The 139,767-nt window shown below is 36.3% G+C and overlaps 19 protein-coding genes and 1 pseudogene across 29 annotated transcripts in view; 10 read left to right on the forward strand and 10 right to left on the reverse strand.

Annotated features, from left to right (window-relative positions):
- On the reverse strand, positions 187 to 1,415 carry LOC109710143 (pescadillo homolog). Its single transcript, XM_020232595.1, has one exon. The coding sequence runs from the start codon at positions 1,196 to 1,198 to the stop codon at positions 431 to 433; it is 768 nt and encodes a 255-aa protein (XP_020088184.1). The 5' UTR covers positions 1,199 to 1,415; the 3' UTR covers positions 187 to 430.
- LOC109711050 lies at positions 10,890 to 12,356 on the forward strand (annotated as a pseudogene).
- LOC109711036 (zinc transporter 10-like) lies at positions 14,268 to 20,250 on the reverse strand. 2 transcript variants are annotated; one of them, XM_020233912.1, is made up of 4 exons: positions 19,744 to 20,250; positions 17,253 to 17,514; positions 17,002 to 17,151; positions 14,268 to 14,823 (listed from the first exon to the last, which is right to left on the reverse strand). In XM_020233912.1, exons 1-4 carry the CDS (start codon positions 20,019 to 20,021, stop codon positions 14,509 to 14,511), a joined length of 1,005 nt encoding a protein of 334 aa, XP_020089501.1. In that variant the 5' UTR covers positions 20,022 to 20,250; the 3' UTR covers positions 14,268 to 14,508. The 2 variants fall into 2 exon arrangements, with proteins under 2 accessions (XP_020089501.1, XP_020089500.1); XM_020233911.1 differs by lacking the exon at positions 19,744 to 20,250 and adding an exon at positions 17,602 to 18,121.
- On the forward strand, positions 21,881 to 25,039 carry LOC109711054. Its single transcript, XM_020233940.1, has 7 exons — positions 21,881 to 22,588; positions 23,082 to 23,168; positions 23,448 to 23,705; positions 23,784 to 23,945; positions 24,035 to 24,088; positions 24,220 to 24,360; positions 24,549 to 25,039. The coding sequence occupies exons 1-7, from the start codon at positions 22,346 to 22,348 to the stop codon at positions 24,933 to 24,935; spliced, it is 1,332 nt and encodes a 443-aa protein (XP_020089529.1). The 5' UTR covers positions 21,881 to 22,345; the 3' UTR covers positions 24,936 to 25,039.
- Positions 25,133 to 27,925, reverse strand: LOC109711055 (zinc transporter 7-like). The gene is made up of 5 exons (XM_020233941.1): positions 27,723 to 27,925; positions 27,479 to 27,536; positions 26,678 to 27,366; positions 26,402 to 26,551; positions 25,133 to 25,763 (listed from the first exon to the last, which is right to left on the reverse strand). The coding sequence occupies exons 1-5, from the start codon at positions 27,735 to 27,737 to the stop codon at positions 25,458 to 25,460; spliced, it is 1,218 nt and encodes a 405-aa protein (XP_020089530.1). The 5' UTR covers positions 27,738 to 27,925; the 3' UTR covers positions 25,133 to 25,457.
- On the reverse strand, positions 30,409 to 36,710 carry LOC109710574 (heterogeneous nuclear ribonucleoprotein A2 homolog 1-like). Of its 2 annotated transcripts, XM_020233267.1 has the most exons (7): positions 36,533 to 36,710; positions 36,181 to 36,452; positions 36,039 to 36,079; positions 32,954 to 33,117; positions 32,714 to 32,816; positions 32,473 to 32,642; positions 30,891 to 31,355 (listed from the first exon to the last, which is right to left on the reverse strand). In XM_020233267.1, exons 2-7 carry the CDS (start codon positions 36,420 to 36,422, stop codon positions 30,891 to 30,893), a joined length of 1,185 nt encoding a protein of 394 aa, XP_020088856.1. In that variant the 5' UTR covers positions 36,423 to 36,452; positions 36,533 to 36,710. The 2 variants fall into 2 exon arrangements, with proteins under 2 accessions (XP_020088857.1, XP_020088856.1); XM_020233268.1 differs by lacking the exon at positions 36,533 to 36,710 and having other exon boundaries at positions 30,409 to 31,355; positions 36,181 to 36,422.
- Positions 41,257 to 44,282, forward strand: LOC109711027 (reticulocalbin-2). 2 transcript variants are annotated; one of them, XM_020233903.1, is made up of 8 exons: positions 41,257 to 41,892; positions 42,463 to 42,565; positions 42,649 to 42,714; positions 42,987 to 43,157; positions 43,238 to 43,334; positions 43,577 to 43,703; positions 43,765 to 43,880; positions 43,991 to 44,282. In XM_020233903.1, exons 1-6 carry the CDS (start codon positions 41,304 to 41,306, stop codon positions 43,691 to 43,693), a joined length of 1,143 nt encoding a protein of 380 aa, XP_020089492.1. In that variant the 5' UTR covers positions 41,257 to 41,303; the 3' UTR covers positions 43,694 to 43,703; positions 43,765 to 43,880; positions 43,991 to 44,282. The 2 variants fall into 2 exon arrangements, with proteins under 2 accessions (XP_020089492.1, XP_020089491.1); XM_020233902.1 differs by having other exon boundaries at positions 43,793 to 43,880.
- LOC109710064 (probable phospholipid-transporting ATPase 4) lies at positions 45,135 to 51,812 on the reverse strand. The gene is made up of 10 exons (XM_020232477.1): positions 49,615 to 51,812; positions 49,421 to 49,531; positions 48,982 to 49,258; positions 48,811 to 48,899; positions 48,329 to 48,416; positions 48,014 to 48,223; positions 47,475 to 47,600; positions 46,972 to 47,070; positions 46,671 to 46,862; positions 45,135 to 46,112 (listed from the first exon to the last, which is right to left on the reverse strand). The coding sequence occupies exons 1-10, from the start codon at positions 51,447 to 51,449 to the stop codon at positions 45,450 to 45,452; spliced, it is 3,690 nt and encodes a 1,229-aa protein (XP_020088066.1). The 5' UTR covers positions 51,450 to 51,812; the 3' UTR covers positions 45,135 to 45,449.
- LOC109710065 (protein bfr2) lies at positions 55,962 to 57,694 on the forward strand. The gene is made up of 2 exons (XM_020232479.1): positions 55,962 to 56,550; positions 57,032 to 57,694. Exons 1-2 carry the CDS (start codon positions 55,986 to 55,988, stop codon positions 57,526 to 57,528), a joined length of 1,062 nt encoding a protein of 353 aa, XP_020088068.1. The 5' UTR covers positions 55,962 to 55,985; the 3' UTR covers positions 57,529 to 57,694.
- Positions 63,673 to 65,481, forward strand: LOC109710219 (heat stress transcription factor A-2-like). Its single transcript, XM_020232711.1, is given in 4 exon segments — positions 63,673 to 63,886; positions 64,333 to 64,359; positions 64,362 to 64,525; positions 64,527 to 65,481. Coding segments are annotated over 4 exon segments (951 nt in total). The 3' UTR covers positions 65,073 to 65,481.
- On the reverse strand, positions 66,302 to 72,841 carry LOC109710969 (cytochrome P450 711A1-like). 2 transcript variants are annotated; one of them, XM_020233804.1, is made up of 5 exons: positions 72,483 to 72,841; positions 72,170 to 72,322; positions 68,070 to 68,844; positions 67,864 to 67,959; positions 66,302 to 66,789 (listed from the first exon to the last, which is right to left on the reverse strand). In XM_020233804.1, the coding sequence occupies exons 1-5, from the start codon at positions 72,734 to 72,736 to the stop codon at positions 66,445 to 66,447; spliced, it is 1,623 nt and encodes a 540-aa protein (XP_020089393.1). In that variant the 5' UTR covers positions 72,737 to 72,841; the 3' UTR covers positions 66,302 to 66,444. The 2 variants fall into 2 exon arrangements, with proteins under 2 accessions (XP_020089393.1, XP_020089394.1); XM_020233805.1 differs by lacking the exon at positions 72,483 to 72,841 and having other exon boundaries at positions 68,070 to 68,867; positions 72,170 to 72,275.
- On the reverse strand, positions 77,414 to 81,675 carry LOC109709954 (cytochrome P450 711A1-like). Its single transcript, XM_020232353.1, has 5 exons — positions 80,992 to 81,675; positions 79,452 to 79,604; positions 78,460 to 79,240; positions 78,017 to 78,112; positions 77,414 to 77,873 (listed from the first exon to the last, which is right to left on the reverse strand). The coding sequence occupies exons 1-5, from the start codon at positions 81,183 to 81,185 to the stop codon at positions 77,544 to 77,546; spliced, it is 1,554 nt and encodes a 517-aa protein (XP_020087942.1). The 5' UTR covers positions 81,186 to 81,675; the 3' UTR covers positions 77,414 to 77,543.
- LOC109709955 (cysteine synthase-like) lies at positions 81,955 to 85,618 on the forward strand. The gene is made up of 7 exons (XM_020232354.1): positions 81,955 to 82,632; positions 83,282 to 83,409; positions 83,641 to 83,843; positions 84,132 to 84,257; positions 84,720 to 84,878; positions 85,028 to 85,221; positions 85,315 to 85,618. The coding sequence occupies exons 1-7, from the start codon at positions 82,549 to 82,551 to the stop codon at positions 85,438 to 85,440; spliced, it is 1,020 nt and encodes a 339-aa protein (XP_020087943.1). The 5' UTR covers positions 81,955 to 82,548; the 3' UTR covers positions 85,441 to 85,618.
- Positions 86,121 to 88,728, forward strand: LOC109710220. Its single transcript, XM_020232712.1, has 4 exons — positions 86,121 to 86,504; positions 87,441 to 87,614; positions 88,082 to 88,312; positions 88,408 to 88,728. Exons 1-4 carry the CDS (start codon positions 86,121 to 86,123, stop codon positions 88,726 to 88,728), a joined length of 1,110 nt encoding a protein of 369 aa, XP_020088301.1.
- On the forward strand, positions 89,919 to 95,525 carry LOC109711059 (probable protein phosphatase 2C 12). Of its 5 annotated transcripts, none has more exons than XM_020233949.1 (7): positions 89,919 to 90,373; positions 90,551 to 90,620; positions 92,459 to 92,653; positions 93,612 to 93,950; positions 94,037 to 94,154; positions 94,722 to 94,945; positions 95,095 to 95,186. In XM_020233949.1, the coding sequence occupies exons 2-7, from the start codon at positions 90,600 to 90,602 to the stop codon at positions 95,104 to 95,106; spliced, it is 909 nt and encodes a 302-aa protein (XP_020089538.1). In that variant the 5' UTR covers positions 89,919 to 90,373; positions 90,551 to 90,599; the 3' UTR covers positions 95,107 to 95,186. The 5 variants fall into 5 exon arrangements, with proteins under 5 accessions (XP_020089538.1, XP_020089537.1, XP_020089534.1 ...); XM_020233948.1 differs by having other exon boundaries at positions 89,920 to 90,373; positions 95,100 to 95,268; XM_020233945.1 differs by having other exon boundaries at positions 89,922 to 90,373; positions 95,107 to 95,525.
- On the reverse strand, positions 95,521 to 102,611 carry LOC109710221 (pectinesterase 1-like). The gene is given in 5 exon segments (XM_020232713.1): positions 95,521 to 95,562; positions 95,974 to 96,126; positions 96,128 to 96,321; positions 100,048 to 100,453; positions 102,207 to 102,611. Coding segments are annotated over 5 exon segments (1,200 nt in total).
- LOC109710484 (serine/threonine protein phosphatase 2A 55 kDa regulatory subunit B beta isoform-like) lies at positions 103,428 to 111,152 on the reverse strand. 3 transcript variants are annotated; one of them, XR_002216364.1, is made up of 15 exons: positions 110,738 to 111,152; positions 109,581 to 109,684; positions 109,393 to 109,488; positions 109,060 to 109,179; positions 107,780 to 107,866; positions 107,208 to 107,299; positions 106,400 to 106,518; positions 106,064 to 106,187; positions 105,804 to 105,927; positions 105,336 to 105,404; positions 105,138 to 105,229; positions 104,981 to 105,058; positions 104,752 to 104,819; positions 103,732 to 104,261; positions 103,428 to 103,620 (listed from the first exon to the last, which is right to left on the reverse strand). XR_002216364.1 is itself a non-coding variant. In XM_020233093.1 (14 exons), exons 1-14 carry the CDS (start codon positions 110,853 to 110,855, stop codon positions 104,125 to 104,127), a joined length of 1,425 nt encoding a protein of 474 aa, XP_020088682.1. In that variant the 5' UTR covers positions 110,856 to 111,152; the 3' UTR covers positions 103,430 to 104,124. The 3 variants fall into 3 exon arrangements, 2 of the variants coding, with proteins under 2 accessions (XP_020088682.1, XP_020088681.1); XM_020233093.1 differs by having other exon boundaries at positions 103,430 to 104,261; positions 107,783 to 107,866; XM_020233092.1 differs by having other exon boundaries at positions 103,430 to 104,261.
- LOC109710190 (far upstream element-binding protein 1-like) lies at positions 119,630 to 125,771 on the forward strand. The gene is made up of 7 exons (XM_020232669.1): positions 119,630 to 120,275; positions 120,796 to 120,914; positions 121,016 to 121,204; positions 121,278 to 121,373; positions 121,459 to 121,530; positions 122,350 to 122,460; positions 124,487 to 125,771. The coding sequence occupies exons 1-7, from the start codon at positions 119,948 to 119,950 to the stop codon at positions 125,441 to 125,443; spliced, it is 1,872 nt and encodes a 623-aa protein (XP_020088258.1). The 5' UTR covers positions 119,630 to 119,947; the 3' UTR covers positions 125,444 to 125,771.
- Positions 126,368 to 129,735, reverse strand: LOC109710192. The gene is made up of 7 exons (XM_020232670.1): positions 129,505 to 129,735; positions 129,200 to 129,310; positions 128,612 to 128,680; positions 128,034 to 128,165; positions 127,132 to 127,209; positions 126,931 to 127,050; positions 126,368 to 126,845 (listed from the first exon to the last, which is right to left on the reverse strand). Exons 1-7 carry the CDS (start codon positions 129,733 to 129,735, stop codon positions 126,660 to 126,662), a joined length of 927 nt encoding a protein of 308 aa, XP_020088259.1. The 3' UTR covers positions 126,368 to 126,659.
- LOC109711010 (pollen-specific protein SF21-like) overlaps positions 139,748 to 139,767 on the forward strand; it is a 4,065-nt gene continuing 4,045 nt past the window's right edge. The window contains exon 1 of the mRNA XM_020233874.1: positions 139,748 to 139,767. This exon is cut by the window's right edge and continues 183 nt beyond it. The gene's annotated coding sequence lies outside the window, so the exon portion shown is untranslated.

The following is a 139,767-nucleotide window of genomic DNA, read 5'->3' on the forward strand; positions in this document are numbered from 1 at the left end:
TATGATTCTCACTGGTCCTGTCAATTGAAACCACCACGTGATCACGAGCTCGAATCAAACCCAACAAAAATGTCTAGCTCCTCGGTCAAATCCTCCGACACAAACCCCACTAAACCCTATCATCACCACCAGCATTAATCCCAGCCGTCCAAAAAAGAACAAAGCAAAACAAAACAAAACAGTAACTATAACTGCCCCCCTCAGCAATCCATCCATCCGTACTTTCTAGAAGGGTTAATGAACATAAATAAATAAATAAAAAAAAACCGAACTATAACTAGAACTAGAAATTAATTAAATTTTTTTTTTTTTAGAAAAAAAAAGTTTACAGAGCTACGGCGGAATCATCAGAGGACAGAAACGGTGAAAACAGAAACAAGAATTAAATAGGAAAAACAGAGTGAAAATTAGAATTTGATTTAATTCAAGTTTATTTTGGGGGTGTAGATCCAGGTCCAGCACCGCCATTACGATTGAGCGTTTCCTTGTACCTCATGATGGAGTCGAGGCGCTGCAGCTTCAGCTGCTGCCTGAAGCGGTTTATGAAGTCGTCGGCGCGCGCGTCCACCTCTCCACCGCCGCCGCCGCCGCCGCCGCCTCCAACTTCGTCCTCGTCCTCGTCCTCGTCCTCGTCGCAGAGCTCCGCCACCGCATCGGCGACCTCCGCCGCCTCGAAGTGGGCGAACGCCGACTTCTCGCTTGCCGACTTCTTCATCCGCGCCGCGAGCGGCGGCGGCGGGCTCTCCCCGGCCGCCGGGTGCGCGTCCGAGTGGCTCCGCCCGAGCTGGTGGCCGTGGGGGAGGCGGAGCTCCTCCTCTTCCTCGTCCACCTCATCCTCCTCCGGATCCGCCCGGTTCCCGTCCTCCGCTGCGGCGGGGACGGGATCCGGGAGGGGATCTACTAGGGCCTGGGGCCGAGGAGGCGGAGCGGCGCCGCGAAGGTTGGGGTGGGAGTGGAGGGTGAAGGAGCGGACGCGGTCGAGGAGGCGGGAGGGGGCGCGGGGGAGCTTGCGCGGGGCGGCTTCGGCGGGGTGGAGCTCGGCTCCGGCGCCTCCGGGGGGTTGGGGATCGCGGGGGACGATGCCCTTGGAGGTGACGGCGATGGTGCCTATGACGAGGTTGAGGAGGACGAAGAGCACCGCCGGGGTCAACCACCCCTGCGCCCACCCCCATATCCACGGTATCGCTTCTTCCCACATTTTCCCTACTCTCTTTTCTCTCTTCTTTTCCCTTTTCCTCGAATATTTTTTCCTTTTCTTTTCTTCTTTTTTTTTGAAAAAAAAAAAACCTCCTCTTTTCTGTTTTGGGTGTGCGAGAACTGCGAAGTGGGTAATGGTAATGGAGCAGTAGAGAGGAGAGGAAGGGGAGAGAGAGAGGAGAGAGTGGGGAGAGAGAAGGGAAAAAGTTGGGGATAGTGGGGTCCCTTATAATAGCTAGTGTGAAAATGCACAGACACCCCCCTCAACCATCGAAAATTCTTCTCATGCAGGTTTTTTTTTTTTTTTAATTAGAGTTAGTCAAATTAGTTAGATTAACATTTTTATTTAATTTGACATTTAATTAATTGCTTTAATTATATATGCTAAAACAATTTGAAGTTATTAAAAATGCTCGAATTATTAAGTATTATTGACGGTAATTTAAACCTAAAATATTATTGGATTACAACAAATACGAAAAATTTTAATTTTAACATGAAAAGTAGTCGTAGGAATAGTCGAATACCTTATCGATTTGGTTTAGAAAGGAAAAAAAATTGAGAAACATAGTTCAATAAAAATTGAACATTTCCAACTAAGTTTATTTCTAAATGAAATAAACGAAGCGGATAGTGTACTATCTATCTCTCAAAATTTCTATAATAATTATAAAAATAAAGATTGAACATGAGGTGAATTGGGCTTTTGGTATGAATTTTAGAATTTAAAGTGGGAAAAGAATAAGAATTTTAGAAATTGTTTAGATTTGGAAAGCTCGAAGCGCGAGTGTAGTACATATAGGCAAGTACTTTTAATTTTAGTTGAAAATTTTTGAGAGTTATATATAAATATATATATATTGGACATCGTAATTGTGAGTTACTATTTCAGACAATCTATTTTGAATCGAAGTTTTAATTTATAAATTAGCATATTTATTTCTACTACGTACGAACTATTAAGTTTCAATTATTAAATTTTGGCATGTTCCAAAAATGGAGTGTCTAGTTTTTCAACAAATTTCGAATTCAATTGTCAACGGAGAATCTATGCTAGTGGGGGCACTCTTTTTTGGATTTACTGGGAAATTACTAAATCACTAATGAAGGACGAGAAAGTATTCTTGAGGATTCATTAGAACTCTCAGCCAATCTTTTACCAATATTAATCGTATGTATTATAACTTTTAATTTAATTAAAGTAAAATTATTTATAAATTAAGAATGCGAGAGTTAAAAAAATGTGATTAAGAACATTGAAGCGGGGTGCTGTTAAAATAGCAAATAGTTGGGAGGTGTCTCCATGCATTTTTTTTTTTTTCTACCTTAATATTGGTGATCCGGTGGACACGTGGCGGCTGCATGTGGCGCGCACATGGGTGCGGACGAGGACAATCGGTGAAAAAGTTAGTCGGGCATTAATTATAGGATTTTTTTTCCTTTTTAAGGGGTTTAATTAATGGGATTATTTCATACCTATCATTGCAAATATAATGAATAAAAAATATATTTTTAATAATTTTAATTTTTATATATTATTTTTATAAATATTTTAATATTTTTAAATATATCTCTTTCACTTGTTACCCTTATATAAACTATTTATATTTTAAGTAAAAGATTATTTTTATCATCATAAATATATTCCTCCGATAGCCACAATAGTATAATATAAAAATGGTCAAAATATCGAGTTATCTTACAAAGTAATCAGAATTAAGTATTTAATTTATCATTAAATAAAATTTTCTAACGGATTTTAACGGCAGAGATATATTTAAAAATATTAGAACTTTTATAGAAATAATATATGAAAGTTAAATTTTATAACAATATATTTATAATTTATTATATTTGTAGGGACCATAATTAGCTAATTCGGATTCGGCAAAAATTCGGTACGGATATAATACGTATAAAATTCGGTTTAAAAAACGGATTCGGTATGAAATATAAAATATAAGATAATTTATATTTAAATATAAAAATTATATATTTTTTATTTATATTTTCAATAATTCGCGAATAATTCGTGAATTATTCGGCTAGCCCAAAATTCGTGAATAATTTTTTATTTTTAGAAAAAATTCGTAAACGAATCGTTTAATTCAAATTTTTAATAATTCGCGAATTAACTAACAGGAACGTGTATAAAATTAACCATTAATTCTTAAGAAGAGAGACTTTGGAGTTAGTCGCAGCGATTCTCGTTTGCTTAATTAGTCAGTTGTGGGCTTTTTTCGCTTTTTTCTTAAATTTTTTTCTGCAGCTTTTATCCATAGAGCTTCTACGAGAAATATAAAAAAATAAAAGTAAAAACATTGCAGCTTTTTATACGATAAAAATTATAGAATTTTTTTGTTGTCATAGATATAGATAATTTTTTACTATAAGATATTAAAAAATAAAGGCAAAATAGACATTTCTGATAATTTTACGCTAAATTTCTTTTAAAGCTTTAGTGACAAAAGTTAAGTATTAATTAATTAATGGTAGTTGTTTGAGAAACTTTTATAGGCGAATTAATTACCCATTGTTTTATCTCTTTAGGTGACAAAATATTATGGGAGGGTAAAGCTCTACCGTCCAAGTTAGCGAACGGACGGTACCAGTTAGAGCGCCTAATCTTCTAGAAAACCATTACCCAAAAAATAGAAAGAGGTGGCCCCATTAGTTTTAATATTATCCTTCATAAGAGAAAAAGAGTGTAACACCCGAAATATTTCGTCTTATATTTATTAGTTAAGTATTAATTTATTTTTTAAAACAAGCAGCGTGTTATCTTTTTTTAAAAAAAAAAAAAATTCTTCAAACATAGAATTTTGGTTATTTTATTTATAAAAGTTAGTTTTTAATGAATTAGAAATTACAGATTAATATAAATGTAGTTATGTTGAAAATGGAAAAATGACTACATTGCCATGCTGGAACATTGCAGATGTATATTAATTTGTCCGGTGCCAATACATTTTTAACTTAATACCCTAAAGTGTAAATATTTCGTAAGCTACCAACTTCACCAAATTAACTCAGAGCATCCAAATTTGGATGAGTAAATTACCTTATCCAGAGTAGTATTCAAAAGTTTTATATTAGGTGGGTAATTAATTAATTTTTAACATGTACTAGTTATACACTCTATTGTAGTGTGTGTGGGTGTGTGTGTATATATATATATATTCAATAATTAAAAAAATCTCTTTTGCGTTTTTTGTATTAAAAAAAAAATTTGCACTTCTTTTTAATATGCTAGCTCGGTGGCTGTGGGTTTGTAGCTGTTGCAATCCTTATCACTTTCGCTAGCTTCTCCTTGTCCCATTAGAAGATGAAAGGATGTTGAAATTAAAAATCTTGAAAACTAAGATCGATATAGTTCATGCGTTTTGGAATCAATGCATTATATTTCTTTACTATTATTTATTCGATAAGAATTATTTCACTATAATTGGATTGATAATAACAAATACACTTATATTAATTTCTAAATAGAATTGTCGCTTTCGATTTTAGGCCTTGACTCCTACAGTAAAGAGATTAGAATGTATAGAGGCAGACAGTAAAGCTACTGTGCTGGCCTGCTGGGAGCACAAAGAGCTCCATGTATGACACTCTTTTAAGGCAGTGTTTGGTTAGGGAATAGGTATAGAAATAGGAATAGATTCTTATCTTCTTCTTTATATCCAAATGTTAATTTTTTATCCGAGAATAGTAGTTCTGGGTTATCCCCACCAACACCTTCATTTTCTATATAAAATTACTTAAAATTGTTCTTATTCCCGAAAACAATCCAATTTTCATCCAAACACTATTTTTCTTATTCCCATACTTGTATCTATCCCTGTAATAGCTAGTTCTTACTTATACCCGAACCAAACGGTACCTTAAGGAATAAGGATTTAAAATAGTATTATATAAAAGATATAATAAGACTAAATTTTTTTATTCGACTACAATATTTTAGACGGTGGATAGTCTCAAAAGATTAAGAAAGTTAAGCGCGGCAGGACTAGAATAGTTCAATGATAGATGACTTCCTAAGAAACGGGGCACACACTGTGCTCGTAAGTCATTTTCGCTGACATGGGAATCTGAATTAAAAATTGGTTCTCTTAAACTTGAAAATTAAAATCTTATAAAAAATAATGATGTAACATTAAATTTTTATATCATAGATATTGATTTTATTGTAAATAATATAAAAATTTTTCTATCAAAATTTTATCTCATTTGAATATTTCTACACCATCAAATTTGTAAATAATTGTACATATCAACTATTAAAAATTATTAATTTTGATATCATCCAATCAAAAATAAAAAATTCATAAAAATTATTTTCTAAATATTTAAATACGCTAAATCAATTATAACATAACCAATCGTTCATTTCAAAGTCCCACTATGAAAATTACTTAGGACTATTACGGAAACAAGTTAGGGCCCATTTGGTATTAAAGTGTATCGAGTGCTAAACTGCTAATAAATAAAATAGAGTTGAAAAAAATATATAGAAATATCCTTTTATATTTTCTGAAAGAATCGTAGAGAATATATCGTAACCTATATATTTAAACCTACATATTTATCGCGATATAGGATGGAATCGTAAAATATATATCGTAATTAACTTATTACGTTCTACCGGCGAAACGTGATATTATGTACGAAGATAAATATAATATTTTTTTTCATATTTTTTTATCACGTATAAAATAATTTTCTCGCAATTTAAAACGACGCAGCAATATGATAAGAAGCCAAATATTTCTAGTAATAAATAATTTCATATACGAAAAAAATAAATAAATAAATATTCATATAATGAACGTAATTGAACACACAAATTGAGTGTCGGGAAAGAATAGTTCGCGCTTTGGCCCCTTGTGCAATTTTGTTAGTCCTTTCCCAAGGCCATGTGAGTTGTTCCCCAACCATATTTTTCGTCATAAGCCTCTTTTTAAGTTGATTTGATTTGATTCAAAAAAAAAAAAAAAAAAAAAAACTGCAATTGGGATACAAATATCATTTCATAAAGTTATGTTGGCAAAGCTTCCATACAAATTAAAATTTGGGTTTTCTGAAAAATATGGGGATCAGTACTTCACTAGCTAAAATTGCAATAGTGTTAGTGTAAAATTATAGATTTTTTTTTTTGAAAGAAAGATAGTATACTGTCCACTTCATTTATTTTTTTAAAAAATAAATTTAACTGAAAATATGAAGCAATAAAATTAAAAGTGCCGTTTAGTTGTATATAGTTATAAATACATGGCAGTTGTAAGTTATAACTGTATATAAATATAAATTTGGTGTTTGGTTTGATATATTTAACCCCAACGGCTATAGTAAAAATTACAGGAGAAGGTCCAACTGTAACAGTTGGAACTACGCCCAAATTGATCGCAGTTCCAACTGCAACAGTTGAAGAGTGCAACTTTAAACAAAAAATAACCTTACCTCTTTAAACATTTTTAAACAAAAATAAATTTTTTTTTTACATTGAAGGTAATTTCACCATGATGTATATAAAATGATACAATTTTAAAAATTATTTCTTAACTGCATACAACCAAACAAATTATTTATAGTTACAACGCTTTCTACTATATTCAACCAAACACGATGTATATAGTTATAACCATTGTATTTTCAACTATATACATCTCTAACTATACTGTATTTATAAATATATCTAATTAAACGATTTTCCAAATTTTGAATCTAAAACCTTATATATACTAATTACTAAATTTTTTACCATTTACACTAGGTACGAACAATAATTTCAGGTTGTTTCCCTATCGAGTTAAAGGGGATGGGACAGGACTAAGCAATTTAAAGTTGGGTGTCCTTTGGGGCCCATTACATTGGTTGAATTTTGGTTCGCTTCCAACAAAAAACATGGAATATAAAACTCTAGTTGTTGCTTGTCAGGGCATTAATTTCGGCGTTTCTTTTTGCCTCCCTGGGTGAGGAAAAATTCTAAAATGCAACGGGTATATTAGTGACGTGGCGTAACAAATCAATCAAATTAATTCTTTTAAGAATATATGTCCCATCATGATTGTAAAAAAATATTTTTATTGTACTTTTGTTTGAAAAGAAGGAATGTGATTGGCTTGTTATTGATGACGTGGTGCAAGTGTGACAGTGTAGAATTTCTTCTGGGTGAGCGATGTCACAAGGAAAATATATATATCCTACCTACTGAATATGCGCTTCGTTCCATTTTCACTTTGAATCTACAGTTTAATAGCGAACTGCACGAGTGTCGTTGATGCGTTGGACTATAATAAAGCTTGGTTATGCTCAGGGATTTGAGCTCAAGCCACATCTAACTTCAAATGCATACTATAGATCTCAACCATAAGCCTCATTTGAACCGAAGTTAGGTTTTTGTGGCTTATGTCAATGATGAGATTGAAAGCACAAGGCATATTTTTTTAAAAAAAAAAATAACACGCTATCTGCTTTATTTATTTAGTAGATAAATTTAGTTATAAGGGTTGATGCAACGCGGTCTCCGAAAATATTAAAGGCAACCAAAACAAGAAAAGACAAATAAAAACTAAAATAAAAAAATCATAGAAAATTGACACTTCTACTCCTCACTTAAAACTAAGGCACTAAGAGCTGCAAAGCTTAGTCCGTTCCTTACTCACGTCCTGTATTCGACTAATAATAAAAAATAAAAGGTTAAATGATTGGCTTTTAAAAATAATGTATTTCTTTTTCACCAGATCATCCACCAACAACACCACACATGTTAGTGATATCAACATAGTGTAAAGTGTTATTGATAAAATACAATCATTCAGTCCAAATAGACTTATTCAGATTTAATGCATCTACTCGATCACCGTTACATTTTGCTTTGCTAATATCATTCGTCTTGTTTTGGGTTCCTTTATTTTGTTCAAAACGGGCCAGAGCTAAGAGAGAGCAAAAGTGGATACAATGAATTTTTCATGGGCCTAGAAAATTGCAAAATGGGCCATTATAGTACTTGGGCTGACCCAAAATTATTATTATTATTATTATTATTATTTTGAGAGATAGGTAGCATGCTACCTGTTTATTTCATTTAGAAATAAACTTAGCTGTAAATGTTAATCAATTAGGATTCGAACTTGGATCTCGGGTACCAACAACCAAGTCCTTTACCTCTTGCTTTAGGGACGGTCGGTGACCCAGAATTATTACAGCAGCAATTTTCTGAGTAGAAGAATGGAAAAAAAAAAAAAAGAAAGAAGGAAAGAAAAGGAGTGATGCAGGTTAAGCAGCATTTTCACCTGATTTAGATATAAAATAACTCTATTTATGGCGCCTTTTGTTGTTTGGAAATAAGTTCCAAGTTCATGGAACCTTATATAATATAGGTATCTGATTTTACTATATGAGGATCGGAGAAAGCGACGTCCCAACCCATGTTACATTACGTATATAAGAATAATAATAAGAGGTGGATGTATCTAACAGTTGTTGCGTCCAAATTGCCAGCCTGTAAGTGCACCTTATTCAGTAGGAAGTGATGTCGATTGATCCTATTTTTATGACAAGAAATCGCATTCCTTGATTATGACAAAATTAAGTTATTGCATATATAGTGGCTAAAATTAATTATCTTAGCTAATAATGTTATGATAACAAATTATATACGAAGTTGATTTTGCTTTTATTTAAGAATATAATGACTTAATAAATGTGACAGCAGAGTGAAGTTAACAGTGTCATAAATTCAGCTAGTTAACGGGGAAAGAAATACTAACAATTGTCAAAATACTAGAAATAAGCTCAAATGATTAGCACTGGGGCCTAAGCCTGGTGACAGGTGCTCTAATTAATATAGTTAAGTTTTTGTCAATAAATATAAGACATATATATTAGAGTTGTCATCAATTTTGGGTTTAATGTTAGAGTTTCTGAGGACGTTTATTGAAGTATATAGTGCCTGTGTATGAATATGAGCAACTTCAAAACAAAAATAAATAAATAAATAATTAAAAATATAATAAAAATAGAAAAATAATAATAATAATAATAATAAAACTAAACTGTAACATATTTGTCCGCATGCAGGGGTGAGATTTCGTGGAACTCTGGTTGCTGCAGTTCCTTGTTCACCAGTTAGAATTTATAATTATACTTGTTAGTAGTGTTAGGGCCATCCATTCTTTATTTATTACAAATATCAACCCTAGAGAATTAAATGAGGTCCCTGAATTCAATATATTTGGCTAATGAGTTGGTCAAACCAAACCCATTCTTTTTAGTACCATTATTTGCTGTAATGAGTTTCTCCCCAGATTAGGTAGATTAATGATTAGTAGGAGGAGAGTTTTTTTTTTTTTTTCAAAAATGCATTGACATTAAAGAGTACATTAACCATCTATCAAGTAGAAGAGCATATGCTTAATATATTTGTCTCATTCTAATTTAACTACTGGGCTATGGGACCTTTGGTTTAAAATAAAATGGTATGAAAATAGCATGCTTGATAAATGACTAGCAAAAATTTACTGCATCATCTGTATCTGAACTTTTGCTCTCAGCTAGAACTTCCACAAGAAATTTATTTCAATAAAAATCTTTATAAATATTATAATTTAATTTATTAAGATGTAGCATTCAAAACTATATATCTGTTTCTCAAATGACTAATGGAGTTTAATTGATACAAGAAAAAAGTACAAGAAAATATAAAGCTAGAGCAAATAGCAACTTTTGTTTCACTAATACACCTAGTAGTTATCATCTAAAGAATTCATTTGAAATTGAGTGTCATCTAATGCTATTCAGTGAAATACAAATAGAACAAAACTTTATAAAAATATATATATATTTTTTATTTTCGGGTGAAATTATAAAAAATATATCTTCGTTTTTTGATGGGATTGTAGAAAATATATAATAACTAGGATAATTTAAACATGAGTTTTGGTTAAAGTAGCCTATCATTTTCTGCTACGATTGGGAGATCTGATCACAAAGAGCTAGAAGATGATTGAAATTATTGAATGATTAAGCACCAATTAATTAGTTGGTGGATCGTGCGACGTGAAATTAATGGAACGGCCACCACGTCGCTTTCGCCCAAAGGATACACCAATTTTATCAACCAAATATTTATTGCTCAAAACTCAAATTGGTAAATTATACTATACAGTGTCGGTCCTGGAACGAAATGGTGAAATCTTATTTATCTTCCGCTTCAAACTTTTTAATTAATTTTAAAAACAGTGTGGCGGTGAACTTCATTCGATAGTTTTTATATATATAATTTTTAAAGTAAAATGAACCCAGTGAACCACCTATTATGGGGGTCACGATTGCAGACATATAATTCAATAATAATACGCTGTAAATACAATATAAAATTATCAAAAGAGATTCAAAATCAACGAAATATAAGTCCGCCTAATTCAAAAATAACAAGAGATGGCACAAGATAGGTTTTTCAGTAAATCTGAAATTGTCATCTTACACCTTGTTTGATTTATAGCGGTTTGTTTTTTTTAAAAAATAAAAAATAAAAAATTGTGCGTGTGTGTAATTTCCCAGAAGAGGGAATGGCAGGTGGTTTATGGACCGGGCTCACGCGAGAATTAGTTGCTGGGCTGTGTTTTGATTGGCTGGTTTGTATTTTTTTTTAATTAATATTAATATTAATATTAATATTTAACAACAAGGCAATGCTGCAAAATCATGTGTACCGAATGAGTAGGTGAGGCGGAACCATCCCCGTAAGGTGAAGTGTTCTTTTCTCCTCACCTCACCTCCCTCAACCCTTTCCTCCTCCTCCTCCTCTTAACCCTAACCCTAATCCCATTCTCCACCCTCGAAACGCGAAGAGTGAGCAATTAAAGGACGAGGAATTAAGAAGAAGAAGCGGCGGCGGCGGCGGCGGCGGCGACAATGGCGGATCGAGTGTACCCCTCAGGGAAGCCCAACACCCGCCCTCCCCAGGCCCTGAACGTCGGCGGCGGCGGCGGAGGAGGAGGAGGAGGAGCTGCGGCGGCGTTCCCGGCGACGAAGTCGCAGATGTACCAGCGGCCGGCATACCGGCCCCAGGCGCCGAAGTCGCGGGCGGAGCGGCGCAGCTGCTGCTGCTCGTGCGTGCTGTGGACGCTGCTGGCGCTGGTGGGCCTCGTCCTCCTCGCGGCCATTGCCGGGGGATCTTCTAGTGCTCTACCGCCCCCACCGCCCCACCTTCGCCGTCTCCTTCCTCCCGCTCCGCGCCTCAACCTCTCCTCCTCCGGCGACCTCCTCACCTCCTCCCTCGACGTCTCCGTCGCCGTGCGCAACCCAACAAGAGATCGCCTTCCTCTACGACCCCATCTCCGCACCGCCTCCTCCGCCTCCGGCGGGTCGACGTCGGGGACGGCTCCTTCCCGGGTTCGCCAGGGGCCAAGAACACCACCGTGCTCAAGCACCCTCGCCGCCTCCGCGAGACCGTTGACCCCTCTGCGGCGGCGGATCTGAAGAAGGGGGGAACCCTCGGCCTCCAGATCGATCTCGAGACCAAGGCCGGGGTGAAGATCGGAAGGTAGACGACCAAGAAGTCGGGATCAGGGTGCGTTGCGAGGGGATCCAGGTCGCCGCCCCCAAAGGTAAGAGTCCTCCTCTCCTCCTCCGCCCCGCCATGGACGTCGCGTGCAAGGTCAAGCTCCGCATTAAGATCTGGAAGTGGACCTTCTGATCCCACCGGGAAGAAGAATTAAAAAAAAAAAAAAAAAAACAGGGAATGTGTCTTCACAATTAAATTACTGAATTGTTGTTATACATGAAATGGAAATAGTAGAAGGAAAAAAAAAAAAAAATTTCGGTGTGTAAATTTTTGTGAGCGGATTGGGTTGGAGGGTAAACTGTTGAAGTGAAGTAGCAAAATTTCCATATTCCATAGTGTCTTCATTTGTTTTATTTTCACTTTTTTTTTTGTTTTGTTTTTTTTTTTTACAAGTCGCCTTTTCCGTTATGTATTCGGACTGGGGTATCTGCTTCTCGTGTATTCGAATTTGAACTATCCTTTTTCCTCTCTTTTATTTTTTTGGGGGTTTTGGCTTAGAATTTCATTATTTATTTATGTTTATTTGTTGTGGAATTGTTGTATGGTTGATGTGACAATAATAATGGTGATGATAGTAATTAGCTTTCTGGGATGAGATTTGTTATTTGATATATTATTATTATTATTATTTTTGTTTGTATCAAAGTTATTTAGTAGTATATAATAACGAGGGGAACATGATAAAGAAGTTTATTCATTTTTTGTTAGCATAGCAGACCGCAGAGAAATGTGAGAGTAACGAATGGTAGGTAGGAGTTGAGCTGTCGGTGGGGGGTGAACTGAGACTGGGGAATGGGGGAGGCTCCGTCTTGAATGCCCGGGCCCTGGTTGCTGAAGGGGGGAATCTTTCACAATGTTGACTGTCCTCTTTATTTAATTTAATATTTAATGCTGGTGTGATAGAAATGGGGGTGATTTATGATGTACTACTTGTGTGCTGGGGACAAAAGCAAGTCGTGGTGCAACAGCTGTGATCACGCTTTCGATGCGGAGAAATGTCTCCCATGCAAAAATTGGAAAAATGTCCTGTTATTTATTTACGTCGCAAGGTAGATTTGATGCCATTAAACTGGAGCGTTTCATCAACTCGCTAATATTATTAAATTTTTGGCTTTTTAATAAAAAAATGTACGATAAGAATGACGGTAATTTTTAGAATTGAGCGAATGATTGGTGGAATAGTATGGTCTAACAGATAAAAACGATCAAATGAATAAATTTAATGATGAAAAAATTTGATAGCACTAATTGCTTGATGTTGTTAGAAGAATCCCAGCCGAATTCTTGTTGAGAACAAACTAATGTGTACCGGACTAACTATCGGTGAAATTGATACACTAATAAATATTGTCTCTTTTTACTGCTGCTGTTTGCCTGTTTGGAATAGTTAGTTAATATCTTTTACTCCAGCCAGCCAAAGAAACATAAATCAAGTCAGTTCAAATTTTGCCTTTTGCTTTCTGCAGAAACCGTCCATGAGTTATGACCTATGAACATTCCGGCATAAGAAATGCTATAAAATATTTGTCTAAAAACTAAAAAGTCTGCTACATGTACTTCAGCTTAAAATTGGCGCTGAATTGAAATTTTAGTTTGAAATTTTCAGTACTGGATCTGAAAACTAATTATTCAAGTCAAATAAATTGATTTTTTTTTTTTTGGCTCCCTTCCAAATAAGTTCCATTTGGGATGTGGTTTCTACTTGTACACTCCACTCAAGGTGTACAAGTTACACCCATCCATTCAATGGAGGGGAGTTAATTACTAGTCATATCAAATAACTAGTAAAAATATTTCATCCATTAAATGAACGGGATATAGAATATCCCCCAAATTGAAATGTTTCTTTAAGTAAATACAAGTGAATATCTCCAAGTAGGGCCCATATTGATGGTTGAACAAAAAAAAGTATACGTAGCATTGCTCTTCTTCAGGTAATACAAGTGAATATGTCCAGGTAGGGCCCATCAATGTATTGATGGGTGAACCGCACCACTCCGCCGCACCGCACGTGATAGTTCGATCGCATTGCACGCAAGCCAAACGTGGATCAACTATGACTTTCCAACTAAGGTGCATGCAAATTAGAGTGAAGGAAGGAGCTAAAGCCAGGCACTGCATTGGTCTCAGGTTTGTGTTCGGGACCAACTTGATGATACATAGCAGTCGCACCGAATGGCCGAATCTGCTGTGGACTAGTTTAGTACGTTAGGTAGATCTAGTCAAGGACGTTTGTGATACATTTGGCACTCGAACTTCAAATTTATGTGTTATTATTCATATAACATCTCGTAGTCTCCTTTTACACTCTCGGTTCAAAAAAAAAAAAAAATTAACAATTTTCAGTATTGTAACCTAAATTGGGCAGCAGCATTTTAGAGTAGTGACATGACATCTAAAGTTTGTACTCCACGGTGTGTGTTGTTTTGCTAGTTATGCCTCCGAGATTTACTAGCGAATCTTTGATAAACCTGTGAAATCAATATGGTGACAAACACAGAAATAGAAAACTACTTCCTGTTATTCCATAGTATTAAAAAAAGCCATTTTCTTCCTTAATCGAACAAAGTGAACTAAGAAAGTATTGATGTTACAACAAATATCATGCAATCTTCCAAATTTAAACCAAACAATCACACACAACAATTTACAAGTTGTGAAACAAATAATAATGGGAAACGAGTGAAATGTAATGGCCTGTATTAGAAAAACCTGTGATAAGAAGTCTTCCTGTATGGGCCCAATCAGTCCCATAAAGCCGTCAGGGACACAAGCGCAGCACCCAAGAAGAGGGAGATGTAGCACCAAATCAGATGGCGGTTGCCATCGTCGGTCGTTCTCCGCTGGTTGCCGAGGAAGTCGGCAACAATAAGATTGATCAAAGCAAAGTAGATCAAGATGCCTGCGGTGATCGAATTCAAAATTCCCTCAACGATGCGGGCTGTCAGGCCGTCGGGATTGTAGGTTGATGCAACCACGAGCCCAATACCAATCGCGGCCGGGGTTGTGACGGTAAATGAGAAGGCCATGAGCACCTCTTTGAGTCTATCAAACAAAGCCTGCAGAAGCCATCCAAAAGACAAACAGGAACTAAACTGCGATGTATGTTGAAGTTCAGAAATTGAGACAGTTAAGTGGCCAAGTACACTGACTAAATTGCAACATTGGATGGAACAGGATCGATGCAACTTTTACTGTGACCAACCGACCGTCCCTAGAGCAAGTGGCAAAGGATTTGGTGGTTGGTATCCGAGACCCAAGTTCGAATCCTAGTTGATTCACATTTTCAGCTAAGTTTATTTCTAAATGAAATAAACGAAACAGGTAGCGTGCTACTTATCTCTCAAAAAAAAAAAAGAAAAAAAAAAAAGAAAACTTTCCCTGTGACCACGCAGCAGAACAAAAGGCTAGCCCATTTAACTATACTCAGACCATCAGAGACTCCATGGGGCCAAAAATTACGAAAAACGAAGCGAAAGCAAGCCCACTAGAAACTCAGAGTTGGGGACATTCATGCATCTTTAATACGGGCCCTTCCAGTTGTGGCCTACCACAAAGAAAAGTGAACAACAGCCCACGAAGCAGAGGGTCCTAATCAACATCAATGCATGGAGTGCAGCTGTGCAGGAGTTGGGGGTACAAGACAAGAAGAGGCGTCAATTATATGAAGTTGAAATGATGCTAACAGGTGTAATCTGGGACAGAACCATAGTCACACACGTTACACATCTCACACGTCAATCTCATATCACCTACGACCGCATGTACGTTGAAAGGTCTTTACTTTCTCTCAAAATAAAATCATACGTTATAAACTTTTCTCATTAGAGTACTTCTTGCTCAAACTGATTATTAGTAGAGCAGTTGGCCAATACTTTGAATTTGGGATTAAACGAGCCCAATTTAAGCCTTAGGTTTTAATTAGTCTACGCATGAATAGCTATAATTCGCTTGCATTGCGGTGAAATTGGTTTTCATCTTCCTTTTTGAACGAGAAAATAGAAAAGAAGTTGCTACTTCGAACACAACTAAACGGAGTTTGATTTAGACTAATTCAATTTCACATCGAATAGAAAAATTCAGCTCCAAGCCCAATCTACGTGCCTTATATTCCACCATAGCTTCTACTATTGTTTTACAATGCACTCTCATTTTTTATTTTTTTTTAGAGGGTTCTACTTATTTAGATAATTTCTGAACTATTTTCTATTAAATTGATCTTTTGGCTAACACGATAGCAGAGTCAATCCTAAACCATCATTCTTTCTGAAAATCCTATTCAATTCACACATACGTCTTATTGTATCTTCCATTATCTTTTTAGTAAACTCGCGTGTCATGATTCACATGATATCTATTTATCATGCTCATGAAAAAAAATGCTGAAACAAATTTTAGGCGATCATTTGGGCAACACTACTATATATTCTCGCACTTTGCTTGCAAATGTATAAGATCCGGTTAAATGTGAGAAGAAGTTATACAGTAATAATAATCTATATTAGGTGATAATTCTTCGGCAATTATAATATAGAAGAGTTGCAGCCTATAGGATAGTTGTTCTGTGCATGGTAATTAATTGGACGATAAATGATGCAGTACCAATTTGTACGGTAGATTCTGCAGCACAAATTTTTTTTGTAAACTAATTAGATAATTATTACATAATTATTGACCGTCCCTTAAATAAGTGGCAAAGGGCTTAGTTGTTGGTATTTGAGACCCAAGTTTGAATCTTAATTAATTCACATTTTCAACTAAGTTTATTTCTAAATGAATTAAACGGAGCGGGTAGCGTGCTTAAGTAAGTGGCAAAGGGTTTGGTTGTTGGAATTCGAGACTCAAGTTCGAATCCTAATTAATTCACATTTTCAGCTAAGTTTATTTCTAAATAAAATAAATGAAGCGGGTAGCGTGCTATCTATCTCTCAAAAATAAAAAAAAAAACTAATTGGATAACCTTTTGCCTCTCTCTCTCTCAAGAAAAAAAAAAAGTACGATTATTGAGTTAAAAGAAAAAAGAAAACAAATCGATCAAAGTGAAGAATTTTTTCACGGTGAGATAGTTGAATCCGTTGTTCATATTATTTTAAGATTTAAATATTGTACGTCTAATCTTATTTTTGTCTCTTGATATGTGTGTGTGTGTTTAAATGATTGACGATTCAAACTAAAAGGCGTATAATTATTTAAAGTATACTGTGGCTTTTCTGATAATAATGATAATAAGAACTAACCTGAGAGATGCAATCGCCAAGAGCAAACCCTTCGAAAAACTGGTGAAATGTCGAGGCAATAATCAACGGCCCGATCACGCACGGGCTCTGCGACGCCCCCAGCGACAACCCGATTATCACCGAGCGCGACGCGATCCCGAGCCCCGGTATCTACGTATAATTGTGACGCAGAGAAATTTAATCAAACACTTCATCTCCATCGGAAAAAAAAGAAAAGAGTTCGATAGAGCCAAGTGCGCGTATGTACGTACATGATCCGAAGCGACGTCGTGGCGCGGGTGCGACGCGTCCTCCTCGTCCCCGTGCGCCGCGGCGCCCGCGTGGACCCCGACGATGCGGATCACCCCGCTACGCTCACCGGGACCCGGTGACCCGATCACCAATCTCACCGCCTCCGTTTGGTTCCCCTTCTCCTCCCTCCCCTCGTCGTGGCGCCTCGTCCCCGCGAGGTCGATCGCGAGCGTCCCGAGCGCCGCGACCATCGCCGCGAACTTCGCGAGGGGGAACTCGGACCAGATCCGCCCCAAGCAGGTGCGCGAGGGGCGGCGCAGGCGCAGCTAGCGCCGGCGCCGCGGCGCGCCGCCNAGGGGGAACTCGGACCAGATCCCGCCGCGCGGCGCCGCGGCCGCGATCGACGCGGACGCGGCGGGGAGCGCGTGGACGAACCCCGCCGCGAGGATCGCCCCCGCTGCGATCGCCCTCCCCACGGCGAGCCCCCCGCCGCCGCCGATGCCGCCGCGGGACTTCACGAGCCGCCGCTGCCTCCGCGCGAGCGGGATCGCCACTCCGGCCGCGCCCGCGGCGATCGCCGCCGCGATCGCCGCGAGCTTCAGCGGCAGCGTCGCCGCGTCGCCGCGGCACTCGCCCTCGATCTCCATGCGGGTGAGTTTTATCTCTCCTACGACACAGCTAAGGTAGGTTACGTTTCTTCGGGGATAGATCGATGGGGAGTATAAAGTACAAACTTGGGGGGAAAAACGTAGGAGAAGAGGAGAACGAAGATGTCGACATTTTTCGCGCCGGGTGTTCGAAGAGTGTCGACACCTCGCATCCGAGGTTGTTGTTAGCGTTCGATGATGAGTAGCGTTTATACACTTCACGTTACCATAAGGTCCACCAAGCTCAGTCCAAAATTACTAGTAATAATATTATTATTATAATAATAAGAAAGTACTATTACATACATAATAAAGATAATATTGTTTTTTTTATTAATTTTGAAATATAATGAATTGAGCGTTGACATGGAATAAAATAGTACGTAAGAAAACTTTCATGGTAATTATGAATATTTCTTCTGTATCGGAGACCTTCAAGTTTCAACAGCAACAATAAAAAAAAAAAAATTTTAAAAAATAAAATAAAATCGATCGTCTCTAGAGCAAGTGACAAAGGGTTTAGTGGTTGATATCCGTGACCCAAGTTTGAATCCTAATTGATTCACATTTCTTGCTAAGTTTATTTCTAAATGAAATAAATGAAGTGGGTAGCGTAATGCTACCTATCTCTTAAAAAAAAAAAAAAAAAAAAAAAAAAAAAAAAAAAAAAAAAAAAAAAGTTAGTTAAACAAAAAGGATAGTTGACGTTGCAAAGTGGATGATGTTGAAAGAACAAGATGACCGAAATGAACATGACTAAATTTCACTGTAAACTGGCCTTAATAGTACTCATTGTGCCCAAAAAGGATTTAATTAGATGGCTTTTCATTTTCAATCAGCTTAATCCAATTTGAAAGCTAATTTAAAGAGCGAATCCACAACCCCCAATTTCTCACACACAAGGTAAGCAAGGAAAGATATTTTTCTATTATTATTTTTCAACATTATTAATTTACAAACATCTCTCAAATTCCACGCGCATTCTCTTTCACGACAAGCATGCATATGTGCCCTACAAATCGATCGAATATTGCTATTTCTAAAGCTAATATTGGTGGTGTAAGAGTAATTAAATCTAACTCATTGCAAAATATATATACAATGTATCTCATATGTTAATATCAAATTTAGATCTGAAAATATTAATTACATATCAACTAGTCTAGTGCGAGTGCATTTATACAGGAGAAGATGGTTATATGAAATAATCTTAGATACCGCCAATTAATTGCATGCAATAATGAATGTACAATTCAGATTGATGCATGCACATAAATGACAACGCAAAGAAACAAAACAAAACAAAATTGCATTCGATGTCAATGAAAACATTGAACCAACACAAGTGTTCACATATTCGTCAAGCACGAGATAGATGGCCTTCAGTTACTTGCCATATGTGCGAGTAGAAAATGTTTGACTTACGCCTAGTTTGGTAATATATATATGGTGTCTAAATTTATATCTTTAATGCTATAAAATATTTTTTAAGCAATTTAAAAGTACTTTTATTTATTTATTTTTTAAGGCTATAAATTTACACTTACAGCCATCATTGGAGCACCATGTGAGTACATTTATACAAAAGAAGATGGCTATACGAAATAATCTTAGATACCGCTAATTAATTGCATGCAGTAATGGATATACAATTAAGATTGATGCATGCACTTAAATGGCAACGAAAAAAAACAAAAAAAAAACAAAACAAAACAAAATTGCATTTGACTTCAATGAGAACATTGAACCAGCACAAGTGTTCACATGTTCGTCAGGCAGGAGATAAACCGCAATTTATAGTATTATAAAAAGGAGAACAGATTGAAAAATGCTTNCCGCGAACTTCGCGAGGGGGAACTCGGACCAGATCCCGCCGCGCGGCGCCGCGGCCGCGATCGACGCGGACGCGGCGGGGAGCGCGTGGACGAACCCCGCCGCGAGGATCGCCCCCGCTGCGATCGCCCTCCCCACGGCGAGCCCCCCGCCGCCGCCGATGCCGCCGCCGGACTTCACGAGCCGCCGCTGCCTCCGCGCGAGCGGGATCGCCACTCCGGCCGCGCCCGCGGCGATCGCCGCCGCGATCGCCGCGAGCTTCAGCGGCAGCGTCGCCGCGTCGCCGCGGCATTCGCCCTCGATCTCCATGCGGGTGAGTTTTATCTCTCCTACGACACAGCTAAGGTAGGTTACGTTTCTTCGGGGATAGATCGATGGGGAGTATAAAGTACAAACTTGGGGGGAAAAACGTAGGAGAAGAGGAGAACGAAGATGTCGACATTTTTCGCGCCGGGTGTTCGAAGAGTGTCGACACCTCGCATCCGAGGTTGTTGTTAGCGTTCGATGATGAGTAGCGTTTATACACTTCACGTTACCATAAGGTCCACCAAGCTCAGTCCAAAATTACTAGTAATATTATTATTATAATAATAATAAAGTACTATTACATACATAATAAAGATAATATTGTTTTTTTTATTAATTTTGAAATATAATGAATTGAGCGTTGACATGGAATAAAATAGTAAGAAAACTTTCATGATAATTACGAACATTTCGTCTGTATCCGAGGCTTTCAAGTTTCAACCATAAAAAAAAATTAAAAAAAAAACAGTCTCTAGAGCAAGTGACAGAAAACTTAGTGGTTGATATCCAAGATCTAAATTTGAATCCTAATTGATTTACATTTCTTACTAAGTTTATTTTTAAATGAAATAAATGAGTCGGGTAGCGTAATGCTACCTATCTCTTAAAAAAAAAAAAAAAACAAAAAAACAAAACAAAACAAACAAAACTTAGAGAGTGATAAAAAAAAAAAAAAAAGTTAAACAAAAAGGATTGTTGACGTTGCAAAGTGGATGATGTTGAAAGAACAAACCGAAATGAACATGACTAAATTTCACTGTAAACTGGCCTTAATATTACTCATTGTGCCCAAAAAGGATTTAATTAGATGGCTTTCATTTTCAATCAACTTAATCCAATTTGAAAGCTAATTTAAAGAGCGAATCCACAACCCCCAATTTCTCACACACAAGGTAAGCAAGGAAAGATATTTTTCTATTATTATTTTCAACATTATTAATTTACAAACATCTCTCAAATTCCACGCGCATTCTCTTTCACGACAAGCATGCATATGTGCCCTACAAATCGATCGAATATTGCTATTTCTAAAGCTAATATTGGTAGTGTAAGAGTAATTAAATCTAACTCATTGCAAAATATATATACAATGTATCTCATATGTTAATATCAAATTTAGCTCTGAAAATATTAATTACATATCAACTAGTCTAGTGTGAGTGCATTTATACAGGAGAAGATGGTTATATGAAATAATCTTAGATACCGCCAATTAATTGCATGCAATAATGAATATACAATTCAGATTGATGCATGCACATAAATGACAACGCAAGGAAACAAAACAAAACAAAATTGCATTCGATGTCAATGAAAACATTGAACCAACACAAGTGTTCACATATTCGTCAAGCACGAGATAGATGGCCTTCAGTTACTTGCCATATGTGCGAGTAGAAAATGTTTGACTTACGCCTAGTTTGGTAATATATATATGGTGTCTAAATTTATATATTTAATGCTATAAATATTTTTTAAGCAATTTAAAAGTACTTTTATTTATTTATTTTTTAAGGCTATAAATTTACACTTACAGCCATCATTGGAGCACCATGTGAGTACATTTATACAAAAGAAGATGGCTATACGAAATAATCTTAGATACCGCTAATTAATTGCATGCAGTAATGGATATACTAACTAGGCCTTATTTTTGCCTGAAATGAAGAGTATGGTAACAAAATGTAATTCAAGGCTCAATTTCGGTTGTCCATTACTGCATGCAATTAATTAGCGGTATCTAAGATTATTTCGTATAGCCATCTTCTTTTGTATAAATGTACTCACATGGTGCTCCAATGATGNTAACTCTACTGCCGATTCTTTTTTTTATTATTTCTTTTGTAATGAGTAATGGATATACTAACTAGGCCTTATTTTTGCCTGAAATGAAGAGTATGGTAACAAAATGTAATTCAAGGCTCAATTTCGGTTGTCCATTACTCATTACAAAAGAAATAATAAAAAAAAGAATCGGCAGTAGAGTTATTACAATATATTCTAAAATAAAATGCGAAATGAAATTAGCAATTAATGACCAATAATTAATATAATATGCATTCAATCTTTACTTTATTAGTGCGTTCTCCACTTGTCTCCAATTTAATTGACTTCTAAACTATAAAGAGCCATTTAATTCAAGGTTTGTAATATTTTGAGATTCATTTTCTTGTATGGTGGAAATTATTAGTAATCCATTAATAATTAATAAAAATAGGTTAGTTTTTAACAATTTTCCCAAATATCTAGATAAATTAGTAATAAAATTGTCATTCCAAATACAAAGTATACAACATTCCCAAATATTATAAACCGTGAGGCCCTAAATGGTAGGATTATTTGTTGCCTTGTTTATGCCTATAAATATTCATACTTTATTCTCCTTATTCTTCCCTATCAAATCTATAATGGAGGTGGTAAAGAAGGAGGTAATCTTGCTTACTTTGCTTTGCTTTTCTTTGAGGGATGTTTTGGTGGATGGTAAAAGGAAAATTACAGCAATGGACAAAGAAGATGCTGTGGAGAAAAAGTTAAAGCTCCTCAATAAACCTGCAGTGAAAACCATACAGGTTGAACTTTAATTCAATAACAGGTTCAACCTTTTTACATACTTTTTCTTTTCAGGGTACCTTTTTTTAATATTACTTTTTCTTTTTTAGTTTTTATGCAGAGTGTAAGATGAAATTTATCTTAAACATATTTTGTTATTCTTGACGTTGGTGGTCCCTTTCTATTTACAAGTCTATATATTCTTATTATTCTATATAAATTGGATGTTTGGCATAAAAGTTGAATAAAAGTACGTAGCCAATCAAGGAGCCAAAATTCAGTGAGGAGGATCCCTAATGTGAGACTGCACAATCTGTTGTTCATCATGCCATCAGCTCGAATCTTAAAACAATATGAATGGTGGATCATACAGTCTCACATTACGGATCGTCCCTATTAAACTTTTGTTCATAATTAAAGATTAAACGTGCAACAATCAGCTGAGTTCTAATAGTACTTGTTAGATTGCTTGATTTATTTTATAATAGATCATGTTCGCATGTATGTACACAGAGTGAAGACGGCGATATCATTGATTGTGTTGACGTATACAAACAACCGGCATTTGATCACCCGCTGCTTCGAAACCACACAATTACGGTTTGTTTTCTTTGTAATATTCCTTTTTTTTTTTCAGGAAATGTTCTATTTAATTAAGGGGTATTTTTTGAATAGAGCACAATTTAAAGGCATCGTTTCACTTTTCAGAGAGTGGTCATGGTGACAAATGATCTAAATATCGATAGGAGTTATAGTCCTCAGCAAATCTGAGAAACTAGGCATCAGAAAAGCTTAGGAGCAAAAAAAAATTTAGTTCATTTGGGTATGAAGCCTTAAAAATTCACGAGCATGATGTGTAAGAAACTCCTTATGTTTCAGTTGAGACCAAGTGAAGAGCCCTTCACAAAAGCAGCAAATGCTGATTCTAATTCTTCAGCTAATTTGGCTTGGCAAGTATGGCGAAAGAGCGGGAGCTGCCCCGAAGGAACAATCCCTATTCTGAGAATCGAGAAGCGCCATCTACTGAACACTAACTCGCTCGAAACCTACGGGAGGAAACCTCGACATGGCGTAACCAAGCACGAGATCCACTTACCCAACAAAACCATACTCATTGGAGTCGAAGATCTGAATGAGGTTACCCCACTTTCTTAACCAGCAATTTCGTAATTTTCATGCTAAATCAAGTATAATTTTGCCCTGCAATTAGTCCAGGTCAGTGTGCTAGTTGGAGCAGGCTACAGCTACCTCGGAATTCAAGCAAGAATCAACACATGGAACCCGCGTGTTGAAGCCTCCGACGAATTCAGCTCTGCGCAGATTTGGCTGAGGAACGGCCCGTTCCGTAATTTCGACTCCGTCGAAGCTGGATGGATTGTAGGATTTGCATTTCTCAATTCTCTCAATCTGCCTCACTAGCTAATCAATTCTACTTACACGTTCAATTTTCTGTTTATTATTATCAGGTGTATCCTGATCTGTACAATGATACTGCAACTAGGTTCTTTATATACTGGGCGGTAAGCTGCTTTTTACTCACGATTACCTCTTCTGTGCTTTTAGCTCCGTAATTAAGTACGTATTAGTTTAACAAAAATTTATCGAAAAAAACGATTAATACGATGGACTATTTTGATTTCATCATGATCAGGCTGGAGCCAACACAGGATGCTTCAACCTCCTTTGCTCGGGTTTTGTACAAATCGACCCCTCTATCGCACTCGGAGCGCGGATTGATCCGATTTCTCAGGAATGGGGGGACCAGTACATAATAGAGCTCACGATCTGGAAGGTAAAGATCAAGTGTGTCATCAGAGGTGGCAAAAAAAACTGACCCAATCTTATGATCTGACCTGACTCTGCCCGAAACTGGACCGAGCTAGCTACTCGAGACCCAAATCGACCCAACCCGAATAGCTGCAACTGAAAAAAAAAACAAAAAACTCAAAAACCTGAGAAACCCAAAACTTGTATTTTCAGGACTTGAAAGATGATGATAAGTGGTGGGTGGCATACGGGAGGACCACATTTGGCTACTGGCCGGCGAGCATCTTCCGCGGGCTAACCAAAGTGGGCACCGTCGCGCTGTTCGGCGGCATCGTGTACAGCCCCCGCATGAAGCAGCAGCTGCCGCACACCAGGACGGCCATGGGGAGCGGCCGCTTCGCCTTCGACCACTGGGGCCAAGCCGCGTTCATCGGCCAGCCGCGGATCATGGACTACTCGAAGACCTTCAAGTACCCCGACCCGGGCCAAACCTTCAGCACCCATACGGACTGCTACAGCGGAGAGAATTACGCCGAAGTTCAGTTCACTGAGCCGCGCTTCTACTTCGGGGGCCCTGGCAGGAACATGTACTGCAAGTAAAAAAGACCCTTTGCGGATCTTGAAATGTAATGTTGGCTCCTATTTTATTTACACTGAATAACAGAAAATAATATAATAATAATAATAATAATAATAATAAACAAGTTGCTCAGGTTCAAAGTTTCTTCCTCTCCCTAGCATTTCATGCAATGCTTGCGAAACGAGGACGAACGTAGAAATACACTCGGACATGCATGGGGATTAAAAATGTATTTTACCCTTGTTTTATTCAATAGTAATTAATCGAGAAGCCAAAACACATTAATACATTCCCAAAAATAAAATAAAAAAAAATAAAGAAAAACAAAATTAAAATACATGTAAAGTCAAATAGTTTTGCTTCCTTGATCAGTAATCAAGCCAGACCAGAAGGAAAGAGGGCTTCTAATGTTATGTATACAGCATCCTAATTACCAAAAGAACCCCAGAGATCGAGGGACCTTCCATCCATTAACAAATAATTATTTCCACCCAAAAAAAAAAAACTAAGGATTGTAATTTTACAGAGGGAGTGTTCTTCATTTAAGCCCAGATGGCGAGGGCCGACATGGCAAGGGCGCCGCCGAGGAGGGTGCAGTAGGAGGCGACTTGGAACCGCAAATCACAGCTCATCCGACGGCTGAGGAAGTCGGCCGCGATGAGGTCGACGAGGGACATGTAGATGAGGATGCCCGCCGACACCGAGTCCAGCAGGCCCTCCACCACCAGGGCCCGCGGGCTGTTGGCGTTGTAGACGGAGGCTATCCCCGTCCCGACGCCGATCCCCAGCGGCGTTGTGATCGCGAAGAACGTTGCCATGATTATGGCCGACAAGTTCTTGAACCGTGCCTGAGATCGTGAATTGTGGTAGAACAATAATCAAGAACAACAGCCAATAAATAGCTGGGTATTACTATTACATGAACAAGCTTAAAAGTACATGGCTGGTGCAATTTCTCTAGTCTGATAGCGAAAGCCATTTGTCCACTTTCTGATAGCGAAAGCCATATTTGTCCACTCGTTCGAAGGCACGGTGAATTCAGAAAGCAAAAGCTTCGAATTGAAGTGTTTATTTAGGGTCTGTTTAGGGTCTGTTTGGCTCCACTTCACATGTATTCAGATACAGTCATGTACGGTAGAACATTTTGTCAACAAAAGTATTACGAAACTTTACTATCAGCGAAAAGCAGAAATGTGATTCTGAACCAAAACGCAAAGTTTAAATTTCTATTCAGCTGCAAAAAGAAGCTGGTAGAGAAAATATGAAAGTTTGTGCTAGTAATAATACTATTGAAACGGCACTACACCCTCCGCCGCCGTGGCCAAAAAGGCTCTTAAGTGGCTATGTGGTTTGATTTTTGGAACAGCTTCTTCACTCCGCTCCAAAACGAGCAAAGGGTTGTTGTTGTTGTTGTTGTTGTTGTTGTTTAGGCAAAGGGTTAAAACTAGAAAAGAAAAGAAAAGAAAAGAAAAGAAAATCTACAAACCTGAGAGATGCAGCCACCCAATGCAAACCCTTCAAAGAACTGGTGGAAAGAGAGCGCCGCCATTAACGGCCTTATCGTGCACGGACTCCGAGACACGCCCAGTGATAGCCCGATGATCACCGAGTGCGACACGATCCCAAGCTCCAAAATCTGTTAGTTGGTGATTTACAGGAATATAATTATTAAATAATTAAGCGCTAATTACTTAATAATTGCCATTAGCGAGCGGATGATATGCACGGCTAATAGGGGTGGTTTAGACTTTAGATCGAGCACCTGGGAGACGACGACGTGGCGCACGTGCGAGGAGACCTGGCCCTCGTCCCCGTCCCCGTCCCCGTGCGCGTGGCCGTGGTGGTGGCTGTGGCCGTGCGCCGCCGCGTGCGCGAGCATCCCCACGATGTGCACCGCGTCGCGGCCCTTGGCGGAGCCCTCGCCCTCGTCCTCGTCCTCGTCCACGGGCGGCTCCGGCGCCGCGGCGATGATGGAGCGCTCCTCGTCGTCCTCCGCCGCGGCGTCGGTCTCGGCGGCGGCGGCGGCGGCGGTGGCGCGGTGCTTGCGCTCGTAGAACTGGGTGGCGAGGAAGTCGAGGACGAGGGTGGCGAGGGCGGCGGCCATGGCGACGAAGCCGGAGAAGGGGAAGCGGCGCCAGGGGAAGCGGGGGAGGCAGGGGTCGGTGAGCGCGGCCTCGGCGTCGTGGAGCATGTGGACGAAGCCCGTGGCGAGGATGACGCCCGCGGCGAAGGCCTTGGCGAGGGCGAAGAAGCCGCTCTCCGTGCTCAGGAGGCGCCGCCGCTTCCGCCCCGCCGCCAGGGGGATCGCCACGCCCACCATCCCCGCCACCAGGATCGCCGCCATCGCCGCCAGCTTCAGCCGCAGCGCCGCCGCGTCGTCGCGGCACCCCTCCTCCTCCTCCTCCGCCGCGCCGCCGCAGCTCCCCGTCGCCAGCGAGGACGACACCGCCTCTGCACGTAAAAGGAACCGCAACCCATCACGAACTCAATACCCCACCACATACCCAAAAATAATAATAATAAAAATAAAAAAAAAAAAAACCAAAAAAGGAGGGATTTTTACCAGAGAAATGGCGCAACTGGTCGCGGAATCCACTGTAATAATACAAGGAATCCATTTCCTGCTAAGAAAAAAGACAAAATCAGATGGCGAACCGGAGGGGGGTTGGGGGGGCGCCGCAAAACAAAACCTCGTCTTCAACACGAAAAGTAGGTTTTCAAACACTCACTCGGAAACCCGGAAAACCAATTATATCAGAATTTGGGGATTAATTAGAATTAGAATCAAAATTAAGGTAAAACCCTGCCTCGAAGAACGACATCGTGGCACGACGCTATCCCCTCCCCTGCTGTAGGAAATTAGGACTTCGATCTCTCCTCCAATCTCTTTCCTCTTCCTCCAAAGTTCTCCCTTTATTATTATAATAATAATAACATCATATATCATCATACATTATATAGTGCGAGATATATTAGTATAAATAAATATAAAGATATAAAAGTAGAGATCGAGAGAGAGAGGAGGAAGAAGCCTCAGTTCAAAAAAGTGTCGTCATCCAACAAACATCAGAATCTATAAACCATCGAGGAAAAGAGAAGCCACCCGAAGCGCAACAACGGTGTCGCGTGCCGCCCACGAATTATTCCCTGCACCAACTGTACTCCTGCATATCATGAACCAGCAGCGTTATTTGATGATTAAGCCCTTAAATTTCAAATTCCATAGATATAAATTTAACTAAAAACGTATAGAAACTACTTATACTATGGATAATTCTGAATCGATTATCCGATCTTTTAAAATTTTGATTCTACCGTCCAATCTTTCAATTTATTTAATTTGAGTCGGTCAACGATATTTTGACTTAGAATTTTAAGCTACTTGTTAAGTTTAATGAGTTTATAATTGTAAAAATTGTATGAAATATATTTAATAATTCTATAAAAACAAACAATATATTTAAAATTTTGTACTGCTCGGCTGCATGGTACAGCGGGTTCATGCGATAATTTCGAGTTCATGGAGTTAGTGAGTGGGGCAATCGCACTCCGCTCCACGTGCAACGCACGTGAGTAGATCTGCGGTCCGGATGCTCCAGCTGTTGGATCGGACGGCTGAGAAGGGGGTGGGGGTGTGTGGGGTATGATTAGACGTGGAGCTCCGCCGGTGCAGGTTACGGCACGGAAGCGTCAAAATCCTTGGGTGCGCGGCGGTGGGGAAGTCGAGTTTCCGCCGTTGGATTTGCCACGTGGACTGATGGTGACGAGTTGTTTGGTGGTGTCGTAACCATGTCGACATTGTGGCGATGCGCCCGGTGGTGACCGTGTGGACCCGTTGTTCCCGTCTAAACAATCTGACCCGTCCATTTCAGGGGACCCATCAATGGACGGTGGATTTGCCGTCGCGTTGAGCCTTTTGAGCTAAATTTGTTTATCGAAAGTAATTACGAATGGAAGAGCAACGGAGTCCCATGAACATGAAGTATATGGATTATTTTTTATTATCTATTTTTCACAATTGAATTATTACTATTTCACCTGCAACCGCTCAATTCTGAACATCTAATGATTGAAAAATAGGTAGAAAAAATTATACTCAATCTATCAATAATATTCTAATCACATTATATATATGGAACTGCTGAGACTAATTTTGTCATTAGAATATCCGAGTATTAAGAAAAGAGTCGATTGCATTATTGATCCTATCTTTATTAGATTTTCACTTTATTTTTCAAACTTTTAATCCAGTTAAATCCTAATACATAATGAATTATTATCATCGTGTCTCTTCAATTGAAAAAGCTATCGATTTGTCAAAACTACATCAGATGACAAAGTTCGATGCTCAAATGTTTTAGTATTGATATATATGATTAATTTTTATCTAAGAAAATAAATATTTTTAAAAATTATTTTGATTTATCCAAATATTTTATTTTTACCTTCAGTTGCAAAAGCTAAAACTAAAGAAAAATATTATTCCGATAAAAGATTACGAAATAATCATCGCATTGATAATGTGCCTAGCACGTAGGCTAAGTGTGAATGTAAATTCACCTGTCCTAAGCACACATTACCGTATGCGAACGATTCGTAATTAATTTTCTCCGTGCACATCGTTTAAGAGGGCCAACACAGAATTCTTTGAATGGAAGAACTAATTGTAGAAAGTCGAAGTTCACCAATTAAGCTGGATTTATTCCACTTATTAATTGCAATATTATTTTTCAATTTTAATATTATCTGTCCAATTTTTCCCCCCCCCAAAAAAAAAAAACAAATTGCTTGTTTTACGTAGTCTAGAGGAGTACTTCGTGTGCACTTGTTAATGCAATAGTAACTTATCTCAAGTAATATGCTCTACAACAATTAATGGAAGGTCCAGACTCTTTTCCTGTTCTTACTTCTCTATTTCTCCTTGTTCATACTTTTATATCTCCATTGAAGTACGCGTAAATAATATAACATCATCAGACACCATATATAACAATAAAAATTTTCTAAAACATCCTTTGAGCTAAATCAAAATGTTTGAATTAAAGCTACGTGAGCTGGGCTTCTATTTTAGTATGAGTTCCTGATTTTCTCTTCGCCAAACACCGACTATAGAAGGCTACGATTAAACACAAACAAACAAATTGGAAGCCATAAAAATGATAACAAATAACTTACCCAGTACATAGAATTAGATTTAAAACATTAGTCTCCAATAACTTATACAGTCAGAGAAATTTAATTTTCCAGAGTATATCAAAGCAAAGAAAAACTCAATTAGAAGTCTATTAAAGCCATATACCAATTATTTTAAAACTTCCATTTATTCAAAATTGGCCTCTTCGAAATATCACAACTACAGGATCTGAACAGAGCCCACAAAGTTGGGCCAGAGTCGCGCAGGCCCAGGCCCCCGGGTTCCTACATTCCCAGATTTTTAGCAAAGGACAAAATACATACGAAAATGCGATTTAAGTGAACAATGCAATCCAAATGTAAGAAAATTAAAACCCATTATTAACATTAAAACATAAAAAGATATCCAGGGCGCCATTTTCCTATCCTCATTAGTGGGCATAATAATAATAATAATAGTAACAGTAATGTAGAGGCATTAACAACGTATGGTTCTACTACACCAATAAAATTTCTACCTACGAATAATTTAGTCCGATGCACAACAGCTACCGTCGAAATTACAAACAAAAAGCACAACTAAATATGGTCATAGTTAAATTGTAACACGGAGCTAGGGATCACTGTGTGGGACAACGAATACAAAAGATTCAAGTTTTAGTCATGAAGCTAGAGATGATGCTATTGGCAAACATACAATTTCTGAAAGGCTCTTCCAATCCCTTAAAAAAGTGTTCTCTGATGAGATTTAGCTGTATTTAGACAAATATAGCTAAAACCTAATTCATCAGAAGAATGGACATTGATTAGTAGAATCCTCTAAGAAGATTGCACTATTATATTCACTTTCCATACGGGTGGTATCTGTTCCCGTGGCTCCGTCCGGCTCCGCCAGTACCGCCGCCACCGCCGCCAGCCCCACCACTACCGCCACCACCATATCCACCATATGCTCCACCATAGCCATAAGGATAACCGCCACTGTATCCACCATATCCTCCACCACCATACATGGGCCCACCACCAAAACCCGCACCAAAGCCTGTGCCAAAGCCAGCAGCCCCACCATATCCGTAGTTTCTGCCATATCCATAGGTGGGATTTGCGCCATAATAGACTCCGCTGGATCGGTAACCACCACCACCACCACCTCCTCCTCCTCCTCCTCCTCCTCCTCCTCCATACCCATAAGCACTACCGCGATGAGAACCACCACCACCACGTGAGTAACCAGTTGCATGACTACCCCTTCCGCTGTAACTAGGGTTCCCGCCAGCATTCTTCGGTTCGGCCTTTTTTATTTCAACCTGCAATATTTGGGAAGCAATTAACAAGTCACTATATGTAATCTATTTTATGTAATATATGATTCTGCGGAAATGGGTCATTATTTTAATGCTTATATATTTCTAAACAGAGAAAAGAAGATGAAAATCATGGACAAACAAATGAAAATTCTAGTATCACACAAATGGAATATACTATGTTTAATCTATCTTCACACACTTCAAATGAATCAAAAATGGATGGATTTTGACCACCAATTTATTAGCTTTTTACTTGCAAAACTCTAAGTGATCAAAAACAATCATATACGTCGTAAGAATTTGAGAATTATGTTGCTATATCGTCACGAATAAAATAATAAAATATATTAGTTTGCTGTCCACTTGGTAACAATGTATGCAGACCTCGTTAACTAAAGGTCATTCCGAAATAGGCCGTGTTAAGTGTTAACTGTCAGTTGTTAATGGAGTCCCCAAAACATTAGCCAGACAGCAGGCAGAGTAACCTCTAAATCAGCTGAAATGTAAAATCAAAACAGATAAAGTTGACGAGTTGTCATTGTGTCTATCAAAATATTAAAAACAAAAAGGGGAGGAAGTTGAACGACCTATTTCATAATGGTGTTTAGTTGAGAAGGCCTCCATATATCTATCTTGCGAGCTAGACCAAATGGTATAGCCTCAGTTAACTTTTGATCTATCGCTTCTTTCTCAACGAATACAACCTAAGATGTCCGGAAACATCTTTGAATCTACGGATTCCTTCTGATGCTGCTTGCTAAACAAGAATTAGGCCTTAACTAATTTCAAATAAGCTGCGAAACATAAGGTCCAAAAAAGGCATCTCAATCAAGTACCAGAAACTTTCTACTAGCATGTACAAATTCAGATTTGCAGCCTGGTCTACAACTTGGAATAATCAAACAAGCTATGATACAGCGTAAACTTTGAGTGTTTCTAACAGACTCGCATATTTCCTACTTGAAAATGAGATTCTAATGAGTCAATTCAATGTCTAACTTAGGAGGGAGGAGTTCATACCAAGCTCGAATAGTATTTATATATGTGAATTTCTAAATGTTTTTCAATCTAAATCAATGAAATTAATGCAATACTAAAGCACATCAAGTAACCAAACCTGCTTCCCTCCAAGACTATGCATCCGACCTTCAGAAATGACTTTCTCGACAGCCTCTTCGCTTTCAAAAGTGACAAAGCCAAAGCCCCGTGAACGTCCAGTTCCATGGTCAAGCATTATCATGTGCTCAACTACCTTCCCATAGGCCTCAAAATGTTCCTTCAACTCATCTGAAATATTCTATTTTGAGTTTTACATATAAACTTTGTTTAACAGGAGGCCTCGTAAGTGCAGCTATTACCTTCCGTAAATGATGGGGGTATCCCACCGACAAAGATCTTTCTTGTCTTAGGGCCTCCTTTTGTTGAGATGTCTTCTCTAGGAACTGTCCTCTTAACTTCCACCTGAATTGAAACACAACAAAGAATTCCAATGATTCAGTTACTTTCTTAAATCTAATTGATAAATTACAGATAACAGGCTTCCTGAAACAAGCAAGATTACTCAAAGTCAAACAACTAAAGAGTGACAACAGTCTTACCGTTCTACCATCTATAACATGCTCATCCTCCAAAACTTTGTCAATAACAGATGGATCAGAAAACGTAACAAACCCGAATCCTCGAGGCATCTGCGTGTGTTTGTCCTTCATAATCACAGAATCACTTATAGCACCATATATCTCAAAATGCTTCCTGAAGGTAGCTGTAGCAAAATATTCAAGAATAACAAGGAATGAAACAAGGTATCTAGTGGGCTTACTAGAGAAGATGATAAATCAGTGAATTTGAAAGACTGAAATGGCTCTAACAAATATTGAATCATTCATTTCGAAGAAGTAACGGTAACTTTCCAACAATCTCAGCATAAAAATCATGGGAAACATCAAAATTTTATTCATCTCGTCATGCATTACAACACCATATAGAAATTATAGTTTTATAAGCCTCGTACTCATGTTTACAAAAAAAGAAAAACTCTTCAAAATTACCAAATATATTAATATTCAACCCCAAATTAAAAGGATGGCACATCATGCAATTTCAGAGCACCAAGGTTTGGAAAAAAAAGGGGGGGAAAGAAAATGCATCAACAGCTCAATGTTGGATACATTTAAAGGCACTCTTGGGATAGTTGGCCTGACAAAGAAGCCAGATTTAAGGCTCACTTCTAGCCTTCCTCATTCAGATTGCAGAGGAGTTGCCAACAAGGGGAAAAGAGACAAAGCTCCTAGAGGGTCCAAATCCATTATGTTAATAAATTGAGAGTTGAGACTGACAATTCAGCTAGACATAAAAAATGAGCAGAGCTCAGATCAGATGCACTATGTAGGTCCTACAGCAATAAAACCTATGTAGTTAGCTCAATCAGGAATTAGTAGCTCCATACAACCTTTCAACTGAGACCAGCTCCTCTCATGTAAATTTAAACTATCAGGAATTCAATTCAAATCCGATGTATGTAGGCTATAGCACGCTTCAATCCAACCAAATGTAACGAAATGTATGTAGGCTATAGCACTTCAATTCAAATATGAAATGACAGCCATTCTATTCCATTCAACACTTTAACTGTACCGACATTCTACTAAATGATAGCAGATTAATTACAACCACATGATAAAATATATATCAATCTTGTGACCGTAGTGAGATACCTCTAGATTGCCAACAGGTTCTTAGCCATGAAAGAAAGAAAATGGTAGAGGCCGTTTAAAAAAGAGGTACGTTAAGAAGCCCGTTTCTTAATCAACAATGAACTATGTCTGGAAGAAAAATTTACAGAATGCTGTCAACAATTCACTCATGCTAACTCAAACCACCTTTTATGGCAAAGTCAGGAATAAGATGTTAGACGATATTGCCAAAAACATGGGAGAGGAAAACATAGCACAACTGGTAATTGCTATTCAATACTGCTGTGGTGCAGAGCAACTGGAGAAAAATTTCATATTGAAGAGGGGCAAAAAAGTTGTTGTTTTGAACACAATTTGTTTTCCATAGGACTAATTTAGTATTACATGAATTTGAGGGGAAAAAATTACAGTTCATCAGGTAACAATTGCAAACAGCGGAAAATTTATAATTATGTTTATTTTCCACATATGCCTATCTCTAAATTAGAATCCACAGAAGGATGAAATTGCTTAGAGTGGCTATTTCAAGATTCACAATTCCTATTTGAATCTCTAGGCCTGCATGAAGGTCAAAAAGTCAAAGTACTCGATCAATTCTGCTAGGGTATTACTATTGATCTAAAGACTATGTTTCCACAGTGTATAGTGCTTCAAAGGCTCCACAGATTCGAGACTAACATATCATGCTAAAAAAACAAATCTATTTTAATGCCACACGTAAGAGGTAAAATATATGACTTTTACGGTGATATGGTATTATATAATTTGAATTTTAGTTTGGTTAAATTTGTTTGTACGCAGAAAATTTAATTGGCAGATACCTGTCTCTCCTATTTTATAGTTGTGAACCTATGCAGAAGGCAATGATACTAACAACAATGTTCACAAGGATGACAATATGATAGGCAATGCTCTTGATGTCGACCCATAGAATAAGGGGTCGTAATAGCATGTCGGGGGTGTTTCAAGTGAATACTCCTGATTTACTACCTTACGTTCCATTTTCTTGACCAATAACTAAAATGGCCTATTAGGGTTTAGAAGCAAGTTACTCACTGAGTTTTATGTGTATTAAATATAATAAGAGTGTTGGTCTTTTATATTACTTAACAAATTGCAATACTTTTAAATGAATAGAATACAAAGACTTGAACCTTACTCTTGTTATTTGCAACTAATAAGATTTCCATTTTTTGCCCTTGTTATTTGCAACTAATAAGATTTCCATTTTTTGAGCAGTATATCACTCCACTTTTTTATATTCTTCAATCAAGTTTTCTATCAAATGATTATTTCGTACATTTAATTAATAGGATCTTAAGTTCTTACGATTCGATTTTGCAACTCAATATTGCTGACCCTTTAGTTCACCAAACTTAGGTGGGATCTCAATTATGACAATCGTGAGCATTAATGTAAGAGTTCACATATGTGTAACTAGCTAAACCAACCAAGTCAAAACTAAAGCAACCAGTCAAATGTATACATAAATGCAGGTGGATGCCCATGATGGTGTAATGGCTTGGCAAAAGCAAATAATGTTCCAGAAAAATTTTACACCCTACTTTCTCAGGTAGAGAATACAAGTAAAAAAAACGCCAACAAAAGCTTAAGGTACTATGAACTATCCGACAGAATAGTTTAAATCATCATGACCAAAATAAACAACACTCACGAAAAAGCCACATCTCACAATTGCTATGAAAGAAAGATGAAAGCATCTTAAATTTGGGGCTGAAAATCTTTTCGCAGTGAACAAAGAGTTCCTAACTGTTGCTACAAGCGCACAAATACACATCGGCATCATAAAAAATAAACAATTATTCTTGTATTCATCAAAGAAACAAATTTAGTAAGCACCCATTATTCACAATCAGGAGAAAAACACTCATTAACACAAATAAAATATCTTTGCACAAAAATGAAACTTGAAACTTCTTCTTCCATATTAATAGCAAATGTGAACAATTATTGCGAATACATTGGATACCTTCAGTGGTCTCCCAAGCAACCCCTCCAACGAAGATTTTCCTACAAAAATCAAAACTACAGATTACTCCATGCGCCAGAAAGACCAAAATAGTACCGATCTATAAACAGAAGCTAGAAAACCCTAAAACCGTACTACTAACCCCGAAGAAGAGGAATCACCAGTGGAAGCCTTCGCTTCCTCACCACCTCCACTCCCTCCGTTATCTACCCCAACTCCGCGATCTTCTCCGCCCCCTTCTCCTTCATCCCCTCTTCCCACTCCTCCTCCTTCCTCCTCCTCCTCCTCCTCTTCAACCTCCTCCTCCACTTCCTCTTCAACCTCCTCCTCAACCTCATCGAATCCATTATCACCATACTGATTCTCCTCCCCGAAACCCTCCATCGGCCTCGCTTCCTCCACCGACCACAACACCTGCAAACAACAACCGATTAGCGCGATTAAAAAAACCCCCCTTTTCCAGAAATCAAAGCTAAAACCCTAGAAGGGATCACCTTCGGATTGGCGCTAGGGTTTCGATCGATGTGGGGGAGGTGAGAAGAGATCAAGCTCGGATGCGAAGAAACCCTAGGCTGGGGTGTCGAGGCGAGCTCCGGGCGCCGCTTCGTTTGTGGGAGTTGTATGCGACTACGAGAGAAAAGTGGGGTGACGGCGATAGGGGAGTGGAATGGTCCGATTTTAAACACGGGGGTCGCGTGTGGACGGGACGAGTACAATGTTCCGCAGGCGCATTTTAACGAACGTGCGCGCGGCTCTAGAGAGTGTGATGTGCGGTGATCCGTCGTCACCCATCGTTTCGGCGCATTAAGATTCGTGAGAACTTTAATCAGTGAACCGGTTCTACCGTGTCATCGATAGACCAAAACGGACCGAATAGTGCTTGTACCCCAAAAATAAATAAAAAATCACTTTTTTTTCGTGAATCCTCACAATAACTTCCCATTGCAGGTAGAAAAAAATAATAATAATAAATTGAGATATTAGTTACTAACCTTTATTCAATTTTGGAATTTAATTCTTATTTTTAAATTTTTTACAATCCAATTCGTAATATTATTTTAAGTATTTTAGCCTCAATTGCTAACATAAATTCTAATAATTAAATGTCCGGTTAGTAAATTTTTTAATTATCGTCAATATTAGTTAAATTATAATGTGACAATATTTTCTCCAAAAAGAAGCAAGAATACATTACTAATGAATCTTTCTTTTTTGCTAAATAAACATAGTGAATATATACATTAATTACAAGCAATTAGCCATCCAAACATACAATTTATTATATAGAAGTTTTCTCTAAAAGTTATAAACAAATAAATTCTTATCATTATCATTTTAGTCATACTATTTAAATTTCTAAGTACTATCATAGGGTACTGAAAAAAAAATGAATTAAGTGAGTGATCATCCAAAGAGCTTTTCTTTCTCACGCTTTTCTTTTAACTTAGATAGTGGATCACTCGTATTACATGTTGTGTGAGTGTGTGACTAAATTATTCAAAGTACATTTGCCAATAGAAAAATTCCTTAGTCAAGTTAAATTTTTCATACCAACTGTTCCTAGAGCAAGTGGCAAAGGACTTGGTAATTGGCATTCGAGATCCAAATTCGAATCCTAGTTGATTCACATTTCTAACTAAGTTTACTTCTAAATGAAATAAACGAAGCGAGTAGCGTGCTACCTATCTCTCTCTCTCAAAAAAAAAAAAAAAAAAAAGAAGATAAATTTTTCATGAGTACAATCTATACATGTTAGATGTGACTCGAAATCTACTATCGATTCAGGTTCGGGTTTACGACTCGCCGACAGCTTCGCGGTGCGACCAATTTGGAAAAAAAAATTATGGAGGAAAAATGAATATCTGTGGTGGGTAGTGCGGGGGGCGGAGCCCCCCGCGGTACGGATCGGATACGAAACCCGTTATGAGTTTTTCTTTTTTCGTTTTTCGTTTATGCCCTAGAGGCGTGTGATCGTGGTTGGTTGTAATCTGAAGAACATTGTATTTCCTTTTCGTTCCATAGTGAAGTTCTCTCCTCCCTCGCCCGTGGTTTTTCCCTGCAAAGGGTTTTCCACGTAAATCAGTGTCTCTTTATTTTCTGCTTGTGGTTTGATTGTGTTTTGTGTTCGTCATTTCGTTTCTGTTTGTGCGTTTGTCGTAACAGTTCCTTTTCCGCGCATTGGCTCCGACCGAAATGATTTTTCATTCTACACATGCGAATCGGAAAAAAAACTATTCGGACTTTAGTAACCGAACCCAGCATGAAATATCTATTAGTTAAGTTTGGTATGAGTTTTAGCTAGGATGTTTTGAGATTACTTAGGCCTCCAAAATTGCTCAACGTTAGTCTTTCCACTGATGAAAATTAAAGTTTGATTGTGATATATTCTAATCATAAAGAATCAAGATTCATCTTGTGGATGAATTCAATATACTCGATATATTAATCTTTCTAAATTTGATGTTATTAGACTGATTTTTTTTTTTNACTTTGTATTCCCTTTTTCGTTCCATAGTGAAGTTCTCTCCTCCCTCGCCCGTGGTTTTTCCCTGCAAAGGGTTTTCCACGTAAATCTGTGTCTCTTTATTTTTCTGCTTGTGGTTTGATTTTTTTTTGTGTTCGTCATTTCGTTTCCGTTTGTGCGTTTGTCGTAACAATACATATACCTATATATTATTTTTCTTAAATTTTTGCTACGTGGTGAATCCTCTTTCACCGTTGGCTTTCATCTTTCTATTCCCATATCCATCCAATACTTCATCTTTTTGACTCCACCTCTCAATTAATGTATTTATATAGTTCCATCTTTATCCAATGCTTTATCTTCCTAACCCTCACCTCTTTACATGATCCTATTTCAATCCAATGCTTTATCTTTCTAACCCCCACTTCTTAGTAACGTGTTTACATTGTTTCATCTCGAATCCAATGCTTCATTTTTCTAATTTCTACCTCTCAATTGCTTTCATAAGAACAAATGAGTAAAATAAAATTTCTTCATATTTCGATGTCGATTGTGCGATGAAGGTGTGTATGAGGTAGAAATTTTTTTATTACTTTTTTCATTATTATTATATGTGATTTATTTATCAAAATTATAAATTTTGCTATATCTATATCTATATTTGTTTTATATTTTATATTTGTGTTTATTGAAGTCTCATGTCAAATCAAAAAATTTAAAGCTTTTATTTTATTTATATTTTATCTTTTATAGTATCATTCCGTTGCAATGTGTGAGTAACTTTAGTGTCTCTCTATTGGTACATTAGAGAAAGCTATATTATCCGACCCAATTAAAATTAACTTCGAAATATTTTTTTTTAGGTTTGCAAAATAAAAAAATTGCATTTGATTAAATTCTAGTGGAAATCAATCACAATGGATTACAAAAATAATGAAAGAGGTACTTTTATTAATATAATCTTTATTAAGAAATATGATTAAAAATTTTGGTTATTGTCTTCTTTTTCTTTTGTTTTTTTGCAATCACAAACAAAATTAACACAAGGAGTTTATTTAAGAACATCATCTATAAAATGTGCACATTATTCTTGCATAGTATCCTTACCATCCAAAAACTTTTACTGTTTTTTAATTTAAAATTTATTTTTAAAAATTTGACAGTTAATTAACTGGGGTAAATAGCTTCTAACCCTGAGGAAAAACCTACATGAGCTAATGCTTGAACCGTGTCCACCGCATCACCCACGGTGGGTATATTGATAGGCTGTCCCCAGATGACATGGTAGGCCCTGTCCATGGAACGATTTTTTTATGGAAATGCTCGTTTCTTAAAATATTTTTTTCGGATTATTTCTCAGAAAGTTGATTGCACCATCAGTTCTCACATTTGCTTAAATTCTTCAATCATGTTTTTATATTTTTCATTTTTGTAAATGTAATATGTATTGGTTGATTCTGTTATTAACTCCGATGAGAAAAATGATCATGTCACAAAGGTTACTTGTTACATGCGTGACCATTTTTGTTAAAGCTAATGGGCATTTCAAAATTCAACAACAAAATTTTAATTAAGATAAATAATAAATTTAAAAGATTAATAATAGTGAAATTTGGATAAAACTTTGAAAATCAAAATGTGCAATTATTTTTTTTTGAAAAAATTATAATAGCTATCTACTTTATTAATTAAAATGATAAATTCAATCATACAAAGCGAGACAGCTGAGCCTAAAAAAAGACTAGCCAAAAAAAAAAAGTATTACAAACTCTAAACAGAGAGGTTATAACATGAACGATGAGACCGTAAATCTAACAAAACTGAGCCCAATCCTTCACCAAACCTCTTATTCCGGAGGCAATGCTCAAGGCTCTTAACTAGATTCTGAAATAACAACTTTTTTTTTTTCAACCAAATGACCCACTAATAAGCTGCAATAGTGACCAATCAGGTGGTCGCAACCACACAGGTCCTTTCTATCACCAACCTCTCCCAAAGAGCTTTGACAGTTTTTACAGCTACAAGCACATAAGCCCCATTGAGGTTCAATCAACAATATATATATATACATAAATCTATCGATCGTTGCTAGCACAAATGGCAAATGACTCGATTATTGGTATTTAAGGTTCCAAATTCGAATCCTAATTGATTCACATTTTTAGATAAATTTATTTCTAAATAAAATAAATAAAACGGATAGCATGCTATCTATTATATATATATATATATATATATATCAACCTACAGTGCGCAGCTGAAAAAGAAAATGATCAACATCCCACAGAGAACGCAAAAAAGTTGTCGCTCCCACAAACTCTGTTATCGCATTCACATCTACCGTAGGGATGCTATTCCTGAACACCACCAACATAAAAACCAAAAAAAGCTTTATTTATTACTTTCATAGATCAAACTGTACAATTACTATTGTTATTATTATTATTATGAGAATGGGAATAATAACTTTCACGAGGAAGCAATAAATTGTTTGTAGCGGAGCAATAAATTGTTTGCAGCAATGATGCCGCGGCGCCCATGTAACGTGCATACATGGTATGCTCGCTCCGCAGCAGCTTGAGTTGTTACCTTCACCGGGCGATAACGTAGAAACACGTGAAGGCCCATCCACGTCAGACCATGTTTCTATTGGCGAAAGCCACGGGCCCCGCAAAAAGCAACCAGTAGACACTCGACACGTCGTCTGTTTGGTAGGTCCCTTTGGAGTTTGGTGCGTATAAAACCCCCACACCGCAGCTTCGACGCCACCTCCGCTAGAGAGAGAGAGAGAGGGGAGGGAGATGGGGAAGTCGCACCCGAACCCGATAGTGTGGATCTACGTAGCCCTAACTCTTTTCGTCGTCCTCCTCCTCTCCTTCGCCCCCACCCATCACCACCTCCGCCCACACCGCCGCCTCAAGCTCCGCTCCTCCTTCGCCCCCCGCGGCGACGGCGGAGGAGGAGGAGGAGGGCACCAGGTCCCCTTCGATCCGCTCATCGCCGACATCGAGCGCCGCCGCGAGGATCGGGAGTGGGAGCGCGCGCACTACAACTTCAGCCATGGCGGCGGCGGCGGTGGAGAGGGAGATGCGGCGCCGGGAATGGAGTCGCAGCCCGAGTGGGAGGAGTTCATGGACGCCGAGGACTACATCAACGACGAGGATCGCTTCAACGTGACGCGCCGCATCGAGGAGCTCTTCCCCAAGGTCGACGTGGCGCCCGCGGACGGGGCCATCACCGCGGAGGAGCTCACCGAGTGGAACCTCGCCCAGGCGCAGCGCGAGGTTATGCATCGGACGCAGCGGGATTTGGAGCTCCACGACAAGAACCGCGACGGATTCATCTCCTTCGCCGAGTACGAGCCCCCCAGTTGGGCCCATACATTCCACGGTCAGTGTTTGATTCCTTGGATTAATTAAATTCCCTCCCCCCCTTTTTGATTTTTTTTTTATTATGTCGTTAATGCTTTGCTCTGTTTGAGTCCACATTCGTTTCTCTTTTAATTTGAAATTAATCTATGATGTAGCAAAATTAAATCTTTGAGTTAAAATTCCGATCATTCCATCTTAGTTTTGGCGTTAATTGAGCTTTTTTCTGGCGTTTCCAATGGGTTATTGGCATGAAATAGACGGTTTTTTACATCATTATTGGGAATTCCAGATGATATAGGGTGAATTTGTGTTTGGTTATAAGGGAATCGACATACATCGTCTTGTGATATTTAGAAATAGGAGAATATGGAAGGATTTTTGGAGTTCTTATATGATCCCTAAAGGTCGCACATTTTGCCTTATAATGCATTATAAAGAAGCAGAAGAAAACTAAACAAGAACGGCCGTGTCGAGGTTAAAGTGCGGTTCATGCGAAATATGATAACAGTTCAGAGCAAACGAAGAAATATTAAAGTTTGGTGCCTTGTTCAAGAGTACTTCGTTAATTGTAAATTTGATTTATGGGCAGAAAATAACACAACAAATGATGGGATGGGTTGGTGGAAAGAGACCCACTTTAATGCTTCTGATGTGGATGGTGATGGCCTTCTTAATCTAACAGAGTTCAATGAGTATGGGTTCTGCTCTTATCAGTCTTTTTTTAAAAAAATTTTTATTTTGACCTCTCCCATTGACTCTTTACATGTTCCTCCAGCTTCTTACATCCAGCAGACAGTGCCAATCCAAAGATTATACATTGGTTGTGTCAAGAAGAGATCAGGTGCAACTCGATACCGTTTCATTTTCTTCCCTGCAAATTGCAATCCTTCTAGTTGTTTTATCATAAACCTGTTTGTATGGTGATAGAGTGTGTTGGAAAGTACTATTGGAGTGCTATGTAACAGAAATAATTGCAAAGTTGTGCATGAGATACTTCACAAATTCAGATATTGAAAGTTTCTATTCCTTTGCTTCATAAGATGCAAACTACTTTGTTTGCATCTTGTGGCGTTTCAAGGAGCCAGGTTTTCTTATTTGGTTTTTTAACTTCAGGGAAAGAGATCAGGACAAAGACGGCAAGCTTAATTTTCAAGAATTTTTCAATGGATTGTTTAGCTTAGTACGTGCTCATGATGAAGTCGAGACTACTTCGCATGAAACTGATAGCTCCGGGGAGGCTCCTGCTAAGAAGTTGTTTTCACAGCTTGACAAGGATAAGGATGGGTATGCATTGAGAGTTGTATTTCTCATTTTAGCTCAAAGTGTACTTTCGCCCAACCCAAGCTTGGCACATTCCTTTGCAGGCTGTTGTCCGCAGATGAACTGAAGCCTGTAATTGGTAATATTCACCCATCTGAACATTACTATGCAAAGCAGCAGGCTGATTATGTGCTTTCACAGGTAATTGTTAAATAGATCTTTTGGGAGTTTAATCTTTCTTTACATCTCCCAAATTCCCAAAATTTCTTATTTACGTCTATAGCAGAAGTCTTGTGGGATAAATGATAAATCCTATAGACCCGTGAACTATGTGCTTTTATGGACCGCCACGCAATTCTGTAGTTAGTTTTGGTTTGTTTATAACTGCATATTCTTCATAACGTGACTTTGGTAACCCCTTGATCTTTTGGTACCAAATGCAGGCGGACACTGACAAAGATGGGCGTCTCAGTTTGAAAGAGATGATTGAGAACCCCTATGTGTTTTATAGTTCCATATTTGCTGAGGATGATTATGGATATCATGATGAATTTCGCTAGCTCTCTGAAGGTATTTTATGCGACTTTACTCTCTTATTTAATAAAAAATGTTAGCTGATCCTTGCTTTTAGCCTTTCGATGATTGCATCAAATTTTCAGGAAGCATAATTGTCGCCATCAGTTTGGTGCTACTTAAGAAGCCATTTTCCTTTTCAGATTGAATTGAGCTTTACATTATCTCATCAGCGTAAGTTCGTCCATCGTCTATATTATGGTAGTTGTTTGGCTATCGTAATCGTTTTCATTTAATATCTAATATATATCCCCACATATATCACCGTACTCTCTTTTGGGCAGGTCAAATTCAGCTAATTCTCTGGCCTGGTCGCTTTGAGACCCTCGAGCTATATCATGTTTTTTAATTCTTTGTAGTCAAGTTTGTTTTATCCTAGAAAGACTGAAAACCTACTGCAAAAAATGGGGCATGCATGTACAATAGAGACAGAAGATGTATATTTATCTGAGGTTTAATCATTGTTATTAATTAGTTTGTAAAGGTATGATAATCATATCTTTTGGTTCTTCCAAACTTTTCTGTTGCTGTATGGGTATATGAAAAGAAAAGCTGGAAACTTTTGCCTTGAGGAAATGTGGTTTTGCTTCAACGAAAAGTTCTCCGTGCAATATATGGAGCCGACTAGTTAGGCAAGATGATTTACATCTCATCTTGCTTTCGGATTCGGCCTTGTTTAATCCGAGAGAATTTCCTTGCTTTGAAACTATTACAATAAGCGTACAAACGGAAACGAAAATGATGAACACAAAATAAACAAATCACAAACAGAAATAAAAAAATACACAGATTTACGTGAAAAATTTTTTGGAGAAAAAAATCACAGATGAGGAAGGAGAGAATTTCACTATCGAACAAAAAAGAAAATATATTGTACAAAGAGTACAACCAACTTCAATCTATTGCCTCTAGGGGCTTCGCCCCCCTGCACTCCCTGTGGACTACGGGCTTGGGCTTGTCGACCCGAGCTCCCTCCATTACTCGCCACAGGTATCCATTTTTTATTCACAACTTTATTTTTCAATTTGGTCGCACCGTAAAATTATCGGCAAGTCAAAATTCCAAACTAAAATCGATTATCAATTTCGAGTCACATCTAACAAAAACATTCCTTTGCCCCCTACAAAGTGCATATTTGGTCCCTTTTGTTATTGAAGAGTTTTTTTTTTTTTTTTTTTTTTTTTTTTTTTTTTTTTTTTCAAGCAGTAGCTAAGTATTTCACAAACAACAGTTTTTGCATTTTTGTTGCCCCGATAAGACTTGGAAACTAAAAAGCATAAGCAGTAACTTGAAGGTTTGTCGGGCGGCGGTCAAAGTCGAAAATACAGATCCTTTAAATGGCTCTATTTAAACAGCAAGTTTAATTGTTTTAACCATCCTAAAATAGTCTCTTCCGGTTAAAAAAACAACGCAATTAAAAACAAAAAAGGGAAAAATCAACATTTCACTACAATATAAAAAATAGCCAATGGACAAAATTTTGCACGTACATACATTATCAACTATTTTCGACACACATCTTCCACCTAAAAGAGATAATTATGGTACAACGCTGGCTTTGTAATTTGTATAAGTATAATGGAGAGGGAACTGAACCATGGGCTCTTCCCCATAAAATAAGAAACGAATTGGAGAGAAATTTCAAAAAAGCGGAAAAATCACACTTTAGCTACACTCACACAGACCCTAAATTAAAAAAGAAAAAGAAAAATCATATACATAAGAGGGTAAAGAAGACATATTTTATGTGCTGGTTTGAACGGTTGATGACGGTGCTTTCCTGTGCAATTTACCCTTCAACTGCCTGATCTTGGCGTCAACCCTTGCTGTAAAACCGATCTTTGTCTCCTGCCGCGCCTTCGACCGCTCCCTCTTCCACATGTTTTGATCCTCCACATCCTTCTTATAATATTTAATCTCCTGAATAACATGGTGGTCGAGCGGATTCCATTGTCTTTGGAACGAAATATGAGCCAAATATGGGATATTACACGCCGCAGCAACAACAAGTGTCACGAACCAATATATGGGAGCCGGCCCAAGCGCCTCTAGAAGGATCTGGTAGTTGTTTCCGGAGATCAGCGGTGAGGACATTCCGTAGGCAATTAAGAATAAGTACCATGTGATAATGCTGCCCCAAACAAAGACGTGTTGGATCCACGTGAAATGGCTCATTGTAAGGGCGATCTGGACGTTGACTGCCCAGATTATGCATGTGAACATGGTGGTCCCCACAGCCGCCATGTCAGCGGTCTGACCGCCCGCACGAAACGACTGGTCGTAGATGATGCCAATGGTGAGGAAGAAGATGACGAGGGAGGAGTAGAGGCCATTGCCCATCCACCCGAATATTCGGTACCAGTCAAAGAAGACATTCTTCGGTCCTTGCTGATATAAAGCTGGGAACTGCAGAGTAGATATTGCCCCATCAGATGGAATGTATGACACTGTAAAGATATGTTCACTAATATAGTCCTGTTAATTGTCAATTTACTTCTGTTGCCCCGTTAAATCTGAAGTTTCATACCCTCCACAACTCAATTTAGTACCTTATAATCTTGCTTAAAAAAAAAAAAAAAAGGCCAGCCCCTTTATAAGATATCTTTTTTTAAACACAAAATGGACTTCCCTCGTTAATCAGATGACTCCATAACTTTTACATGTTTTGGTAAGAAGCTGCACTTTTGAGGTGCATATACAAAAAGTCAGATCTTACAGAGCTACAGACGATTTTGCAGGCAGAGATGTATGTTATCATCCCCATCAAAAAAATATGCCCTTTCTAGAACAAATACATATCTAAATCTGTCAGAAGATGACTTTATCTAGTTAAGGCAACACTTTTATTTGTATAAAATCGGCACTAATAGAATACTTCATTATGAGTAGAAAATTTTCGTTTCTTCAGAGGCTACTCAAATTATTTATTTTTCTGCAATAATGGCTATAAAGTGAATTATGTACCTGTAAACAGACTTCAGAAGAAACATCTTGCTCAAACACTCCAAGTGAGATGACAGGTAAGGATGTAAGAACCACATTGAAAAGTAGCATGTACCAGTCATCATAAACTGACTGCCCGGAGAAGCCAGTGTATGCCTCAAAGTAGAAAATGGTGAGGCCAAAGGCTATATTCTTGTAGAAAAAATAGCATATCTGGAAATGATTCAACAAATTAGAACCAGAAAACCCCCATGCACACAGAGATTAATACATGGCATATATGTTGTATAAGCATTAGGCTGGAAATTTTTTTCTTTATTACCATCTGAGCAATTCTCTTGTAGCACCAATGCCCATGGACAACTAGGAGCCGCTCAAGAAACCGGAATTGTGAAATTGAAAAGTCACTAGCCATCACAGCCTGCACAAAGCAAAACAGTTTTTAAGCATGCTATTACAAAACAAGCTTCCAGAAAAAGCAAAAGCTAGAAGTTCGGCTAGCTAGAAGTCTGGAGCTTTTGCTACAGAGGAAATCTAAAACAAGCTTCTGGGCCCCAAAAAGCAAAAGATCCTATTCGAAACTTTTACTTGTGTCCCGACAAGAAGCTCTAGAAAAGAATTAAATGAAAAGGCAGTTACTGTTTCATCAACCAGCTCCGCTCAAACATTACATCTGCAGTAGTTCCAGCCAGGCCAAGCAGGCCACCCTAAGAAGAATGCCCATACCACTTATCTGATGTTCTTCTGGAACCTATTGCATAGTAATAAATTTGAAATATTGTAAACAAACAACAAACTAATACAAGTACAGATGATGCCGCCAACCTGCATTCCCTCCACGCCACTAATACCCACTCCAATATCAGCTTCTTGAATCATGCCCACATCATTCGCACCATCACCTATCGCCAAGGTGGTTTTGCCGGTACCTTCTTTGACTAGACGAGTAACCTAAAACAGAAAACAGAAAGAAAAAATAAAAATCTGGTCAAGGCTACTATCAATTGCAGTTCAGCAATTTGGCTCTGCAATTAAATACAATACAAAAGTTTAAACATATATCCCAGCAAAATCATCGATTTACCTTGATTACCCTGTAAAATCTGGATTTTTAAATATCAAATATGCCCATCAAAGGTGCAATTTCTAACAATAACAATCAATTTTAATTTAAGATGTCATATGATTCATGAGGATGCATCAGTCTTGTATTAGAAAAGTTCAGGCAGGCATACTACTCCTAAGAAAGTAGATATGTAAGAACGTTTTGAAGAGCATACAAGAAAATTTAGGCTTTGCATGAATATTTAAGTAAATAGATGATTCTTCAGAAGTACATATGTGAATATCTGAAATTAAACTACCAGTGCTTTTTGCTTTGGGGAGACCCGGCAGCATATGACTGAGGCGCAATTGACTGCTAGACTCAAGAATTGATCCTTCATATCCTCCTCTAAGGCATACGTCAAAGCTTTGCCATCAATAATTAAAGCAAATGCTGCATGAGGATCCTTCTCTAGCTTCACCATTTGCAACGCATTGGTGATTTGCATCAAAAGGCTCTCCTTTCCAGCCTGTTCATCCCTCAGAGATAAAGCAAAGCTTACCATAAAATGACTTAACGAAACAGATCAAATCCTGCTACAATACAAGAAGGGACATGAAAATAGGGACATTACCTTTTTGGCATCTTGTGCAAGCAAGTCGTTGTTCGTTGCGGACAAACAGATTTGCTTCATGCCTTGCCTAAGTAAGCTGCATGCATATCTGCAATAGAAAATGGACTATTAATTGAAGATGAACACAGAATGTGCTCCGATCATAAGGGCCTGTTTGGCCAGGTTGGAGCTTCAACAGAAATTCTGTTTATATAGAGCTGTTTGAAGCAACACCGGTAATAGCGTTTCAAAAAATCTCCTCCACAATTTATCGCAGCAGCAAAAGTAGAAGCTTGCTGCTGGGGGAAGATTCCGCTTTTGAGGCCTAACATTTAATGTTAGCTTCCCACCACAGCAAAACCTCCAGAATCGGTACAATTTGTTAGCCAAGCATCCGGTTTTTGAAAGATTCAGCTTTCTGAAGTAAAGTAGCTGTTCTAAAAACCAAGCCAAACAGCCATTATCTTCAGTTTTCAGCAAAATGAATGCACAAAGAAGCATACCCGATATTGATTGCAGTTTCCATCTTGTCACCTGTCAAAACCCAGATTTTGAGACCAGCTTGTGCTAATTTATCTATGCATTGAGGAACCTGAAAGTAAAATGGGAAATGATCAAACAATCTAGAAAAAAAAGGACTGGCATGTCAGTGCATTTAGATCATAAAATGTTACCCCTCTTTGTAATTTGTCCTCTACAGCAGTTGCACCAATAAGAATCAATTCTCTCTCGATTAAATCTGAGACTCGCTCAAGGTGGGATTCTCTATCAGACCCTATAGAAGTCTTTGCTTTAAAAAATTCACCATTCCATGCTGAGTACTCGGATTCCTCAAGCACTCTGTATGCCAATGCCAATGTCCGCAAACCTGCTTCCCCATATTCATTAAGATGCTTACTTGTTTCAGCCTCATATGTCCTTCCATTTTTTGATAGTCTATCAAATATAATACTAAAACCAAAAAAAAAAAAACAAAAAAAAAAGATCTATAAGACCAATCAAATGATTCAAGAATATACGTATAAAATTTACAGTTAGTTTTCAGGGAAAAAGGGATCAGAAGACAGAGGCAGAAGGAATCACAGGTCTTTCAGACAAGAAACTAAATCATACCTATCCGCTCCTTTGCACAGAAGAAGAATTTGCCCAGATTCATCCCGCACTATCACCGACATTCTCTTTCTTTTGCTGCTAAATTCCAAAAGATTGAGAATCTTGAACTCCCTGTAAATAATCCACCAAAGAGTTAATAGCCCAATAATGTAGAAGAGAAGAATTGTAACAATTGATGAAGCTAAAGTTATGACCTTTCTATTGGGTGCTCGGAGGATGAATATCTCTCCCTTATGAAGACACTTGATTGAGTCCTCTTACAAAATTCAAATCCAAATTCCCTTGCTGCGACCAGAAAAGCCCCTTCATCTGGTGATTCAGCTTCATAGTTAAAACTTCCGGTTTCCTCATTAAACTCGGGAATCGCAGTCTGACAAAGCGCGAGTATTCTAAAGAACAATATGATGGTAGCTGCATTTGGTTCTTTAGTCCAATTTCCGTGCATTAGACGGTCATCTTCAAAACTGAAACCTTTAATCTTTGATTTAGCAGCCTTCTCAACAGAGTATGTAATGCCACCTTCTATTTCAATCTCTAACGACCCAGAATCACCCCTGTTATTCTCCCATAGATCAGGATCATTGCTATTCTGATCAGCAGTTCCAGAAGCTTCCGATGCTATCTGCTTCGCTGCAGCAATTTCAACTTCACTCGAGCCCCTACCATATGAAACTCCTGCTATAGAACACTTCAAGAAATCCATCTGATTGCATGTTAAAGTGCCTGTTTTATCGGACAAAATCGTATGGACTTGGCCCAGCTCCTCGTTTAAATTCGAGGTCCGGGCTTGAGCTGGATTTCCCGTGTCCTCATCATACATGAGCAGATCATGGTTGATAAACATAGCCTGCAGAACCTTAACGACTTCAATTGAAACATAAAGTGAGATAGGTATAAGATATCCATAAAGAATAAGCGCCGTGACAAGATGAAAGATGCCAGAAATCAGAGACTTAGACGGATCAAACAAATTTGTGGTATTCTGCGGCTGCAAATACCACCAATGTGGCATCCCATACTTAGTCTTGAGAGCGAAACCAATAGAACTAATCAGCGAAATTAACACGAGAAGAGTGAACAGAATGTATATGATCTTATCCATTTTCCTTTCTATTCTGCTCCTCTTAGATGGCGACTTTGTCGCATTCTGCATAACTTTGCTATCATGACCGGTGAAAATAACCACTCCATAGACATACGAAGTGTTCCTCAGCTTTGAATCTCTGAGAAGAATCTGGTTCGGGTCGAGAGCATACACTTGGCGCTCATACTCAAAATTTCCCACAAAAGTGTAAAGGCTCGGATTCGGGTCCTCGCACCGAATGGTGGCCGTAAAATCCCTAAAAGCCTCATCTTCATCCAATTGAAGGGTGATCTCCAGAGACCTCTTGACCTTCAAATTGGTTTCCCCATCCAAATTCATGGTCTCGACATAGCATATCCCATCTTCATAGCTCGACGACAAGAGGAGCAAATCGGCGGGAAAGAACTGATCTTTCTCCACCTTAACTACATCCCCGACCCTGATCTTCTGCCAATGTTTGTACCCGAACTGCCCGTCCCCCTTATGAACACCAACCTTGCGGCTGTTAACCTTCATATCCTGCATGAACCGCCGCCAATCCTCCAACGCCTCTTTGGCCATACTAAGCCCTACGACGAAGGCCAGCGGCGCGATCATGCTGACCGCGGAGAACGGGGTCACGGGGGTTAGCGATAGGATCGCGGCCAGGAGGAAGTAGAGGTTGGCGACGCGGCGGAATTGTTCAAACAGGGCTTTGGGGAGGAAGGTGAGGATGTTGTACTTGGTGGTGGAGATGTAATTGGTGGGGTACTTGAGGGGCTTCTTGCGGTGGAGCCGGGGCTGGTTGCAGTGGACGATGCGGGAGAAGCCGGGGCCGCCGAGGGAGTCGGCGGCGGCGGCGGCGGCGTCGGCATCGAGGAGGACGCTGGGGCGGATGCAGGCGAAGGAGTAGAGCTTGCTCCACCGCAGCCGCTCCCTCCGCCGCCGCGCGCCGCCGCGGCCCATCTAGAACCTTCCAATTAGGGTTTCTAGAGCTCGGATTTGGTGCTACTACTACCACAACCGATCCAAACACACATGCATTGGGGTTTTGACTCGGAGATAGGGTTTATTGCAATCTAGATCTGAATATACTACAAATATTATGCAAAAAAAAAATAGTACTAAAATTGATCAAACGAACTGAATTTAACGCAGGAGACCGAATTTTGGAGCTTAAATTCGGGGAAAATGCGGGGAAAATCCGTACCACATTATCTCCAGATCTGAAGAACTACATACGAATCAGATTACAAACGCGATTATGATAACTAACTCGCGAGAACGATCCAAAACTTCGCATTTAAATCGAAGAACAGATCGAGAAAAAAAAAANTCGGAGACGATGGTTGAACGAGATCCAGCTTGGAGCAGGCGACGAGGAGAGGAGACGAGAACGCTCCGCGAATCACGAGGTGTGCGGAGCAACGAGGACCGTTGGATCGATCACGCGGAGGAGAGAGACTTTTATCCGACGTAGTAAACGAGAGAGAGTAGAGATAAAGAGTTATAGCGAGAGAGATTTTGGGGGGGTTTGTTGCGTGTTATACAGTAAAGTACCTCGGTTTTGTTTTTTTAATTGATACGCATCGAAATCGCACGATATTATTCGAGATATAAAATTTAATATGATTATTTTTATCTTTCGATGTAGAGGAATAAGAATTTTATTATTTATTTAATCTATAAAAATCGCAGTGCGGTGCGCCTAACAAGAGAAATTATTAGCTGCACCACGTGTCAGTGTATGGGTAGACTAATATATTTAATAATTAATAAAATCTTATAATTTTTGGTGTGCAAACGTTCAAATATGAATTTCCTCAATACTCATTTTTCTAATAAATTAATGCTCTTATTAGAAGACGTTTCAGATAGGGAACAATGTTGGACACACAAAAAAATAGTAATACAAAATTTATGATATTTATTAAGCTGATCTTTGAAATTTTAGTTATAGAATATTTAAATTAGATTTTTGTGTATGCGAATGTCATGCAACGAGAGCATGCAATAGTTTCTTGGTCAACATTGTTCCCTTTTTTTTTTTTTTCATAGAATAGAATGCTTGGTATGGACCATGGAGCAGATGTTGCATTTAAAGAGGTGGGTGTGAAGAGACACGAAGAATTAATCACACTTTATGTATATCCGACGTGGCACGTCAGAGAGTAGTACAGCTTTGAATACTATTCCCAGTTCGTTGATTATTGCTTGGACTTGGTTCACCACTTCACTCATGAACCCCCAACCAAAATCATCTTCCACAAGTCTTGTCCCCGAATATATATAGTTAATGTGTTAGCCAGTATATTCGCATGCACGAGTCAATTAAAGATTCAACATATTAACGATATATGATAACATTTATAATGGATATGTAAAAGTACTCCAAATAATAATGTATTTTATAAATGCATGCGCTAATCAATTTGATTTTGAAATATATTAAATCAAACAAAATAAGAAAGAAAGAGTAAAAGGCTAAACTAAATGTAATCAAAATAACTTAAGTTTGGTTTGGTTGGTTTTTTGATTTGAATAAGAAAAGTTCTTTGGACTAAGCATTAATGGTACTTTCATTTCAGAAATTTTAACTAGTGGTTAAAACACAAATTATTTAATCATTATCGCAAAACTAATATGCATTAAAAATAATTAATTTGATTTTGACATCTTTTAGTTCTCAATTTATATAATTGAATTGAAGTAATCAGTATATATAAGTCAGATTAATTTGACAATTAGATTTAGACTGAATGATACTAAAACATAATGTTAAATAAGAAAAGATGTTTTAAATAATTTGGGTTGATATATTGATTAGAGAAAATGGGTGTGAGCTGGAGGTCCACAGTTGACGTGGTGAACTAAATCCAAGCAACAATTTCTACAATGGGAAAGATTGATTGCCGGGCAGTTGCACCGGATGGAGTCTTTTGCCAAATTTAGACCAGCCGGTGGCCGGCCTTAAATTAATCTTAAATAAATTAGATGCTTTCTTTCCACTATTCCTACCAAATTTTGTCACCAAACAACCTAATCAATAATAATAATAATAATAATAATAAAATACCAAATGTGCCTAATGCAAGTTAAAAAAAAATTTGTGGTGCAAAGTGCTTCAAATTTTTAACTAGTTTTATTTGTAAACAAGGAATGTTGCATACAGCTACTTAATTTAGATTTTCTATCATAGCAAAAAAACACTTATCTTTAAAAATAAAAAATATATATATATAAACATATTAATAATTATTTTATTAAATAGTACTACAGATCTCTTAGAAAGAATAAAAAGTATAGCTTTGACTAATTCAACAAGATTATTTGTGTAAAGCATAAAACTAATTTTGTTAATGGCCAATTTCTGACTCCTAAATATCTTCCCTTGGTACTTGTTGGTTCAACGGTCGGTTTTCGTTCTCGGAATATTGGTTGAGTCGAATGAAAGGCTCATGATTGAGACGACAAAGTCGTCGTGATGCAATAATATGCATCATTGTATTCATAATTTATGCGCATACATATCCATCCCTTAGGACGTGGCCTCCATGCACTATTCACTCACCATCCGGGCGCATTGCGTGTACGCACGGGTCGGTGGGGCCCCCAACGTGCCCGCCTCGAAGCTGTGAGATTGTTGTTCGCTAGCTTCCACGAAAGCGATTGGTTGTCCCCCGCTGTAGCAACTTGGATTCTGCAATACAATTATTACCCTTATCCTGTGCACTTTGCATAACTTATATCATGTTGCACTCGTAATGGACACGTGCGGCCACATTACAGGTCTTCTATACCGTCACGCTTTACTTTTCAGAAGGTCATTCATTCTACCATTATGTTACTTAACTTCCGTAATTTTTTGAATATAATCATTATCCAAAATAGTACAGTCGGATTAAGAGTTTTAGTTTTACTATACTTTATATATAGAATTATCTGAGAATATCTCACATTCTCCTTAAGACGTCGAGATAATTTTAGTTCAATGTTGATAGGCAAATGGTTTGCAAATGTTATGAATTATTGGAGTGATCAAACAGTTTGATTGGATGGGATGGAGAATTAAAGGGGAATATATATTGATCTAATGGAAGAGAGAAATATAGGGCATCTTTTATTTAAACTATCTTAGAAAGTATAGTTGGCAGGCCGAATATTAAAAGTCAGCTGCAATCTTAAAATGCTTTGAACGCGAATCTCGTGATTCTTTCTTCTTCCGTATCTACAAATAAAGAACGACTACTGTTAAGATTGCAGCAGGACAAGTGTTAGATTATTATATAAAAAATTAATTCTATGGAGTAGTGCAAGGAAAGGGTGTACATAAACAAAAATTCTCTCAATAAGGACAGATCAAATGGATCAATTCATCGATCACTTTATTTGACGAAACAAATTATAATATTACTCGTAAAAGATTCCGCTCATATATTCGGCAATCTTGTGAGTTGTGACTCTTTTTTATTTAATTTCGACCTTTATTCCCCTTTCCTATTCCTTTTAGCGTGCGTAAAAGTTAAAACAATGAAGCTGATCTTTTTTCAAAATGCTTTTGAGCTGATATTACCTGAAAGAGGGACCAACCCAACTTGCTTTAGCCCAGCCTAAAATACATTGTACCATTGAGCTGGAAAAGGGCCTAACTTATATATCCAGTCATGTTGCATTTAGTTGCGATTTGAGTAAAAATGTACGAATGAGATTTCGGTATTTAGATTCAAATAAGTGGGCTTGAACAACTTTTCTAATCGACAATCAGAAGCTACACGTCTAGCACGTGAAAAGGCTGGAGCATTTGTGCTTTGGTGGAAAGCAGAAACGAGCTTTTGAGTCCCTAAAGCAAAGGCTTCTATCTAATCTTTCGCTCTAATGCGGCGGCCAAAACCATATTTGAGAACATTAGTCTATCTTGGGTTGCAAGAAATAACGTGTTACACACAGCTATAAAAAGTACAATCGAAAAGTACTTGGTTCGTTTCCAAGCAAAGTTGGATCGCACAAATCATGCTAGTTTAGAAAAAAGATATGATTTATATATTCTACTAGAAAATGAAGAAGCATATCTTTATATATTTTCACTCCACTTCTTTTGACCCAGTAATCTCATATGGAAAGATTTAGATAAGAACCACTGTCTAATGTGGTGAACCCTGCACGTCTATATTTACAAAGTTTGATCCCTTGGCCTTTGTAGGAACCAGAAGTAGGTTAGTTTGGGAGGGCATTGCTTTTAAAAACGGAAAAAAAGAAATCCAGATAGGCCAAAAGGCCCACCCATTCTTTTCATTTGTGGGCTCGGATCTATTCTAAGCTTAATGGGCTGGAAGCCCGATAACCCAACGTTAGGCCCATTGTTACAGTTTAAAGCCCAATAAATTTTTTTAATATTTTTAAAGTTCGTTTACCACCGCTCCCTCCACGCGCGTGCAACACCCTGGTCTACTTTTAGCTCCTCCTCAACGAAGAGAGCTTTATTTTTTGTTTTTTGAGTTATATATGTATATATATTCTTCGTGTCCTCCTCTTCTCGAACCCATGGAGCTCGAATCCGAAGAAGGGGCGAAGATCCCCATGAAGCGGGGCTCCACGACCCACATCGGAAGAGCCCTAGGGTTTCCGTCGGGCCCTTCCTCCTCCGATCGCACCGTCTCCCGCCGCCACCTCTCCCTCCGCCATGACGAATTCGAGCTCCAGTTCGAAGTAATCGGGAGGAATCCCATCGTGGTTCGGAGCGCCAATGGTGGGGGCGATAGGGTTTATCGGAACTCGGAGAAGGGCGAGCTGAAACGTGGGGATCGGGTCTCCTTATCCCTAAAAACCCCATTTTTTTGGGTTGTGAGGAGAGTGGGAGGAAGGGGGGAGGAGGGGGAGGTGGATAGGGCGGTGTTGGATGCGGTGGAGAGGAGGGAGAAGAGGACATTGGAGAGGAGGAGGAGGAGGGAGGAGGAAGAGGCGGCTAGGGCTCCGATTTATGGAGGAGAAGTAGATGACGAAGTGTTTAATGCAGCGCTGGAATCGGATTTGGCTCATTTGGATCTCCCCCAAATTGATCCAGTTCAAGGTCAGATCAGAATTTCTCTTTTCGAAGTTCAAATTTTGATCTTTGCTGTACAAATTTAGACACTGTTACTCCTAGTAACACTTCAAATTTCGTCTTAATTCTCTTATTTGGAAGCTCATTAGTTCATGATTTGTGTTGATCTCCGTTGACTTAGGTAGAATTTAACAAGTGTAACTAAATCCGACGATTTGAGATGTTTTTGCCATGATTTGACCTTTTGAACAAAGAACAAATTAGCATTCAATGAATGAAATGCCCTTTCTAATTATCATGAGATCTAAACTTCACTAGAGTAGCATAGGAAAGCACAAAATGTAATTCAACTTGAACACATTTCATTCCAAAACAGCATATACAAAACCCCGAATCCAATTCACTTGGATTCATTGAATTTCAAGTCAACTGAATTCACCTATAGTTAAGAAATCTTGTTGTTGTAGTAAGACGATTGTTACATGATTTCATTTGACGGCGAGTGCAGAGTTCGGATTCATAGTGATGGGTCACGAATTTGACAATTACCCGAAGCAAAAGCTCCGTCCTATGAAGAGTTGGAATTGGTATCTTGAGGAACCAAGAGAGAAGAACTCTGATGAAGAGGAAGGAGCAGCAGCCAATGATGAAGCAGTCACTTTAAAGGGTAAAAGCAAGAATAGGAGAAGAAAAAATAGCGGCAAAGAAGGCGAAGACGAGGATTGGATGGGGGAGAGCGAGGACGAGGAGGAGTTCATCTCAAAATCCGGAAGTGCCAAGAGATCTAAATATTCTACAAGATCTAAGGACCCCAAAAAACCACGTAGTGATTCGATGCAACGTAAAGGTGTTATGGGTTATAAAGATGGAGAGTATGGGGAAGGCGAGGAAGACGAGACCTTGGGAGGTTTTATTGTTGACAATGACGACGAAGAGGAAGCAACATTGGATGAGGAAGAAGAGGAATTTGATGAAGAATATGATGGCGACGACGATAATGATTGATTAGGCGCCGAGGTGTTTTTGCATCATGGGTGAAGTCAAACTATGGAGAATAGAGTAAGTTTAGTTTTTTGGTTTGTTGTATCATAGTTTGTAAATATGTTGGTTGTGAATAATGTTTTGATAATTGTTGATCAATATTCAATAGTTCTTTTTTTTGTCTTATTAATTTCTTCTCTCGGAATATGTGATTATTCTAGTTGCAATTAGATAGTTATCATAAGTTAGTAACCAATACTAGTTTTCTGTTCCATTTGTTCCTTCAATTTTCGTTGGATTAATTAGAAATCAAGTTGAACTCCAAAGTCTCCAATTTAAAGTATGTGTATAAATATACACAGTGATATATGCACACTTGGTAATGCATATTATTACATGACAAAAAAACTAATGTCTCCAAATGCATGTGCCATAGAAAACTCATTTTGTTATTTGGGGCTGTATGGATAAGTTTGTGACACCTATTTTGATGTATTTTCACTTGTAACCTTATCTTCCTGAAGCAGAAGTTGTAGATGTTACAAGGAGGGAGAGAGGGTTACAGTTGTCTCTATCATTTCTAGAAATTAGCTTTTATAGAGAGTACTGGAAAAGTACTACAGTGTTTGCTTATATATTTATGAAAATCAGGGAAAAAAAATAAGTGCCAAAAAGGGGAAGAGAGAGAAGAGGTTGCGAAGCAGGAGAGAATTTGTGTCTAAAAAAATGATCTGGTCACTCGCCCGGATTCAAAGTTTAAATTTAAACTTATATTTTAATTAAAATTTTAATTTAATTTTAAACAAAAGGGTTAAATACTGGTATATCCTTTTAATTAAAGTTTAAAGTTAACTTATATATCATTCTTAATTTTAAGTTAACAAAAATAACTTTTCGGTTGAATTTTCATCAGTTTTCTTTAAATTTTCTACAGCCCCGACTAAAAACATAAATAAATAATCGTAATCGAGAAGAGAATCATCTCCACCCAGTGTCATATCATATCTCCTTTCTATCTAATTTTAGAACATCTGGTATTAAGAAGAGAATCTTTCGTGAGGATTTAACTTTTTGGCTATTAGTCATATATGGAGTACCAAGCTATAAAAGAGGTGAAGTACTCAGCCTACTCAAAAAGGAAAAAGAAGTGATTTTTCAGTTTCTAGATAAAAAAAAAAAAAGAAGAAGAGAAAGGGCAAGGGAAAACTGACGAAAAATTTAATTTAGAGGACATTTTGTAGGGTAGTATGCAGGGTAAATTAAAATTTAGAGGGATACAGAAGTTGTTTTTAAACTTGTATTTAACCCTAAATAAAATATATCAAATATAATTGATATATATTTTCGTAATAAATATATTTATTATGTACGAATTTAATTTCAAAGAAGGCTTTTGGCTTTCTAGGCAGGATTGAAAGGAAAAATGACGATGGGAGAATTTTTATTTCACCCGAAAATGAAAAGTAGGATGAGATTTCTGCACTAAACACTCGCAAACGAAATTATTCTTTTTTCGATTTCAATTTCTGGGTGAAAAAGAACGAAACCAACACACTCATAACATTTTGGAATCATTGCTTATGGACCACTGGTCCTATCTACAACACTTCTATTAAGTACAGTTTTAATGGATAATAAAATTACTATGCATATGGAAATGTTAGGAATCACTTCCTTACGAATGCGAATATTAGATATTTGAGGAATTAAAATTGAAATTCATATTCGATAAAAATGAATTTTTAGGTACTGATTAGATATTAAATGAATACATATATAAATTATATTCTTTAATAAATATATAAAACTAAGATAACAAAGATTTGCCTATACATATTCAAGATTTCTAAAATCCATAAAAAAAAACTAAGTAAAAAATGCAAAAAGTTAAGATCTTTTTCTAAAAAAACTAACTAACGTCAATTATGGACTAGATAAGAATGTTACATAATAAAAATATGTCAAAATTGGTTTTAGTTCCGAATAATCCGAATTCAAATTTGAATACAGAGAAGAATAATAAATTCAAATCTCTAACGACTCGACCAGCTAGCAATAATAACTCGTTGAGTCCAAACCATCGATCCAAAACGGTTAAATTCAGTTACTATTATGGCCGTGTGAGATCTCATATATTACAATCAGAATTATTTTTTCATCCAATATGAAACTATTAGGATGTTACAGAATCTATTTTCAAATATAATATTTTTATTCGAAATCTAAATTTGAATTCCAAAATGAGCCGAAAAGTAAAATCCATATGGTTCGATCCATTTTCATCCCTAGTTCTTGGAGTAAGATCTCCAATTTGTTAGAAGAAAACGACAAAACAGCACACTACTCCAGTCCACTGGACCAGGTCCAGTCTATAATTTCTCCCATAAATTGGTATCCAAATAGTATAAAGCGTGCGGGGTAGCTACACTACTGACTACTTACTATATCCGGCCATTCATATCTATCTTTCTTCCTCAAAATATTAACTATAATACTTTCTTAAAAAATTTATTATGGAACGGATAAATTCAAAAAAAATAACTTAATTAATTAAAAATATCACATCATTTATGTAGCTATTATATTTTATATATCATTAAATACGATCGGAAAGATAAACAATATTCATTTTCACCACCTTTATTGAAAAAAAAAAAACAGATAACACGTATTGGAAGCACGATTCGTTGTGAGAAAAGCAATGCTGACTGTACATCTGTAATATAACTGTATGATGTACACCATAACTTTGCTATTGCTAGAGCTCAGCCATTAGTTTTTAGTTAAAAATATATAAAACATTCTCGCACTATAGATTATTTCAGTTCAACTATCCCATCTTTCAAAAGTTAATTTCGAAGCTCAAATTTTGTATTTAAATAATTTGATTATTAATTATTTATTTTCATAAATTTGTAATTATATAAATTATATAAAATATACTAACTAAACCCGCTAACATAAATGACATATTTATATTTTAAAGTTTGAAAGGGACTCAAATCAAATAAGTTTTTTTTTTAAAATAAGAACTCAAACTAAAATTTTTAAAGATTAAATAGTCAAATTTAAATAGGTGGTAGTTGATACAAAGTTTTATGCATTTTTATTTTTGGTTCAAGCAAATTTTTTTTAAAATAATTTTAGAATATAAAGAGTGTAGAATATACCCACCTGTATAAGCTCGACAGCTAGCAATTTTCTTGTCGGTAAAAAGCTGAGCACCAAATCTGAGAAGCGATCTGCGGCAGACGATCTCCGTTGTCCCATTCGAAATCGACGGCCTTGATCTCTCCACCGCATGATCGATCTGTTGGGGGTGTCCGGTGCGTCCCGCCATAAATCTGAGAGTGCGACTGGGTACCTATTAACTGGTGGGCCACACCAATTACGAGCCCTGGCCCACATCGTGTTACCTGCAAGAGCTTCTGGCGTAGACCTGGTGCACAGAATCAGCTGTGGACCGTGTTAGGTCTTTGCCCCTCATCACCGCATTCTGTTTGAAAGTAATATCAAATACCACCTCTGTGATTTCGTACTTTTTTATTTTAGTATTATGTTATTTAAAGTGTATCAATTTAGTATCATATGGTTTTTCTTTTTTCTTTTCGTCAACTTCTCTGTTAACATTTCGTTAAATTATATAAAAAAAATTTTCAAATATCCTACATAAGTTTATCGAATATTCACTTTAACACTTTTTAGTGTTTAACTTTGTCATATATTTGACAAAAAAAAAAAATCATAGAATATTAAATTGATATATTTTAAACTAAAGGGTATTAAAATGAGAAAGTGAGAAATCACAGGGGTGGCATTTGAAGTTTACTCTTCTTTTAAATCTCCACCGTCCGCCAACTTTTGAACTTTTTCCACTTTAAAATGAGTTAACTGCACTTGTCCCTAATCTTTGCCTTTTTTTTGACTCTGATCTTTATTCTATTATTTTTAAAATTATTAGATTTTTTATTTTTAATTTTATTACAGTTAAATTAAATTATAGTCTAATTTTTAAAACTTTTTTAGAATAGCTTGGTGGTGCATCAAGCTCATGTAGGGTATTTTAGAAGAAACAAAAATTATTATATGAAAGATCATAGTAGTTGTAAATATGAATGGTCATATTTAAATTGGTAGGATTGACCTTTATTAAGTGGATATAAATACAAAGAAAGAAGATTATGAACAAAAAATTTTAAAATTAAAAATTAACGATAAACAGTACGATTAATTCTGAAAATTTAAAAATGTGAGTGACTTTAAAAAAACAAAAAAAAAAAAAACTGCGCACCTAAAATGAGAAAATGAGATAAAAGTTTAGGACCAAAGGCACAATTTAGAAAATCCGGTAGACCAAAATGAAAAATCAAATAGATATTTGGCATCAATCAATCATCAATGGTGCAATTAATGCTTTGCTTTTTTAAAGTTGTTTCCTCAAATGAAATGAAGCTTTTAAAGCAGCGCACAGATTCAGCAGTGGTCTACTGATGACGTGGTGAGCCAGGTCAAGGTAAAAGCCAGGGAGCGAATACGCGGACGTTCTTCAGTGTAACTCTGTACCTGATATGGTAGACTCGATGTGGGACCCAGGCGTCAGTGTAAAGAGCTTGGTGAGTGAGCGTTACACTGAAAATCTGGCCGTATTTTATTTTAATTTAAGCGGCGTATGCGTTATTTGGAAGCTTCTAGAAACATACGTCCACGTGGAAGATGCGCGCACCCGATTCGCTGAAAAGCTGAACGATCTAGTATCTTCCACTGCTCCCCAAATTTCTTTTTTTTTTTTTATAATTTTTGTTATCGCTTCTCTCGATGCATCCGTACACGTTCACGGGTCCCTATTTTCGGCGGGATATATATATATATATATATATATATATATATATATATATATATATATATATATATATTTCACTACTACTCAGTACTCAGTGAATGATACACATTGTTATAAAATAGGCTCAGTTATTAAAAAATTTATATATAGAAATTATTAAATTTTTAATTAAAGTATATACAATAGATGATGATGTGTAAAAATACAAAATTATCTCAATCGGTGGATTGCACGTTGTGTAGCACTATAAAGTCTACACATTTTTATACAAAGTTAAAGTAGAGGAATAGTTCGGTACGGAGTGGGCTGGGCGCAGGTGATTACTTTGTTTTAGCACTACTAAAGGACAAAAAACATGTAACTTGTACTCTTTTTTAACTAGTAGAAAAAATCTTAATAGAAATTAGTGCGAGAATAATAGCTGCTTGGATAAGTGGGGAGTAAATACTTTTACAGTTAGAGCATATTTGGTTCATCATTAAAATAATAAAAATAAAAAATTAAATTACATTGCTTTGAATTAAAAAAAATAAAATAATGAATTATTCAAAAATATTTTATTCATTATCGGCATGAAAATCGAAACAAAAATTTAAAATTTTGAGAGAGCGTATTTTGATTAAGTGAGAGGAGAGTGACAAAAGAAGAGGAGATCGAGGAAGGTATTTGTCAATAAGCCCTTTCTGTTAGAATAGACTGATCGAAAATTTAAAACCGGCTTGAGCTATAAATAAATTTGACTATTTTTATTATAGAATGAAATAAAAATCAAATTTTGATTTTTGTAAAAAAATCAACAACTACTGAAATTTATGAATTTCTTACCGACTGTATACTCTAACAGAGGAAACCAAAATATCCTCTTAGTCTAAGGAGACAGTCTGCTATGTAATATTTACAGCACATTATTTGTTCCCGACTAATCACATTTCTCTCTTTGAGAGAGAAATAGAATAAAAATATTTTTTAAAAAAATTATGATGTGATGGGTGAATTTTAGGATAGTCGTTTGATAGATTAAGGGCATTTTGGAATTTGTCCAGTCTAAGCGTGCACAGGTGGGCTTTCCCAAACAGGAAGCCGTGGGGGCCCACGCAGTGAGAAGCTTCGGAAGGAAAATTGTGACCAAAATATCCGCCGAGGCACCGCTGTTCCTCTCCCTCTTTCCAGAAACTTCTCATCCCTCTCCTTCGTTAAAAACACCCNATTTTGGAGTGGAGTAATCGACAATGGATCGGTTTTTATATAACCCTTTTATTAGAGATATATTATTAAGGAAAGAGGGGGAGGGGGAGGAGGAGGAGGAGGAGGAGGAGGCGCCGCAGCCGATGGCGGGGCTGCAGGACGCGGGGCCGCCGCCGTTCCTGACGAAGACGTTCGAGATGGTGGAGGATCCGGCGACGGACGGCGTCGTGTCGTGGAGCCGCGGCCGCAACAGCTTCGTCGTCTGGGACGCCCACGCCTTCGCCACCACCCTCCTCCCCAGATACTTCAAGCACAACAACTTCTCCAGCTTCATTCGCCAGCTCAACACCTATGTTAGTAATTAGTGCACCTTATTTCTCAAAAAAAAAAAAAGAAGTAATTAGTGCACCTTTTCTTCTTTTTTTTCTTTTTTTTTTCCGCTCTATCTATCTATATATATAATAATAAGTATGCGTAGACTATGTTATTGTCCAGCTTGGTGATCTATGTATATATATTTTTAGTAAAGCTACATATTATTATTGTATTCATATCAAATTAATGAAATTTCTTTTAGTATTTATTTAGGAAGGTAGAGGTAGTTCGTAAGTTCGAAAGGGGTGATTCTTTCTTTCTTTCTTAGGGGGAAAGCCTTGAATGCTTGATGGAGATGGAAGGATTTATTTATGATTTTCTTTAAAGTAATTAAATAAACGTGCATATATATATATATATATATATATATATATATATATATATATTATAACAATCACTAATTAAAAATAAGATTTTGATTTCATCAGGGTTTAGGAAGGTGGATCCGGACCGTTGGAATTCGCGAACAGAGACTTCTTGGGAGGGCAGAGGCACCTGCTGAAGAACATCAAGCGCGGCGCAACGCGCCGCCCCCTCACGCTCTCTCACTACGGCGGCGTCGAGAGCAGCAGCGGATTCGTCCAGCTGGGCAAATTCGGGGCGGAGGCGGAGGCGGAGGTGGACGCGTCTGCGGCGGGACCGGCGCGTGCTCATCGAGATCGTGCGGCTGCGGCAGCAGCAGCAGGGCTCCCGCGCGCAGCTCCTCGCCATGGAGCAGCGCGTGCACGGCACCGAGCGGCGCCACAAGCAGACCATGTCGTTCCTCGCGCGCGCCGTCAGGAACCCCGCCTTCCTCCAGCAGCTCGCCGGCTTCCGCGGCGAGTGCGAGCTGCTCTTAAGCGGAGCCGGCAAGAGGCGCCGGCTGCCCCTCAACCCCTTCGCAGGGAATGTTGACCCCGCCGTGGCCGGCGCAGGCATGCAAAGCCTCCTGCCGACCATCCACGATCGCGACGACACGGTCGACGTCGAGCCGAATGCGACGGGGGTCGTGACCGACATGATCTGGGAGGAGCTGCTGAACGACGCGCCGGTTCTGGGCAGCGAGGTCCAGGACGAGCAGCAGGAGATCGAGATCGAGGTCGAGGAGTTCGCCGCGGAGCCGTGCAGATGGGGCGACGACGAGGTGCACGACCTGGTGGAGCAGATGGGGTTCCTCGGCTCGCCTTAGAAAGATATGTGCTTCACGAGATTGTATAAGGATTGCTTTGTTTATTATGCTGTTCGGCTGTTGTACATAGTTTGTAACTAAGCAGATGCATGCACCAAGTATGATATCTATCTATCTATCTATATATGCTTGTATGCCTTTCTATAGAGTCTTTTTTTTTTTTCCTTAATCCCCCCCTCTGCAATTTACATGTAGTTGGAAGTGTATATTGTAGCTGCTAAAGAATGGAATGGATGCATGGAATTATATATAGTTGAAGATTAAGGTGGCGGAGGGTGCAAGGGATGTTCATCATGTTCCTGTGGGATTAGTTACTGTGCGTGTATGTTGTCTAAACTCGAGAAGTGTGATTATGTTTTAAATGGTTTGGTGTGTGTTAAATATTGTATTCGATCTGTTAAAATTTTAAGTTGGCTAACTTGCTTTTTTTCTGTTTTTGTAATATTGTAGAATCGTGGGGAATTTGCAGCAAACAGTTGGCTGAAGATATATATTATTTTTCTCAATTTTTTCTGCAACAGATCTGGTTCCCTCGAAAGTATCTGTGTCACCCTTCACAGCATTTGCTCGCTCTTTTTCTCAAATTTTCTTTTCTTCTTCTTTTGTTTCTCTCCCTCTGTTTTTTCTTTTCTTAATTTTGAATTTTGAGAATAATTCTTCTTCTACCTCTCCTTTTTCCTTGGGTTTACAATTTGTACACACACTTATCAATTGTAATTCACTCTTATGTTTTTGTTTGGTATTATATTTATTTTTTTATTTTGTTAAATCAAATTTTGTATATCAAAAAAATATAGGAGTGAACAGTGAATTGCTTGTAATTCTTTTATTTAAGATCTTCTTTATTTGATAATAAAAAAAGCTTAAAAATAATTTTTTAAGTTTCTAAATTTTTTTATATGAATTATTATTTATTCCTTAGCCGAATGCACGGTTAGTTAACCGCCTATAATATAACAATAAAAGAAAATTCTTTTCTCCAAACACATCAAATTAAATAGAAGTAATATTTTACAAATTAAAAATGAAAAAATAGCAATGATACGAAATGAAGTCTAAATTTATAAAAATTATAAGCTAATTAACTGACTGAGGGTTAATTTGACCAGTGGGTGATACTGTACTCTTTCTATTCTGAGAGGTTAATTTCAGTGTGTTTTTTTTTTTTTTTTTATCGCAAAATTTAATTTGGTTGATCTAAGCATTGAAGTAGCATTCAAAGCTCACAATTTCACGTAAACAGTGCACCTCCTCTGTCTATTATAGATTATCAAATATCTATGTTGGAATACATAACGTCATATAAGTACGTACATTATTATACACATTCGTATAAGGTAGACGCGCCAATATCTAAGTTCGACCAACATATTTAATCAAAACTAGAAGCATCTCGGTTAATTGCTATGAGCTTAACCCCGTGCTTGAACTCGAGAACCAGACCATACTCGAGCTCGATAGGCGACTCCATGTGGGGAGAATGCCTAAACACAAAATGCCTGTAGAGATGGATGATTGTGAGCTTGATCTCATGCAGGGCAAATTTCTGACCGATGCACGCTCGCGGTCCGATGCCGAAGGGGATGTGCGCATAAGGATGCCGCCGTTTCTCCTCCTCGCATGTCGGGTCGAACCTCTCCGGTCGAAACACGTCGGGCTCGGGGAATTGGTTCGGATCTTTGGCCAGGACGCCGAGCGCGAGCCAAACGTAAGTGCCCTAAACGAAAATCATAATAATGAATAGACAATGTCCATGGAATACAATCATTATCCTGGTGGCTATAACTTGGGTTGGATTAAATTTGAACTCTGACTCGAATCAGTTTTGATAGGGTTTTTCTTTTTTTTTTTTTTGAGAGAAAGGTAGCACGCTATCTGCTTCATTCAGTAGGAAAAGTGAACTAAGCTTACAAGGTGGAAGCAGCTAAGGCTTCCTTGGCAAAAACGAACTCAGAGAACAGAGAAGCAAACCAAAAGTGGCGAAAGAAGGAAGGAAGAAATTATAAAAACGAAAGTGGGGGAGGGAAAAATGGTTATATGAGTGAGCTCCAGTCACTAAACAGGATTGATAGGGTTTTTCAAGCTGAAAACTCGAAAAACTCAACTATAGTTGAGAAATAGCTCACATTTCAACTTCCATTAGAGAAACTGAAAAATCCTAGCATTCCGAACCTTCTCCTTAGGAGAGAGCCTAACTAATTCCATATTATTCTGATTTGACTCGACCTGGTATGACAAAGATTTAGCCAAAATTAAAGCTTTGTTAATAATATTTGATCTGCTTTATTCTTAAGGATCCTACGACTGATATTACTTAGCATAATATAGCAACTGCAGCTGAATCTAGAGTCCAATTCTAAAAACGAAAAGTTAAAAAAAGAAAAAAGAAAAAAAGAGAAGTGAAAACTGTCCGGATTTTTCGTTGCTCACGATTGCTCTATTTTTTTAAAAGAAAAATAGTATGTTACTTGATTCGTTTATTTTTTTTTTAAATAGATTTAGTTAGAAATATAAATCAACTAAAATTTGAACTTGAAATTGCTTATACCAACCTTTGCTACTTACATTAACAACGGTCGGTGGATTGCTCTAATTTTAATTGATAGATTTAACATTTATATGGAAAGCAACTTAATTTGTCAAAAAAAAAAAAGAAAAAATAAAGAGGAGGACAAATGAGCCGCCAATATCAACTCGCAATATTTTTGAGGTGTAATTAAGCCACATAAGCAAGGATTTTGTTTTGTATTTTTTTTTTTTTTCTTTTGGAGTACATGCATGCTTTGTGTACCTTTGGTAGGACGTAGCCGCCAATTTCAACTTGCTGCGACGTTTCTCTTGCGACCAACGGAGAGACCGTATAAAACCTCATTGCCTCTTTTATTACCTATATATAGAAGGCCCGATCTCTTGTTGCATTAATTACGTTTTATTTAATATTTAATTCTATATGATTAAATTATGATGATTATAGTTAATAAGGGAAACAGTAATTACCTGATCGAGATACGGAAACTTGGTGTGGAGGTCATCCGCCGTCGGATCCCGATCGCGCGGGCCAAACGCATCGATCTCGTGGAGGAGCTTGGTCTCCACGTCGGGGCGCTTCGCGACGAGGTACACGACGGAGGAGATGGTGAACGCCGTGGTCCTCGTCCCCGCGAGGAGGTGCTCGTACGTGAGCGCCCTGATGTAGTTGGGCGCGAGGAGCTCCTCGTCCCCCTCCGAACCCCTCGCGCGGAGCAGCGCGGCGAGGAAGTCGACGGAGCCCTCGCCCCGCTCCCGCTCCCCCGAGCGCCGCGCGACGAGCGCGTCGATGCGGCGGCAGAGCCTGGCCTCGACCGCGCGGATGGCGCGGTCCGTGGTGCCCGGGAGCCGCTCGAGGAAATGCTTGAGAGGGATCTGGAGCGCGGGGGCGACGAGGCCGAGGACGGTGGAGAGGGAGCTCGACAGGTCCATGCGCAGGTACGCCATCGACTCCTCGCACTCGCTTAGCAAGTCGGCGGCGAAGTGGGGGTCGCCGCCGGCTTCTGGTTGGGGTTGGGCGGCGGAGAGGGCGAAGTCGACGCCGAACGCGGTGGCGCCGATGACGTCGATGGCCATGCGGAGGGCGAGGTCGCTGAAGGGGACGAAGGGCTGCTGCCGCTGGGCGGCGGAGATGCTGCCGCCGAGGGCGCGGACGTAGGATTGGACGGTGGGGATGAGGGCTGAGAGCCGCGCGGGTTGGTACAGCGGGGTTATGGTGTTACGCATGGACGACCATGTCGAGTCCCTGCAATCGCAACTCAAATTGGCCTGTATCATTTTGATTGCAGTAACGCGTTAATTAATATCTATATCTCGTCTATGGAGGCCGGAGATTCTAATTAATGCAATGCTTATACTTGCAATTGCTACGTTTTTAGTGGTATGCAAACGGGCCTAAAAGATTTAATCTTCAAAGCGTTCTACTCGAAAGTGATTCAACCAATGCTATGTCTATCTCTATCCTACACACAAGGTTGAAAAAGTTTTATGAAAAGTGTTTAATAATATAGTTAATTACTGATCGTTTAAGCCTTCTTTCTTTTTCTTTTTTTTTCTTTGAGAGAAAGTTTAAGCCTTTTTTCTTTTCTCTTTTTTTTTTTTTTTTTTTTTTTTGAGAGATAGATAGCGCGCTACCCGCTTCGTTTATTTCATTTAGAAATAAACTTAGCTGGAAAATGTAAATCAACTAGGATTCGAACTTGGGACCTCGGATACTAACCACCAAATTCTTTGCCACTTGCTCTAGGGACGGTCGGTTTAAGCCTTTTTTCTATATTTGAATGTTCGATATAGTTATAAAGAATTAATGTAACAAATGTCGCTGATGATTTAGTTGTCTTTGGACGTTGAGCACCTTTCTTGCGGTTTGGAAAGTATGCAATAAGGATCTATTTGGGAATAGTATATATTTTGACTTCTTGGTTAATTTTTCTAAAAAATTTTATAGCTAGCTAGCAAACTAACTAAGGACCCGTTTGGCTTAACTTTTATAAAAGTGATTTCTAAAAAATTAATTTTGATTTGAAGAAGTGATTTGGTTAAAAGTTGTAGAGCGTTTGGCTGAGTTTAATTTTTCTGAAATAATTTTGAAAAGCTGTTTGACAAATTTTTTTTTGATGTTTGCATAAATTAATATTTTTATTAAATTTTATTTTCAAATAAGTTAAAATCTAAATTTAGATTTGAATTAAAATTATAATTTGCAAATTTCAAAATTGTACAAATTTAAAATTTGATATTTTAATTCAAAAAATAATTTAAAATTTTAAAATTAAAAATTTAAAAATTCAAAATTTAAAATTTAAAATAATTATGAAATATAAAATATAAAATTGAAAATTGAAAATATAAATTTAAATTTAAAAATATATTATTTGAATTTTAAAATATAAAATTTAAATATTTAAAAATATAATTTTAAATTTTAAATTTCAAAGTATAAATACAAAATTTAAAATTTAAAATTTTAAATTTTAAAATATAAATAATTATGAAATTTAAAATATAAAATTTAAATTTGAATATTAAAAATTTTAAATTTTAAATTTTAAGTTTTAAAAATTTATAATTTGAAGATTAAAACTTGTAATTTAAATTTTAAAAGTTTAAATTTTAAAATTTAATTTTTAAAATTTTATAATTTGAAGATTAAATTTTATAATTTGAAGATTAAATTTTATAATTTGAAGATTAAATTTTATCTTAAATTTGAAATTTGAAATCTAAGATTTGAGATTTGAAATTTAAAATTTAAAGTTTGAAATCTATTTTTCAAATTTTAAATTTTAAAAGTTAAAATTTAGAAATTCAAAAATAAATCTAAAAATAAAAATTAAAAATTAAATTGAAATTTAAATATTGAATTTAAAATTAAAATATAAATTTGAAGTTTGAGTTCAAAATTAGAATCAGATTTCAAGAAGCAACTTTTCTGATTTTGTGGTCTTTAAAATCAGTTTTCTGATTCTAAGAAGCAGAATCAGATTTTAAAAATAAGGTTGTCAAACACTCTATTGGACCGAAAATTATTTTTCAGCCTAAAAGCGCTTTTTAAAAGCTAGGCCAAATACTCCTTAACACTTTCAATCCAAAAAAAAAAAAAAACACTGCTATGGCTATGAAAGACTATATGCATGTGGACGGAAAAAAAAATTTTTATGTGCAAATTTGAATTCACCGAAAAGGATTATATGCATGTGGACGGAAATGAAAATTTTTATGTGCAGATTTGAATCTACCGGAATGAGAGTGGTTTTCTTTTTACTGGGATGAAAAGAGAGAGGGCTTTATCTGGAAATTGGGTGGAGGAATGAATGCTACTTGTGGTGTCATTTCCCACACGCTAACGCAAGTGACAAAGAGTTTGGTGGTTGGTACTAGAGGTCCTAAGTTCGAATCCTAGTTGATTTTCATTTCTAGCTAAGTTTATTTCTAAATAAAATAAATGAAACGGGTAGTGTACTATCTATCTCTCAAAAAAAAAAAAATAATTTGTTCTGTGGGCTCTTGTATGCAAATGGAGTATATATATTTGCATTATCTTCAATGAGAGGGTACTTCAATTAGTTGTAACCGCCGTTAAATATGGTTTAAGTTGTTTGAATTTTTTATATTTCAAATTTTACAAAAGTTGACGTTATTTGCTTATTAGTATCCAAGTGGTCTCTAAAATTGACTATTTTTAAAGATTAATATAAGATGAATCTAAAATCATATAATTAAAATGCAAATGATATTGAAAAATTACAAAATCGAGCCAATAAACCGTCAAAAAGATTAATATTATATTTAACTATATTAATCATCAATATAAATACCCATCGCCCAAGACATATGGTAGTAACCAAGTATTCTAACTTCCTACTTTAAAGAAAGTTTTGTAGGGATTCTATTTCAGCTGATTGAAAATTTGTAACGGCTCTGTCCTGTTAGTAATAATAATTCGTTGGGTCAAAATCATTAGCTCAAAATATTTAAGTTCAGTTATATTAGCAATCATAAATCCTAAAGTTCAAACTATTCGACCAAAATGCTTAAACTCAGTTGTAACATAAAATTACATACTACTGGCTCTTCTGCTAGTAATAATAATTTGCTATATCCAAACCACTGGATCCAAATGCTTTAGTCTATTTATTAGTATAAGAGCTTCCGTTCTCTATATTCTCAATTATAATTTCTTTTTCATTATATATGAAACTATTGGATCGTCACAAAATTCACCCGAAGAAATCCGGACATATGCGGGCAGAGGTATTTGTTGCCAGTTCTACTCCTTGGCTGCATAATTTCTTAGAATTTTAAAAATATTTGGCACAATATATAATCTATGAGTATTACTATCTATGAATCTATATATAGATTATAATTAAACTGTACATCTTATTTATTTATTTTCTTCTGAAAGTGGTCTTATCAATTTTTTTTATTTTTTTTCGCATTATAAACCTAAAACGGATTTATCAACTGGGATGTAACATACATACAAAGTAGTAGGTGCACAAGCAGCATTAGAATTTTTTAAAAAATATATATTTAATAATTTATTTGAAGTATTTTGTAAAGAGTACCTTGTTAGAAAGAGCGCATCTTGGTGGAGAGGAGATCCAACGGTGGGAGGGGGGCTGCTCCTGTTCTTGATATCCTTGAACTTCTTGATACCCACCTCCTTGCACAGCTCCGCATCCGCCACGATTACCAACGGTTGCCTCCCCATGTGGAACCTGCGCTCAGTTCAGTTTCTTCGTCATAAATTAAATTCGTCTGTAATCCTCTCATTCAACTGAGCGCTAAAACGCAACAAGTTTTATATATATATATATATATATATATATATATATATATAAAACGTGATTTAGAGTGAAAAAAAGGTGAATTGGTTACCTAAATATTGGGCCGTACTCCTTAGCGAAGACGCGCAGAATATCTGGACCGTACTTGGCGAGCGCGGGGAGGTGTCCGACGAGAAATGTGGCGGGAGGTCCTGGAACGGCTCTCACCCTCCAGTAAGGTAGATAGAAGTACACTAGAAAAGCAACCAACAAGATTACTGAGCTCAGCAGGGGAGGAGCACAACCTCTCACAAGGTTCATCTCGGTATTCTCCCATCCACTCAACCAACCTCTCAACAAATCCATGTTCAGACTTTAAAGAGAAAGAGAGAGCTAAGAGATGTGTTTGTTCCACAGTTTCTGGGCTACGTATTTATAGAGGGATCTCTCTTTTCTAGAACAAACAATGTGCTCTCTCCTCTCTCCTATATATATCACTAAAAATAATTTGATGGAAAGAAGGTCCCTATCCTCCTAAAAGAATAGCAGTTGGATTTTATATATATATATATATATATATATATATATATGTAGAACTAGGCTGAAATACTATCAATAGTATCAAACTATAGGTGTTATTAATTTTTTAGCCTTTGGATTGAAAAATGTGCGATTAGGATAATGTGGACTCCTTAGGATTGAGTGGGTGGTTGGTTGGTTGAATAGTATAATCTAATAGGTAAAAATAATCAATGGGTTAAATTTAACGGTAAAAAAGTCGATAGCACCAAATCCTTGATGCTATCCAAAGTATCCAAGCCAGACTCTATATATATATATAGTTTTTGAATATGAACAATTTTGCAACTAATCGATAAAGAGGAAGAGAACGGCCCCCTCGCGCAGGATTCACTTTCTAAAAGAGAGACGTTAAAGACGAGCCTACGACGGGTGCTACTGGACGAAGCTTCGGTTTGGAAAACCAGGGCCAAACAACACTGGCTGCGGGAGGGTGATGGCAATACTAAGTTTTTTCATTCTATAGCGAACGGTAGACGGAGAGCTAACTGGATTGCTAGCGCAGATGAGAATGGGGTCAGTTATCATTCAGAAGAGGAGAAGAAGTGCTACTTCTATCGGTACTATAAGGCGCTTTTCTCACCGGATCAATCAACCCCAACTACATTCGGGGACTGGAGCAACTTATTCCAGTGTAGTCGGGTGGACGCCTCCGATCTAACGAGGCTAACTGCACCTTTCGGCATCGATGAAATAAAGCAGGCCGTGTTCCAACTGGGGAGGGATAAGGCGCCGGGCCCGGATGGCTTTCCACTTAGCTTCTATCAGACGTTCTGGGACACTGTCAAGGAGGACATCGTAAATCTTTTCCAAGAAATGTACGAGGGGCGCCTAGCCACGGCACCCATAGACTACGCCTTCATTTGCCTCATCCCCAAAAAAGAGGGGGCAGTGTAGGCAACCGACTTTCGCCCCATAAGTCTGCTCAACGGGATCCAAAAGATCATTTCTAAGGTCCTGGCCAATCGCCTCGAACAGATCATGGGGGACCTAATATCTCCTTTGCAGTCTGCCTTCCTAAAAGGGAGGAACATCGTAGATGCTTACGCGACGGTTGCAGAAATCGTCGCTTGGGGCACCAAAAGGGCGGTGAAAGGAGTGGGGGTCAAGGTGGACTTCGAGAAAGCGTACGATAGGATCTCCTGGCCTTTTCTATTTCGTATACTACGATGGTGGGGTTTCGACGATAAGTGGTGCGGTTGGCTAGAACTTTGTGTATGCTACGCGAAAGTAGCTATCCTAGTCAACGGAGAGCCAACAAACTGGATCAAGACAAGAAGAGGCGTTAGGCAGGGGGATCCGTTGTCGCCTTTCCTATTTTTGTTGATAGCGGAGTGCCTAGCTCGTATGACTAACGCAGCGGTCTCAAACTCGCTGCTCAAAGGCTTGGGACCTTCTGACGCAAGTAGGGTCTCTCTGATCCAATTTGCGGATGACACCTTCTTCTTCTGTGAGGCTAGGAAAAGGCATATGCGGAACCTCAGATTTGTATGGGGGCTCTTTGAATGGGCCTCGGGGTTGAGAGTCAACAGAGATAAATCGGAATTGTTCTACCTGGGACAAGAAGATGGCAAAGCTGCAAGCCTTGCGTACATTCTGAATTGTAGAGTAGGGGTATTTCCGACGAAGTACTTAGGACTCCCCTTGTCCCCTAAGCCACCTAATAAGGAGGACTGGAGGGGGATTATCCACAAGATACACTGTAAAATTGATGGATGGCATGCCAAACTTCTCTCTAGGGGGGGAAGACTCATCTTGGTTAATGCGGTTCTAACCAATCTACCGTTGTACTTCTTATCGGTGTTTAAGGCTCCTAAATGGGCGATTAAACGGATTGAAACGCTTAGAAGAGACTTCTTCTGGAATGGAGGACGTAACTCCGTGGGAAAGGGCTGCCTGGTGGCTTGGAATAATGTCTGCAGGAGTAAGAAGGAAGGAGGGCTAGGTATCTTGGAAGTTGCGAGCATGAATCAAGCCCTTCTGGTTAAATGGTGGTGGAAATTCCACACAGCTCCCCAGTTACAGTGGAATCAGCTAGTCAGAGACCTGTATTACCGAAGGCGTACTCCTTTGAGGGAAGGCAAAACTTTCAGACCCTACTCTAGCTCGTGGAAGGGGGTGCTGAGCCTTAACTATATTTTTTCTTGGGGAATGGCTTACAACCTGGGCAACGGGCGGGCTATCGATTTTTGGCACGATCGGTGGTGTGGGGACAATTTGCTGTTTCTTTTGTTTCCGACGGTCTACCTTATGTCTGGGGGGAAAAACCTGAAAGTAGGCGATTGTTTTACGAGGGGAAGGTGGAACTGGTCTTTGATTGAGGGCGGCGCTGCGGGTCAGAGTCGAGGGACGAGGGCCAGTCTAGGGGACCTAGAGGAACGTATCTCTGCGCTCTCGGTTCGATCCACACCGGACAGGTTACTTTGGCGATGGAGCGCGGATGAACTATTCACGGTAAAATCAACCTATAGGGCGTTGACGGATGGGGGTACGAGGGATGCTCGAGCCTCGCGTGTTTGGAGACTCAAAATCCCTTTAAAGGTAAAGATGTTCTGCTGGCTGGCCCTTAGGAAGAGAACGCCTACGAGGGACAAGCTCTTCAAGAGAGGATGGATTCAAGACCCAACCTGTGTACTCTGTGGGTCGGAAGACGAATCTGTGGACCACATGTTTTCCCAGTGTGTTTTTACCTAGTTTATACTAGTAATGGGGTTAGTGGGCGTGCAAACACAAGACCTGGGGGACGGGGTGAACCTAGTCTGGGATAGATGGTCCACGAGGAAGAGCCTACACACGAAGAGGTCCAGTCTCACTGAGCTAGTTTGCTGCTGGTGGGTCGTTTGGAAAGTCAGAAATGATTTCATCTTTAGGAAAACCCTGCCGAATCCGGAAACAGCGATCCGCTATCTAAATCAGCTGATGAAGGAGTGGGATTCACTGCTCTCAGCTGCCGAGATGTGATCTACTCTTGTTCTACTGCTTTACCTCTTTTTTTTTTTCTTTTTTTTTTTTTTTTAGTCTCTTAGGGGCCCAAGTTGTCCCACTCTTGTAGCCTAGTTCACCCTCCCATTGAATGAAGCGGGTAGCGTGCTATCTTTATCTAAAAAAAAAAATAATTTTGCAACTAAAATTTTAAATTCAGACTGACTGCCCCTAACACAAGTGGAAAAAAATTTAATGGTTGGTATCCCGAGGTTTCAAGTTCGAAATCTAGTTGCTTTAGATTTTCAGCTAAATTTATTTCTAAAAAAAATAAACGAAGCGGATAGCAAACTATCTTTCTCTCTAAAAAAAAAATTTGAGTTCAGCTCACATAAAAGATATACTAACAAACTTTACTATGAAGGCTCAAGGTGATCAACCGAATAAAGTAGAGAACTAATGAGATCAACCATAGGTTTAGATATTATACAAAGATGAAATGAAAATGGCAATTTAAAAAAATGAATGATTTAGATCAGGTTTGTGAAACAATTAATTAATTTTTTTATATTCAACAAAGTCTTTACAGTGCAATTATGAGTACACATCCATAGATTTTTTTTTTTTTCTCTCTTACTGCCCCACAAAAAAAAAAAAAAAAATCTCTTAAGGTGGAAGATATTTCTACACGCAACCATAACCTTAATTTATTGACCGTAGAATGCCATAGAAAGAGAAAAAGCTTGAAAGTATCAGAAGATTCTTACAAAAGTGCACTTCATAGTGCGATGTAAAATGAGGGGAATCTTGAAATTTTGGCCTTAATTTTGGTACTCCCAAGTTACCCTTTGCATACCTCACACATTGTTAATTTGGCTACTAAACACGTTTCAGAAAAAATAGTTTGAGCACTAATGAGCTATAATAGCTAATTAAAATATATTAAAATACTAATTGAACAGTAAGGACCAATCATTAATTTGCGATAAGGCTACAAAATGATAAAATCATTAAAAAGGTAAATAGGTGGAGTTGTCATGTGTGGTGTTGAAATGAAAGCTTCAATAGTTAGTTGTGATATGCAAACCTTCTTCACCGTTGAAGGTGCTTAGTTTTGTCCCCAGTCCTTTTGATAGTGCAAAGCGCAATCAATATATCACTGTAGATGAACATGTCTTCGTCGGTGTCATCGACTAGAATAGAATCTCGATCAATATTCTTCTTTATTCCATATTCTAGAATAATAATATCAACATATATTTCAACGCATGTATCTGTCTCAGTAACATCCGTCAATGCTGTTAATATCATGATATTTATATATTAGAGTTATATCTAGACCGCTGAAAATGATCCTAAGCGAAAAAAGAATATCTGTAAGCGAGAAATAGAAACATGTGCAGCTTTATTTGTAAATTTTTATACTCAAAATGATCTCCAAAGCTAACCTAATATATCTAAGTTCTTTCTCCCTGCAATTTTATTTTTAACTTTTATCCTTAGCTAGAAATCATGATAAGTCACACTTTTTTCTAACCCCTGTTTTGAGGGAAACCATGATGAATCGCACTAAACTCAGAGTTATAGCTCGCTGAGCCATAGCTACAGAAAACCAAGAAAGTAAAATAAGTGCACAAGATACAAACGTACACAACAATAAAAAGCTTCATAACTAAGATCTCTTGGTCACAAGAAGCCTGACACCATGCTTAAAATTGGCTACAATTCCATATTGGAACTGCAGAGGGGATTCCATCAAGGGGGAGTGCCGGAAAATGTAGCGTCGGTAGAGATGTATGGCAGCTAACTTGATCTCGAGGATCGCAAATTTCTGACCGATGCATGCTCTGGGTCCGATCCCGAAGGGTATGAACGCGTACGGGTGCCTCTGCTTCTCTTCGTTGCAATTCGGATCGAACCGCTCTGGACGGAACGCATTGGGTTCGGGGAAGTTCTTGGGATCTCTAGCCATGACCCCTGGAGCTAGCCACACCCATGTGCCCTACATGGTGAGCCAAAAAAAAAAAAAAAGAGCATAAATGCTTTACTTATACATTGCTTTTACTATCTAATAAAAAAAAAAACTTAAAATTTTATATTTTAGAAATGAATTGATTGCAAACTTTCTCTGAAATTTATATGTACCTTCGGAAGGACATAGCCTCCAAGCTCAACTTGCTCTGATGTTTGCCTCGCAATCAATGGCGACACAAAGAAGAACCGCATCACCTCTTTTATCACCTGTAAAGATAAATTGAAATTAATCATCTTGTAGGCATCATTAATTACTAATTAGATTCTCTTTGCATTAATTCAAACTGATATATAGTCTTTCATGTTTAAAGAAAAACTGCGTTGCGCATACAGTTACGTACGGATACTCAAAATGTATTTGTCATTTTTTACGCTTTGGGCATTCGCATAATTCAGTTGGTTCTTATAGATTTTGTGCTTGAGTTTTGCTGCAAAGTTGGATCTTATAAAGTAATTTCTAATCTCCGTGTCTATTTGATCTACGTCCTTTCTTAGAGCAGCTAGTTTTGTGTTTTTAGAAGAACGAAAAATCGGAAACACAAAGTTCAACACGCCTGATCAAGGTAGGGAAACTTGTGCTGCAGATCATCGGCGGTCGGAACTCGATCACGCGGACCGAACTGATCGATCTCCTCGATCAGCTTTGCCTCCACCTCGGGGTGTTTCGACACCAAGTAAAGAAGCGAGGCTATGGTAAATGAGCTCGTCGTCGACCCAGCAAGAAGGTGCTCATACGTAAGTGCGCTCACGAAGTCCGGCGTGAGCAGCTCCCGCGCCGCCTCATCCTTGTCCCTCGCATTCAACACAACCGATAAGAAATCCTTTCGCCCTCTATCGATCTTTTGTGCTCTCTTGGTAACTATTTCATCCATTCTCTTACTTAGCCTGGAGTTGGTTTGATCAATCTTAAAATCCGCGGTCCACGGAATTCTCTTTAGTATGTGTCTAAATGGTTCTTGGAGGAATGGAATGAGAAGGCCCAGCATGATAGAGAATGAGCCACTTAGGTCCATTTTGAGTGAGGTTGTGGCGTACACATGTTTTTGTACGAAATCCGCGACTTCTTCTTCTGGTTCTTCTGCTTCTGCTGCTTCTGCTTCTCCTTTTTCTTGTTTCGCGAGGCCGAAATCGATACCAAAGGCGGCCTCGCCGATGATGTCGGTGGAGAGTTTGATCGAGAAATCAGAGAAGGTGATGTCCTCGTCTTCTTTGATTGTAGAGAGTGTTTTTGTTGAGCGCTCTATGTGGGATTGCATTGTGGGGATTAGGCTAGCTAGATGCGAAGGTTGGTATATTGCGACAATGATGTTTCTCATGGAGGACCATCTTGAATCCCTGCATATACCAAAATTATGGAAAAAAAAAATATTGTTTTAGCATATCTATTATTTATACAGGCATTAATTATCAAAGCCTTCCCAATGGCTTTCTGTTGTAGCGTATAGAGTTTGGAAGCTTATTTCAGCTCTCAGCCATAGCAAAGCCGAGTTAAATGAATACTTAATGATGATATATATATATATATATATATATATGTAAGGTTTACCTTGTGAAAAAGAGACCTTTTTGGTGGATAGGAGAGTTGGTGATTGGAGAGGGCATGCTCCTGTTGGGGATGCTTTTGAACTTCTTTATTCCTACCTCTCGGATCAGTTCTGGATCAGCCACAAAAATTAGAGGTTGTCTCCCCATGTGGAACCTGGATCAAGCACAATTAATGTTATGCCTAATTAATTAGTTGTACAGGCCCAAGAGAAAATTCACTCTCGCTTTGGTTGTGTCATTATAGTTAGCTCGACTTTTGTGTTTGTAGGATGTGGTTGCATCGCAAATTGGCCGTTGGGCTTGGCCATTTGAAAATGCAGTGGCAAAGCGCAAAAGCAGAAATCCTACATTCCGTCAAAAGAAGCTCTCAGTCTGGTGAGAAGTTGCCGTGAGCGATCGCTAAGCAGCGCCGAACAGGTCGGGCTGAGATTGGATTGAGCATTAATGGGCCAAATTTGGCCCTAGTAGCCTTAACATTTTTACTATTCATTTTTCACAAACTTCTTCATTTTTCACAAACTTCTTCTACCTTGGACCTACCATTAAAAAAAAAGTCAATTTTATACAGCTCTATATAAACGTATCGAATAATACATATATTCCTATAAAATTTAATTTTTTATGTTTATTCCTAAAAAGTCCAGTGATATTCATATTTTTCCTCTGGTTTGTTACTGTAATATTCCTTTAGTTTGTTACCGTTAGAGCACTGTTTATTTTTTAACAGAAAATAAATGAAAAGATTTTTTTGTCATTACAAATATGTTCTTGAAAAGCCCCAATTGTTAGAATTACGTAGAATATCTTCCCAAAAATCTCTAACGGACCGACTGTCCCTAGAGCAAGTGGCAAAGGCCTTGGTGGTTGGTACCTGAGATCCCAAATTCGAATCCTAGTTGATTCACATTTCCAGCTACGTTTATTTCTAAATGAAATAAATGAAGCGGGTAGTGTGTTACTTATCTCTCAAAAAAAAAAATCTCTAACGATCATCTTCTTCTTTTCTACCATCACAAATAATATAAGAGGGATAAACATTTTAATTTATTCCATTCACTAATCAGGATTAAGTATTTTACATATGATTAACTATATTTTTCTAAATATCTATCTGTATCACAAAAAAAAAAAAAAAAAAAAAAAAAAGCGTTTGATTCAAGATGCATAAGGCCAGGATTTTAAACTGTGCGCCTTAATAGTAGGCCCTGCCAGGCCGGCCCAATAAAATTATATTGATGTGGAAGTTTAATTAATCACTCTATTAGACTATCTATATCTTTCTTAATCAACTTGTGCGCCTTTTAATCCAAGAGCTCTGAATTCCACAGCTGCTTACCCTGTTCTGCAATTTCATAGTTAAACTAAAGGATTGTAGGGTCTAATTGGCTCGGCTGCTCAATTGCAAAGTGAAGTGCACAACAACATAATCGTAAAGTTCGCAGAAGCTAGGCCAAACTGATAGTAACCTTAAAGCACGCAAATGCGCAATTGTGCACCTTTTCATTTGATTCACGAAAATAAAGAGAAGAGATTATCGGAACCTGAAGATGGGGCCGTAGTTCTTGGCGAGGATGCCGAATAAATCGAGCTCATATTTGGAGAGCAAAGGGAGGTGGCCCACGAGCGGAGTCACCGGAGGTCCGGGGACCTTCCTCACTTTCCAGTATGGCGCGTAGAAATAAATCAAAAAGCCCACCACTAAACTCACCGACGCAAAGAGATAAACTAAAACCATTTCTCTTGATCTATTTCTCTCTTTGTTGAAGATGGTCGTGATGGCTCCTTTTATAGAATGACGATGCTAAGCGACCTACTAACTACTTTAAACAAATAAATTTAACCAATTAATTCTAAACTGGGGATTATGTCTCAAAAATAAGATTCACGGTTTAGCGTGATTGGTTGGCTCATTGCTTGCTTAGTCTCACTGCAGGTGACCAATTCTAGTTAAATATACAAGATTTTGAGTACCCATCTGTTCCAAAGACTAAATTGGAAGTGATAATATTTAAAAATGAGTTTTTAAAAAAATTATAAATTTATAATATTTAAACGTGCATTAAAATGCCTCTGAAGATGCTTCTTGGACGGCTCTTGTACTTATTACCTGAGATTCCGATGGGAGCTGCTGAGATGCTGATGCTACCATTTAAACGTTTAGTTATCGCTGTTTGAACATATTATTATTATTTTTTATTTTGTATTATTATTTTATTTTTTTGGAAATAAAATAATTTAATTCTTTTGAGTTTCCTAGCGTTATTTCTCTTTCTCACCTTTTCTTTTATTTTATTCTAATTATTTTGGAAGGCAGTTGGATTGCAGGGTTCCCTTTGAAGTTAGGATAGAATATATATAATATAGAGAGAGAGAGAGTTGGGTTGAAATACTATCAATAGTATTTTAGATTTTTTTACTATTGAATTATACCTCTTATTCTATTGTATTTTCATCAAATAGGGGGCAGAAAGACTATGGAAAATAGTGGTTCAATTCGATGGTGGTTCAATTCGATGTTGTCTAACGAGAAGTTAGAGCATAGGTATGGTTTAAGTAAATCGATGGAAAGTCTTGATGCTATTGGCCATACCAGTGGAAGTGATGAACCCCTTATAAATGATAAGGAGAAAAATTAGAGTGATAGTAGTCCTACTAGCACAGTAATCTTATTCTATATATATATTATATTATTCTTTTTTTTTCTTCTTCTTTTTTTTAATTAAACAGGAATATACCCTATTTGAAATATATTATAAATATATTATATTATTCTTATGATAAATAATGTCAACTTGCGACAAACGATCATGAGAAAAGGCAAGGCACAATGTCTAGGTCAAGTAGAAAATTATTGCAAAACCAAGTAGTATTAAAATTATATTATCAGAAAATTAAACAAATCATCTGGGTTAGGTGATTGACCTATGGTCGAAAGCGAACGGTTAATTTCTTGCTGCTTAATCTAAACCCATGGAATCATCGCTCACAATGGAAGAATAAAAAGAAACAGAGGAGTTTCTAATAAAAGTAGAAAAGAAGAAGCAGCAGCAGAAGCAGCAGCAGCAGCAGCAGCAGAAGAGAAAGAGAAAGAGAAAGAAATGGAGGGGCTAAGAGGGATTCCTTCACTACTCGGATCACGAGGAGAAGATGGGGAAGAGCACATAGCCTCTAACATCACTGAGGTTTCCATAAATCTCTTTGCTAATCAAACCTTTCTCGTCTCTTTTCATCTATTTGTAACAGGGGAAAGGCCACCATTTTGTGCTGTCTCCTTTGGCATTGGTTTAAACTGGAAGGAACACTAATCTCTAGTTGACAGGTTTATAACACAAAATAGAGTCTCGACCTGTGTATAATCTGAGGGTAGTTTGGGACCGAGCATTTAAACATACGTGGTATCAGAGCATTTAAACATACATGTTACCAAGTGAATGAATTGACCAAAAGTTCTTGATAATCATGATATTTAGGATCTCACGCAACTAACAACCGGCACCAGGCCTCTTGAATTGTACCTCTTATTTTGAGCTGCTCTATTACTGTTAGGAAACCTTGTAGTTTCGTAGTTGAAATGTTTGGCCTTAATAAACAATCTTAAGAGTCTAGTGTTCAATCTATTAAGTTATTTCAAGATGCGGGGAAATTAATATATCTATTTATGCATTTTTGTTTTGAAGTGATGAATCATCTCACAGGGAAGAAAGAAAAGAAAAGAAAAGAAAAAAAAAAAATCATCTATCATGGAACGAGTAATGACCATTTTATTTATCTATCATGAAAAATCAGTCTCTCAAATGGAGAAAACTGAACCACACATGCTATCTTATTCAGCTGATAGGTTGGACGCCACTTATTGAACTAAAACGGATCGCGAATAAGGACGGAATAAATGCCCGAGTGATCGGAAAGTTCGAATCATATCAACCCCTTTCCTCCGTTAAGGACCGAAGTGCTCTCAGGTCGGTGAGTGGATATTGTACCATTTCCTGTTAATGCTTCTTATCACCATTTTGTATTCAATTTTACCCGCGCAAGGTTGTTCGACCTCAGACAATGTGATAAAGCTGAATTGCTAATATATAAGTAGCATCTGCATGCATTTTGAAACATTTCTTTTTACTAAATAGAACCATAAGTGATGTTGATGCATTGCTTCCTTCTTTTTTTTTCCCTTTTTTTGGCGAGTGTAGAATGATAGAAGATGCAGAGGAGAAAGGGCTTATCTCACCTGGCGTTACAACGTTGGTTGAGTCCACAAGTGGTAATCTTGGGATTGGTCTAATGTACATCGCTCTTCAGAAAGGTTACAAGTTTATTGCAGTTACGTTTGCTAAGCTTTCACTGGACAAGCAGATTCTGTTGAAATATTTGGGTGCCGAAGTGTCATTAACTGGTATGAAAGTAATATGCATTCTTTGTTATTTAAATTTTGTTCATGTTTCAACTTTTCTTTTTGATTAGAAGAAAAACAGTTAACTTGATAAAAGAAAGTTCTTTCCTGGGCAGGATCTATCAAATATTATTGTTATTTAATCCTTTTTTTTATCTGCTAGATTTTACAGCTCTCCATATTATGTGCATTATCTTTATTTATGATTATGAATATGGCGTTTCTTTGTCGTTTGATGTCTCCTAATTGCATTACTGACGAGAGTTATATCTCGAATTTGCCCCTTTGCAGATCCTGCACTTGGATTCAAGGGGATATTTGATAGAATAGAAGAGCTGAAAAAGGAAATACCTAATGTTCATGTTCTCAATCAGTTCACTAATCCAGCAAATCCGGAAGCCCACTTCAGATGGACTGGTATATATTTATCCATAAATAATGTATCATGCTGAAACTTATGCCTCGAATGATCGACAGATTAGAAAACTAAGTCAATCGTTATGAATTACATCGGTAACTACGGGTTTGATGAATTTATTGTGTGGATACTTGGAAATAAAGTTTTTATCTTAATTCGCAGTACAGTTCTATAGGAACATCAGTACAGATAATAAAAAAAGGATAAACAACATTCTAGTTATGTGAATTATAAACAGCTCACTTTCCTTGTTTTTCTGTGGTATGAAAAATTGTGACCTAATATGAATGTTCGCAGCTTGTTAATTTGATCCGTTACTCGTCCTGAATACAAATGAAATAATTGAGTTAAGACTTTCTTCTAAGGTTTCCACATTTTATTGTTTGCTAGATAGATTAATATGTCAAGAGCTAGTAATGTTACTGGAAATTACCTCGCTGCTCCTTATGTATCTATTGCAGGGCCTGAGATATGGCACGACACGGCAGGCAAAGTGGACATTTTTGTAGCCGGCGTTGGTTCAGGAGGCACTCTATCCGGTGCAGGAAAGTATCTGAAGATGAAAAATCCGGATATAAAGATAATATGTGTCGAACCTGCAGAGAGTGCGGTAATTTCAGGTAGGTAATTCGATTCATGACATCCAGTTCGACCTCTATAATATGCATTAAGTGAATGTCCAACTTAAAATAAGATTGTTTCTATAACAAACTGCATTTTCAGGGGCATCTCAGCCTCATACTTCAATAACATCTTCATAATTATGTAGGTGGTGAACCAGGTTCTCATAAAATCCAGGGTATCGGGGCCGGTTTTATTCCAGAAAATGTGGATACATCCTGCATTGATGAGGTCGTTGCGGTGACCTCAGACGAAGCCATGGCCAACGCAAGAAGGCTGGCAACGGAAGAAGGATTGCTTGTCGGGATATCTTCAGGCGCGAATGTAGCGGCTTGCTTAAAGGTAGTCTTTAGTTCAGGTCCGCGAAAAAAGGGACCTCTTTTTTTTTTTTTTTCTTTCGAAGAATAAACAGTAGAAATATGATTCATGTAACAGGTAGCAGCTAGAGAAGAAAACAAAGGAAAAATGATTGTTACCATGTTTCCGAGCGGTGGTGAAAGATACGTAAACTCCGAACTCTTTGCGCAGGTGCGGGAGGAATGTATTAATATGACCTTTTGATGTGTGTGTCATGTGTAATACCTATATCTATAGTACTCTGCTTCGTTCTGAGGACAATAAAATTCTTAGAAGGGGTACCAAGAGTTCTGATTCTTGCATTATTTTTCTGAAAGCATGTAATCTACTCTCATGAAATTTCTGTGGTGTTATTGAGCGAGTAAAATGGATATTCAGTAAACATCCTAATTACGTTCTTTGTTTTTTTTTTGTTTTCTTCTTCTGAATGCAACCAAGTAATTATCTAAATAAAAGGAAGTTTCGAATTTGCTCAAAAAGCAGATTACTTTTTTACCAATTTTTTTTTTAAAAAAATTATTTTTTCTTTGTTATTCGACTTGATCATATCAAACCAAACCTGCATATGCTCTGGGTTGCGGTCTCAATTAAACAGCTCCAAACACGTCTTGCTTTTCATACGGCATTATGTTGGACTCGTCATTAAATGAGTTTGGGCTCGAGCTCAACTTAACCATATAAATAAACAAGCTTGGCATGAATTTATCTCAACTTGCTCGTGAGTCGTGATCGGCTCGTTTATCAAACGAAACCTCCCGCTATGCTGACGTGGCGAGTACGCCGATCCCGATTATGATCCGTCTCCTCTAAAAAAACTCTCTTCTCATAGAAGAAAATTAAACTTTCGATCCCCCACTCTCCCCCAAAAATAAAATAAAATCATAATGGTGAAGAAACTCTCCGGCGAGAGGGAGTATAAGGTCACGGTGGCGGTGACGAGACTCGAGGGTTTACCACCCTCGGGGGAGGCGACTACGACGATAGCGGCGGTGGAGCTGCGATGGAACCGGCCCAATGCGGCGTCGACACGTGGCACGCTTCTCTCGTGCTTTGTAGGGAGTTGGGGGAGGAGGAGGAGGAGGAGGAGGAGCCGGTGCGTTTCCCCGGCGAGGCCGGTGGGAAACGACGGCGCGGTCGAGTGGGGAAACGGGGAGGCGAACCGGTTCGAAACCCTGTGGTGCTCTGGATCGTGTGAAGAAGTCGGTAACGAGGCGGTTCCCGGCGCCGACTCCCGCTTTTCGTGGGACGTTTCCTTCTCCGTTCTCATCGTGAGTTTCCGTTACCATTCAAAAGTTAGAGAATATTAATTTACATCATTTTCCTTACTAGAAAAAGAAGCCTAATAATAATAGTAAACTGTTGTTTAATTTTTTTTTCTTTTTCAGTTATTCTATTTTTTTCATTAATTGGTGTCAAGTTTAACAAATCCTGTGTGTGATTTAGAAGATAAGTACCGTAATTATGTTTACTGATCAACTCTGGTAGCACGGCTTATCGAGTAAATCCGTTTGCTTCCCTTTATGAAGACAAAATCTCTAGATTACGTTGTTACAATTTTAATTTGTACTGCTTGTTGGTTGAACCTGGTCTACCAAGTCTTAAAGACCACCAATAGTTTCTCGTCAACTAGTCATCTGTTCGAAGGGACCGGGAACGAGAATAAGTCAACGCGTGGAGACCATGCAATGAAAGGAACCCTCATAGTACTTAGACTTAAAATTTACTACAACCCCTCATAGTATTTACCATTTAGACTTGTAATTTTTTTCTTTTCGTGTGTGAGAGGAAAAGACAACAAATTATTAATATTTTTTAAAACTAGACTCAACTATAATGTGAAGCAACTAGATTTTAAATTTGGAACCTTAAATACCAACCATCGAGTCCTTAACAAACTATAGTAGTTATGGTCACTAACAAGTTATGTATAGTAGATTGAGATTAATTTTTGTAGTTTTATATGTTTTTTCGATTCTTATTACAAGAGATAGGTTCTTTTTACTTACTTTTAAAACATATGTACGTATATTATATCTAAATATTAAGGTTTTGACACTGTAGAGTCATTTGGAAACGATCAGTATCTAAATAGATAAATTGATAGCACTAAACATGATTTAAGAATTTAATGTTATGGCTTTTCAATATTATTTGCCTCGTAATCAAGCGTTCAGAAGGTTGGCACAATAATCTTGAATCTGCAGGGAACCCGAAAGGAGGGAAAGCTAAAAGAGAGTAAACTAGAAGAGATGGGTTCAACAATGGTGAGCCTAGCAGAGTGGGCTAGGGCTTCTCAACCTATAGGGAATGAGCCCCTGCTCCAAACCCATACTAAACTGGCCATTGTCTTGGTCGATAAAGGATGTGTCACACTTCATGTAAGTTATCCTTTTCTCTAATTCATTTTTGGATTTGGAAATGTGTTGTCCAACATTTATTTTGATGCTTTAAAGTCTTAGAAGATTCCGTAAGCTTTTTAGAACTTTTTCCTCTAATATTGTGAAATTGTGGTTAGATGTAAGAAGAAGAGCTGTAAAGTGTTCTGAATTGTTAAGACATAAAGTATTTAAGTAGGCGCTTTTGGACATCACATTTCTAATTTAAATCTCAGTGCTTGTTTGGCATGGCTTGTAGGATAACTTTTCAACTATAAAAAATAGATGCTCATTTTGTTGTGCAAATATGAAATGTCCTTTCTCTCTCAAAAGCAGAGTTTTAAAGGTTCTGCTACATCAAGAAGGGATGGAATGGAATGGATGTTGATGAAAAAATATATTATGTTCCTTCAAACAGCTCTATCATTTGTTTACTATTTTCAATTCGTATAATCGGTTTGGTATTGCAGGTAGCTGCAACCTTCATGGAGGTAACCTCTCGTGAAGAAACTAAAGAAGCACCATCCCTCAAAGAAAAAATGACTAACATCCGAGCTGCTAAAAGCCCAAGATACTTTAGTTCAGAAACTTTGAATTTAGATCAGCTACTCCGGTTAGCCAATGCAGAAAACAAGTTGGCTGTTTATGGCACAAGAAATCAAAACATATCTGAAAGCCTTAGAGAGATGGAAAGAGATACAGTAAGTGTTTAACCAAACATGCACTATTAGTTTTCACTATAGTGTTGCTTTATCATTGATTCGATTAATTCTTCGCCATATTTTTTTTTTTGTAGGTAAATAGATTATCCGACTCAGACCTTGAAGATGATCCTATTGGTTCCTGGAAAACCAAAGAGTTCATCAGCAGAGACAAAAGAACAGAGCTCAAGACACCAATCTTCTGCGCTTCCATAGATCAAAGAGATGAAACAGCTGGTGGAGAAAGCGCTTGCACTGCTCTCGTCACAGTGTTTGCAAACTCTCTGCACCGTAATCAACTTAACACACTGACCAAATCAAAGTTCGATGCACTCATCAAAGAAGGATCCTCAGAGTGGAGAAAGCTATGTAAGAATCCTTATTACAAGGAGCGATTTCCGAACAAGCGAAAATAAGACCGATATATATATATATATATATATATATATATAATTAGGCTACTATACTATCTATAGTACCGAGCTCCGGTACTATAGTGTTGGTTTTCGATCTTAGGGCATTCAAATCAACGATCCACACCGTTAAATATGATCTAGGGTATATGAATTTCTTAAGAATAAAATTTTAATTTTTTTCGATATTGTTTACTTAGTAAATAAATTATATCAAAATGGACGGTGGAAATTGAATAATCTTTAAAATTTGAGCATAGGACTTTTAAATTCAAGATCAAGAATGTTAACCTTAATCTATATAGTTTAAAGTATTTTCTATCAAAATTTGAAGAAATTTAGATTCTTCTACACCGTTAAACTCCAAACTCGTCATAATAGCCATTGAAAATTGATAATTTTGAAATAGTTTGATCATGAAATAAACTATGTCGAAAAAATATAAAATTTTATTTCTAGAAACTTTAAATACCCAAGATTAGTTTTAACGGTGTGGATCGTTGATTTGAACGCCCTAAGATCGAAAACCAACACTATAGTACCGGAGCTCGGTACTATAGATAGTATAGTAGCTCAGCTCTCTCTCTCTCTCTCTCTCTCTCTCTCTCTCTCTCTATATATATATATATATATCACCTCAAATTATTATTTAACCCTTTTCTCAAAAAAATATTATTTGATATGAATTTATTATTATTTTTTTTTGAGAGAGATAGGGAGCATGCTATTTGTTTCGTTTATTTCATTTAGAAATAAACTTAACTGAAAATGTGAATCAATTAGGATTCGAACTTGGAACCTCGGATACCAACCATCAAAATCTTTACCGCTTGCCTTAGAGACGGTCAATATTTTTTGTAACCCTGACTATGTAATAAAATTTGCGTCCTCTAACATTTTAGTTAATGCAGATGAAATGAACCTCAAATGCACAACTTAATGTTTTAGCACATATATTTAACTTCTCTTTCCTCACGACAGAGAAAAGGAGGAAAAAAAAAAACCAAAAAAATTGCTTGGAAAATTTGAGCGAATCTTGAATTCAAGAAGGAGAACCTTTCAGTAAAAATTAGTTAGCACTCGGCAATTTAAGCTGTTTCGTTACCGACTTTGCAAAGCCACCGCATTTGGCCCTTTTGCAAATAAGGTCCAACATTTTCTGATTTTGTAAAAGGATGGCGTTATTTTTCGCTCTTCGCCTTTCAAGTTTCAACTTGCTATGACCAAAATACCCCTCCGCACCTACAATTCTTCACTCTCTCGTCGAGCGACTCCGTCGAGGGAGGCGGAGCTCTGCGACGCTACTCGAAACCTTAACCCTAACCCTAATCTCCGAACTCAAACCCTAACACCCTAATCTCCCTCTTTGCCTTTCTCTCTCCCTTTCTCTCTTTCTTTGTCTAGCTATTTTAATTCAATTCCTTTCTTTTTTTTTTCTCTCTTTTTAGTTGGTTCTTTTGTGCTCTTCTTTTGTAAATCCAAAAGCTCTTTTTAACTACTCTACTTTTCAACAAGCACTCATGTCCTACTCTTTTTTTTTCAATTTAAAATTATATTGGAATTTCGTGCATCAACCACTGTCCTTCCAATAAGAGCTTCCTCTCTGGATACTTAAACCAAAAAAAAAAAAAGAAATCAGAATCACAAGGTCCAAGTTTTTTTTTTTTTTTTTCTTATATCCTATTTCTCACAATATGCAGCAATTATAGTTTTTTAGTATGGAAAACGGTAGGTAGCATCTTTATACTAATTGAATAATGTTATTGGGTAGGTTTACAAGTCCTTTTAAAAAAAAAAAAAAAAAATCATATTAATAATTTTTCAGGTAAGCTCATAAAGGAGAAAAGGAGACCAAATAATGGATGATCTGATGGATGCTTGGTTGGATTGAATTGGTAAAAAGCTTCTTGACTTTTTGCACCTTCTAATTGGATTGATTGTATTTATGTAGCAAATAAATGCATAGAAAAAGATATTGGTTTTCATTTATAAATATATTGTCTTATTAGTTGTTGTAATGAAAATGACATTTTTTTTGTGTAGTACAATTTATATTATTTAATGTGGTTTCTTTCTGACTATACGTGATTGTTTACAATGCCTTCTATTTCACATTGATTTTGACATTATTAGTTTATTACATATACAACCCAGAAAAATATCTACTCCGGCTAAGCCTTCATCAAAATATTCAAGTTTGCAAGACCATGAATTTTTCATATGTGCAGTTAAAAAATTCAGTTTTTTTCATTAATAAGGAAGGAAAATCTAAATTTTCTCACATACTTTCAGTGAGAAATTTTCTTTCAGGAATGTACTTTTGTGAAAGATTTTTCGATTCTACTGGTTCTGCTTGAAATTATCTAAGTACTTATAGAAGCTAATTTTTCTAACAAATAGTAATATTATATAATCTTTTTAGTTGTACATATATGTAAATATAACCCATTTTGCTCATTTTCTTATGTCACTCTGTTCGTTAGGATTTTTATTTATTCTGAGGTCACTATCAGATGATGTATATAAATTTTTCTCACCAACAAAAAGAAAAAAAAAATCACTATTTATAACTATCCGGCTGATTGAATAGCCAAAGGGAGACTATAATATTCTTGAGTTTATTATCTATTCTAATATCCATTGACCCTTTTTTATTTTTTTTGTATTACTTGGTAATCATCATATAACCGCTTATTTAACTCCGATTAATTCTGTTTTCAGAACGCCAATAGTGAGAAGCAATTGATCAAAACTTGTCGAATTTTTAATATAGTCACCAAAAAGGAATCCTAGTGGTTGTAGGAGCCTGCAAGCATTAAAACTCTCAAAAATACTTGCCGTCGAGAAGTGATCTAAATCCAACAATTATAAAATTCAGGATCTGAATGCTATCCTCTCTTCAATTTATTGTAATTAATAGTTTTTTCACTTTCAAAATTAGTTCAAAGTCCGTTATGCGTTATGTCAAGTCACATACCAATTATCCATAGATAAAACTATATAAAAGCTTATGCAGTATCTGGTTAAAGAAGAAGAAGATGATAACATTAAGAAAAAACTGATGTCGGTAGGGCTAATATTACCTGCTAATAATATTACCTTCTCATATTAGCATGTCGTATTATGGTGTGGCAACACGGTATTCTTATATTGTGCAAAATAACTTATTAGCACATAACATACTGTCACTAAATTTAATGAATATTCACAGAATTGTGTAATTATAACGCAGCTTAAAGATTAATGAGCTGTTAATTATAATAAAATGAAATTCTTATTTTGTTTTTTGGAAGTCATGAATTTAATTCTGAAAAAGAAATGCCTAGATCGATTTCAACCATTCTCACCTTCAATGTTTATTTAAACCCGGAAATCTACGTAGCAGGGCATTTGGCTCTTGCAAGAAATAACCATTTTAAGCCATATTCCTTCTTTATACCATGTAAGATTATAACCGTCCTCCTGAATGGAGAGGTGATACAGAAATTAACAATCTTCCTTTGTTAAATATTTACACTATTGAATGATTCAGGCCCATGACATAATAATGCTTGACATGTGCAACATGTAGTTATATTAAAATGCCAATTTGGCCTCTCTTTAAGGGCATGATTTATGTATATAATATCTGTTGGCTCAACTAGAAAACAGAGGTGGCTTTTGGCCAAGCCAACTCTCTCTTCTTCTTCTCCTTCTTCTTCTTCTTCTTCTTCTTCTTTTTTTGTTTCTTCAGAGGAACAGAAAGTGTATGGGGACCTGTCAATCTACTGAGTCTGTTGAGACGAAAGGAAATCATGATCAGAATGTAGTATATGTGGCGGATGCAAACAGGCCAGGCTCGGATGAGGATGGAAGGCGGAGGATCGCTTCTCTCTACTCGCAACGAGGAAAGAAAGGTCCGAACCAGGATGCAGTCATTCTCTGCCAGGTATGTTAGCCTCCTGTATTCCTCCAAATCATGTAGCATTGGTTCATATCTGTAGCATGTATTGTGGCTTTGATAATATAAAACTTTCTTTTGGACCAACTTTTGATTGAAGAGTTTTCCCTATCAAGCTCTTTTGATTACTAGCAAGATTTCTTTCTTGATCATGTACGGGCACCGAAGTTGTAAAAAAAGGAGCTTTCTGTTTCTTTCAATTCATGTTTAGGTATTTCTATATCTCCAGGTCTTTTTTTTTAAGGAACGAGGATGAATCCATATTATATTAAAGAGTCTAGAAAGTTTTATATATTAATATTATTCCCAGTTTTCTAAAAATTTATCATAATATGGATTTCTTAAATGAGTGATTGAATATACTGAATCATAGTCTGACGGTCTAACATTTTGAATGCATACGGTGGCTATTCATCTTATGAACTCTTAGATCTGATGTAGTTTGAACTAAAGGGATTTGGAGTTGAGTCTAATACCATATTGTCTTAAGGATTATCTGATAGGAAATGACTTAGCAAAAAGAAAAATTTAAGACCTTCAAATATTTACTTTGTCGTCATGACCCAAAGTTCCTATGGTAACAAAACGGGAAACTGCCTCTTATGTTTCTAGAGTGAACAATTAAATTTTCTAAGATTCTATCAAAAGGTTGTGTGAGCGGACTTAAATAATAAGAAGTTTTACGAAGGAATTGTAATGCTTATTGGAAAAGTTGGCAGTTTTTTGAAAATCAAGTAAAACTCAGACTTGAATAAAAATTTCCCCTCTTAAAAGAAAAACAAAGTTTCTATTTATGAACAATCAATATCATCATGTCTGCAATTTTTTTTTTCTGCTGAATTTTCTTTTTCTCTTTTGTCATAAACCTTAAGATTGTTTCCAGCTCCCTATGAATAGATGCGTGCTACCATTAAATGATGACTAAAGTCCCTACTCTTTGATTAAGGGTTTTGGTATGGAAGATGGAGTGTTCTGTGGTGTATTTGACGGACATGGAAAAAACGGCCACATGATAAGCAAAATAGTAAGGGATTTCCTCCCTTGCCTGCTTCTTAGCCAACGAAACACCCTAATGCTCTCCGACGAAGATTCTGACTTCACTGATAGCACTACCACCAGCCCGAAAGATGATAGTGAGGGCTCCCCAATCTTGTCTCCCTTTCTATTCGAGGAGTGGAAAGAGGCATGCATAAGCGCTTTCAAAGTCATGGATAAGGAGCTGAAGCTCCAATCCAACTTAGATTGCACTTTTAGTGGCACCACTGCGGTATCTATAATCAAACAGGTAAAATCAAATGATTTCCATTGATGTGCTTTATCAAGTAGAAATAGTTCATTGACAAAGTTTCCGTGTTCACAAATTGAAAATAGGGAAATTATTTGATCATTGCTAACCTAGGGGATTCAAGGGCAGTGATGGGCACCATCTCCGAAGAGGGTCACCTAGAAGCTATACAGCTTACGACTGATCTAAAGCCTAGCATTCCTAGTAAGACTTCTCTTTCCGTTTGTAACATTCTGAAATTATTACCCGAAGTCCCAAGTTCGAATCCTAGTTGATTCACATTTCCAGCTAAGTTTATTTCTAAATGAAATAAACGAAATGGGTAGCGTGCTACCTATCTCTCAAAAAAAAAAAAAAAAAAAACATTCTAAAATTGTTGCACGGAAAATACGTCTGAGCCTTGAACATTTCGCCTGATCACATATCACCGCTCGAATTCTACATTTTAAAATAAGACATAATGGTTATCTTTTTTCAATCGACAACCAGTCATGTTTTTGTCAATTTTTTTATAAAAATCATGGGTTGCATAAAAGTTAGATCACTAAAATTCCTGAGGCTCAAACTCAAACTTTTGAATACCACGTGACAGTCATTTGCTGATGACCATTTATAGAAATTTGGCAATAATAGGGCATATTGGTTTATTAACTTATCAAAGTCCGAGCAATGATATCTTGTAAGGCTAGATATGAAGGGAGGGATATCTTTCTCATTGTTGTGACATTTATGGAGGATCTATTTAGTTATTTCTGGAAACTTGACATGCAGAGGAAGCAGAGAGAATAAGAAAAAGCAAAGGTCGAGTTTTCGCTCTACGTGATGAGCCACACATTCAACGGGTGTGGCTGCCACATGAGAACTTCCCCGGCCTCGCCATGGCCCGTTCTTTTGGAGATTTCCAGCTGAAACACTACGGTGTGATCTCAATCCCTGAGGTCTCGCATCATCAGATATCAAGTAAAGACCAGTTCATTGTTCTAGCAACTGACGGGGTACGTATGATAAAACATGTTCCTCGATATCTTTAAAATATTTTTTCATACTTCATTTAATCTAATATATCATGGGAAAGTTTGTAGGTCATGTTCCTCGATATCTTTAAAATATTTTTTCATACTTCATTTAATCTGATATATCATAGGAAAGTTTGTAGGTTTGGGATGTTCTAAACAATGAGGAAGTTGTATCAATAGTGTGGTCGATTGAACGCAAAGAGGATGCAGCAAAAGCACTTGTAGAGGCCGCAGTTCATGCATGGAAAAACAAGTTCCCGGCGTCAAGAATAGATGATTGCTCTGCAGCTTGCCTCTTTTTACAAGAGGGGAGGCAGGGGAAAAAGTGAATACAATTGACTTCTAAGGGACTCTTTGTGGGAAATTGTTTTCTATAGGGAACTCAGTGAGATTATATGTTATCTATTGTGTTTTGTACAAATAGTTGATATTGTACTAATTAAAGGCAAATATTCGGACCAAAGAGGAGATCATGAGAAGAGGGTGTTGTGTTATGCTTATATGTGCACTATACAATTCATTGTATGACCACATGATGGATTGAAATTTTTTTGCTAAATATTGTGCAGTTGTTGAGCAGGAAGCGGTCTTATAGCCTATAAGGCCAAACAATTAATTTATTTTAACATGGCCTAAATAATGATGGACTTTTGCATAATTCATAATTAAATTGCATCTTCCCAATCCATAATAAAAGTTCACATTATTACTTTTTTTTTCACTGCTTAGTAGTAGAAATAGTCAAATATATTCAGTTGGGCTCATTATATAGGGAACCTATAGCCTATTTTTTTTTGTAAAAACACACAACCAAAAAATAAAAATAAAAGCAAAACATAAGATTGCAATCTTAACATACTAACGTGGAGATATATATTCATTAATTTGATATAGACTTAAATACATGAGTCCAAACATACATGAGATATCATCAAATAAAAAAAAATTGGCAACCACTGGAATAGCGTAGAAGGTATCCAAGTGTGGCTACCAATAAAGTTCCTTACAGTGAACTTAGCGGCATCGTCAAATGAATTTATAATTTTATATCTGGGCCAAGGCACTTGCTTGGTGGTGTTTGCACCTGGTTCTCGATTTTGAAACTCTGAATAGAAAAGTTTATCTAGTGGCGATGTGCTATTCCACTCAAGCCACCCCGGACGGATGGATAAGATTGTCGATGAAGGATTGCATTATAATTGTCCTCGAGTAGGCTTCCAGGGATGCCCAAAAAGTAATATAGTTCTTTACTGTCTTGAGATCCGGTGTCACCAGCGTGGAACAATTTTGAAGAATGAATCCTGTGTCTACAAAGGCTGTCTCGCTGCCTTGCGTTGTTGTGACATTTTGTTGTCCTAGTAGCGATTTTCTAGCCAGAAATATGCAACACTTAAAGATAGCTTGCGTATTTCCAAATACAAAACTCACCTTCCTATAAACTTTGCATTCACGATAGAGCTGATGTCCTGATTTTACATATAACGTGTCTGGCTGTCAATATATAATTAATTGAAATCATGCAAAATGAATATAATTAATTGAAAATAATTTGCTGGCTGTCTATATATGCATTTGTGTATTAATATTGCTACAACTGATTATAGTGTTATATGGTATGGTTGACCATAGAAATTAGAAATCGGTAAAACTCCCCCTCAAAGTGGAGCATGAGAATTCGAAACACCCAACTTGGATAGTCAAAATCTAAACTTATCTTTACCCAATGCTTTGGTAAAATTATTAGTCAGTTGATGAGTTTTTTGAACAAAAGCTGTGCATATTATGTCGGATTAGATTTTTTCACAAATGAGATGGCAGTCGATTTCAATATATTTAGTATGTTCATGAAAAATCTGATTGGCTTGACCGTCGCAATAAAGAACCATATTTGTTTTATGAGATATACTAGGATCTTGAAGAATTACTTTAAGCCATAAAAACTCACACCTACTAGTAGCCATTGCATAGTATTCAGCTAGTGCTGATGATCGGGAAAAAGCCAAGATAGGGGACTGTTTCTAAGCATTGTGAAGTAACAAGTACATTTTCGTGTCATTGGACAAGAATAGAGCCGAACTGGGCAATAGGTCAGCCCGGCCTAGTCCGGATAAAATTGGGGCAGGGCCGTGTCGGGCCCAGCAAGACTCTCTGGCCCTGATGTCATGGGCAATATTTTAAAAATATTTTAAATATTTTAAAAATAAAAATTAAATGGTTCTCTTTCGGCTAATATATTAGATAAAAAAGTTATTAAAATATTTATAAATTAATAATTTTTTAAAATAATTTTAAAATTTTATAAAGCTTTGGAATTTTTTAAAAAATCTTTTTTTTAAGGGTTTTGTAAGCTCTTCAGGATATAGGGCAATCTCCCCAGAAAGGCTAGGGCATTCTGATCACATCCCTAAGCCCTTCTTTTTATTATTTATGTGGACAATCACATTCTCTTGATATATTCCCAATTTTATATAGATAACATATTTTTCACTATTGAAAAAAAAAAAAATTATATAGATAACATATTTTTCACTATTGAAAAAAAAATTTGTATAGATAACATATTTTTCACTATTGAAAAAAAAAATTATATGGATAACATTTTTCACTATTGAAAAAAAAAATGTCGCCTGCACAATAGAACTTATGGTTTTGAAATTTTCATTACTGTCATTGACCACAGTTGAATGTGGGGTGAAAATTATTGCACCAGAAGCATGTTGAAATGAGAGAGAATCAAGTAACAACGATAGAACAAGTATGATGACCACAATAATGAAAAAACTAAGTTAGAAGACTCTTTCTTTGATTTACAACAAGCTGCTTTGAAACCAAATTATTAAGGAGAAAGCTAAATAAAAATAACATTGGCATGATCATGCCAATTTCAAACTACAATGTTGTTCACTAAAATTGATCATAGTTTGTATAATGTTCCTGTCACTTTTATATCTCTTAATTTTATGTAAAAAATATTATTGTCATTTCTATTTAATCTAAAAAATATATATAAATATGGTTTCAATTAAATTTCTAATTTTTGAAATTAGAAAATATTCTGTTCTACTCCTTGAAATTCAAACTTTAGAGACATGAATTTTTAGACTATTATGAAAGCACTTATACTTCTTGGAGATAAACTTATTGCAATGCATACTTCACACTTTCATAAATGAACTTCATTTAATAGAATTTACTTCATTAAGCAATGAGAGTCTATACAAAAAGAATGAATACTTATGGCTTAGAAAGGGGTTACCAATTATTGAAACTCAAAAAAGGAAAAAAAATAATTCTTTTTAATTGAAAAGAAAGGTTTAAATATGATATGCTTTGCCAACTAAAGAAAAAATGTCTAATATTAGAGTCTATGATTATGTTCTTTATAAATTTGAAAGATATTTATTCAGTTTCAGTCACTTACGATTCAAAGTTTCAAAGTTTTAATTAGTCTTGTAGACATGTAGAATATGATTGAAATAACTAAATTATCCACTTTATGATTGAAAAAATTAAATAATCCACTTTCTTCTATACAGTCATAAAATTAAGCTTTTTAAACTTTACTTTCTCATTGGAATATACTAAACTTCAATCAATCAAACAGCACCTTGCAGACAATTAAATTTTTTTTTATAGAACAAAAATTTGATGGGAACAGTTCCCCACATGACACCACTCCATCCACAATCCATTATATGCATGAACATGAATCTTAAAATTGTGTAAAACACAAATGAGACGATTTTCACATTTGACTATTCCCATCAACATTCTTTTACCGCCATCAACGTAGCATTATTTGGATCCTCTACTAAACTTGATTTGTAGAAGATGAATATCACTAATTAAAAATAATTTTCTGGCTGTTCATATATCCATTTGTGCATTTGAGAAATAAATTGATGATATTACTATAACTGGTTATAATGGGTAGATTGGTTTATTAACTTACCAAAATCTAACAATGATTTTTGTAAAGCTAGATATAATGGGCATTAGGTATATTTTTTTTTCATTGTCAATATGTTTGTGAAAAAAATTGTTAAATGTTTCATTATTACGATGTTTGTGGAAGAAATTTTTAGTTATTTCTAGAAACTTGGCATGTAGAGGAAGTGGAGAGAATTAGAAAAAGCAAAGGCTGAGTTTTCACTCTACATGATAAAGCACACATTTAATAGGCTTGGCTGCCACATAAGAACTTCTCGGGCCTCGACATGGCTCTTTTATTATTGGATAACAAGTAAAAACCAGTTCACTATTTTAGAAAATATTTGTGTTTTCCATAAATTTCAGATTTGTTATAAACTATTGTTTATTTACATTACAAATATATTTATTTATATTTTAATGAATTATATTACAATTATTTATTACAAATATATATTATATTTGTAATATATATTACAAATATATAATATATATATCATAAATGAATGATTGTATTATAATTGTTCTTGAGTAGGGCTTCCAGTATTGCGCAAGAAATGATTGGATGGAATATTTGACCGGTTCAATATTCAATGTTGCTAATATTATATAATTTTGGAGAACAATCTCGTGGGTATATCAGCTTTTTCTCTTTTTTTTTCATATTTAATCTATCTTACTAATAGTTTTTTGGTTAGAAAATTGTAAGTCTGAAAAATAGTTTGTGCGTTTCCAAATACGAAATCGACAGTTCCATAAACATCAGATACACAATATAACTATTTATTTACATAACAAATATATATATTTATTTATAGTTATAATACATATTAGGTTACTCCTACACTTCATTTTTTTAAATATTGTTCATTTTTTATTATTTTATTGGTCTAAATTGAATCTTTTTTTGGCTGTGACCTATAATAACATATTATTTGAAAAATAGTATATTAAAAGAGAATTTTTTTTTCTTTCTGGGTAATTATATCATTTTATTATTTTCTCTCCTCTTTGTTAGCTAAATTGGTTTCATCTAGATTTATAAACTTTACTATTAAATCTCTATGTTCCCAATTTTGTTTAGTCTATAAATTCTACGATCAAGATTTATTATAAACTTAAAATTTAAATTGTACAATCTAGATTTATACCAATTTTAAATTCAAGAGTGCCAGTGTGATCAGTAGGTACACCGCCATCCACGCTTCTATTCGATGAAATCATTGTTTTGTCAGCTCCATCTCCAAGAAGCACAATGTTCTTCTTAGTTACGTCGACAATCACATTTTCTTGATAAACTCCTGCTTTTATATAGATGACGTATTTTTCGCTGCTGAAAGAAGGTGCTGCCTGCACAGCAGCACTTATGGTGGTGAAATTTCCGTTACCATCGTTGGCCACCGTTGAATTTGGGGCGAAAATTGTTGTACCAGAAGCGTGTTGAGATGAGAGGGAAGCAAGTAAACAAGCATGGTGGCCATGATAATTAAAAGAAACTAAGTTAGAAGACTTTCTTTGATTCATATGCTCTGAAACTAAACTATTAAAGAGATCAAGCTGAACCAAAAACAACATTCTCATAATCATGCCAATTTCAAATTACAATCTTTTTCACTAAAATTGCTCATGGTTTATATGATGTTCCTTTCATTCTGATATCTTTTAATTTCATGTCAGAATAATTATTGCCATTTCTATTCACTCTAAAAGAAGCTTATCTGAAATTAGAAGATATAGTGTTCTAATTTGTGTAATTCTCAATCATGGAGATCCTTCATCTATTGGAGAAAGTCTTCTCAATCATGTTGCTCCATATTAGAATTGAATCAACAAATTAAAAGTGTCAATATTGGATAAAAATATAAAAATTAGTTTTTAAAAATATTATTTTAATAAAAAATTATTATAGTGTTCTTGATTACATCTTCTATTGTTGCACATAACACAATGTAGTTTGTTTGGAGTTTACTTTGCATAGTATAAGTGGTACAAAGATGACTTTTCCAACTAATAGGTTATTTTAAAACTAGCCTTTATCTGTTTTTTTTTCCATGCCCATTATAGTGGTTAAATTTAATAGCTCTAATAGTTATTGGCTTGTAAGTACTACATTTTTATTTGCTAAAATGTATTTTTAAACTATTAAAATCTAATGGAGTTATTGATAAATTTAAAAGATTTCAATAAATAGGACCAAAATTGTGTAATTTTGAAGAAAATAATAGTAAACAAATTGTCAATATAAGAAAAAAAATTAGGTTGAGAGGGCCAAGGCAAGATGGCTATAGTTGATTGGCCTTAGTATCAAGTTATCAACTGTCACCTCACTTTTCAGAATGATCATTCATTCTAGAACTACTTTAAGCTCTAACACGCTAAGCCCTCTTAATCTTTTATGCCCAGCCAGGTATAGCCAAATTAAAAAATTTAGTAATATTACACTTTATATATAGAATAAGAAAATTAAGCGTATCAAAACTAGAGTAATTTTAGAATAGATTATCTTCCAGAAAAATAGGGCATCACGGTAAATATAAAATGTAAGGACACTAAATGATTGTTGGGTTGCATATAATTAAAATTGTACTAGTCGTAATTTTATACAGATCTAAATTGAGTGTTTTGTTAAATATATTTAAATCCGATGTGAGAAAGCCCAACTATAACAATTGGAGAGAAAAACTTCCAATAAAACATAAGTTTAACTTGCTCATCACTTTTCAAACAATTTTTTTTTCCTATATAGGAAGTAGTCTCACTACCACATACAAAAAGTGATAAAATTTTAAAAATACACTTATCAACTATATGCTGCCAAATAATTTTTTTATTATTACAATACTATATACTATATTCAATCAAACAAGATACATGAAATTAATTTTTCTGGAATATTAAATCATAAATTATAAATTCTACCAAAAAAATTGTAATTTTTGATTAATCATAAATATGCACAAACTTTAAATTCCCAATATTTGAAACTTATTTATAAGTTAGTCCAACTTATTTGTTTTTTTTTTTTTTTCTGTGTGCGTGTCCTAAAAGTGCTAAAGAAATTTTAGTGATTATTTTTCCTGTTCTGCCTTCAGCCATATACTGAAAAGGAAATATAACTACGGTAAGAAGAAATCCGCGCGTCCACATTAAATTGCACAACAAATTTAGAAAAACTGGAATATTTTGATTCCTCGGATTCCAAAAGTGCTCAACAAATGAGTGATAGAAAGGACCAGTATCTATCTCGGTTTATTAGCAACTTAATTCCTTTCAATAAACTCCTTTCGGAAGACCCAAAAAAAACAAAAACGAGAACAAGTGTTTTAGTACTTGGCTCAAGCAGCCTTTCGAACTCGAAAGAAATATTGCACAGATACTTTGCGATTTGGTTCTTTTGGATGAGCGGTGATTTGACAGGTTGAAACCGTGGCTCATTGAAGGTGTCCTCGCACGTGGTCACGTCGTCGAATGCAGACTGCAGTGCAGAAATACCATCGAAATAATTCTTCTCGGCCAAATACTGGATTGCGGATTGCAGATGGGACACTGCCAGATAGTACTCAGTCTCGCAGCTGAGCAGGCAGGCCATCATCGCGGCATCGTACATCTTCTTGACGGCAGCATAAGTGCCGAAGGCGTTCGCGAGGGCATGGTCAATGGAGATGTTGGTGAGGAGGAAGAGGACGGCGTCGGCGGTGCGCGGATCGGAGGACATAGACGAGACGTAGAAAGTGTAGTTCGGGGAATCTCTGCATCCCTTCTTGATCAACTCTATGCCTTTCAATTCAGCTTCACCTGCAGTTGTTGCCTTTGGCGATGGCGCGGATGATGCCGTCAGTGACAGAGAGAGACACGCAAGAAGCAGCAACGACACGACTGCAAACGCTGCCTTTGTTTTCTCCTCTCGGATCAACTGGAAGTTTTAGAGAGAGCCCACCAGAGGTGGAGAATCTATCTATATAATATTAACATAGTTTAATTTAGGAAGGAAGGAAACTAATAAGGAAAGAAATATTACATTTTAAGGAAACTAATTAAGAAAGATATATATATTACATTTAAGGCTCACATTTACGATGCGTTAGCGTTAGTAGGAAAGATTCCCGGACAACCTACTTGACCATATAAGGCCGCAACTTTTCAGCTGTAAATTTTGATGATTTGGATTGAAAGTAATAAGGGATTGAAATTACGCAAGGGGTTCAACCCCTCTCAACAGCCTTATACTAGAAAGCATCTTTAGGAAATTTTTAATTCATACAGTGCAGCTATGATGTAACTTTGTAAAAGTAACCAAGTAACCAGAAACATCTTTCTGCTAGTAAGTTCGTTCCTTGCACAGAAACATGCCACAACCTAAGAGTGGCCCGCGCCATCCCAACATTTCACTTCACAAGAACTTCTGTGCTCGCTAAACTTCGCATTTACAGCAGCATATGAAGAAAGAAAGGAATTGAAAGAAAGGTAAATAGGGGGTAATTCACAGATTCGGTTAACAAAATAGGTCTCACATTCATCATTACTCGGTTGATAAAAGTAAAACCAACTAACATTACATTAACTCTGAACTAAAATAAACTGCAAGTACACAAATAATGAGCACAAACAACAGGGAGCTTCCGTTCCTACTTTATTGTAACATTTATATAAATGAAAAACAGCCATGGATAAACAACTAATTAGAGTAACTACAACTAGATCATAATCCAAAGATCGATGAGCCACTGGCATTAAAATGAATAAGATATATGGTTAGCACATGATAGGTGAAAAAAGAACAACAAAAACAAATAACAATAATTCGCACAAGCCTCGGCACGCAGAGATATACGCACCCATTGCCCTTACATGGCCGGATTAGATGAAGAAAAAGCCCTTCTGTAATCTTTCTACTAAGTCCTCGAACTTCTGTTGAATTTGCGGTAGGAGAGCTGCAAATCACACTTTGGGACCTAGAATTTGGCATGATTAGAAAATGGTTGTCTTGCACTTCTACAAAAGAATAGGAGAGAACTGGTCAACGCATAAAGGAAAGAGAGTCGATTTCCTTATAGACTCCGAAGGCCTCTTCTGGCCCCAAAGGGGAAAGCATTGTCGTGTGGATCGATATCGATAACACAAACCTCCTGCACCCATCTTGCTGGTTGCATGTGAAAAGCCAAAATATTCCACAAGAAGCACACCCGAAAGGAGAAAAATTGCCAAGGCTTTTACTTCTAGTCCTTTCTCTATGCATAATACATATACAAGCTGTTAGCAGCAGCACAAGCTATTGAATTTTCAGAGGGGTGCCAAGCTAAATGCAGTAACTTGGTCGTGAAATCATAGGAATTTCCATTGGCATCGACTCCTGGAGTTTCTGAGCCTGTGGAGATTCATGGAAATTATGAGGTTGGGTAAAATAGAAAAATAAGTTATTTTTTTAACAGCACTTGCACTTCACAAGTGGCTTATAGAATTAAATCTAAGGAAATTAAATGTTTGGGTTCATTACAAATTGAGTCCCTATTTGATTTCAAATTCATCATCATTGTTTTAAATTCTTCTGTTAGTCTACCGTCTGAATAACGCACCATGTCAGAAGAGTCTTTAAATTTTACTGCATGATTTCACTCCCTTTGTTAGTCTACCATCTTAAGTTTGGCATTGATTATAATCCTCTTGTTAGTCTACCATCTGAAATTTGGAGGAAATTGACATCAATGTCAAACTTCAGGTAGCAAATTGGTAAATTTGAGATCAAACTTCAGGGACTGAATTGTTATAACTAAAACTCCAACAATGAGATTGAAATCCAGATCAAACTTGAAGGACTAAAATTATAAAGAATCCAAAATTTTCATATGAAAACTGACTTCGTCGGACAGCACGAGTCAAACTGCTTAAAGCTCTCGCGGGCCTAGTTGGATTTGGAACCTGACGCCTGCATGGTTAGATACCAAGTAAAAGAAAGATTAGACAAGTTTTAATATAACACTTCTTCGCAGCTCCAATACTAACAAGACGACCAAAAGTTCATAATTTTGAATTATTATTGATTTGAAAACTAAAAAAGGATTAAAACTTTTTATCAGTGTAGCATACCTCATTGGGTTTTTACTTGCTTCCAAAGTTGTTGCCTCAGTGTTTGCAGGAGTACAACCAAATATACGAAATAGATTACTGGATATGAACAAAAATTATAGCGGTTAGATATGCAACATAAAGCTTTTCAGCAGACAACAAGAGGTCAAAAGAATACCTATAAGAACCAGTAGCAACCCGAAGACCATCTCCACTCAGACAGCACTCAAATTTGTCAAAGATTGAATCATTCTCGTATAAATCACATAGCTGCAGATTATACAAAATATCAAACCTCTGACCAGAATATATCCATGACATTCTCAATGCTAACTTTATAGATTAGATCAAAGTCACCAAAACGAGAGACCTTCACCTTAGGCCTTAAATATTCATGGACCTGGAAAGTTGCAACAGGACCCGAATCCATATTTAAATCCCATAGCTGCCAAGACACAACAAGGAAAGGAAAAAAAAAATCAGATACAGCAAACACTATATAAAGGAAACTCGAGCAAGAATCATCAGTGAGTGATCTAGACATTCATAAATTAGAAACCAAAAAAATTGGAATTCTAATAAATTTCAACGTCTTTATGCTGACCGTTTATTTATTTATTAAGACCTCAATGCATTAATTTCTTTGCTTGACATTCGTTTTTTCAATTATCTTGGCTTTCTATGGAATTTCAAACAAGAACACATAAACAAGAATGAAAACTGCATGAGGCCAAAGTATCAGCTGCAAATTTTTTTTTGCTAACCATAGAGCTAAGGTAACCAAAATTTCAAAATTTAAAACGAGTAGAAGTGTAACAATATGGACAAAATGAAAGGAATGAACCTTAAGTGTCATATAATCACGACTAAGAATGTGCCTTCCATCCTTTGCAAACTTTATATCTGAAATGGAGGCAATTATCTCTGTGAAGAAAGATCTTGATCCGGGTGCCTCATGCTCCTCAAACCTGTGAAGGAAATAACTAGCTATTACAATAAAAAAAAGAAGGTAAATTTGAACAGGTTTGTAGAGAATTCTAAAAAAGAAAAATATGGTGTACTAGTAAAATTACTGAGAATAGATGTATATGGGAAACTACTAACAGCTTAGAATGGTTATCACATAATGCCGACTGCCGCAGATCAATAAGCCGGATAGAGCCCTTTGAGCTACTATATGCCAACATATTACAGTGGTGTGGGTGAAATTCAGCACATGTTATCACCTCTGAAATAGAGACAAGAATTACTGCTAAATAATGTATGACCACAAATAAAAAGCACCATTTGAACCAAAGGAATTTTAAGAGTAGCATTTCGGTTAGCTAAATTTTAAAATAAAAAAAAAAACTACATTTGAACTTAATATTTGGTGTTCATGACACTTTCAGCCTAGAATGCTATCATCAAACGACTTACAACCACCATAAAAGAAAATACCTGTTAGGTCCTCCATATTTGCAGGCTTCACGTCAACAATATTAAAGCTCTGGTTGCTAATTTCCAAGTTCCATAAATTTATTCGAAGATCGTCTGCTGATATGAATGTCTCACCGTCACTATAAAGGACAAAACAAGAATGAGAGAATACCATTGAATAAATGTGTAACAATAAATTTTTGCAACAATATTCCAATAAAGATTGCAAAGAACTTCATGGCACCAGAATCACCAAAAACGCAGATAGCATAAAGCTTATTTTTGCAGCTAATAGTCTCCGCAAGAAGTTGCCATCTTATATTGCCACAGAATAAAAGGCACAATTTTTTGAATAGCACCAATGCAAAACATAGGATGAAAAACTGAATTGGCTGCACCAGCATGAGAAGTTAGTTTCTGCAAGCGATAGAGTGATAGACTCAAAAAGTTTCTTAATTACTGGATATTAGAGGGTCAATAAAGCTCAGAAATTGAAGTTTTGTTCAAAACTGGATGCCCTAAGAGAATTGGTGAACTAGTATTCCAGCCAACACCTTGAAAAGTGCTATCTCTTAGTTATCCTGAAATACCTCCACTTACTGCATAACCCCAACATGTCGTTAATAATAGAAAAAGGGAATCCAGACAATCCAACCAGAAAATTCTAAAATACTACTGGAGAAAACCTTGAAGCAAGTAGATAACAGAGGAACAATTAAAACTTTGAAGCAAGTGGGTAAAAGAGGAACTATCAAAATTATCACTCGAGAAAATCAAGGCTAAACCAAGTAGAGTGATGACGTTTAATAGTAAAAAAATATGGACCAACCTGTTATTTGATACAGAATTAATATGGTAATCATGAGCATGAGCATATACTCGGCGGCATCTAGCAACAAGATTTGTCTCCTGGCCCGTCACCTAGATGTACAAGCAGCACATATTAGAAAGTTGTCAAACAACAATATCATATGGCAATATGCTGTAAAATGAGTTGCTTATTCCTAATTAAGCGTCGCTGACAGACAAAAGTTTAGCCTGGATTTGGTGCAGCATTGAGCACTTGTGTGAAAGATTCAAAATTACAAATGTAAACAGTTGGACGTGATTTTAAACATTTAAAAACATTTAAATTCACAAGTTCCCCACACTTATTTCTTATGTCAAACGATCGTCCTTTCTATGCTGCTGAGTTTTCGGATTACTTTGTGCATAGGTGATAGTACCCTGAAACTTATCATTATTAATTGTAGGTTTTTAGATGCTGTTAATCACATTGAATGGTGTACATTTGATTTAGATCCTCTATCATTAAATATAAATATAGTGGGCATTCTCGAGGACGTGAGGGGCTAGGTCCAGGCAATTATTTATAAACTAACAGATTGGGGTAGGTACAACTACCACAGGCAAACGCAGCGATGGACCTCCAGTTTCAGAAGTGTCCATATTCAACGTAGCGATCCGTTTCACCTTCTTCTCTTGTACCTGTACAAGTTTAAGATACACGATGAGCATAACTAAGCTTTCAAAAATTTAAGGCATGAGAAGAATTAAATTAGAGATAGAAAACATTCAATGAACGAACTGTAGAAATAAAAAGAGAAAAAATAACCAGTACTTTTAGGTTGAAACAGAGCCAATGGATATTGTGGAACATTAAGGGCAAAACATGTTAACCATTGGGAAACTATAAACCTTGCACAGAAATAATGCCTGGAAATTTGATAAATGACATGAAAGATGAGAACTATCATTCCTGATAAGCTGCATCAATTGCACTTCAAATCCATAAGAACCAATATAGAGCATTAACTCTTAACTAAAGATACTCTACAAGGGACTAGGCCAACAAGGAGGCTTATACTTTCTGCAATTACTAAGGTCAATGGAACCGAGTGAAGTTCTAAAGGAGCTTAGAAACAGGAAATAACAAATCTGACACAGGGTTTTGCACTCATCTCTTAGGTAAAATAAATCAAAAGACCAGCCAAGATGATGTTCTGTACATAAGAGGTGTCTAAAGAGATGACACCAACATCTAAGAAAGCTCGTAGCTATCCAGGTATAAATCATTGGTAACTTCAACTATTCTCCTGCATAACAATACATGTACTAGAGATAGTTCTGGAGATATGTTAGAAGCATAGTTGGAAGACAAATAATGCAGTTTTAAGTTCTACATGGTAAGGCAATCTGGAAAAAGTCCAGCATCAGTTGCACATCTGATATAGGGTAAAATTTATACATAAAATAAAGCAAAATGGTTCTTTGGAATGTCTATCTAGACAAGCAATCACAGCATCATGATCTTCAGATGTTCGAATAACAAAATACCTTGAAGGAAGAATACAATGTAGAATATACATCATGAAACCACCTCTAGTCTCCAGATAACAAAAAGTTACAAGATTAGAAGCAAAGCATAAAAATAAGGCATCAACTGATATTAATTATAAATAATACTACTGAAAAGTAATCATTCAATTACAATAAACAGAGACAAAGAGAAAAAGGATAAAGAAGAAATACTGAGATTAAGCAAAGAAGATAACATTTGATACAGAAATATAATAACAAATAATAAAAAAGAATTATGCTATTCACAAAGAAATAACTCTAATAAGATACCAAAGTTACTGGCATAGTTAAGAAAAAAGAAGAGAGAGATTTAGGGCTACCTTCCAGTATTTAATTGTTTTGTCATTTGTGGAAAGGAGAAAAAGTGCAGAATTGGATGTTTGGCACCACCTGATCTTGTTGATTTTCTCTTCTATTTCCAAGCTTTTGAGATAGTCAAACTAAAACATTAACAGCAAAGTCAGCAGAATGACACATAAGGTAGAATGATGATATTGTAATGCACTTTACAATCAATTACATCAATAATTCATTAATTCTACAATTTCAGCTAGACTGTTGCAGTCAATAAAGGAGCCAGCGTGAAAAATTAGACATAAATGTGTGAACTTTTCCATATCTCTACTTAATTCCGCATTTCTCTAAAATAATACCTCAGGTTCATGACTCTGAAACTCAGTTTTGTAGCGAAACTCAGGATGCCTACTAATCGGGTAATCTTGTCTCTCCAGCTCTCTTCGATTACCATGCTGCAATGGAATTGACCAGAAGTCTATGTTAATGTAAAAGAACAATATAAAGGGAAAGCAATAGCAGTGCAAACCCAAGATAATCAACATACATTTCGAACATCTGTCCTTTCAAATAAAACTACACGTCCTCCCCGATCTCCAGTAGCAAGATGATCTCCAGATTTATTAAATTCTATTGCAGAAATAATGTCGACTGCAAGATAAGCTGCATGTCAGCAAGCAAAACAGGAATCTGCAGGGAACTATCGCAGTGAATTAACAAAAAAGGAAACGTCATCTTCCCTAATATTGTTTGGAAATAATAGAAGAAGAATGTGACCTGCTGGATAAGAAAATCACACAGAGACCCCTAAATATAGGCACATTTGGAATAGTTGACTTTTCTTTTTATTGGTATCCTCCTAACTTTTGGTGGATTTGAATTGAGTTACCAAATGAACTAATTTGGGGACTCTGCTAGTACCAGTGCCGCCATCTTCTTCACCTCCATTCTCTCCATCCGACTCTCATCCTCTTCAACTCCCATCTTTGTCCTAGACTATGCTACCAACATTAGTGCTCCAACTTCAAGAACAACCAAGCATAGCCGCTCTCTTCTCTCCTTCTGCTCATACTGCAGCTAATAAACCCTCACCCTCTTCTTCCACTCTCATTTGTAGGCCCTCTATAGCTCTGCTTTCACCTTACAACTGATAGACACGAGTCCGTCAGGTGCACTTCAAGAACCATCAGGGCAATGATTTGAAGGGCTGAAATTAGCACTCTGACAACCGACTTACCAACAGAATCCCCATTTTAGCTGGCAGAATAACTCAAAAGAAACCTACTGAATGTTAAAGACTTGAAGTTCAATATAATCGTAAAACAGTCAGAAGTTTGATCGGGTGATTAGTAATCAGTAGAAATTATGCATTAAAAGCTCACAAACTCAATGGGCAGAAGTTAAAACTATCGCCAAACAAATCAAGCACCCGATATTCTCCGAGAAGCACCAATACAAGCCAACATATAGTGTTCCACCTTCCACAAGTTAAATCCAACTATAATAAGAATTAAAGTTCTCGACTTTATCACTAATCCAAGTAGTCGAGCACCAAAAGTGCAACTTTTACACAAATTCCAGCTGAACTATACATAAAACTCCCTTCAAAACCCTAAGTAACCATTTCGGAAAACAAAATCCTATGACATGAATCTCTCTAAATCGGAGGGATCTAGAACAAGCTAGAAGGCGAGGACATCGTACCTTCTTGCACTTCCTCCCCCGCCGTACGCTCCCCGAAGACCTGCGAGAATTTCCACTCCAGCGGCGAGGCCGGCAGCGCCGACGACCCCCCGGTCCCCTCGGGCCCCTTTCCGTTCATCGTCCGACGAGGATCCCGGCGAGATCGCGCCAAGGCATCAACGATCCGGCGGAGATCGCGGCGTAGCGGGCTGGGAGATCAACGGTCGGGGCTCGCCGACGGATTCGCCGAGGGGGCGGTGGGGGCAAGGGCCATGGACGAGGGTTTCGGAGAACGGGTGCGGTGGCAACGGAGACCGATAACGCGACGAAAATGATAATAATACAAGGAGCTCTCTCTCTCTCTCTCTCTCTCTCTCGCGCCCTAGCGAGAGAAGGTGTTGCCTCTTATTATTTTCCCCTTTCTCGCCTTTCTTTTTTCGCCTTTTCTTTTAAATAAAATTATTATTGGAACTTCTCTCCTGTATTAAGTGGAAAAATGTACGGACTCCACCTCAACTATACGCTCTTCTGAAATCGATTCCTAAGCTTTTTTTTTTTTTATGATAAGATCCCTCAACTTCCAGTTTTTTATTTTACCCAATTTTTATACTTAATTATGTCAACCAAGAAAAATGGGTGGGTTATTTTAGAATATCCAATACTTCAATACTTGAGAGGGTACCTGTATATTTTCACCGCAAAAAAGTAAAAAAAAATTGAGACCCTTTATTCATACTCTTTTCTAAAGTAAACACCCCACTTATTTTTGAATAATTATATTAGTAAGTTGTTATATATATGAGTGATGAGTTAAAAATATATATTAAATAGGGTAAAATTTTTGCTATGTGGAAAATAAATCTAATTAATTCGGCATGATTATTTATTTTAATCAGAATTATTAGAAGCTCAGGGGGTCTAAAATTTGACAGGCTACATCAGAATAGCTTATAGCTGAGGGGTTTCTCCACATTTCTAACACCAATGGTCCCCGCACCGTACGAAAGACGATACTACCCAGAGAATTGGGTAAGGTTATAATGGTAAAATCGCCTGCACCCGTACCCGGCCTATGAAACAATGCCAAACGAGGCTCGATCAAATTCGAGCCACAAAGTAAATAAGTCTATTTGACCAAAGGCCGTTTTTAGTTCCACGTAAAATTATTTTAAATATTTTTTTAATTAATAAATAAAACTTTAATATTTAATTGCTTGAAAAAAAAAAAGAAATCATTTTTTATAGATTCAGAGAAAATGAGATATTTTCGTTTTTCGCTCTGTTACGGAAAAAAAAAAAAGAAAAAAAAAAAAAAACTAAACGCCCAAAAAAATGAGACATTGGGAGGAGAAGGGGCAGCCGATAAATGCGTTTCACCACGAGGTACACTCTATCTCGTGCGACCCGCTTTGAGAGGAGACCTCGTGGACCTCTCTCTCCCCCCCCCCCACTTTTCTTTTATATATATATATAGAGAAGAGAGAGAGAGAGTACGGCTACCACACTATTATGAGTAGGATGTCCTCGTACTCATAAGTTAGTTTTCGATGATAGAGCTTCCGAATCGACGATCCACACCGTTAAACGTTATTTACAACATTTAAAACTTCTAGAAATCAATTTTATAATTTTCCACATCATTTACCTATACGATCAAGAGGTCACAATTTTGACAATTTTTAACGACCGTATGGATACTTGCTAGTTTAACAGTGTAAAAGAATCGAAATTGTTAATTTTTGATAGAAAATTCTATTCACTACATAAATAAAAGATCAATAACTCTGATTTTGAATTGAAGGAATCCGAACATCATTCTTTTTTAGGAACATCGTTCGATTTGAAGATATAACACACTTGATGGACCTTTTAATAGAAATTATCGAAATTATGAATATATAGAAGATCTAAATAATGTAAACGGAGTGGATACGAAATTCGGAAGCTCACTATCACCGAACAACACTTAATAAACTACCCGAGAGCTCACAATACTTATAATAAAGCTAAACATAAACATGGCACTATATAAGAAAATATTCTATATATAAATATATATATAATATAACATTATATATATATATATATATATATATATATACTATACTTATATAGCTAGAAACAAATATAGACAAAATCCAAACCACAAAAAAACACCGAAAAAAATATAACTAAAACGAGACAAAAAAATAGACGCAAAAAGCCAACAAAATAAAACACAACATAACCTTACACAACTAAAAGTTGAGTGTACGTACAGATACAACCGTAAATTAATTATTTCAATAATTATTGTTAATTAATTAAAACAACTTGTACAGTTATATTATTTCAAATTTAATATTTAAAATAATTTATTTATTATATACACTATTAGAAAATACCGTCATCTTCTTAATTCAATATTAAATAATTGCTGTAAAATAATTATATATGTTTTTTTTTTTTATAAAATTTATATATATGTAAATAATATACATGAATTATTTCTATATTTTTTATTCTAAATAAAGTTTTTAATTTATATATACTTTCAATTAAAAGGTATCAAAATTTAAAAATTAATATAATAATAAAATATTAATAGATAAAATAGAGATTATATTACTATATTATAGATAGACGATAAAGAAGAATTAAATAAATTTTGAATTAAATAAAGAGATTAAATAAATTTGAGATTTAAATAAATAGAAAGAATAATAAATTTAGGAATTAAAATATAGATCCATAGTAAAATATTTTTGCGGTTGACAAACTTTGAATAAGCATATAATTTTTTCTCCTATTGTGCAAGATTAAAAGTTTGTTAACTGTTATTTATTTTCACGTAGGAAAGATGAATCAATTTTTTTTCCCGCCAAAAAATGTGTATGCCGCAGATCCCGAAATTGAAATTACGCTGCTTCTATAATAATATAACTATATATATATATATATATATTACTATATATAATATATATATCATTATATACTAATATATATTATATATATTAACCAAAATAGTATTTTGTTTTGATTTAAGTTGTAATAACTATTATACATCAAATCTGTTGCTATTAATAGATTTTTGGCCGTTGAAACTAAAAAAATGTATGATTAGGAATAATGTGTACCTCTAGGATTTAGTGGTTATTGTTTGATAGTATAATTAATGGTGATAAAAATCAAAAGTTAAAGTTCTTACGGCCGAAAACTCATGCACCAAACGTTTGTTACTATGATAGTATCCAGCCGACTCTTTTATTTTATATGAAATACTATTATTATGTAATATTTATTTATAACAATACATATTTTTATTTAAAATATCTAGTAATTTATTTATAGTTTAAATACTATACTTTATTATAATTTATTACATACTAATTATTGTTTAATATATTTTAAATATATTTTTTATAAATAGTAAATGATAATACTTAATATATTATTAATCATGATCATTTAGTACATATCATAATAATATTAATAATAAGAATAAATAATAGTATATATTATATTATATAATATATATACAATACATTTTTTTTCTTTCAACCAAATAACCATAACGAAAAATTATTTTTTTATCCTACAACCCAAAATATATATAAAATTATTTTTCTCTGAAAATTTTTTCTCACTGATTTTTTTTTTAGTTTTACGTAAAACCAAACACATCCTAAGATAAATGTATTTATATATTTAAACTCTAAATCTTACATGCCATTAAGAACTTGTTAACGCTTTATTTGTATCATTATTTTTTTAGGTTTTTGAATAAAGTATCCAATAAAAAGAGGGTCAGATGTAAAGTGATGAAGATTCGACCGACTAGGTCATATAATGTCAAATGACGGATCTGTGTAAACTATAATCATCCGTCGACAAATCATTCTGTTTGAATATAAATACTAATTCTTTTATAAAATTATATATATATATATATATATTATATATATATAAAAGCACGTATATTCAAATTTGGGTCTGTCGACAGACCCATTTTTTGGCGGGAAAAAAATATTGTTTCCTCTTTCCTTACGTAAAATAAATAACGTAATGAAACAAACTTTTAATTTCTGTTTATCTCTAAAATAGAAAAAAAAAATATACACTTATCCAAATTTTTGCCAACCGAAAGATATTTACTGTGAATCTATATTTTAATTAAAATTTTATTTAATTTTTTTCTCTCTAAAAGAGAAAAAAAATTCATGCTTATCCAAATTTTTGCCAGAATATCTACTGTAAATCTATATTTCAATTCAAAATATAAAATTAATTTAAAATTTAAAATTTTGGGACTATCTATATATTACAATGAAAATAATTAGAAGATAGGTATTGGTTGATAAATTTGTAATATATTTTGATTTATTGATATAAATTTTATGATCAATTTGATAAAATATATCCAACGAAGAACAAACACATTATGATTAATTGTTTAAAAAAAAAAACGTTCATTACTATTACCTATAACTTTATTCTCAAACGAATGGTAAATCATTTAAAATGATAGGAAAATCATGGAAATATTAAAACTAAAATGACAAAATTATTATTCAATGTGTTAAAAGTAGAACTCTATCCATTTATTTACATAAAAATTTAAATTTGAGTTTTAATTGTAAATTAAATTAAATTTTTGATTTTTTGATATCAAATCTATCACTCATTTTTATATTTAAAATTAAAAATTGAATATGTAGATATTTTCATAATAAAATGCATATAAAATTTAGAAAATATTTTATTTAATTTGAATAAATATTGATTTACAAATCTTATTGATTAAATTAAATTAAAATATATTACGTAGCGTTGACGTATGCCTCAACTAGTATATATAAAAGACATAGTTTCAAATTTCGGTCAGATCGACTGAATCCATTTTTTGCAGAAAAAATTAATTCCTATTCATTCACGTAAATATAATACGACATTAACAAACTTTAAATTCCTCTCATGTTTTACAAGCTGAAAAAATTTATGGCTTATTCAATTTTTCTACCGGAGAAATATTGCTTATTCTCTTCTCTATATATATATATCTCTATTCCTACTACTAATATTTTAATTATTATATTAACTGTTTAATTTAGATACTGTTTAGTTTAAAATTAGTTTAATATTTTTAAATTTATTAGAATTAAAAAATATTAATGTTATATCTATTATCTTAATGTATCATCTATATTCTAACTAATATGTAATTTATCAGAAAAATATTTATGTTATCTATTATCTACATATATATAAATTTTTAAAATAAAAAAAAACCTAATATATTATGTGACAAAATATGGTAGGTATTTCTAATAGTATATAATAAATAAATTTTTACTTTTAAAAAAATTGTATATTTTAATAAATATGATGGACAATTTACAATAGTACTATATAATATATGCATATATATAATAATATATATATATAATATTATACTATATATATATATATATGAGTCCGGCTACTATACTCCTATGAGTACGATCTACGTACTCATAAGTCGTTTTCGATAATAAGCTTCCGAAGCGACACATTCGTACCGTTAAAACGTTATCTACAGCATTCTAAAACTTAAAAATCAATTTTATAATTTTATTCGGATTCTTTACCTTTACGATCAAATGTCCAAAATTAAACAATTTTTACTACGTCGGTATGGATACTTGTGTTTTTAACAACTATAAAAGACTCGAAATTGGTTGAAGTTTGATAGAAAATATATTGCAACAATCTAGATAAATAATGTATTACTTCGATCTTAAATAAAGGATCCGATCATTATTTTTTATGATCGTTGTTCCGATTTTGACCGTTCATTGTTATGCCCGTTTTGATGACTTTATTATGATTTCGAAATTTCGAAATTATATTTCTTAAATGTTTCAAAGTTACTCTGATGCATTTTATACGACAGTGGATTGTCGATTCGGAGCATCCATGCATTGAAAACAATTATAAGTACGGAAGTTCATACTATATATATATATATATATAATATATATACACGTAGGTATATTTATAATATATATATATTATATATATATATATATATTTACTTATATATATATATATACATTGAGCTCCTATGCTTTTAAAAGTCACAAAGTTTATATCGTGCTGTTGATTTTAACATTAGGTTAAGAGCATATGCGGTCTAGAATGATGTAGGGCCCCTAGGGATTGAGTGTCGGGTGCGTTAGTTGATAGTATAATCTAATGGATTGAAAATGATCCGAGAAGTAATCTACGGCTTAAAAAAACTTACAAGCACAAGTACTTGGTGTTTTCAAGGCCCTATAGCTGCACTATATAAACCTATAACTATATATTATTATATATATAGCTATATTAGTATATATATATAATATATTATATTATAGCGTGTTTATATTACTATTTATGAAGTATTGGAGCCCTCGTATATGCTATTAAGTTGTTTCTTCAATGATGGAGCTCCGAACGACGATCCACTCCGTATAATATGATATAGGTATATTGGAAATTTCTAGAAAAGTAATATTTGTAAATTTTGAAATCAAAATTAAGTCCATCAAGTGGCGGCATAAATGAACGATCAAAATCGACACGTATCTAAAAAAGGATGATCCAGGATCCTTCAATTCAAGATCGGAATTGTTGATCTTATCTATATGTAGGTGAATAGAATTTTTATAAAAATCTTCTACAAAATTTCGATTCTTTTTACACTTCGTTAACTAAGCAAGTTCCGATACTGGCTGTAAAAATTGTCAAATTTGTGGACCTCTTGATCGTAAAGTAAATGATGTCGAAAAAATTATAAAATTGATTTCTAGAAGTTTAAAACTGTTAGAATTAACTTAAACGGTGTGGATCGTCGATTCGGATAGGCTCTATCATCGACAAAAAACTTATTGAGTCGAGGGCGATCGTATTCATAATAGTTATAGTGCGGAACCCTTATATATTATATAATATATATATATATATAAGGAGAGAGGAGAGATGGAAGAAGAGAGAGAGAGAGAGAGCGCTAGAGGCTGACATCGCATTATAGGATTGGCGAGAATTGTCTATCAAATTGTTCTTGTATGATAAGGATTCCGATCGATTGATCGGGATGCCGTTTGACAGTTGATCTAGAGTATTTGAAAATATATAGAGACTAAATTTTAAATTTTTAAAATATGTTACATGGTGATCAAAGTGTCGTAAAATCAGTAATTTTGGACGGCCTAAATGAGCGGTTTGCTTGTTTAACGGTTGTAGAGCATCAAATTGCTTTAATTTTTTACAGACAATTCTTTATTACTATTCTAGATAATGTTTGATAGCTCTGATTGATAAATTGAGAAGTTAATCTCATTTGTTAAGAAGATATTCATTTATGACCAGTTCATTTTTGAAATCTTAATATGAACTGATAATGATTTTAAATTATAAAATTTAGGTTTAAATATTTTAAAAATTGTTGGGGTAATCAAATTTCAACGTGCCGATTATCAATTTGAGAAATTTCCAATCATGGCAAAAAATTTGGATAGGAACAATGTTTCAATCTTATTAATAGGAATAATAGCCGGACTCATAACATATATTAAATATATTATGTATATATATATATATATATTATATACTATATATAATATTAATATATATATGATCCGGCTACTATGCTATTAAATAGCACAATAACACTTGGGTGTCCCAGTTTGCAGGGTAGCTACCCTTTTGTCTTCTCACCTTAGATTCCTATTAAACAACCACCATAACCTAGGGGCCCACATATCCTACACCGCAATTAATTCCAATGTAAAAATTGGTGGGCACGATGTTGGTGTATTATAGCACTAGTGGCTATATGGTACTATTATATAGTTATATATTTCATCTATAACTATATATATATAAAATAGTGCTAGATTGCTAGTGTAAGAATACTCCGAATTTTTTTTAGAATGATATATCTCTTGCCTACTTGTTAAGACTGAATAATTCTAAAAAATATAAATTCTAAAAACTTCAAATATAAATAGGGAGCCTAAGTAGTAATTTTCAAACCAAATAACAATGGGTTTTTTTTGCAAATAGCCCCCTGAGCAATTTTTATTTTAAAAGTAGTCCTATCAAAATTAAAATTGCAAAAATGACTCTGTCTCTGCCACGCAGGCGCCACGTCAGCACCACACGGGTAAGGCTGGGGCCAGGGTATTAAGTTGAACACGGTGAATCATTCATCGTGTCTAAACACGGTGAATGGTTCACCGTGTTTCTTACGTATTTTTTGTATATTGAAAAATTGAATGAGGAGTAGGGATGTCAATAGGTATGAATATTCGAAATATTATCCGAATCCAAACCCGAATAAATTATATATATATACGTAATTTATTTTTGTTTATTTATACAATATATAAAATATTTAATAATTTTTATTTCTTAGATCTTCATCCAACGGTATAGATTTTTAAAACCCGCTGGGTTGGATTAAGATCTAAGGAATAAAAATTATTAAATATTTTATATATTGTATAAAAAAATAAAAATAAATTATATTATATATATATATATATATATATATATATATATATATATATATAAATAATTTATTCGGGTTTGAATTTGGATAATATTTTGGATATCCATATCTATTGACATCCTACTACTTATTCCACTTTTTAATATACATGAACACGGTGAATGGTTCACCGTGTTCAACTTAACACACGGGCTCAGCTTTGCCCGCGTGGCGCTGACGTGGCGCTTGCGTGGCAGACCCAGGGCCACTTTTGCAAATTAAATTTTGACAGGACTATTTTTAAAATAAAAATTTGTCAGGGGTCTAAATGCAAAAAAACCCCAATAACAATAGTTCGTTTAATATCCTTGATTTCTGAAGTTACTTAATGCTTAGATGTAGGATTTTACAATTTATAATTTTTCATACATGCATGCTATTTGGATGTAATATATCTTATTTATTAGATTAAATATTAATTTTAAAAAAATTTATTATCAAGCGGCAGCTACGGTGCATCGTAGGCACCGGGTGCACACGGGTCACCTTCTCCGGCGGGAAAGGCGAGGTCTCACCGCGCGATTCAGAGAACAGGATGTGTGGGGTCCACATGTCAGTGACACAAAATGACTCCTGAGTGTAGCATTCCCACTCTTCTATCTCCAGTTCTCCACTAGGGTTTTGAGGCGCACTACTCCTCATCTAATCTCTCTCTCCTTCTCCTTCGAGCTCCTCCCATGGCGGGAGAGCCCTCGCGCTCCTCTCGACCCGACCACAAAAGGAAGCTCGATGATGACGAGGCCCCCGCCGCCGCATCTCCGCCGCCGCCGCCGCGGCCCCGCCACGCGGGCTCCCACCTGTCGCCGGGTCAGGAAGCGGGATCGCCGTCTCCGCCTCCGCCACCGCCGCCGCTGGAGCGGATGGAGCTCGCGAAGCAGATGGCGGAGAAGATCGCTGCGCGGATCTTCAGGGGCGCCGAGGTGGAGGCCAGGCGTCCCAGGTTCGAGAACGGCGACGAAGGCGATCACGACGACTCGAGCGATGAGGGATGGTCTTCGGAAAGCGGTGAGTGATCCTTCGTTGTTACTTTGCTCCTGGATACGAGTGACTGTGCGGAATCAAGCTTCTCAGGTCAGTAGTTCCTGTAACGGCGATTTTGAACGAAGTAAAATTGCTGTAGATATAGCTATTTCTTGTGGAGATTGCGTCACAAAATGCGCCTAATGTTATTTAATTATGAGGAGACCATGTAATTGCAGATTTTGATCTTTCAGACGGCTAAAGTATGTATAACAACTAAGTTAGAATTTGTGTATGTTTGGACATTCGTATTCATAGCATTCGCAATGGTACTTGGAGTTCTGTATGAGCAAACCATTATTGTTTTTCCCTTGTTGTTATCACAAAAAAAAAAGGGAATTAATTTGTAAGCAGTAATACACGGCACTGTGAGTTCGATATGAACAAGCCATAATTGTTATTTCATAACATGAGATTTTGTATTGAAATAGTTGTATGAAACGAAGGTTATTTCCGATTTGGTCTTAAACTACATGAAATAATATTCTTCTTCTGTTTATTCCAGACCACTTGCAGAAGCCCGCTAGTCAGCCAATAACTTCTCAGGTTGGCATAACTTCCTCAGCATTTCCAACTCATGGCTCTCGGATTTCAAGTAAAAAGATTGATATTCCAAATGGAAGGGTATGCTCTCTTCTCTCTCTCTATGTTTTTTGAAACATCGAAAGTGTACGACACCTTGCAAGGTTGGCAGAGATCTTATAGAAAGTCCACGTTGATCGCAGGTTGGTGTACTCATCGGCAAAGGTGGGGAGACGATAAAAACTCTTCAGCTACAATCAGGAGCAAAGATTCAAGTAACTAAAGATGTGGATGCAGATCCAAATTCTAAGACGAGAATGGTGGAACTTATAGGCACTACTGAACAGATTAGCAAGGCCGAGCAATTAATAAACGAAGTTATCGCCGAGATGGTATTGAATATAGTTCTTTTTATTTCCCTTGAATTGTGTACTTATATTTATTGAATATGTGACTCTACTGCAGGCTGGTGCTGGGGCATCTGGTAGAATTGCTGGTCGAAAGTTTGGGGGGCCACAAGCTGGTGTGGAGCAATTTCAAATGAAAGTTGTGAACTGCAGGGTAACCAATTGTTTATCCACTGATCCTTTTTGCTGTTTTTCTTCCTTTACTAGGTTCTTTGGTTCCGATCATTCTTTCTTTCCAGGTTGGTCTCATTATAGGTAAAGGTGGTGAGAATATTAAAAATATGCAAGCCAAGTCTGGAGCTTGGATACAGGTTTGTAGATTTCTATTTCTTCCTTTCTTTACGTTTGTTAATCACCTAGTATTGTGACTTGGATTTCCAAGCTCCGAAAACTTTGCCGGAGGTAATGCTGTAGATGTGCTGGCAGTTAGAGGTACATTCGATGATAAATGTTTCAGTTTTAAACATGAAAATGTTGTTCATTAGATGAAATTCCTTATGCAGGGATTTCTAGCTATCGCTTAAACATCAAATGTTTGTTTCACTTTGGTGATATTGTTGCATTTTTAAGTAGTACGGTATTAAACTTTGCTGAATGTTTGATTGAATTTACTTTTTTAAAGTTAAAGTAATTTGGTTTGTGTTGTGGCATGCTTTTAAGCCTCTTGCTTTCAGCAGCACTGATAATTTTCCTGGTATTCCTAGGCTATCCTAAAAACTTCATCTCCAGAGACTTCCTTGTGTTTGCTTTTACCAAGTGATATTTGTCTCATTTGTTCTTCCATGATAGCTTTCATCAACACTCATAATTTTCCCAGTATTCCTATTTATCCTAAAAACTTCATCTCCAGAGATTTTCTTGTGTTTGTGCTTTTACCGAGTGATATTGCTCTCATTTGTTCTTCCATGATAGCTTTGCCGAACAAGGATAGTCATATTAATTGGTTAATAACTTGATATTTATGAGTCAATGGTTGCTGAGTCAAATGTCTTTTATGATCTCTTAGTCTTGTTGTTTTCTTATCACACTGGTTTTACAAATTATTTTGCCCTATCTTGTGCATATATGTGTCTGCACGCACATTCTAAATATGTGCCTTGTTACCTATGTTTTATTCTCTGTGGTCCCAGGTGGAACCTCTGCTTCCCGGTGATATGCCCACAGAAAGAACAATTTATATAGATGGCACAAAAGAGCAAATTGAAGCAGCAAAACAGCTGGTGAATGAAGCCATAAGCGAGGTACTGATGTTTTGGACTAATATACCGCTATTTATGGCATTCACAGCACATGTCAACCTCCAGGTGGTATTGCTTGTATTGCAGGAAACACTGCAATAGTGAAATACTACAGTTTGTGTTTGTTGAAAATTCTTCTTATATTATTTACTATATTGATGCTAATATTATACTTTAGCATTTACAATACTTAATTGCTTTGCATCTTACAAGACGCAGAGTATCGAGTTCCTTCATGAGCTGTATATTTGAAAATTGAAATTTTCAAATAACATGTCTCCTCACGCCCCCCTACTTGATTTTCTTCTTTTTATTTAAATGAGAATTTGTAATTACCTTCTACCTTAGTCTAGTCTTTGCGATTTGTGTGCTTGAGGAGTCTGCAAAGCTCCTTCCAAGCCTGTTCTTGTTTTCTTATTTTACCTTTTGAGCTGGAAGAATGAAAACTTTCTTTTATAAAATTTCCACTTGTATTTTGTTGGCGTTGGATCAGATTTCTTACTTCTGATCAATGAATTTCGCTGACTCGAGAATTAGTAGTTATGAGATGGTACTACTTGGTCACATCAAGGTTTGGAGAGAGAACTCAAGTTTGTTTGTAAATTTTGGATCTTTTATCAAATCAAATTGGGTATATGTGATGCTTTGATGTTGTTCCTATTCTTGTGTTACCTGCTTGATGTAATGACCTTGATACATAGGTAAGCTGTGTTGCAGGGAATTAAATTGTTCATATGCAACGGATGGTTGTCATGCTGCTCATATTTGGAAAATTTCAGGAGAACATATGTATATGGAAAGATAACTAGTATGTTTACCTATTTAAGGTGCCACGTAGTACTGAGATTTTTGTTTATAGTGGAGTGATGATTTTGAGCTTTATGTTGAAGAGTTAATGTAGGATTAGAAATGTGTCAGTGAACTGCATATCTGCAAGATTATAGGCAAGGCCATTGTCGATATTTCGTTGCTATGCATTGGTATGATATTATGCCTCTTCTCCTTATAGCTTGTTTGTTGATGAATTCAGTCAGATGTTTCTAGGCCGAGTCTTCTATGTTGGAACTTGGAGCTAATGAATCTATATGATTTTTAATCATTGTCAAGCAGATTAAGTTTGGTATATTGTCCTATTACAATGTGCAGTAATGCCTTGTTTATGAATTGAATTAATGAAAGCTGACTGGTTCTGTACAAGAATATTTCTCCTTTATTTGTTATCTCTCATGATTTTCCATTGCAATCTTAATTTACTAAGAAAGGATTCATGTGGCTGACCCAAAATTGTTAGAGATTGAAGGCTGTTGCATCCTAGAAATCTAGTATGTTAAATAATGCCATCACATTTGCTTAGTACAATCTCTGTCAGATTTAGTAAAACTGGAATATTATCATCTACAAAAATCAGAATGTATTTTATGGTAAGTGGAAGCAGTCAATTATGGTTCCATAATGGCTTTTCCAGGTGTATCATAAGTACTTATTCCATCTCTCTTGGGTGTAGGCATTGCTCTTCCTCCATTAAATAAGCCATACCTCTTCTGAGTCTCGTCTTCTTGACTTGTAGTCTATTCTTTTTCTGAGGACCCATCGAACTAAGATGGTGCTCTTGTTAATCGCCGCCATTATGTGACATTATTATGTACATCTAATTGTTCTCTTACGAGCGCTCAAAACTTGAGTAACTTTCACATTATATTTCTATTTGTCAATGTATATTTGTCGAGCTTTTGAAACATCTTTGTAAGTCCATATACTTTTGCACGGGACAGACGATAGAGGGATATGATCAATGTACCTAGAATTTGTTCCTCACTCTGGTGAGTTCTCCTTTCAATTATTATTGGTTTGTGTTCTCCTTTCAATTATTATTGGTTTTCCTGACTCACTTTACTACTATGCCCTTTTAACGACTAACTCTCGTTTCCTAACCCAACTGCTGCAAAACATCATGATCTGCTAATTTTCTTCTGCATTTCACTTATAATACAAAATTGCATATCCTCACCTTTATATCATTTATGTTCAGAATCGTATCAGGAAACCAATGACGGCCAGTGGGTATACCTCCCGCCGGCCCCGTGGTCCAACAAAATGGGGCCCACCTGGAGCACCTCCCATGCAGCAACCTGATGACGGCTACATGCAAACCGGAGCTTATCCTACACAAACCCCTCAATATAACATGCACCAACCACCTTATGCAAGCTATCCTCTGCAAGCGCCCAGCAACTTCCAACCTGGTTGGGACCAATCCTCCAATCAACAAACTCAGCAACCCACTGCAGCAATCGGGTATGAATACTACAATCAACAACAGCTGCAGCAACAGACACAGCTACAGCCTATGGTAGGATCATCAGCACCTGCCGATAATACCAGTTACAATTACACCCAGCCTCAAGGGCCTCAGCGAGCATTTTATGGCACTGCACCCGGTTATGGACCAATTGCTAACCCTAGTCAGGACAGATCCGTGCCCTCTCAAGATGGGATGAATCAAGTAACTCCAGCTCAGCAACAAGCTCATCTGGTGGGTCCTGCAAACCAGCAAGGATATGCAAGTCAAAAAACACCTGTGACCGCTAATGGGTACGGGATTCCACCAACCCCGCAGCCCAATTATGGGAGTCAACCTCCGCCCCAAGCCGGATATGGGCAGCCATCTCAGGTGGCTCAACTTAGTTACAGTCAACCACTGCAACTGCAAGCTGGATATGATCAAGGTTCGACCGATCGAGCCCCACCTTTTCAGCCTACAGCTCCACAGGCGGGCTATGGCCCACAACAAGTCTACGGTGGTGTAGGTCCCATTGCCCAGCCAAGCTATGGCTTGCAACAACAGCCTTATAGTGACTCTTATGTGAGCAGTGAGTATTTGCAGCCTCCTGCATATTCTAGTGACAATGCGACACGTGCAATGCTTGATCAATCTGCTGCTGCACCTGCTGTTCCTGGTGGAGCGGCAAAAGCTTCACCGAGTTAGATGTCATGATGCCTGGTCGCGTTCGCTGCTGATCTATCCTGGCTTCGAACCATTTGAGGATTTGGCTGTTTCTTTTCTTTATTTTCTTTATTTTTTTTTTGGGGTCCTTTTTGCCTGTAGGATTATCTTTTCTTTTTTAGGCGTTTCTTACTGAGTTGCACGTGCCCACAAAATGGAGGGCGTTCTCAATACTGCCTTCAGGCTACCATTTTATGGTTTTGTGGGTGCGCATGTTGTCTAGATATATGTTCCCGTTGTACATTATGTTGTATAGCTATCTAGAAAAAGTCACTGTGCCCTTCAAGTGGTATTTTTCAGTTTTTGGTTCCCAAGTAGAAGGAAAATTGAGAAAGGCTATATACATACGTCAATGTTAGATTAGGGGCCAATACATTGCCAGTTCTCATGGTTAAGATGTACTCTACGGTGATGTGCTGGTGATATCCTATTGATATGCAGTACATCGGTGATGTGCTGGTGATATCCTATTGATATGCAGTACATCGGTGATCACAAATCGGATAGTTGGACAAGGGAGACAGCATGGCAGGCACTCCCAAGACAAACCAGATCTTTGGTATGGCAGGCACTCTCAAGAAGGCGAACCAACAGTGCTGAGATCTGCTTCGCGTTAAACCTCGTTCGCGCAGTTGATAATGCCGGCCTCGGGATCAAAGAAGGCAATGGTCCCGAGTTGAAATATATTAGTACTGGGCCGAAGTAAGCACTTGGTTTCATGCTGGGAACAAAAGGTTATTTGCTATTATGTAGCAGAGTTGGAATATCGGCAAAGCTGCTCTGTAAGATATCAATCTTCTGCGGGAGAAGCCAGGCTATTGACCATACCAATTGGACATGCATGCTAACTACTCAAACATAAATTTCCTAAATTTATAAGTTTCCCTTCTACATATTACCATAATATAAATTTGATTAGCTCGTGGCATTTCATTATCCTCAACCAAATTAACAATTGCTAGATCTAAAAAAAATCCAATCCAAAAATTGTTTAGATTTTCATCTAGTCTAGTACAATAATTCACTGCCCAAGCCTATTCAATATTTGAAGAAACAAAGAATTACTGTGAGAACTCTCGACCATGGCCAATGGGGCGCACCCACCGACCTACAAGGTAAAGCTAATTTTACATTTTTCCTAAATATGGTTTGCAAGTTATGGTAACAAAACATCACAGATCAGAAGGATTATCAGTTCTCAGAGCTCATTTTTGCCGGCCTTTGAAGGTGCCGCAGCTGTCTTCTTTCCCTGCCACCATTTCTTGACCATCTTCGACACCTTGTTTACCTTCTCCTTAACTTGTTTCTTAGTCCGTGTAATTCCTTGCATGATCGTCTGCTTCAGATCTTTCTTTGGACTCTCCTTCTCTTTTAAAACTTTACTCTGAAGCCAAAACAGAAGATCAATAATTTGACATCATAGGATGGGGGTTAAACCAAGGTGAATATATGAAGTGTTAATATGTTACCAGTGTTGAAGGAAAGTTGTCGCCATCATCCTCATCTTCATCAGCTTCCTCGTCACCAAAATTGTTGTTCATCAGATCATCTCTGGAATACATTTTCATATTTGGTGCTCCTGGGAGGTCCTGTTAATTATGGAAATTCAATATATTTAGCCAATTTGCAAGATGCCATTCCCTATATTAACTCACTCGAACAACATTTACCCCCATTGATCTCAAGATCTTTTCCATTTCGGCATCTTTGGATGGCTTTGGAAGAAATGGTTCTCCAGGAATCCTATCCTGCAAATCATAACAGAATCACTGTTTAAGATGTACGGTAAGCTATGTACAAATGCATGATTGTGAAGCTCTCCAAGCCATTGAAATAGAATCAAGGAAAAAAAAAATCAATGCAACCAAGATTGACATTACATGACTAAATTGTGATCTTGTTCAAGATAAAATAAATAACTTTAAAGTTGAGATACAGAATTTCATTACCAGAAAGAAAATATTTGTTGTATATATTACAGTTTCGCTCCATTATTATTTGAAGATTATAGCAAATAATGTAAGGCCTAGTTTGGAATTGCGCTTTAAAAAGCACCCCCTTTATGTTTTGGAAGGCCTAAAAATCCAGAAACACTTCCAACAGTCCTCCCTGGTGGCAGTTAGAGAAGGAAAGATTGGAAGTGCTTTTGGATTTTTTGGACCTTCCAAAGCATGAAAGCGGGTGCTTTTAACCACCGCATTATCAAGCTAGGCCTAAATGAAAATGCATACAGGCTTTTTGGTTTGAGATAATACTTTTTGGATGCATAGTATTCTACTTAAAACTAAATGACCTTTTAGTCCTTGAGAATGGAAGTAGCAGTATATGGATGGTTGCAACAAAGAATATTCATATTATCGTTGTCGACATATAAAGAATACTTACGTCACCAATATGTTCAACGGTAGAGCAATGGAGCTTTCAGCACAACATAGAATTACTTGACAACTATTGTTTCGTGATGATTCCCTAGCCATTATATGCAAACTCTCATAATTCAATCTTACTTTCGCCTACAATTAACAAGTACTATAAGACATGGTTGGATGCAAAAAGAAAGAGTCTCGAATACCTTGGGAACTGGCAATGGCTTAATTGAACATGCTTTGGAAAGGTCATTGCAGAGATACTTCCTCAGTTCATCAACAGACGGTCTTTTTTTGTAGAAAAACTCGGCAACATCAGTATCAGCATATCCCATTACCTGCAAGGAACTTATTTGGAAAACATATTAACATTCCCGCACTAACATTTTCTTTGTGGATACAAACTGACATAAAAGGAGTCAATTGATCCTTGATTTAAAAAGGAAAGGGAAATAAATTTCATCAAAACTAATATCAAAAAAAGAAAAACAGGATACCTCAGCGCAGATTAATTATTTTCAAACATAAATAATCTTTAAGAGTTAATTGCGTACCCACTTACCCATGTAATCTGCCAACTTATTAAGCACTAGAATTATTCTGTCTTTGTTCCGCAAATTCAGTTTCCAAGGATAATCAGTCTATTTGATCAACTCTATTAGGCTGTGAAGCGTGTAGTCTTTGTGAAAAATTGACCTGTCCTTAAGTTATATACTTGTGAACCGCTGAAGACTTTCATTATACGGGAAAATAACTGGAATGTGCAGCAAGCATAAGATTTTACCTCTTGGCATGCACGCTCGATGGTCTTACATTCTGAGTTGCACTGTCCTTCAACACCTTGGTCGACAAGCTGCACAAGAGTTTAAACTGACAATATGAGAATTCAAGTTAAAAAAAAAACTATTTCCACAACAAGATGGCATGGGCAATCACAACTAGACAAGCTTTAGTAGTAGGAAGAAAACATTAGTTCAAACGACTTTTCGAGTAAATAGAAGAAAATTGGGCTATTGTACTACAGGGGAGAAGGTTAACCCCTCAATTACATTTCGAGTTATGGATGTTTATCACCAAAGGATTGCAGATTGCGGACTTTTTTTTACAAAAAATTCAGTTTCTTACTACTGTAAGCAAATCATAATATAAAGAAACACAATGAAAAAAGTATTCACTGTTCATCATGGAATAACCGTATAATCGATCAGCTAATAAATTCAAATCCAACTAATAGCTCAATCCTGCTAAGATCTTTTATCAGGCAAAGGATGCACATGCTACACCATATCATGTCATCATATAGCAGATAACTCTGAATATTTCTATATACAAGCGAGCTTATACTGGAGACAAAAAAAAACTACTATTTTACCTCCAATTTATCTCCTTTCTCGACGATATCGATCTGGAGTATCCAATCCGCCTCTTGCTTCTTCAAGTTGCACACATTCTCCGCGATCTCGATGATCTGGTACTCCGAAACCTAATCCCAAAATCCAATCAATCCACAACAACATCAAACTAATGACAACGCACCACACCAAACACCAAATTTTTCTGTTTTGTGTGTGTGTGTTGTGGGGGGNGGGGGGGGGGGGGTGAGGGAGGAACTCTAATTCATCAAAACCAGGCAACAAGGTACTCAAATCAGAGATCGGAGAGGAAGATGAATCGCACCTTCTTGGGAGAGATCTGGGCTTCCTTATTTTGGACCTGGTCGTGGATCTGCTGCGCGATCCTCTCGCACACCTGGCACTTGATGAAGGGCACGTCCTCCCTCCTCGCCGCGGAGGCGATGGGCTTCTTCGGCGCCGCGAGAGCCGAGGGGGGAAGTGAAAAGAGTACAAGTTGTAGAAGAACAAGAAGAAGAAGGGAATAAATCGCCATTAGAGCTCTAGCTCTCGCCATCGTTGATCTTCTTCTTCTTCTTCTTCTTCTTCTCTCTCTCTCGTTCGCGAGTCTACCGAGTCTCGAGTGTTTCTTAGCTACGGCACGAGGTCCAGGATAGATTATTAACGTACACCCGGTGTATTAGCATGAGATTTACTTATACACCAGGCGCACGAATGTCCGCATAGATCACGGACGGGGCCACCCTGTGCGAGTATGCGGATACGGTGGCATCCGCCGTCCAAACAGCACCCGCGAATCGCCGCCGCGCCAATGCGGAAGCGATGGACGGTCAGATGGTGGATCGCATAACCGGAGTCCGCATGCGCCACTATCCGGAGAATGGGCCCCGTCCTCATAACATGTCTCAACGTATGCTGCGCCAATGAGAGGATTACACGTATTCTGTGTGACGTGTTCTCGCAAGGATCCGTTAGAATCCTGCATACGCCACAAAGAACCGTGACATATAAATATATGCCATGCACCGCTGGCCCGGTTTATATTGGGTTACATGGATCTGACCCAAATAGATTGGACTCGGCATAGTTGATCTGACCAAGCCAGCTTGAATTTGCTTGGGCCACTTAAACACGAATCGAGCCCAAAGAATTTGGGCCGAATCGGAGCCCACCCAAAATCCTTCGAAAGAGGCCCATATTCCTATCAAGCAATTTACCGAGGCCCACCTAGCCCGTTTAATTGGAGTCGGCCCCACCGCACAGGGTAGAATCAAACCTTCAAACTCAGAAACGACTTTCCAAATAACAACCACTAAACTAAACATTAATGAAAAATAAAAATACTCGCACGTGGGAGTTTACATTTACGCAGAAAAATAACGTTATTCAGTGTTAACCTTTTGTGACTTGAAGTTGCGGTTAAACATGTTATAATGTGTTTATCAAATTTTTTTGTTGATGAGAACTAAATATGTCTTTGATTATGAAAGTTCTACAATACAGCCACCGTATGCACAGCAAAGTATTATCCAAATTTAAAATACCAATGTGTATGTCGATTTAAGTCTTGGATCAGCGGGTTTGGCGCATGATCTCTCACAAGTAAGTATATTGCGACTAATGAAAAAGTGTTGGAAAGGCATAAATATAAGAGAAACACGAAAATACTTGAAATCACGACGGCAAGATGCCTTGCTAAGATACCAAAAGAAACAAGCTAAAATGTTAAACTGCTAGGATACAATATTTTACTTTTCTATACCGAATAGAAGAGAACCATGAGTGGACTGGGACTTGAGAGGGGACCAATTTGCTCACATTTGTTGGCACGTCCCTTTTGGAAAGAGAGAGCTTAATTTGGAATATTGGATACAGGACTTGTTCCAACTTGGAGTGTTTGTTAGGGTATCCAAAGCATTTCCTGTCACTTTGGTAGCAACAACTAAGAGACGTGAATTGACAAGTTATTATGAGGTTAATAACTTAAAGCCATTAACATATATAGGTGACCACGCACGACTAACAAGTTGCACCTGCATCGATATCCGTGCTCAAGCCCTATGAGTAGGGATTAAACATGCATCTCAAGCACATGTTCTCAACATCACGAATCTGAGTCCTTAAAAATCAGTAGCACTAACTTATTTCTTCTAAAACTCAACTCTAGTTTAGCACTAACGTATTATTTTTTTCTGAAACTCAACTCTAGTTTAGAACTAACCTATATCTTCTGAAACTCAACTCTAGTTTCTAATTGAAAGCTCTTTAATTAACATGCATGGCAAAATTCGAAAAAAGAAGTGGAAGTAGTCTTTTTTAATTTTCTCATGTAACTTCTTATCCTTAATTCTTCACCAGTCGATCGATCTCATTTTACTCCACTAACCTCTCTCTGTATAGTTTTAAACTCCGGTGTTAGGTCTAACTCGATCTCATAACCGCTAATTGCAATCATCTATTATATATAAGCATTGGCTTTTGATTAATTGCTTAATTCACCACTTAGTTGTTAGTTATGAGACACCTACTTTAAAAAAACCACATCTGATGTAGCAGATTGCTTTAAGTCATGGTTAGTTGTTTATTGCATCTTAGTAAACCTCATGGTGTGGACATATTATTTTTCATGAAAAGAATTTAGTAGTTGTAGTTTTGATGCGTTGTCTTAATATTGTTTTGACTTGCAAAAAAAAAAAAATTGTATAATCGTGCGTTAATTCGATTGTTTGATACAGTGATGTAACAGAAAAGATCGATGACTTGACGAAATGCCCTAGTTTTTGCTCCTTAACTTACCTACCAATTAAGAGATTATTAGACTACTTGCCAACTTTGTACCTTTTATTATTATATATTATAAGCATAAACACTGTATGGTATTAAAAACTTTGTTTGAAGGAAAGTATTTGTAGTAGTTGCTGTAATTGCTGTACCTTTCTTTGCATTAATTAAAATTCTTCTTAATTAATTTGCCTAAATTTGTGACAGTTTCTTTGGAGCAAAGCATGGCATCCACACATAATTTTCCTGTGAGAAAAAACTTGTATAGCTGGTTGTACATAGACATTGATGTTTGTGATGGAAAAGGAAACACAAGCATTTGGGCCCAGCAATTTTAATTATTGAACCAAAAAGAAGGGTTTTGGGCCAAGTTTTTATATATAATTTTTTAATATTTTGGACTAGTACACTATGGGCTTCTCCAGAGGTTTTGATGAATAACTTATCTTTTATTTATCTTTTATCTTTTATCTTTTTCCTTTTTTTTTGGGGTGGATTTTTCAATTGAATGTGATGCTTAGGAATCTGAACTATTTACCTATCTAGCCTCTTTACAAAAAAATATTCCTTATTTAGCCTCTTTTTGAAAAATATTCCCCATCTAGCCTCATTTTCAAAGATTAGAGAAAAAAAAAGAAATTAATTTCTTTAATATATATTAAGGGGTTAAGTGAAGGAGATTATCTTTTTCTCTCTCATCTCCTATTAATTTTTATATCAAAATAATCTTAATCCCATTCGGCCTATAAATTTCATGTTTTAATGTATTAAAACCTAAAATACGAGAAATCCAAATAGTTTTTAGATCAAGATCATTATAATCAACTCCTTTCGAACCATGCATAATATTTTTATCAAAATATAAAAAGATTAGAATTGGTTGATGTGCCATGTGAAAATTTTCTATTTTGAAATAAATTGATATGAGATAAATTATATACAAAAATTAGGGAGTGAGAAGGGATCTCGGGAAAGGAGAGAGAAAAAGGTAATCTCCCCCACTTAACCCTTTAATATATATTAAAGATATTAATTTCTCTTTTTTTCTTTAATCTTTGAAAATGAGGCTAGATGCGGAATATTTTTCAAAAGAAGGCTAGATAGGGAATATTTTTTTTGTAAAGAGGCTAGATAGGTAAATAGTTCTAGGAATCTAGGCTAATGGGGTATTTGGTTCGGCGTAAAATAAATGGAAAAAGTATTGTCGGTACGAAAATTACTTTTCTGCTTATTTGGTTCAACGTAAAATAATTTTTTCGTGAAATTAATTTTATGAATTTAGAGAAAATTTGAAGTTTTCTTTTTCTGTTATTTTTCTGTGGAAAACAAAATTCTCCCAAAAGGAATCACTTAGTCTCTCTTTCTCTTTATATTAATATACTATTATATGATTTTTTTTGTAAATATATATTTATATAATATATTATATATATGTGTTATTATATATTATATTATATATAATTTTATAAATATAGATGATGATTATCATAATAATAATATAAATATAGATGATGATTGATGATGAGGATGGTGATGATAATATATATAGCTGTAAATTTTAATTATAATATATATAACATGATAGTTATTTATATAAATAATATATAATATATAATAGAAAAAAAAATTATATAAAATTATTTTTTACTCAAATTTTTAGCCTAGCAAGTATGACTGAAAAACTGATTTTTTTTTTTTTTCTACAAATCAAACGTTAAAGAGTGTACATTTTTTGTCTCGAATATTATTTTCTATCGAGAATTATTTTTCATAAGTTTACATTGAACCAAACATGCCCTAAAGGATGAATGACTAGAAAAAAAATTGCTATAAAACATTCTTTAATTTGAGTTTATTTTATTCTTTCACTCCAGACGAAGGGAGCAAAATGAATCAATTTTTTGTTTTCATAAATTGTCATTGACTTTGATCTTAAACTTTAATCAAATTCAACTTTTAAAATTCTCGCCCTTTTCAATTGAATTGTCTTAAAATAATCCTTAAACATAAAGTTGTACAAACCAATCTTTTCTTTTTTTTAGTTATTCCAATTACCAGCTAAGTTTATTTCTAAATAAAATAAACGAAGCGGGTAGCGTGCTATTTATCTCTCTAAAAAAAAAAACAATAAGAGAAGAAGAAGTTATTCCAATTCTAGTCTTTTTATATATGATTGTTTTGTCTACTATACGACCAATTAAGACAAAGTGTAGAACTCACAAGAACTTAGTGATTGAGAAAATAATATAAAAGTAATAGATCGCTTAACGCTAAAATTATGCGGTATATTTTAATTTTGGTTCAAATCTAATAAAAATATGGTATACATTATGCAATTAAAAAAACATTAAAAAATTTTAGATGAATTCTTAACAAACCTCACGGTTGTTTGTAAATTAAATTAATATTCTTTAAAATTTAAATAAATGGTTATAAAAATTGTGTGTTATCCCTTCTCTTCGCTGCTGATGTTGCCATTTTACCAATATAAAATATTACAATCCATAAAAAAAAAAAGACAAATATAATAATGATATATGAAAACAAAAACAATATTATAGTTTTCGACCTTAATTATCAAAATTAAAGCTCACGCATTCTAATAATCACGTGTGACACGACCAAAATGGCGTCGTCGTTTGAGAGTGCAATCTAACGGTACAAATCAGCCGCATGATCCACGAGGATCGTAAATGGACGGTACGGATCGTCTCTTTTACTTTGCCTTGTAAACATTAACCACACACTCATTTAAAACATGTCGCTTTTGAGGTGGTAGTTACGATGGAAAAATCATAACTAATCGTGGCTTTTCGCCTGGTCTATTGCCGTAATTTACTCTTGGATAGTGGATACTAGTAGTAGCATTTTGACTTAGAGAGAGAGAATAATAATGAAATTAATTAGGGGCTCCTATTAATTTGCGTTACCAACTTTGTAAATTCAATGATTAATTAATTACTTTCACGATTATTAATGTTTTACGTGGATAGTTTGTGGCGCATGAAGTTACTTTGTGGGTGGGGATATCCCAACCTTTGACCACTTTATAGGCAGAGGACTTCTTGTATAGTTTGAGACATAATTTATGATAAATAATATGACCTATATATAAACAGTTTAGAAAATTAGTATATGTATAATTGTAATCTTGTTTCTAAAATTTGACAAAATTAAGAATCATTATTTCTTACATATATAAAATAAATTATCAAATCACATAAATTTTAGTGTGTATATATATGGTTTTTAGGTGCGATAGATTATGTCATTAATTAGACTTTACGTAAGGGATCATCATAATATGTGTTTTAAGAAAATCAGTGGATGGTGAATCTAGTCGAGACGATAGATAAGTAATTTTCATTCCTACAACCCATTGTAATAGTAAGAAGCATTTAGCAACATGTTTCTTTATTTTCAATGTCATTCACAGGTTTTAATTCTAGCAAAATCGGTTGTACTTGAAAAGAACATATTTTCTAACAAGATCTTTTTCTATTTTGAATGTTTTAATTTGCCCAAACACCAAATCCTGCCGTCAATAGTAAATTATTATTTTAATTTAATTTTAATAAGCGTCGACCTGAATTGAAATTTTAAATTGTAACATTCTTTATACATCTCTATGATAGTAATAGTTTCATTATTATTATTATTCTATTTATACCTTTCTTAGACCGAGTAAATATAGAGCATAATTTTTAGACTGCAAGCTTTTTCAAATTCTCATCCGCAGCTTTTAATTAAAAAAAGAAGGGAGTAAAAATAAGTGAGAGATTGTGATTTTAAGAAGCGATTGGATTGATGCATGTGGCCGAACTGATTGACTTGTTCAGACAAAATTTCTTCAACTAAAGAAATGCTTAATATTCCTAAAGAGATTCCACTTCCATTAAACGACCTCACACTTATTTGATAGATTACAAATAAGAAGGTCCACCATCTTAATCATTAATATAAGAATTAAAAAAAGTCACAAGAGTTGGCGAGGGGAATATAGTCTCTAAACAAAGAAAAATTCTAAAAGTATAATATTTATATTGTTGATGTGGTACTCCAAATCAATCAAAAAATATTTTTGAAATTTATTTATTCCATCATAATTTTTTTAAAAATATTTTTATTATAATTTTTTTTATAAAAAATAGATATAATTAATTGAAAATAAATAATATGGTATAAATATTATACAGCAGACTTTTTATTAAACAAAATACTTAAGTGCTAATGACATAGTACAAATGTCAAATCAAAATATGATTTGGGAACTTTTGTGGGACCCATTAATTTAAAAAAAAAAATTCTGGAAGGCCATACGAAACTTGCCACGAGCTTTCGCCCAGTAGTTTAGGCAAAATTTAAAATGATTTTTTTTTTTAATAAAAAAGACTCATTGTTATATATTTATAATATAACATATAGTTTGGTATTAAACAATTAGGACTTTGTCTTCTTCCGAACCAGCTGGCAATTGACACGTGGCTATTGCGTTGGTAGGTAGAATAAATTGCGGCAAATTGGTAATTTTGTTAGACATATCATCATCATCATAATAATATTTAGAAAATAATAATATTTTTTAAAAAATAACCATTTTATTTTATATATGCATATACGGCTACTTGTAATTTTTAAAGCGAGAAATTATGACTGCATTAATTATAACAAAGAGGAAATTCACACAAGTTTTTTGAACATTATTGATATATTCATAATAATTCGACGACTCTCTTCTTATGTCGCAAATGTAATATTTCTTTTTTAGTTAAAATAAAAATTCAATAATATACTAGTTATTTAGGCCTTTTGGATGGATATGGAACACCCGTACGTAGGATCAACTTCATGGGCACGAGAATTTGCTCCCCGTAAATAAAGCATGTTTTAATTGATTTGAAATGCCAATAAGTACTACTAATTAAATGCTTAGAATTTCATGAAAAAATACAAATAAATTCACTGGTTAAATGTTTATCATGCGTCCATGTTTTCTAATTAGCAGGACGATATTGTGTAATCTAAGAACAAAACAATGATTGCTACAACGGACAACGTACTTAATTACGTGGTGATTAGAAGCTAATTTGTATCGATATATATTATTAGTGGTAATGGATACATTGGTTGGCATCCTTAGTTAATTCTTGAGGTTGTCCTTGGCCTACCATAATCAGTTACTAACAAGTTTTTGTTTCTATTTTTAAAAATTAGGTTAGGTAAGGATCAAATAATAACAAAAAAAAAAAAAAATCTCAATTGATTTTGAAAGCCTAAAATGTTAAATGTCAAATTCTCATCACGTAGCATGATGGTAAGATATCAATGACATATAAAACAAGTGTTATGATTTGTGAATATATATCTATATCCTACTAATATAATTTCTTTTCTAATGAGTGTTGCTATATGTACTCTAAAATATTCTTTGATAGCATGACAATATTATTATCACATTCTAATTATTAATTAGTAAATTCAAATACTATTATTAAAAGCTTAAGCTCCATCGTTACATTATAAATTCTAAATCCTTCATATGTATAAGCCAACTTATCAACAACATAATGGAATGTCTAAAAGTGGGGTATCCTAATTAAGCATTTCTCTTAATAAATACATCATTTATATGCAAGTATATTAAATTTACTGCACCTGATATGTTTGCTAATTAAATTTGATTAAATTTAGTAATTTAATACATATATATTCTTATTAGAACAGCATATGATAGTACAGTGAATGAAAAGTTAACTGCATCATTCACTTTATTTACATACATAAGCATGATGATCCACTGAGAGGGACTAATAAATATCCCATCCCCTTTTTTGTTAATTTTTTTCCTGTTTTAGGCTGAGACCAATCAATCGCCGTCTCATTTGAGTCCGACCCAACCATTCCTGAATCCAAACTCAAACCCGGTCCAAAACTATAACAAAAGTAGCCTCACTTTCACCCGACAACAAAATTTGTTTTTAACCCATCTTTACCATAAAAAGGGACGTGGTGTATCTCCACACGACTTTTTTTTTTTTTAAACCATAATTTACGGGGCCGTGTGAATTTACCAAAGTACCCTTTCAACGTCTCTCTGTATTAAATGGGGCTTTAGCTCCTTGGCCCACGCAACTACCCCGGCTTAGTTTCATGTCCCCACGCGTGGCGTGATGAAGCGGGCCGCAGGCCCCACGGGGACCGTCCATCAGGTGCACCCCATGATCCGACCGCTACTCCTGGGGGAAGTTGCGCGCAGTCCGGGTCCACCACGTCATCATGAACTGTGCCCTTGAAATCGAGATATCTGATGTGATATACATATAATATAACATGAGAAGTCTAAGAAAAAATTCCTAATCTAGAAACTGCTATATAAAGGTATAATCATCGATTATTGTATTATTAAGTTAATTTTTTTTTTTAGATAAAGGTATCACGCTACCTACTTTATTTATTGGATAAATGAACTAGGCTACAGGAGTGAGGCAACCCGGGCCCCGAAGATTTAAAAAAAAAGAAAGAAGGTTAGAGCTTACATAGCGAGAAGTGAATCTCACTCCTTTGCCTGCTGTTTGAGATTACGAATCGCCGTTTCCGGATTCGGATGAGTTTTCCTAAAGATGAAGTCATTTCTGACCTTCCAAGCGATCCACCAGCAATAAACTAAATCAGTTAGACTGTTACTTTTCATATGAAGGCCGTTCCTGGCTGCCCATATGTCCCAAACTAGATTCACCTCGTCCCCCAGATCTTGTGTTTGCACATCATTTATCCCCATAACTAATAAAAACTTAGTAAAAACGCACTGGAAGAACAAGTAGTCCACAGTTTTATCCTTCGATCCACATAGTACACATCATGCATCTTGAATCCACCCTCTCTTAAGAAGCGTATCTCTCGTAGGGATTCTCTTCTTAAGAACCAGCAAGCAGAAAGGTTAAAAAAAATTTTAAAAAAATTTCTTTAGGATATAAGATTTTTGTAATGAACTATTTTATATTTCAAAGTGCATTATTTTTATCACAATATGTTTCTACCGTAGTAGCTTTTTATAAGAGTCTACTGTTGACTTGATTAATAAAAATTTTAAACTATCAATTTTCTATCCTAGAGGAGGATTTTGATATTTGTATTAAGTTGTCTACAATTTATGATTTTAAAAGCACTTGAGCTCTCTTTTTTTGTTTTTTTGGATGGCAATGGTCCACTATGAACCAGGTCCAGCAGGAACTTCTCAGTACTTCTGCCGACGTCCTTCCGTGGTCCCTTCACCTCACCCCCACTCTTCTCCCGCCACGTGTCCCGAGGCCCTCTTACAAATCCAGCGGATCGATGCCAGAAAACATCGGTGGGACCCACCCAAAGAGCGGCGCGGACTCGCCAGATCATGTGCGGCCCGAGCTCCCGCCAGATCACACGGCGTCGTGCAGCGGTCGATCCGAGCCGTCGGATTCCGTCGTTCTTCGGTCAAACTCCACCGAGGACTTCTGATCGGAGGCTCGGAGCGCGAATCTCGGGGCAAGGGTATTTCCGTAATTTCACACGACGTTCTGAAGGGCATTGTCGTAAATTGGCCGGTGGCCCCACAGGTGTCGGTACGTTAACCCGCGGTTAAGCTCACCAGGGGTTAAGCGAAGTGTGGAGAAGGTCGGGGCCGCAAAAGCGTCGGTGGGGTTAATTTTGGGGGTTACTGTGTGTTGTCCCGTGGGCTGAGGGGAAGGCGACGCTTGGTATATAAGCGAGCCAAAGCGAGAAAAGAGGGAGAGGTAAGAGAGAGAGAAAGAGAGAGAGATAGAGAGATAGAGAG

Source organism: Ananas comosus, linkage group 5 (genome assembly GCF_001540865.1).
Source record: "Ananas comosus cultivar F153 linkage group 5, ASM154086v1, whole genome shotgun sequence".
In the NCBI taxonomy this organism is placed as follows: Eukaryota; Viridiplantae; Streptophyta; class Magnoliopsida; order Poales; family Bromeliaceae; genus Ananas; species Ananas comosus.

Excerpts from the sequence above, each read along its gene's own strand:
- LOC109710143 (XM_020232595.1), bottom strand. The coding sequence starts at position 1,198 with ATGTGGGAAGAAGCGATACCGTGGATATGGGGGTGGGCGCAGGGGTGG.
- LOC109711036 (XM_020233912.1), bottom strand. The coding sequence starts at position 20,021 with ATGGAGATCGAGGGCGAATGCCGCGGCGACGCGGCGACGCTGCCGCTG. Across the intron at positions 17,152-17,252 it reads ACGACGTCGCTTCGGATCAT|ATACCGGGGCTCGGGATCGC; the intron begins GTACGTACATAC and ends AATTATACGTAG. Across the intron at positions 14,824-17,001 it reads TTGGCGATTGCATCTCTCAG|GCTTTGTTTGATAGACTCAA; the intron begins GTTAGTTCTTAT and ends TGGCTTCTGCAG.
- LOC109711054 (XM_020233940.1), top strand. The coding sequence starts at position 22,346 with ATGGTAGGATTATTTGTTGCCTTGTTTATGCCTATAAATATTCATACT. Across the intron at positions 23,169-23,447 it reads TTCGAAACCACACAATTACG|TTGAGACCAAGTGAAGAGCC; the intron begins GTTTGTTTTCTT and ends CTTATGTTTCAG. Across the intron at positions 23,946-24,034 it reads CCGTCGAAGCTGGATGGATT|GTGTATCCTGATCTGTACAA; the intron begins GTAGGATTTGCA and ends TATTATTATCAG.
- LOC109711055 (XM_020233941.1), bottom strand. Across the intron at positions 26,552-26,677 it reads GCCACGTCGTCGTCTCCCAG|ATTTTGGAGCTTGGGATCGT; the intron begins GTGCTCGATCTA and ends ACCAACTAACAG. Across the intron at positions 25,764-26,401 it reads TGGGTGGCTGCATCTCTCAG|GCACGGTTCAAGAACTTGTC; the intron begins GTTTGTAGATTT and ends TCACGATCTCAG.
- LOC109710574 (XM_020233268.1), bottom strand. The coding sequence starts at position 36,422 with ATGGAGGGTTTCGGGGAGGAGAATCAGTATGGTGATAATGGATTCGAT. Across the intron at positions 33,118-36,038 it reads TGCTTGGGAGACCACTGAAG|CTACCTTCAGGAAGCATTTT; the intron begins GTATCCAATGTA and ends ATTTTGCTACAG. Across the intron at positions 32,817-32,953 it reads ATGTTATAGATGGTAGAACG|GTGGAAGTTAAGAGGACAGT; the intron begins GTAAGACTGTTG and ends GTTTCAATTCAG.
- LOC109711027 (XM_020233903.1), top strand. The coding sequence starts at position 41,304 with ATGGGGAAGTCGCACCCGAACCCGATAGTGTGGATCTACGTAGCCCTA. Across the intron at positions 42,566-42,648 it reads AATCTAACAGAGTTCAATGA|CTTCTTACATCCAGCAGACA; the intron begins GTATGGGTTCTG and ends ATGTTCCTCCAG. Across the intron at positions 43,335-43,576 it reads CTGATTATGTGCTTTCACAG|GCGGACACTGACAAAGATGG; the intron begins GTAATTGTTAAA and ends TACCAAATGCAG.
- LOC109710064 (XM_020232477.1), bottom strand. The coding sequence starts at position 51,449 with ATGGGCCGCGGCGGCGCGCGGCGGCGGAGGGAGCGGCTGCGGTGGAGC. Across the intron at positions 48,224-48,328 it reads TTGCACAAGATGCCAAAAAG|GCTGGAAAGGAGAGCCTTTT; the intron begins GTAATGTCCCTA and ends AGGGATGAACAG. Across the intron at positions 47,071-47,474 it reads GTGGCGTGGAGGGAATGCAG|GCTGTGATGGCTAGTGACTT; the intron begins GTTGGCGGCATC and ends TGCTTTGTGCAG.
- LOC109710065 (XM_020232479.1), top strand. The coding sequence starts at position 55,986 with ATGTATATATATTCTTCGTGTCCTCCTCTTCTCGAACCCATGGAGCTC. Across the intron at positions 56,551-57,031 it reads CCAAATTGATCCAGTTCAAG|AGTTCGGATTCATAGTGATG; the intron begins GTCAGATCAGAA and ends CGGCGAGTGCAG.
- LOC109710969 (XM_020233804.1), bottom strand. The coding sequence starts at position 72,736 with ATGGATTTGTTGAGAGGTTGGTTGAGTGGATGGGAGAATACCGAGATG. Across the intron at positions 72,323-72,482 it reads GAGTACGGCCCAATATTTAG|GTTCCACATGGGGAGGCAAC; the intron begins GTAACCAATTCA and ends AACTGAGCGCAG. Across the intron at positions 68,845-72,169 it reads GATGCGCTCTTTCTAACAAG|GGACTCGACATGGTCGTCCA; the intron begins GTACTCTTTACA and ends TTGCGATTGCAG.
- LOC109709954 (XM_020232353.1), bottom strand. The coding sequence starts at position 81,185 with ATGGTTTTAGTTTATCTCTTTGCGTCGGTGAGTTTAGTGGTGGGCTTT. Across the intron at positions 79,605-80,991 it reads AACTACGGCCCCATCTTCAG|GTTCCACATGGGGAGACAAC; the intron begins GTTCCGATAATC and ends TGCTTGATCCAG. Across the intron at positions 77,874-78,016 it reads GAGGCTATGTCCTTCCGAAG|GGCACATGGGTGTGGCTAGC; the intron begins GTACATATAAAT and ends CTCACCATGTAG.
- LOC109709955 (XM_020232354.1), top strand. The coding sequence starts at position 82,549 with ATGGAGGGGCTAAGAGGGATTCCTTCACTACTCGGATCACGAGGAGAA. Across the intron at positions 83,410-83,640 it reads AAGGACCGAAGTGCTCTCAG|AATGATAGAAGATGCAGAGG; the intron begins GTCGGTGAGTGG and ends TGGCGAGTGTAG. Across the intron at positions 84,258-84,719 it reads AGCCCACTTCAGATGGACTG|GGCCTGAGATATGGCACGAC; the intron begins GTATATATTTAT and ends TATCTATTGCAG.
- LOC109710220 (XM_020232712.1), top strand. The coding sequence starts at position 86,121 with ATGGTGAAGAAACTCTCCGGCGAGAGGGAGTATAAGGTCACGGTGGCG. Across the intron at positions 86,505-87,440 it reads TTTCCTTCTCCGTTCTCATC|GGAACCCGAAAGGAGGGAAA; the intron begins GTGAGTTTCCGT and ends TTGAATCTGCAG. Across the intron at positions 88,313-88,407 it reads GAGAGATGGAAAGAGATACA|GTAAATAGATTATCCGACTC; the intron begins GTAAGTGTTTAA and ends TTTTTTTTGTAG.
- LOC109711059 (XM_020233945.1), top strand. The coding sequence starts at position 90,600 with ATGCTTGGTTGGATTGAATTG. Across the intron at positions 93,951-94,036 it reads CGGTATCTATAATCAAACAG|GGAAATTATTTGATCATTGC; the intron begins GTAAAATCAAAT and ends AATTGAAAATAG. Across the intron at positions 94,155-94,721 it reads TCTAAAGCCTAGCATTCCTA|AGGAAGCAGAGAGAATAAGA; the intron begins GTAAGACTTCTC and ends CTTGACATGCAG.
- LOC109710484 (XM_020233092.1), bottom strand. The coding sequence starts at position 110,855 with ATGAACGGAAAGGGGCCCGAGGGGACCGGGGGGTCGTCGGCGCTGCCG. Across the intron at positions 109,180-109,392 it reads TTCAGAGTCATGAACCTGAG|TTTGACTATCTCAAAAGCTT; the intron begins GTATTATTTTAG and ends TTAATGTTTTAG. Across the intron at positions 106,519-107,207 it reads AATTCTGTATCAAATAACAG|TGACGGTGAGACATTCATAT; the intron begins GTTGGTCCATAT and ends TGTCCTTTATAG.
- LOC109710190 (XM_020232669.1), top strand. The coding sequence starts at position 119,948 with ATGGCGGGAGAGCCCTCGCGCTCCTCTCGACCCGACCACAAAAGGAAG. Across the intron at positions 121,205-121,277 it reads ACGAAGTTATCGCCGAGATG|GCTGGTGCTGGGGCATCTGG; the intron begins GTATTGAATATA and ends ACTCTACTGCAG. Across the intron at positions 122,461-124,486 it reads TGAATGAAGCCATAAGCGAG|AATCGTATCAGGAAACCAAT; the intron begins GTACTGATGTTT and ends ATTTATGTTCAG.
- LOC109710192 (XM_020232670.1), bottom strand. The coding sequence starts at position 129,735 with ATGGCGAGAGCTAGAGCTCTAATGGCGATTTATTCCCTTCTTCTTCTT. Across the intron at positions 128,681-129,199 it reads AGAAAGGAGATAAATTGGAG|CTTGTCGACCAAGGTGTTGA; the intron begins GTAAAATAGTAG and ends ACTCTTGTGCAG. Across the intron at positions 127,051-127,131 it reads AGATCTTGAGATCAATGGGG|GACCTCCCAGGAGCACCAAA; the intron begins GTAAATGTTGTT and ends CATAATTAACAG.